Source organism: Vigna angularis, chromosome 5, assembly GCF_016808095.1.
Source record: "Vigna angularis cultivar LongXiaoDou No.4 chromosome 5, ASM1680809v1, whole genome shotgun sequence".
NCBI classification, from domain to species: domain Eukaryota; kingdom Viridiplantae; phylum Streptophyta; class Magnoliopsida; order Fabales; family Fabaceae; genus Vigna; species Vigna angularis.
This window is the reverse complement of record NC_068974.1, coordinates 6,341,448-6,458,624: the sequence shown is the minus strand read 5'-3', so window position 1 is coordinate 6,458,624 and position 117,177 is coordinate 6,341,448. Positions and strand designations below refer to the sequence as shown.

Sequence of the window (117,177 nt, the reverse complement as noted above, 5' to 3'; positions counted from 1 at the left end):
TCGTGTAGATCAATAACGCAAAAAGATATTATCAGAATCACTACACCCAAGAAAAAGACGTTGTGAGAGAAAAATAACATTTTACGAATGTTTCCATTGAAGCCTCTACTCAGTCACATCGTACAAGCTCAATTTCACTTAAGACTATGAGAAAAAGCTCTGAACCCTACAAAGTATACTAAAGTCTGACCTCACATCTAAAGGCTACCTACGCTGTTGAAGTCAACTTCTCTGTCTAATGGTCATCTTTCAAGAGAAGCTATATATAAAATAAAGCTTGAAAAGAAGAAGATTATGATAATGCAAGAAAGATAACATAAAAGATTATCATATAGAAAGAAAGTGAACTCAAGCTTGCTATGCTCATTATTGTCTGAAGTTGAATATCTTCTGAGAGAAAAATCTTAGCAAATACAAAACCCTTCATATTGTTTATATCTTCTCCTTGAGAGTTATAACATGGGTCTTTGATTTTTGTTGTTGTTAATTTTGAAGAAAATTAAAATACTTGCTTAGACGTACTGTCTTAGGTGAAACTCGGTGATGGAAAATCCCTTAGCCATGGTCAAACACTTTCAAGAGAGTGAAAGTCATCCTTGAAGATGGTGTCAACTCTACCTTGTGGACCACCATTGGAGCCATCATGAAGCATGGATTGAAGAGTAGTGTAGGAATTTAGGCCATTGTATTTGGCGATGTAGTGTAGGTTTGTTTAAGGCTTGTATTAAGGCCTAAGTAGCATAAGATTTTCCTTAAAATTAGACAACCAAACCAAGTGGAAAGTGTGTGCCATGTGTCATGCTTCCATTGGAGAGGATTTACTTTTTAAAAGGTAGCCACATCGCACCTTAGGAGTGGAGAGTTTTTGCTTTTAGTAGTGGCCACATGGGACTCTAGGAATGAAGATGATTGTGTTTTGTGAGTGGCTACATGTCCTCCCATCATTGGAGAGGATTTGTGGACACTTCTTTACTCCTTAGAATGCCTCATTTTTGGCCAATGAGAGCAAAGGTGAAAGATCATGCTTTTAGGGTTATAAGGAGATACCCTTGGCCTATAAATAGAGGTGTCTCCACCCTTGTATTTCATCTTGGAATTAAGTAATGTTATGCTGCCAAAATGTGGCTGATACGACTGTCGCGGTCATACAAATTTGATACAACAAAATAATGCAGTATAGCTAGGAAGTGACTCCTAGGTCGTCTCTTAAGGACCAATTTTTGGGGTTCAGTCTCAGATCACACACGAAAGGGGGGTTTACAATTTGTTTGAACAGAAAATTAAATTACGGTGAAAATTAAACTAAAACTGTAAAACAAAATTGAAACAGTAGAAATTAAACTGCTATAGTTAAAACGAATTTGCAGTAAAATAAAACATTAAAATTAATTCTGGAACAGAAAACTAAAATACAGAAAATGAAAATACAGTAAACAATAAATACAGAAAACAGTAAAAACAGTAAAAACAGTAAAAACAGTAAAACAGTAAATTTTAGAAAACAGTAAAAAAGAACGAAAATACAGTAACATAAAACAGTAAAAATAAATCTGGGACAGTAAAAACGAAAATACAGAAAAATAGAAAATACAGAAAACAGTAAAAACAGAAAACAGTAAAAACAGTAAAATATTTAATACAAAAAAAAATGGAATTACATGTAGTAAATAATAACAGTAAAAACAACAATTACAGAATTTCAAAATCAGTACAACAGTAACAGAAAAATACAGAAAACGTAAATACAGAAAACAGTAAAACAAAAAACAATAAAAATGAAAATACAGTAAAAAGTAAAAACATAAAACAGTAAAATTCAAATCTGAAAACAACATCAACATTACGGCCGGCAAAACATTTAGATCAAAACTACAGCTAATAATTTAACGTGCAATAGTCAACAACGCAGTGCAAGCAACAGTAAAAATTAAACGATAGACATACAACGATAAATATTAAATTGCTACTGAATTTGAGTGACATCATTGAATAAAACAGTAAAATAAAATTGACATTCAATAACAACAAGAAATCAAATCACATCATTCAAAATTTAATTTATTACAACTAAGAACGTAAAATTGGAACCTAGAGCGTGTACACCAAAATCAGTCACTGTGCACATCAACAGTAGCAGTCCTTCACATCGGTTCCAGCCTCTACTGTTGCAGCCAGCTTCTGCCGTGTCCTCCTCTGCTGGACAGGTCCAGCTTCTTCTTCCAATGGTCTCCCACACGGCTCTCTCTACCAAACTCCTTACATCACTCTACATTCCATACTATTATGTTTTTCTAGGAGGGGAAGACTCCCCCAGACCGTGCCACCCACTGCAGAACCGGGACTCCTCCTTTTATTCTTGGAGGTCTGTTCTCCCATGGCTGCCGTGAGTGTATCTCCATCTGTCAGTTCCACCTTGGTCTCCCATTAACTTCTTTTAAATTCATTTCTTGCATTATCCATTATGTGCCGAATAAAATAAGGTGGGGCCTTCCATTTTTTAACTTCTGCATGCTCTGCACCGAGAACACCATGCTACCTTTCCCTCTTCTGCGCATGCTGTAGTGGAGGTTGTGTGTGTTGCCACTGCTCCCAGTGCATCCAAGCTTGCTGGATTGAGATACCTCAACGTAGGTGGCTGCTCATTCTCCTTCTCGGTTGCTGCTTGAACTGCTGGATGCGTGTTTTTTTATGGACGTTGAGGACCAAAAGCTTCCCTGGTTAGTGCTGGATGCTCTTCTCCTCTTCGGTGGTGGCTGGAGCTGTTGGTTGGCATCTACTGGACGTTGGTTTTGCTTGTTGAACGCTTGGTGCTGCTGGTTGCTGTCCGTGGACCGTGGTGTTCTTCTCCCAGCAAGGCCGTAAGCTTTTTCCCATTGAAAATGCAGAACCAAAACTTGTATGGAGTGGAAGAGATGGAGAGTTAAAATAAATCTGCAAGTTTGACATGGCCGTGTGTACATGCTAAGCCATTTAAAAGAAAGAACCAATCCATAGTGACTGTAAAACCGTGAAGCTTCCTTCCATTCTCATCATCATTTCATTCTCTCATCTTCTCTGGACCAACGTGAGCTTCTACTGCCATGGGGAGTGAAAGGCTCTTTTTTTTTTCTGGACCAGCATGCTGCTATTCTCCCTCTGAAATGACCGCTTCAGCTTGTGCATACCACTGCTCCTTGCGGCTTCATTCTCTGTTGCTTCTTTTCCAGCAATCCGTGCAACATTTGCTCCATCAATTCTTCATGCATCAACTAAGGTGGCGGGTGAAGCTTGAAGCTTTGCTGGACGTGGCTGCTTCTTCTCATCATGGTGATTCTTCCCTCATGCGTAGCTGCTGTCCGAGAAGGAACTCAGAGTTGTGACCGAGAGCTCCCAAGCTTCTGTGCTGGTCTTTCATGGGCTGCACAAAGAAAATTAATTCCCAAGAAGAACCGTGAGCAAGGCCGACCGTGTTGTGGTCGTTCCCGTTTTCTATTTTGATGTCTCCCATTTCCAAAAAGAAAGAAGATTCCTCCTGCTGTTGCCGTGAAGTGTACATGCTTTCCAAACCACTTCCACGTGAAGTGAGTCACCAAGTGGGCCACCAATAAAAATAATTCAGCAAAACACATTAGAATAAAATGTTTTTCCCAACCCAATGTGAATGGCCGTGTGTATTGTTATAGTTTCCAAACCAATTTTTACTTTAAAAATTCCAAGAGGTGAGATGTTTCCATGTGTCCCAAAATGTATTTCCAAATTTTCCTTGTAAAATAATTGGCTCAGATAATTCAAATTAGTTAAAATAAGAATTTCCGATCAATTTTAGCACAATTAGGAAAAACAGGATAATACTATACATTCAAGCACAATTCCTTGATTAAATCCGGTACAATAAGCTAAGTGAAGTGTATAAAATATCGACTCATCAGTGGCCATACTCTTCCTTGATCAAGACTAGAACAACCCTAGAGGCCTTTCTAGTCACTTCCTCCTTGAGTTGGTTTAACCTCTCTTGGAGCCATCAAACACTACACCACCACCACCATATCTCCTAGAAGCTTTGAGCTTCTAGCCCATCCATACCTTAGCTCGTCATCCTTGGTCCATTTACCACCACATTTCTGCATGATTCATCCAAGGAAACACCCTCACATGCACATCTCCTAACTTTGGCCCAACCTAGACAAGAAGGTTGCCATCACCTAGAGTGGTAAGAATACTTATTTTGAAATCAAAAGTGGTAAGAATACTTGTTGTAAACCATGATTACTTAAACTCAGACTAGTTGTGCTGACTAGGGAACAAGGAGTGGTAAGAATACTTTGTGTAAACCTAGAGAGGTAAAACTTATGTAATCTTAGAAAGTATTAGCGAAACCCCTTTAAGAGTTCTTCAGGGAGTAGCTCATGTCAGAGCGATGCAACATAATGATTAGCATGAACAAATAAACCAAGAGGGGGTGAATTAGTTTCTTATCGTAAGAGAGTAAGGGAAGAGAGAAAATTGCACATATGATTTTATATTGGTTCATATCCCAAATAGATAAATGTTCCACTATCACAAAACCAAGAAATTATTACAATCACACGGAAAAACAAGTTTAAGGTTTAGAAACACCTCTCTTGTTACCCTAAGAGATGATACTCTCTTGTTTAGCAACAACGCCAAATTTGATACGATGTCATTGACGCAATCAAATTAATACTACTAAATTATAGTATTACTTGTTTGTAGTTTTTTTTTTATTTTGTTTTGAAAAAGAAATGTTGTCACATGTCAAATGAGGATCTTATTACATGGATAATCTGATGTGGCAATGACAATACTACATGTCAGGAAAAATGTTATGTGAAAAATTTCAATTTAATTCTTTTATTTATATTTTGTTTCATTCAGTCCTAAATTTTTCTATCTTTAAATTTAACTTTTATATAGGTGTATAATGATATTTTTATTAAAATTGATATTTTTATTAAGTATTTTTAACAATATTAAATTTACTTAAATTTATATTTTACATTAAAATTTATTTAAATTTTTTTCAAATATTTATATATTAATAATTTCTATATAAATATTAGAGTTAGTTTAAAAATAACAATATTATAAATTTAAATATAAAATTTTAAAATAGTTTTATAATAATTTAAAATAAATATATTTAAAATTTTAAAAATAAATAAATAAAATTCAATGTAAATATTAATTTAAATAAATTTAATTTTATTAAAAATATTAATTTTAATAAAAAATATCATTACAACAATTATAACATTTATTATAGGTGGCAAAAGAGGTCAACCCGGCCTTTTTAACCCTAACTCGATATTAGCCTACGAAAAAGGATCAGGTCGGGTTGCCTTGCCAATTGAAAATCTATCTAATATCACTAATATTAATTTTAATGAAAATATCATTATACATTATGTAAAAATTAAATATGGTCTTAATTTAGAGAGGAATAAAATTAGTTCAATTTAAATAAAAAAATATGACTGAATTGAGATAAAATATAAATAAAAGGTTTAATAGCCTCTTTGGTCCCCAGTTTCGTTGGCTATAATGTCAAATCAATCCCCATTTTTAAAAGTGTTTGAAATATGTCCACAGTTATTAAAATTTGTGTTAAATTTGTCCCTTTCGTTAAGTATAACCAAACGAAGTTAATGCGTTGATGATCTGACACTAGTTATTGGCAACGTGTCAATATATTGTTTTGTGCGTGATGACGTGTTAGTTACTAACAAAAGATATGGCATTTTATTAAGATAGGGTTTTTAAATTTGGGGAAAATCTGATTTAGGGCTCATTTATGCGAGATTAGGGCAATTGGAATTGTGCGAGAGTAGATAGAGTCGTTATCGCACTTGACCTACATTGCGAACACACAGATCGTGTATAGATCGTTCTACATTGGATTTGGACATGCATTTCCAGAAATCATGTTCATGGGTATTACGAAAAGCGCGATTCGAAGGTGCGTTTATGGTAACCTTTTTTTTATGTTTGGTTGCTTTCGCTGTGGTCCCCCCCATAAGTTTTGATTTGCGTATGTTTTGTCTGTTTATTGTCCCCCATTATCTGTGCATGTGCTTTGAACAATGTTGCGTCATTGTGGTTGTGGTCCCCCTTGATGGTGTGTGGACAAAATTTGATTATTTTCCTAATTATGCTTTTACTTTGTTTTACTTGTTTTTTGGGTAGATAACATTTGGGTTAAACATATATTAACTGTAAACAATTTTTATATTATTTTAGATGGCCAACTCAGACGTTGAAATCGTGTTTCATCATACGGGGAAATTTGAGAATAATGGGACATTCAGATACCACTATGGTCAAACCACAACTTTAAAAATTGATCCAGATCGATGGAGTTATTTTGAAATATTAAGCATTCTTAAGGAGATGGGTTATAGGAATCTAAAGGAGTTGTGGTATTCATTGGGATTTGGTCCTGTGTTAGAAGATTGCTTGGAACTGTTATTAGATGACAAAGGTTCATGTCATCTAGTCAATATTACTATGTTGAATGGTCAAGCTCACGTTTATGTTATACACATGGTGTGTGAGCCTTAGTATCTTCTGGAGTTGGAATACTCTTCTCAACCAGAAATTGAGAGACCTAGTGGTGAAGCAGAAGTTGAGAGAAAGTGTTGAAAATCAAGTTGAGATAGAGGTTGGTGAAGCTGAGGTTCAAGCAGTGGGTCATGTAGAGCCTGAGGTAGAGGATGAAGTAGAAGTAGAAGGTGAGGTAGAAGTTGAAGTTGAGGTAGTGTGTGATGTAGATGCTGTGGTAGAAGGTGAGGTAGAGTTGAGGCAGAGGTAATGGCTTATGTAGATGTTATGGTAGAAGGTGAGGTAGAAGTTGAGGCAGAGGCATAGGTAGTGGCTGATGTAGAGCCTCATGTACAAGTTCAGGTAGAGGGAGTGACTGAGGTAGAGGTTGAGGTAGAGGGTAATGGTGTGGAGGGACAGGGTAAGGCTGATGTACATGCTGATGAGTATGATGTTAGAAGTTAGAATGGGTCCGAAGAGGATGTCTTGACTGACAATGGAGATGAAGTGGAATGTGATATATTTGAAGCTACTAACCAAGTAGAAATTGGTGGACCTAGGGGTTTATCAGAAAGTGATTGGGAATCTAAGAGTTTGAACAATGTTGTTGAAAGTGACAAAACAAATGATCATAGAGATGGGTATGATGATTTTGGGATTTTTTCAATGCCCAAAAGTATGAAACAATATAAATGGGAAGTGGGCACGTATTTCCCTGAGAAAAAAGATTTTACATAAGCTATAAGAACGTATAGAGTGAAGAATGGAAGGAAATTAAAAGTTTATAAAAATGACAAAAGAAGAATGTGTGTCAGATGTTTTGGGACAAAAGGAAAATGTCCATGGTATGCATATTGTGCATATAAGGCAACTGAAGATACATGGCAGCTAAGGAAGATTATAGACAAGCACACATGCATTAGAGAATTTAACATCCGTTTAATGACTTCAAAATGGTTGATTGAAGGTTAGAGAAGACCATAAAAGAGAATCCGAATATTAATCTGCATAACCTCCAAAACAAAGTTTCTAAGAAGTGAAACATTGTGTTTCTCGGTCTACAACCTGTAGGGCAAAAGCAATGACTTTTAATCAAATAGAAGGTGATTTTAAAGAAAAGTATAAAAGACTCTATGATTATGCAAATGAGTTGCTTCGGTCTAATCCTGGTTCAACTATGAAAGTTAAGGTTGAACCTAATGAGGACAATCCAATATTCAAGAGAATGTATGTGTGTTTCAAGGCCTGTAAGGACAACTTCGTGTCTTGTAGGCTTATTATAGGTTTAGATGGTTGTTTCTTAAAAGGAAAATATGGAGGTGAGTTGTTAACTACAATTGCAAGAGATGGGAATGAGAAAATGTGTCCTTTGGCATATGCTGTTGTTGAGGTGGAGAATAAAGACAACTGGCTTTGGTTTTTACAATTGTTCATTGATGATCTTGGTGGTGTAGAGCTTTCTTCAACAATCACATATATTTCAGATCAACAAAAAGTGAGTAACGTAGCCCATTGTTGTTTTTTATCTTTTAAACCTTCATGTCTTGTATTATAACTTGTATAACTTCATGTTTTTACTTTGATAGGGACTTGTGCCAACATTACAAGAACTTCTACCCGGTGTGGAGCAAAGATTTTGTGTGTGCTACATTTATGCAAATTTTAGGAAGAAATTTCCTGGCCAAATTCTAAAACGTCTATTATGGAAGGTAGCATCATCAACACACCCTCCAGCATGGGAGGCAATGATGAGAGAAATTAAAGATGTCAATCCAGATGCGTTTAAATACTTACTAGCAATTCCACCGAGGTATGTCAACCCGTAACATATATTTAAATCCATTCTTCATATTTACTTTTGTTTGTTTTCCTAGTTGATATATTTCACTTCTTATTTGTTTAATTAGATTTTGGTCATGTTCAAGGTTTACGGGTAAGGCTATTTGTCACACCTTAGTCAATAATATGTCTGAAGCTTTTAATAGTGTCATATTACATGCAAGAGGTAAGTCCATCATCACAATGATGGAACACATTCGTATGTATCTCATGAAGAGATGGGCAACAAATAAACAGAAAATAACTACATTTGAAGGTTGTCTTTGCCCAAAGATTAAAAAAAGATTTGAAAAGGAATTGCACATGACTAAGTTTTGGATACCCAGGTATGTGCACATCACTACATTAGAATTTGGATTTCATTATATGATGTTTTAAATTTTTTACTTTAAATACTGATTTAAATTGCTTATCATTGTAGTTGGTTAGGAGAGAAAATTGTTGAGGTCAGACACACTTCAATGATTGGTGACAAGTATGTGGTTGACATAGATAAAGTGGAATGTAGTTGCAGAAAGTGAACTTTAACAAGAATGTCATGCTGTCATGCACTAGCTGCCATGGATGTTTTGAACATCAATGGAGAAGACTACGTCCCAAATTGGTTTAGAAGGTCAACATACTAAGAAACATACATTCCAATGATATACCCTGTCAATGGTCATCACCTATGGGAAATGACTTCTCAGCCTGATGTTTTTCCTCCGCCTATAAGGGTGTTACCTGGTAGACCAAAAAAGAAAAGAAAGCTAGAGGCTTGGGAGCTAAAGAAGGATGACACACAGCTAAAGCAAAATGGAACTCGTAAGAGATGTTGCATATGTAGACAGCTTGGTCATAAAAGAAATACTTGCCCACAACGTCCTCCAACAAACCAATCTCAATCAAGTCAGCAACCTAAAACCCAGCCAACTACAGGACCAAGTCAGCAAGCTGAAACCCAGCCAACTACAGGACCAAGTCATCTACTGAACGTGAATTTCAACAAACACAATCATCTACAACAGGACTTTAGAAGTTATTTAGAACATTCACATGTATTTTGAACATCGACATCACAGTATTGACAAGTTTAGCTTAAGTATTACAACCCATTATTGGCTTCTTTGTAAACATTGACATGTAGTTTGAACTTCATTTTGAATTGGGTATTTTGTAAGCTGTGATATGTATTTGGATTATTATAATCTGAATTTCAATGACAATTTATCTTTTGGATGTGCATTTGATTTCCAATTTGTGATTATAATGTCATTATCAATGATGTACATTCCATGTGGATGTGAAGTACAATAGAAATTAGTTGTAATGTATATTGTGATGACAAGGATATGCTTCTTTGTTGTGATGTATACTCATGTTATAGGTACTCATCTTTGACAGTCTAGGTCACACTGAGGACTAAATCTAACTTACCTTCATCTTTGTCAGTCCAAGGGACACTTACATCATGTGATTACAATAATTCAGTGTTACAATGATTGTGCTTAAACCACTTCCTCAATTTTTTTGTCAGTTACAATGAGGATGACACACCACTTCCTCATTTTATTGTCATTTCAATTTAAACTTCAGTGTGCTTATGTTCTATATATCAGACAAGATGTATATTGAAACCATAAATTCAGATGCTTCAATTGACATTTCTCATTCATTTCAAAACATCATATTACAATAAGGCCAAAGTGCTCTTCACAACAACTGTCTAATAGAACACATAATGGACTTTTAAACAAAATACATACAAGGATGATGTTAATCAACCCCATAAAACATAGCATCCATAACCACATCTTCTCCCTTTTCTGACAACCCATAAGAGATTTCTCCAGGCTATTAATATTTCTCCTTTGCCAAGCAATAGTACTACAAGCATCATTTACATTATCTTCATTATGCCATTTAAAGAAATTGCATCCTTGAAGTTATTCATTTCTTGTGCGTTGTACAAAATATCCAACCATAAACATTTCATTAATCACCAAAACAATTTATAACAAACATTAAACTACAAACCTTGTAATTAGGGCAGCCTCAAAATTGCTTCCCCTGGTTCTTAGCTATTTTTGCCACTCTCAACACAACAACCCCACAATGGCATATTTGGCTTCCAACAAATCCCCTGGATGAACCACCACGAGAGCTCCCCCATGAGCAAGACATTACCACTTCAAAGCGAAGCCCAAAGCGAGATAACCACAAACTACTTCGCTAAGAAATTATGAACGAGGGAACACGAACTCGCCAAAGACGAACCACCACCCTACTGCCAATAGACAACACTAACGTCCAAACCATAAAGAACAACAAAAGAAAGGAGAAGAAGACAAATTTGAATTAGAAGATCCACCACTGTACCGTGCTCGCAATAGAAAGGAGAAAAAGACCCTAATTGGTTCTATCTGTGCCCTAAATCAGATTTTCCCCAAATTTAAAAACCCTATCTTTAATAAAACACCATATCTTCTGTCAGTAACTAACACGTCAACACGCACAAAACAATATATTGACACATTGCCAATAATTGGTGCCAGATCATGAACACATTAACTCCATTTGGTTATACTTAACGGAAGGGACAAATTTGATGCAAATTTTAATAATTGTGGACATATTCCAAACACTTTTAAAAATGGGGACTGGTTTGACATTAGCCAACGAAACTGGGACCAAAAAGGCTACTAAACCTAAATAAAATGACCAAATTGAGATTTTTCACATGACACTTTCCCAACAATAACACATGTTAAAGACAAAATCGTCTATACGACCAAATGCTCTCATTTTTTGAAGTTTAATCAAATAACATTGAAACGGAATAATTAGAAAATGACTTAGGGTGAGAACACAAGACTTAGAGCCTAAACCCCAAACAAACACAACCTAGAACCAGAATCCCCAAACATAGAAAAATATAGAAAAACACTTAGGTCCAAGGAAATAGAAAAACATCTAGGCTAAAACACCTAGACGCACGTCTTAACGATGTTTTGCCTAAAGCATCCAAGAGAGATTAAGATAAAATCTTAGTGCTTATAATACCTGGAATAGGTGGCTTCTCCCAAAAACAAAATAGGTCGAGACAATGTCTCTAACAAAATACATTAAAAGACTCAATTATTAAAATATGTAAGGAAGCTTAAGCAAGTTAAACACTATCTGTCTAAAAAGAGACAAAAGCTAAAAAAACATTTACTTGACTAAACGATACCATGAGCTCAACAAGTACCTCATCTTTTGATGAAGTGTATATATACGCTTGGTATCTTTAAAGGAAAGAACTTAATTGTAAAATGCTACCTAACATTAAATGCTCAATGTTCAAAATCAACAAAAGTGATAAGAAAAGTCATATCTATTGCATGCACAATTTATGTTGAGATTGTTGATAGGGGAGCACAGATTTAGCTTAACCCACAATCTCAATAATATTTGAGTTTTTGATGATGACAACACATAATTAATGACAACTCATATGATTTTCTTTAATGTTAAATCTGTTAAAGCATATCTGAGAACATGTTTGAGTTATGTTTGTGTTGTTCATTGCATATCACTATGTGATATATGTGATTTTATATGTGTATGCATGACATATGTTTTCGGGAAAAGAAAAATCACAAGCATTATGGTTGAACTTTAAATGTGTGGCAAAACTGCAGTTTTAAGTCGATTACATTATGGGATAAATCGATTAAAACTCATGTGTTTGCACAAACTATTTTCAAGTGTGTTGTGAGAGTTTTCAAAGAGAAAAGTTTTTCAAAACTATGCTTAACACTGTTGCATAATCGATTGCATGCGTGCTGTATTCGATTAAGTTAGTTGTTGTTTTGAAAATCTGTTAATGCTTGACATAACTGTCTTAACGGTCATCTTTTTAATTGTGTTGACCAAGCATTAAATGTTAGTCGACTGCATTAATTGCGCATTCAATTCATTACTGTGTATGCTGCTAACTGTTATAACAGATTTGTTGTATTCGACTGCATTAGTAGCTAAGTCGATTAAAATGTGTCTGATATGTGTTATACTATAAATTAACGCATATTTGATTTCTGTGAGTACTTTTGTGATTCTAACATTTTCATATCTTTTGTAGAAAGTTGTGATCTTACAGAAAGAGAGGAAAAGCTCCAAGAAACAAGATTGACCGTGGTGATTAACAACTTGTGATTTCTTGAAGAGCAAGACTGTTGTGTTTTCAAAGGCTGATCAATTTTCACATTTGGGTGTTTACTGTGTGATCAGGATTTACAATCTTTTGAAGATTGGGTTGAGTTCCCTGTTGTGATTACAGGAAGAAGAACAGTGGTGTTCTTGACTTTGAGGGTGCCTCAAAGGGTTAGACGGCAGGAGAAGGGATTCTTGGTGCTGGTCTTGTTTTGTACTACCTATATTTTGATTAGAGGGTTAGAGAGGTGTTTTATATTTTTGACGTGTGGTCACTATAAAAGCCTTGTTGTAAAAACCTTGATCATTACAGTGCATTGGCTTCCTTTTGTTGGAAGGACACTAGATGTAGGCTTGGCCGAACCAGTATAAAAACGATTACGTTCTGCATTCATTTGATTAAGTTTCTACTGCATTGGAAATCTTTTACCTTGTGATTCAAGAAAAGTATAAAGGCATTATTTTTGTGAAATAGATTTTAAAAGATTTTCTTTTTACATTTCACCAATTCACCCCTCCCCTCCCCCTCTTGGTGTGAGAAATTGAGCCATTATATTTTAACAATTGACACTAGAGCTAATTTTCATAAAATATTTGAAAAACTAATTAATAACTATTTCCGTTTAATCGATTGATCTTGGAAAATGACTTTCAATTTTCAAACCTTTGGTGAAGGTGCATCCACAAATAGACCACAACTATTTGCTGGAGAAAAGTATGCCTTTTGGAAAATAAGGATGCAAATCTTTCTTGAATCCGTGGATAAAGGAATTTGGGATGCAACTTTAAACGATCCATATAAGCCCACTCAAATTGTGAATGGAAAAACTATTTTGAAAAATTTTCTGAGTGGACTCAGGATGAGAATTGTAGAGCATAATATGATGTTTAGGCTAGGAATGCAATTGCTTCTGCACTAACGATGGATGAAATTTTCAGGATTTCCTAATGCAAGAATGTCAAGGAAATGTGGGAGGTTCTTGAAGTGACGCATGAAGGCACAGATGAAGTGAAACGGGTCAGGAAAAACTCCCTTGTATAAGAGTATGAATTATTCAGGATGAAAGCTAGTGAGACGATTTATGATGTGCAGAAAATATTTACACATATAGTAAATCATCTCATGGCTCTCGGCAAAGTGTTTGATAAAGAGGAGATCAACATAAAGATTCTAAAAAGTCTCAACAGGAGCTGGCAGCCAAAGGTAACAGCCATATCTAAATCAAGAGATTTGACTAACATGAATATGACAACTTTGTTTGGCAAGCTCAGGGAGCATGAACTGGAACTTGGAAGGCTAAAGGAGGAAGAAGAAATTGAAGAAAAGAAATCGATTGCTCTAAAAGCCACAAGCAAGAAATCCTCCAAGAAGGCAAAATCTGAAGTTGAATTAGATGCAGAACTGCAAGAAAAAGAAATCATGAATATGATGGTGAGAAACTTTAACATATTCATGAAGAATAAATATTCTGCAACTAACAATGCAAGCTTTTCAAGAGGAGGAAAGAAGAGCTCAAGAAGCAACTGTACAATGTTATAAATGTGGAAAGGATGGTCATATCAAGCCTGACTGTCAAGACTTGAAGAACAAGCAGAAAGAAATCACCAAGTATCCTCAAGACAAGAGCAGAAAGCAAAGGAAAGCATACATTGCCTAGGAAAACAGTGATGGAGACTCTTCAAGTGATATGATTGTAGCGTTGAAGAGGAGTCAAATTTATGTTTCATGGCAGGCTCTGCACACTCTAATGATGATAGTGATAGTGAATTTGAGAATAAACCAATAGAGGTAAGGTACCACATGCTGTTGGATGCATTTCAGGAGATACATGCAGAAGCCATGCGACTCCAGTATAAGGTAAATTGATTATCCTCTGAGAGAAGAGACTATGAATATAGAATTGATAACCTAGTAAAGGATAATGAAAAGCTTGAAAAAGAACTTGAAAATGCCTTAAAATCTGCAAAGATAGTTAAGACCGAAATACAAATTGTTGAAAAAGAATGTGATAATTGTCGAGTACACCTTTAAGAAAATTGATTACTTAACCAGCACGTTACCTAAATTTACACAAGGTAAAGAAAATTCAGATGTTGTGTTAAGATCATTTGGAAGGGTAATCAATAGGCAAGGTATTGGCTATAAAGCAACGAGTAATAGGATTAATTCAAAGAAATTTATTGATCTCAGTAAGCCTATTACTAATGTCTGTTTTTACTACAACAACATTGGTCACAATGTTAGAAACTGCTATTACAGAAAGGTTGGAGTTCGAAAGGGAAAATTCAAATGGATTCCTAAGGAACTGCCTCATGCAATTGATAAGACAGGTCCCAAGTTCAAATGGGTACCAACATAAAAATCGTTTAATTATTTTGCAGGTAAATAAGTTGCTGCTGAAGTAAAAACAATGCTCAAGGATGAACTACAAATGGAACAAATCACAAGTTCTTGAGTCTCTGAATGTGGTAACTGGAACAAATCTTTTTCGTGCATCATGCATCATAAATATTTGGATGAATGACTGTTATATGCATGTTTGTTGTGTGCTGTTTGATTGACTGAATTCTGTGAAAATAAAGTTGCACGAATTTTAACCAATTGTGTTATGAACTGAGTCGATTATACGCTGTGAATGTAATTCTCTATTTTCAGTAACACTCTGTCATACACAAGTTTACTATATCTTTAATGAAATCGGTTAATAATCTCTGTTATGAGCTTTCTTATGATTTGAAAATTTGAAATTTGATAAATTCGATTAAGTTCGATTTTTGGTCCGAAATGAATTTTAGGGTTCCCTCCAAATTGGTTTTACTGGTCTATTAACTCTAAATGAAGAAATTTGTCACTCACGCTTTCTCCGCAAACATTGAGATTATTTCCTCTTTGGTATTCCGAGATTTATCTTCCACATCCTATATCAAATGGCATTCTCTTCATCGCAAAGAAAGAGAGTGAAGACACTAGGCCACAAGAATATGAGGAGAGGATCAAACTTCGACGGATGGATCAACGATGATAGTGCGCAGTCAAATTTCCTAGACTATTGGAAAATAAGGAGGCTGATCACTCACAAATATTTGAAACTGAGGTTTTTTTGGAAAGAGGGATTTATGTTTCAAAGTTGGTTGAGCCGTTAGGGCCTAAAGAAGTTCGTTGAGATGGCTGACTCGTGGTACCCTGAACTTGTAAGGGTCTTTTACTCTAATCTCAAAATAAGTGATGGAAAACTCTGTTCCAGAGTTAAGGGTGTAGATATCAAACTGACTGATGAAGTATGGGCGAATATTGTTGGTTTCAAGCTGGGAGGAGAGAAATGCCATCTAGGCATTGAAGGATTTCACAAGTTCTTAGTGTATCAGGATAGTCTAAGAAATCCAGATGAAATAAGAGATCATTCTCATTATAAAACTGGAGGAATGTAGAAGGATGACAGGTTGGCTATCTTTGTCATATCCTGGATATTGATGTCAATGGGTAATAACCATGCACAAATAATTACGGAAGACCTGTATCTTCTAAGGCTATCAAGGAGAACATCCATGCTGACTGGCCTGCTGCAATATTAGATAACATGCTAAAGGTGACAAGATTCGAGTCAACCATGCTACCTTACTGCGTATTCATTTCTAAAGTTTTGATTCATTCGTTAGTAGAGTGTGTCAATGAGTCAAGCGAGTCATATGGCAGGACAAACATGATAGACAAATCTTCTTTACACCACATGGGGCTAGCACATTGAAATTAAGATCTGTAAAGATTGTTTGCCAAGGAATAAGGCAAGATGTACTGGATATAAAAGAGCATTTGAACTTGGATGCTCATAATGAGGAGGTAGAACCTGAAGAAGGTTCTAGTGAGGAAGGTAGTACACCAGCAGGGAGTGCAACAGAGGATATGGAAGAAGATGAAGGTCAGGATGACAACGTTGGGGAAGATAATAATAGTGACATGCTTCTTAGGACATATCTTAAGAAGAAAAAATAAGAAAAAGAATTAAGAAATTAATAAATTTGATGCTCTGTTGTAGTGTTTTCTGTGTTTCTTTTGTATTGATTGGCTTTATATGCCACTTGTGTTTTGGCTTGATCTGATTGCACTTCTTGATTAGATATCAATGAAATCAGAGTTTACGGTTAACTCAATCTGTGAATGAAAAATTATATCTGTGATTGAGTGAAACAAATAGCACTTAAATCGATGACACTATGATTATATGCAAATGTGTTACATTTCACTATTACATTCATATTTTTTGCATACTCATAAATCATTTGTGATAATTCCTGTATTATACTGATTCTAAAATGCTTGATCTACAAAGACCATGAAAGGTTTTGCAGGAACATTACTTGCTGGCTAGATGAAACTGGAAAGTCAACAATATGCTACAACAAGAAGTCGATTATGACTGTGATCAAATCGATTGGGTTTCAAAATTGGTTTAAAGATTTCAAACTTTGGGATATTTGTTATCTTTAAACCTTCCTTTATATTCTGTGAATGTTTATTCTGCTTATATCTCTATGCTTATTCGTTGTATCTATGTTCTGAGATGATAAGAGAATTAATTGTTTGATGATTGAAATTGTATCAATTATGCTATGTTATTACTGCTATACATTTTCTCTGATACAATGTTGGAATATGCTTTTACATGGTCTAACATGTACTCTGATTACTGCATTGTGCATTTGTGTTTTGAGTTTGAAACATGCATAATGACAGGGGGAGCATTGCATATTATTGAGTTGTTTCACATGTATTCATTTAAGGGGGAGAATATCCTTATTCATGTGAATAATATTGTCAGGGGGAGCATCATAATCTGTTTTGATCGTTATATCTGATGCATCTCTATGTGCTTGATTATTTGTGTATCAATTACAGTGTGCTTACCTTTTTTGCTAATGCCCAAAGGGGGAGAATTATGATATTTCTATAATTGGTTGATAATCTGTATTGATTTGTGCAACATGGTTGATTATTAATCATGGTTGTGCATCATCAAAAAAGGGGAAGATTGTTGAGATTGTTGATAGAGGGAGCACATGTTTAGCTTAACCCATAATCTTAGTAATATCTGAGTTTTTGATGATGACAACACATAATTAATAACACATATATATTATGTTTTACATGTTCTGTGTTTACATGTCATGCTTTTCTTTAATGTGTTAAATCTATTAAAGCATATATGAGAACATGTTTAAGTTATGTTTGTGTTGTTCATTGCATATCACTGTGTGAAATATGTGATTTTATATGTGTATGCATGAAATATGTTTTCGGGAAAAGAAAAATCACAAGCACTATGGTTGAACTTTAAATGTGTGGCAAAACAACAGTTTTAAGTCGATTACATTATGGGGTGAATCGGTTAAAACTCGTGTGTTTGCACAAACTATTTTCAAGTGTGTTGTGAAAGTTTTCAAAGAGAAAAGTTTTTCAAAATTATGCTTAACATTGTTGCATAATCGATTGCATGCGTGCTGTATTCGATTAAGTTAGTTGTTGTTTTGAAAATCTGTTAATGCTTGACATAACTGTCTTAACGGTCATATTTTTAATTGTGTTGACAAGGCATTAAATGTTAGTCGACTGCCTTAATTGCGCATTCAATTCATTACTGTGTATGTTGCTAACTGTTATAACAGAATTCTTGTATTCGATTGCATTAGTAGCTAGGTCGATTAAAATGCGTCTGATATGTGTTATACTATAAATTGACGCAGATTTGATTTCTGTGAGTACTTTTGTGATTCTAACATTTTCATATCTTTTAAAGAAAGCTGTGATATTATAGAAAGAGAAGAAAAGCTCCAAGAAACAAGATTGACCGTGGTGATCAACAACTTGTGATTTCTTGAAGAGTAAGACTGTTGTGTTTTCAAAGGCTGATCAATCTACACATTTGGGTGTTTACTGTGTGATCAGGATTTACAATCTTTTGAAGATTGGGTTGATTTCCCTGTTGTGATTACAAGAAGAAAAACAATGGTGTTCTTGACTTTGAGGGTGCCTCAAAGGGTTAGAAGGCAGGAGAGGGGATTCTTGTTGTTGGTCTTCTTGTGTACTGCCTATATTTTGATTAGAGGGTTAGAGAGGTGTTTTATATTTTTGACGTGTGGTCGCTATAAAAGCCTTGTTTTAAAAACCTTAATCATTATAGATCATTGGCTTCCTGTGGTTAGAAGGACACTGGATGTAGGCTTGGCCAAACTAGTATAAAAACCCAGTGTTTGAATTTTCTCATCCCTACTCTCTTTATTAAATCGATTACGTTCTGCATTCATTCGATTAAGTTTCCGCTGCATTCACAATCTTTTACCTTGCGATTCAAGAAAAGTATAAAGGCATCATCTTTTTGAAAATGATTTTAAAAGATTTTGTTTTTACATTTCACCAATTCACCCTTCCCCCTCTTGGAGTGAGAAATTGAGTCATTCTATTTTAACAATTAACTTTAATTTTGCAGAAAAGTTATTCTACATGCATCCATAGTGCTACAAATTAAATATCAAAATGTAGACGTTAGAGACAAAAGAGATATTCACGAAATGTTTCTCACTTAAAGCAAAGTATAAAAAGATCGTATAACCTACTTCAAGTAAATGACTAAAAAATCACACATGCTCTGACAAAGTTAACTTATACAACGACTGTTGTGAAAAGAAGAAAGAGAAAACACAAGTATCAAGGCTATAAACTACAAACTCAGTCTAACGGACAAATATCCATGAAGCCCATAAATAGAAGATCTCTCAAGAAGAAAATCAAGAAGATAACTTAAGAGAATATGTTAAGAAAGAAGAGCTTACAATGACATATCCATCCTAAAGAGAATAAAAGAATACATATGAGCTGAAGAAAAGAGAGAGAAGAGAAAAAGACAAAGAGATACTCTCAAGCTTCATTATTCAATTGCTTACTACTGTAAGAGAGAAGAGAGAAACACCTACGAGTGTTTAGACTGCATTGTATTGTATTCAAATCCTCTCGTTGAGAGATATAGTCTGAATCACTTGTAAACAATCATTGATTGCAATTTTGAAGAGAATTAAAACACTTACAATTGAACTCAGTTTGAGTTGAGGAAACTAGGTGTGGTAGTCTAGTACTAGGAGTGGTTCAAATACTCAAAGGAAATCTCGGTAGGGAGCTGAGTACCAAGAGTGGTGTGAATACTCAAAGGAAATCTCGGTAGGGTGCTGAGTACCAGGAGTGGTGCTAATACTTAAAGGAAATCTCGGCGACATAGTTGAGTACAAAGAGTGATGCTAATACTCATTTGTAATCATATGAAGATTATAGTGAAACCCTTTGCGGAGGAAGTTAGACGTAGCTCAGTTGGAGCGAACTAGTATAAAATCTCTTGTGTTATTTTCTCTTCTCTTAACTAAACGATCTTCTTGAAAAACCTACAGTTGAACTTTATATTTCTAATACACGAACTTCCAAACTAAATGATTTTTTTTCAAAGTTCTTACAAAACACTCGAGTAGATATATTTTGAATAGAACGACAAACTTATCAACATTTATACATATATCTTAAGTCAAGCATCTAAGCTTTCAAAAGAATATTTCATGAGCTCGATAGTGTGCTATATCAGAAGGATTGTTAAAAAGTTTTCCATTAACACTATTCAACTCCCCTTCTAGTGTTTTTCTGGTACTTCAACATGTGACACTATCACTTAAATGTCACAATATCTCTGTCACGTGATAGCATCCTCGTTCGACACGTGACAAAGTATTTTTTAAAATTAAAAATTAAAAGAAATTAAAAAATTAGGGACTGACACATGATGTTGAGTTAACATGATCAATATTATACTAACGAAAAGAACTAAATTGTTTCACATTTTAAAAAACAAAAACTCAATTGAAACTATTTAAAATCTCATAACCGAATTAAGATTCCAATACAAATATAAAAAACCATCCAAAACTTTTAATCTATTTTTATTTATCATAATAATTTTGATTATTTTAATATCAGAAAACAAGTATCACTACCAAAAAAGAGGGCATTACCGACGACCCAAGGCCGTCGGGAACAGCAAAAAGCCGTCGGTAGTGTCTATTACCGACGGATTAGCGACAGACAATTGGCCGTCGGTAAATCGTTTGTCGCTAACCATTACCGACGGGCTTTGCCCTTCTGTAATTACCGAAGGGCATAGGCACCATTTTCATTCCACTAGTTTAGATTATGAAATTTTTCATGACATGAAGTCAAACTAACCACTGATATTTCTATTGGAGAAGGATAGTTGAAAAGGAGATATCAAATGATATTGCATAATATGTTTGTAGTCTTTTACATAAGATACTTCCTGCCACAACACTACAACACTACAAGTTCTTACACCTTACTACAACCCTACAAGTTCTTACATAAGAAAACAGCTTAGAAGGCAATGGAGGAGCAAATGTAAACGAGAACTAATAATAAAGACTATTTAAGTTCAAGCGGCATCATGAAGCAGACTTTGATCAAAGTGTCACACACCTGCAAGCCATAAAGTATAAATGTAAGTAGAAGTCATAAGTATTGGGAGAAAATTATCATATTGTTGGAGATGTACATTAAATGTATATTTTTTCAACCAATATGAGAAGTAATGGTAGCAAAACATACCGTGACCCTTTCCAACCCTCCTCAATTGAGGCACATACTCTGATATATTCTTGATTGCTTCAACCTGTACAGAAGAAAGAGACATGTTTTATTTAACATATAAAACACATTGGTAATATAAGCAAGATACAGTCTCAACTTGAAAAATCAAACTCAGTGTTCACTCCACAGGTACAAAAGTAATGATTTTCAGTTTTTATTATAACCTCAGGTAGATGTTTTCCTCCTTTTTCTGTTCAGGGTAAACATTCAACAAAAACCCCATTTAGTGGTCCAAGTTTGCTTTGGAAAAAACACACATTTCATCTACATTGTTTTTTGGCCAATTTCTTTCAATTTCCTAACTTTCTCTTTTCTCCTCTTTCATGAAATAAAACCCTTATTTCAATCCTTCACATTTAAGGTTTCTATTATTCCTAATCCATGTTCAATTAAATTTCAAGTGCCTATGTCTTTTCCAACTTAATCACTGAACCACCATTCTTATACTAAAAGAATTATACTAATATCACTCCTAAACTTTTTACTGTAATAGAAAAACAATTATAAAGGAGAAACACATCCCACAAAACACTACACCTAATCTGTGTTGAACAAAGGTTTTTACCGAACTAAATATATCAAGCACAAATCTTTGAACTATATTGTATAACCTGTGAAATTTTTCAACGACAAAAATTCCCTGTAGCTTAATCATTTAAAGTAAAGCATGGTATGCGACATACATATATATCCAACCATAAGCAAATATTCATAACATCACAATATACATCAATTATCTTGCAGCAAACAACCCTTAGAACAAAAATAAACATCCAGATATACAAATACAACCTCATATTTTCACAGAATATTTCTCAGGTTTCTCCCATTACTTCCTACTTTCGAAAAAGCCCTTCCTCTCTTGTTTTCTCCTACTGTAGCAATCTAGAATTCTCATGGTTTCTCTCTTCGAAACCCCTGGTAGGTAATTTATTCACATAAAACACAAAGAACATACATGCATAACAACAACCAACCCATGAAACTATGCCCAACACTCCAAACAACCACAAGGAATTTCGAGTTACTCCCCTTACACATATATCAATTCCCTAATTTACATAATGATAACCAACCACAACAACAAACCAATGTCAACTCCCCTTACCTCGTTTCCCAGCCAATTTCCACTCGTTCTCGGATTACTACCAGCTCCAACCAAGGCGTAAGACTCTCCACGATTTGCTCTGTTCTCCGTAAAGCTTTGAAGACCTCTTCCTTCCCTCGCTGTAGCGGTAGAACCAACCACCAAGCAAACCATCCAAGGTCCTCACGATGTCTCTTTTCCTCACGATGCACACTCACAGTGGGTGGATAAGGAGTAAGTCTTCACTCTCTGATTTGAAATAGAAATTTACCTTCTAGGGTATCTCCCAATTCACACAGCGGTGCCCTCTTTTCTCCTTGATTTAAACCTAATATACTCCCTACAACCTATTAACCCTTACTCCTCCAAATATTTCCGGTTGCTATTCTCCTCTATCTCTCCCTCAATGACTTCTCCGACGAGATTCCGCAGCAAATATCCTCCCTCTGCCTCCTTCTCCGCCTTGACATCTCCGACAACAACATCTGCGGCCCAATCCCAAACCAGGTCGCCAAACCAACACCACTTCATTGAACCGCCCTCAACACGCCAACCCCCACCCCTATCGCAACATCACAAGGACCAAAACACGAACCCTAGCCGCAAACCAGCCACCATCGAACCGCCATCAGCGTCCGCAATGGCAATCGTTTCAAACCGCCTTAGGGCGACAACCTCACGCTTCAAACCAACGAACCGCTTTGAACAAAGTAGGGAATGGAAGAGAGCCACCTAGCAATAAACCTCCGTCAGCGTCCACACCACCAAACTCGCGCCGTCAAACCGCAGCGTCGAACTGGCTGATCGCCACCAAAGTCGTGACCCTAAATCAAGGACTGACATCGACGAACAGGAGGGAGGGAGTTATACTTTTGGAAAATTTGAAGAACAAATACTCAAATTTTGAACTTAAAGCATCGCAAATATTATCGAAGGACAAAAACCCTTGATATTTAATTTCACCAATATATTACCGAAGGCCTGAAGACGGTCAGTAATAAGCCTTCGGTAAAAGGCGCTTTTATTGAGTGTATCATAACCAATTAAAAAAACTAGTTATTAAAACCTTGTTATAACATAAATAAAATTATGATAAAAATATGGTGTATACAATTTTATTATATATTAGTATAAATAATAATATTTAAAAGTAACAATATAAAAGAAATCATGTAAAGGTTAAATTTTGTACAAAAAAAAATGTAAAATATAAATAAAAAATATAAACAAAATTAAAAACAAGTGCTATGTTATTCTTAAACATTTTTAATCTTAAAAAAAAAAACTTCAGTTTACATTATTGTTTTATAGTTTCCAAAATAGTAATAATTATGGGTTTGGTGTTGGGGTAAGCGTGGCAATACCAGAATCAGACAAATAAAAAGATGAGCTGGTTCAGCTGCAATGAAACTTCTCAGGCAAACTCAATCAAATCTTTCACTAGTGAGTTAGAAACCGAACAATGGTTATAACGTTCGGTTCAGTGACTCCTAACTCCAACACTATGTCTCATTCTCACCACACAACCCCTAAACAACCTTATCACCAATCATCGTACCAATTTTGTGTTCTATGTGTTGGCTATGGATACACTCTGTCTTTTTCAGTCCAAAGGGTTTCTTCTTCCTTTGCCACTGTTGTCTCTGTGTGTGTGAAGTAATGCCAAGAATGGAATTTAGTGGTTACAAATAAGTTCACAGTTTCACCTATTCATGGTATGCTTGGAATATTTGGTACACCTCCTAATGGTACTGAAGCTTGAAAAAGAAACATTAGGATCTTTCATTGGAATTATCTTTACCTTATAAACATTTTTTATAGATGTATCTCTAGGTTTTTATATGAAGTGTTTATAAGGAATATTACTTAATGAAAGTGTTTATAATAGTATGCTTAGAAACTTGTTGAGAAACAAGAAATCATGTTGGAATGTTGAAGTTATACACTATTAGTGCTCTGACCTCAAGTCCGTTAAAATGTATATCAATCACTGTTTCTGTCAGCAATTTTGCATGATTATTTTGTTTTGGCAAACCTCTCAAATGAATGTAGAGTTCACTCCATTTTCTTCTTTTCTTATGGTTTTTCCTCTTTATGCGATGCTTCTTTCATCAGGTTGTATTACCCAGTGATGTTATCACACTAGTAAAAAATTGGGTTTTTACAGCGCACATTATGCCACGGTTCAACGAAAACCGCAGCATAATGGTGCGCGGTGGCAGTTTTGTAAATAAATCGAACATATATGCCGCGGTTCTGCTCCAAACCGCGGCATATACTCCAGTCAACCATTGCCTATGACGCCACGTATGAATAAAAAATTAAATAACAGCGTATATGCCGCGGTTCTCTGGACAACCGCGGCATATACCCCTGCCAATTTATTGCAGGTGCTGACTGGGTTAGAGAATTTGAAAAGTTACAGGGGTATATGCCGCGGTTGTCCAGACAACCGCGGCATATACCCCTGTAACGTCTTAACTTCTCTGCCAGTCAGAGAATTTCAGAAGTTACAGGGGGTATATGCCGCGGTTGTCCAGAGAACCGCGGCATATACCCCTGTAACTTTTCAAATTCCCCAAAAGGCAGTTGGGGAGACAGTTGTGTTGAGCACGTTACATGGGTATATGCCGCGGTCCTCTGGACAACCGCGGCATATACCCCTATCTGAAATTAATTTAATATGAATTTGAAATATTTCGAGGTATATACTGCGGTTGCCCGCTGAACCGCGGCATATAGTTTGAATATAATTTCAAAAATGCCATTTAGTATTATTTATTTAATTAGTATATGCCGCGGTTGGGCGTGAAACCGCGGCATATACCTTTATTATACCGCGGTTAAGTAGTGAACCGCGGTAGATTCCCCCGTTCAGAGTTAAAAAACAAAACTTTGAACAGTGTCTTCTTCCTCGCGCGTTCTCACTGTTTTCGCGTTTCTTCTTCCTCCGAACCACCCATCATCTCAGATTTTGCGTTTTTCACCGTTTAAACTCAAAATTGTTCGGTCATTATTCATTTTTGACGATAAAAACGAGTTTTAGCCGATCAAAATCTTGATTTCGTTGCGTTTTTCAACCTCTCCGCCGCTGTTGTGTTGCGTTTTTCACCCTCTCCGCCGCGGTTCCTCTTCCAGGTATTTATGTCCTTTTGCATTCTTAACGTGATTTCTTCATTAGTTTTTGCATAATGCTATAGTTTTGGTAATGTATGAAGTTTCTATAGTTTTGGTAATGTATGGTATAATTTTTGCTTTAATTTTGATAATGCATGAAATTGTTATAGTTTTGGTAATGTATGGTATGGTTTTTGCTATAGTTTTGGTAATGTGTGTTGTTGTTCTTGTATTATTTATAAACCTTAAAATATTATTTATGTAATATTTAGGAATATGGATCGAAATTGGATTAATTTACCACGTATTAGTGCTGAGTACGAGAGAGGTGTAGAGGAATTTATACAATTTGCGCAACGTAATGAGGGGAGAACTGATGATGAAGTGAAGTTTAGATGTCCTTGTGTGAACTGTTTGAATGGGAGAAAGTTGAACGCAACTCAAATTAGAGAACATCTTATATGTGATGGTTTTCTAAGATGCTATACAACATGGATCTGGCACGGCGAAGAAATGGATTTTCCCACTGACTCTCAAAGTGTAAATGTTACTGATTCCACCATGGAAGAAGATCGACCGGATGAAGACAAATTGGAGGACATGATCCGTGATGTTGGAGCAGAAAATTTTGCCAAAGCTCATGTGTATGAGACGATGTCGACTGATGCGGAAACACCTTTGTATGTCGGTTCAACTAAGTTCACACGTTTATCAGCGGTGTTAAGGCTCATGAATTTGAAGGCGAGCAATGGATGGACTGATAAGAGTTTTACAGAACTGTTGACGTTGTTGAATGAAATGTTGCCAGATGGAAATACACTGCCCACTCGTAATTATGATGCGAAGAAAATTCTTTGTCCAATGGGTATGGAGTATAAAAGGATACATGCTTGTCCCAATGACTGCATTTTGTATAGGAAAGAGTTTGAATTTTTGACAAAGTGTCCAAAATATGGCTTATCACGATACAAGTCAAAAAAAATAGTGAAGATAATGGTCAGATAGAAAAAAATGGATCTGCTTTGAAAGTAGTTTGGTACCTTCCAATAGTGCCCAAACTTAAGCGTTTGTTTGCGAATCCCAAAGATGCTAAAAATCTTAGATGGCATGCAGATGAGAGAAAAATTGACGGGCTGCTTCGTCATCCAGCTGATTCAAAGCAATGGAAAAATATCGATCGACAATTCCCCGAATTTGGTAAAGAGTGTAGAAATCTTAGGCTTGGTTTAGCCACTGATGGAATGAACCCATTTGGTAATCTGAGTACCAATCACAGTTGTTGGTCAGTTATATTGATAATTTATAACTTATCTCCTGCATTGTGCATGAAGAGGAAGTACATGATGTTGTCTATGATGATATCTGGTCCAAAGCAGCCTGGAAATGACATAGATGTTTATCTAAGCCCACTAGTTGAAGACTTGAAGGTTTTGTGGGTTGATGGGGTTGAAATATTTGATGCATTCGCTTCAGAGACTTTTATGATGCGTGCAATGTTATTTTGCACCATTAATGATTTTCCTGCTTATGGTAATTTGTCAGGATACAGTGTCAAGGGTCATAAAGCGTGTCCTATATGTGAAGAAAACACTGCAGCTCATCAATTGAAACATGGAAGAAAGACGGTGTATCTGCGTCATCGGAGATTTCTAAAACGTAATCATCCATATCGAAGGTTAAAAAAAGCATTCAATGGAGATCAAGAGAGGGACGAAGCACCAAATCCACTTACTGGCCTTGAAGTTCTTGAAAAAGTTAATAAAATACATCATGTATTTGGGAAAACATCGAAGAAGTCATCTGTCCCGACCCCTTGGAAGAAGAAATCAATATTCTTTGATCTTCCATATTGGTCAAAGTTAGATGTTTGACATTGCATAGATGTGATGCATGTAGAAAAGAATGTGTGTGATAGCTTGATTGGTACATTACTCAACATTCAGGGAAAGACAAAAGATGGAGTGAATGCTCGTTTGGATTTGGTTGACATGAATATCCGAGAAGAGTTGGCACCCAAGGAGATTGGTAAACGTACTTATTTGCCCCCTGCATGTTATACAATGTCTAGACAAGAGAAGATAAGTTTTTGTGTATGTTTAAAGAGTATCAAAGTACCACAAGGATACTCTTCAAATATGAAGAGTTTAGTGTCAATGTAGGACTTAAAGCTTGTTGGCATGAAGTCTCACGATTGTCACGTCTTAATGCAACAGTTGTTACCGGTGGCTATTCGTGGAATTTTGCCCAAAAATGTTAGGCACACCATAAACAGGTTGTGTTCATGGTTCTCGTCAATATGTAGTAAAGTCATCGATCCTACAAAGTTAGATGAACTTCAAGGCGAGATAGTTATCATCTTGTGTCAACTAGAGATGTTTTTCCCTCCATCTTTTTTTGACATCATGATACATTTACTTGTTCATTTGGTTAGAGAAATCAAGTTGTGCGGACCGGTATACTTAAGATGGATGTATCCTATTGAGCGTTATATGAAGATTTTGAAAGGGTACGTTAAAAATCCATATCGTCCTGAAGGTTCGATGATTGAAAGGTATATTGCTGAAGAAAGTATCGAGTTTTGTTCAGATTACATGACATCAACGAATCCAATAGGAGTTCCTCGCACAGCATGGTTGAATAAATTTTCTACAAGTAAAAGCATCCGAGGTGTCAATGTGGTGACAAAAGATCGCGAAGAATTGTTGCAAGCGCATCTTTATATATTGAACAACACAGATGAGGTGATCCCTTTTTTGGAAGCACACAAAGCCATTGTTAAGAATAAAAATCCAAGACAATCAGAGAAATGGCAATTGATGGAGCATAACAAAACATTTATGTCTTGGTTCAAATCTGAAATTGACAAAGAGCCACATTCTTCTGAAACTTTATTGTGGCTTGCAAATGGTTTGAAGTTTGATGTCGTGTGTTGTGCAGGTTATGAAGTCAATAATTGCACATTCTATACGAAGACTTTGGATGATAAAAGCACAGTATAAAATAGTGGAGTCAGTTTAGAAGCTGAGTCACTTCAATTTTCCACATCAAAAGATCAATCTCCTGTACTTGGATCAATGAGATATTATGGTATAATAGAAGAGATATGGGAGGTTGATTACACCGCGTTTTTTGTTCCATTGTTCAAGTGTAAGTGGTTTGACAATAAGAGTGGTGTGAAAATAGATGACACGGGTATGACACTGGTTGATAATAACCATTATAACAATATAACTTAATTTTCATTATATTTCAATATATAAAATTTCACTACCTTATTATTTTTATATATAAAATAAAACAATTATTAAAAAAATAGAAAATTCTGTGGGTAGACTAGTTTGTTTTATAAAGCTATTCATATCTAATTAACATTGAATAGCAATTAAAACGAGATAACAACCTTTACCTTCAATATTTTATAAATTATATTTTATAACGAAAAATCATTGGAACCTCACAAGGTTGAACGTAGGTCTTAACTTTCTTGTGCACTATATTTTTACTCACAAAGATATGAGCTAAAAAAAATAAATTAAACGCTTCAATATATTATAATTAATAAATTATAATAAAAAGTCATTAGAACCCGACAAGGTTGAACATGGTGATAATGTTGAAAGTAGGTCTTAACCTTCCTGTGCAAGATATTTTTACTCACAAAAATATTAGTTAAACAAAATAAACCAAACGCTTCAATATGTTAGATATTATAATTTATGCAAGATATTTTTACTCACAAAAATATTAGTTAAACAAAATAAACCAAACGCTTCAATATGTTAGATATTATAATTTATAATGAAAAATCATCGGAACCTGACAAGATTGAACGTAGAACAAAACCTTCCTGCGTAGAATATTTTTACTCACAAAAATATGAGTTAAACAAAATAAATCAAACGCTTCAATATCTTAGATACTCTAATTTATAATGAAAAGTCATTGGAACCTGGCAAGATTGAACGTAGGACGAAACCATTTTTACTCACAAGAGTTAAACAAAATAAAACAAACCCTTCAATATTTTATAAATTATAATTTATAATGAAAAGTCATTGGACCTTACAAGGTTGAACGTAGGTATGAACCTCCTTCATGTACAAGATATTTTTACTCAACAAAATATGAACTAAACAAAATAAATTAAACGCTTCAATATATTATAATTAATAAATTATAATAAAAAGCCATTAGAACCCGACAAGGTTGAACATAGGATTGAACCTTCCTGTGCGTGCAGGATATTTTTACTCACAAAAATAGGAGTTAAACAAAATAAAGCAAACACTTTAATATTTTATAAATTATAATTTATAATAAAAAGTCATTAGAACCTGACAAGGTTGAACATAGGACTGAATCTTCCTGTGCAGGATACTTTTACTCACAAAAATATGAGTTAAACAAAATTAAGCAAACACTTCAATATTTTATAAATTATAATTTATAATGAAAAGTCGTTGGAACCTGACAAAGTTGAAAGTAGGTCTGAACCTTCCTGTACAATATATTTTTATACACAAAAATATGCGTTATATAAAATATTCTTATTTTTTGTAATGAGAAGCCATTAGAACCTAATAAGGTTGAACGTTGGTGGTCCAACTGACCGAGTGGTAAATGATTGAACCTTCTTGAAAGTTCTCAAAATAAAAGACATGCCTTTTGATATTATTATAATTTTTTTTTCTCTTGTTGCAAAACTGGGTATTGATCCGAAGTAGCGATGTCGAGACCAAGCACGCGTCTGGTTCTTCGAGGTTTCATGGGAATGCCGCTCGGCCCCACGGTGGGCGCCATTTGTTTCGGTTGAATTGGTCTGAGGGTCGATCGTCCTTCCTTGCTCTGCTCTCTTTCGATAGTCCAATCCTCTTCGAGAATGCAATCTACTCCGATGGGTTGTTGACCTGCAGAAAACACTCTGACGCTCAAGTCATATATGTTTCATAAAGAGGTCTCTATTTTATTAGGATAGATCTAGGTTCTTTTACCTAGACATCAATCGTATTTTTATAAGGATTGTGGCAGTTAAACACCTTATTAACCATTAACGCATCTTGATTAACCATTAACGAAGTATATTTTAAGGCAATCAAACCCAATAATCAATTATTAATAGCGTATATTTGTAAAGCCTAAGACAATCTGACCTATTAATACCTGTTAGTATACCTGCTAACTGCCCATAAATGACCATTAACTCTGATTGGTATATTTCATATAATACACCTATAATTTGGATTATTCTTTTATTAATCATTACATTTCAATCAAATCCTAACAAATAATAAAAATATAAAGATAGAAAATATCCAGATATATAGAGAGAATAAGCTTAATTATTTTTACATAATACATGATAATCTAATTACAAAACACAAAACCAAATAATTAATAAACATTCATATCTCCTAGAAAATCTTTTAAATGATAGAATTATTTCAATCAAATTATTAATAAACTAATCTATCTCTTAAAAAATATTTTAAATGAAATAAGTCTTTTAATTTAAATAATTAAGAAACCATTTTATCTTTTAAAATATTTTAAATAATATAAATCTTTTACATTAAATAATTAATAAATAATTTTATCTATTAAAAAATATTTGAAAAGAACTAAATTTTTTAAATTAAATAATTAATAATAAAGTATAAAAATGATCTTCAGTACCTTTATCCTTAACATAACATCTAAGGCTAATACTTAATATCAGCAAAATGTGGCGATGTGTTTTAGAATGTGTAAGTGGACTGCACTTGTCTACCATACTATTGATCTAACAAATAGGATAGATTTAACATTTATAATAGTATAACTTAATTTCAAACTCCAACAAATTGAATTAAATTATGATATAAATTGTGATATCAATTTCAGTTATTCTATTTAAAACTGAAATTATTATCATGTCACTTAAATTCATTACCAAATTATTTTGATAATAACCATTATAACAATATAACTTAATTTTCATTATATTTCATTATATAAAATTTCACTACCTTATTATTTTTATATATAAAATAAAACAGTTATTAAAAAAATAGAAAATTCTGTGGGTAGACTAGTTTGTTTTATAAAACTTTCATATCCAATTAACATTGAATAGCAATTAAAACGAGATGATAGCCTTTACCGGTATACTTTCAATCAATATAATTTTAAAAAGATTTATTCTTAAATAATTGTTTGTTTAAGTTAATATTGTTAATGAAGTATTATGTCATGATTTATTATTACCCCTGTCGAAACCCAAATATTTGCAGTTTCATAAGTATCTTATAATTCTAATTCCAATTATTCAAATAAGATTTAAGTAGTTTCTTGATGAAAATGATTAATAATGACTTTTTGTTTCTTGTCAACTAATTTGATTAGAATTTTATTTATAAAACGCAATCGAATTAATACCATTTAATGTATGATATATTGACAACAAGAAAAGCAAAAAATTTCAAGAAATAAACCCGTTCTTTATATTATGCAACTTGGAAATAAGACATTAATGAAAAGTAAGAAAAAATATTAAGAATGTAATTTTTCATGATTAACATTTAAACAACAATATAACATGATAAATGTAATTGTTCATGAAAATAGCAAACAATGAGTTTTTCACTCTTACAACGATGTTAGGAATATGTATTACTTGATCGAGAACAAATGATGAATTCACTAAAATAATGAATTACGTAGTTTTAATTTTTCGTATCTATTCAATAGTCAATCCTTTTGATTTGCACATGGGACAAACATTTTTCTCATGTAACCATCTCTTTAAACACTCTGCATGGTATTCATGTCCGCATTGAAGAATTCCAATCTCCTCTTTATTTTTATATTCATCCTGTGAAATCATGCACAGACATTCCAATTAATATGAGAAAGAGTAAAACATATTTTTAATATATCAAATTTTAATGTATAACCTCAATCTAGTACATAAAAAAGACAAATAAACTAGTACCTTATAAAAATATAAAATATACATGTTGCTATGTTTCATACCTGGCATATTATGCAAATATCAGATTCCTGGTCCCCCAAATTCTCAAGTAGTAGATAACTTTTTGTCTGCATATGTCTTGCAATAATGTCTTCTGACAAACCCCTTTCTGAGTTGCCATTCATCCATTCACTTAACTCAAGAAGCTCCTGTTGTCCAATTTCAAACCGTTAGCAATTTAAAGTTTTTCATAATAACTAAGATTTTAATATGCATAGAAAAAAACATCAGACTATACATATATAGTATACTTGCCTCATATGACATGCCATCAATGTCCAAGCGCATATCACTATGAGGGTCACCTAATGAAGGAAATTCCTGCACATTATAAAGTGTCTCGTATGACATGTCATCAGTGTCCATGATCATATACGAAGGAAATTCCTGCACAAGAAAAGAGAATAATACGTGATAAAGAAAGTAGGATTTTAAGGACTAAGAATTTTTAAAAGTAAAAAGAATGACATATTACACGAAACGCAGGAGGATGAAGATTATGCATGTTGTCTCTATTAGGTGCATTTTGTATGGGCATTGAAGAACTTCTTGAATGATTTGTTGTTTCTGGAACTCTATATGGTGAAGCAGTTACGTAGGAATGAAAGTTGGAGTGACGTCTGATCTCTTGCGCACGGTATTGCCGATGGAGAAATCTGTGGTGGTGTCTTCTTCTTCGGAGACTCATTCTTGTATTCTCTTCTAATGAGCTTACATTAGCACTAGGAGGTGGAGCTGTAGAAAATCATCAACCGTTAAAAAATCAAATCAAGAATTTAAAGAAAATAACATAAAATTACAAGACTCTTCATTCAAAACTGGTAGAGTAATGTTGGAATACATGAATACTTTATAAAAAAAAAAATCAAAAACATAACAAGTAGAGAAAGAAAGGTAGAAATTTTACCTTGTACATAGGAGATTGGAGGATTTGGATACCAAACCAAAGTCGAATAATGACCCCAAATGAAATTGTTAGAGTAACTAGGTTGATGGTGAAGTCTATGGTGTTGTGTCATTCCATATATCATTCCATTTTCATCAACATCTACTAAGTAATTGGAATCAATAGTCATTCCTCTTATTACCATTGTGTGTATATTCTCAGACATGTTTCACAACCGAATGTGATTAAGAAATTAACAAAGAAAGATAATGTTGAAGGCAAAGAATCCTTTTGAGGAGGGAAAGAAAATTTTAAGAAATGAGTAATTTGTAATGTGATCCTAACACTATTTATAAAGATGATAATTTAATTAAGGTAAGTGTTAAAGAGAGAAATTTATTACTAAAGATAATTTAATTTTGAAAATTTAATTCTAAATATTCATTTTACCATTAATTATTATTTCTAAATCTACGTTAAAACTGATTACTTGTGAATATGTATTTAATGATGAGGGAAATATTTACGGTTAAACATATTTTAATCTTTAAAATCTAATTCCTAAATATTCAGTACACTTACCTTGATATCATTTACTATTATTTGTGAATCTGTTACACCATTAATTTAAGTGAAGAGGAAAATCTTTACATAATTTAATTTTGGAAATCTAATTTTAAATTTTCAGTTTGTAATCTTGATGACATTAATTGTTATTTGTAAATCTACGGTAAAAATAGATTAATTATAAAGATGATAATGAGAAGGCTAGAGTTAGAGAGGAAATCTTTACCATTAAAAATAATTCAATTTTTGAAATATAGTTCTAAACACGTTAATTATTACGATTTATCTTTATAGGATTGAATAAAGGAGCCATTAATTATTACTTTGATATCCATATCATTTGCATCATTATTTTATTTAATCATTACATTTTAATCAAATCCTAACTAACTATGAAAATACAAAGTAAAAAGTAAAGAAAGAAGGTATTTATATAATCATAGGATAAATTCAATTTTACCATTAAAGAGATAATGACAAAGGAAACTTAAAAAGTAATCTTTACCATTAAAGATAATTTAAATTTTAAAATCCCATGATAAATATCACTTTATTTAATCTTGACGACATTAATTATTACTTGTAAATGTACCGTAAATATACATTGTTTATAATGATCATCACGACAAGGAAGAGTCAAAGAGAACTATTAAAGATAATTCAATTTTTGTAATTCAATTTTAAATATTCTCTTTATCTGATTTTGGTGTCATTAATTATTACTATTTATTGCGTTTGATATTCATATAATTTGGATTATTATTTTATTAATCATTACATTTCAATTAAATCCTAACAAATAATAAAAATATAAAGATAGAAAATATCCGTATATATATATATATATATATATATATATATATATATATATATATATATATATATATATATATATATATATATATATATATGTGTGTGTATGTGTGTGTAGAGAGAGAGGATAAGCTTAATTATTTTTACATAATACATGATAATCTAATTACAAAACACAAAACCAAATAATTAATAAACCTTCATATCTCCTAGAAAATATTTTAAATGATAGAATTATTTTAATCAAATTATCAATATAACTTAATTTTCATTATATTTCATTATATAATAATTTCACTGCCTTGTTATTTTTTTTTACAAAATAAAACTATTATTAAAAAAATTGAAAATTCCGTGGGTGGTCTAGTTTGTTTTATAAAACTTTTCATTTTATTTGGATGTATATTTCAAATAAACATATTGAATAGCAATTAAAACGAGATAATAATACTCTTTTACTGGTATACCTTGATCTATATACTTCAATCAATATAATTTTAAAAAGATTTATTTTTAAATAATTGTCTGTTTAAGCTAATATTGTTATTGAAATATTATGTTATAATTTATTATTACCACTACCGAAAGCCAAATATTTGCAGTTTCATAAGTCCCATATAATTCTATTTCAATTATTAAATGAAAAAATTAATAGACTTTATAAGATTTAGAAAGTAGTTTCTTGATGAAAATGATTAATAACGATTTTTTCTTGTCAACTAATTTGATTAGAATTTTATTTATTAAACGCAATCGAATTAATACCATTTAATGTATGATACATTAAGACAACAAAAAATGCAAAAGCTTTTCAAGAAATAAACCAATTCTTTATATTATGGTCGGAAATAAGACATTAATGAAAAGTAAGAAAAAATATTAAGAAAATAAAACAAACGGCTTCAATATTTTTATAAATTATAATTTATAATGAAAATTAAGTAAAACCTAACCAGACTAAATGTAGGTCTGAACCTTTTTATGAAAGATATTTTTACTCTAAAAAATATGAGTTAAATAAACTAAAACAAACACTCTAATATTTTATGAATTATAATTTATAATGAAAAGTCATTCAAACTTGATAAGGTTGAATATAAGTCTGAACTCTCTGAGTTAAACAAAATAAACGAAACACTTCAATATTTTATAAATTATAATTTATAATGAAAAGTAATTGGAATAGGAAAAAATCTTATTTGCTAGCTTTTATTGCAAGTGGTTCTCTTGGGGCATTCATAGCAATCACACGACTAATTGGAGCACTGGCTAACTCATCAAGAGCAACTGAAGTCCCTGAAATTCTGAAGGGCCTTGCCATTGACATTGCAGCAGTGTCTTTATTTGCTTTCTTGTACTTCAGAGAGAAGAACAAAGCAAAAAATGCAGAGGTGTCTCGCTTCTCAAGAGAGTAAAGCTTATCAAACCTTAAGCTCCGTGTGGATGAGATGAAGATCATTCCTATGAGTTCCTTGAGAGGGATTGCTCGTCTTGTCATATGTGCTGGCCCTGCATCCTTTGTAACTGAGTCTTTTAAGCGCAGTGAACCTTACACTGAAAGCCTTTTGGACAGAGGGGTGCTTGTTGTGCCCTTAGTAACAGATGGAATTTCACCTGCTTTTGAGTTTGAGGAGACTGGAGAACTTGCCACAAGAAGGAAGAGACTATGGCAACTGCCTCCAGTTTACATCAGTGAGGGGTCTGTGTATGTTAGGAGGTGGTTAATTCTGAGATGACAGAATACAATGAGAAGCTGTTAGCTGTAGTATTTGGTATTGCAGTCTATATACGTATTGTGATCAATATTTTAATTCTTTGACAACAACATTGCATTCCTATCAGTCTCAAACTCTTTACAAGGTGTTTTCTGAGTTTATTTTTCATAACATATCTACGCCAAAAGGCATCAACTAGTAAGCATTTTGTTAGCATTTAAGTTGAAACCACTAGAAAAACACAGCACAGCAACGTTAATTGTACTTAAAAAGAACTGGCATAGCTCACGATAATTTTTTTTTATCGATGTTAGTATTTGTTAGTGGAGAATTGATCCTACAACTTCTTTCACTCTGGCTTTCAAACTCATCAAACTAAGCTTATATTTTCCATGTATTAGTGGAAGAGTTGAATCTATAACCTCTCTCATAACTTTACTACTAAACTAACCTTATACATTTTTGTTCACTTTTATGATTTCATCAAAAAGCCAGGGTATACGTTCACATGTGAACTTTTATGATTTCTTCTTTTCTTTCAACCCCCCATGAGCTGCAAAACCTGGTCTTTTCTACTTTATATTAAGACGTGACAAAAAAAATCAGAAAAATCAAATTAAGTTGGTTATAGTCAGATCAAACTCAAGAGCAAGTGCATGGTTAGTAAGTAATTCACTTTCATTTTTAAGCCAATTTTAGTAGTTGTAATGTGGCTATGAAGCGATGGCTCCAACAAAACTAGTTGTTGATTCAATAAAATAAGAATCTGGGTAGTGGAAGATTAAGAGCAGCTGCACATAGAATGTTGTTCACAGAGAATAGAGATCAAGGGGTAGATATCAGAGAGCATATGATACAGATTCTTTTGTTTTGTGACATGATAAAACCTTAGACTAGTAACAGCGATAACAAGACAGGCATCAAAATTACAATTAAATTGGACTCATTCAACTTCCACGATCTCATCCAAAGCATAGTTGTTTGTTGATACATTGGCATAGTTCACTTTGTTGAATCGAACTACAACAGGGTAGCGAGTCTTGGGGTCCTGCACAACAAGCACAAACCAATCAAATATGAATTGGGTTTGCATAATGCACGAAATGCTACAAATTTGAGAGGAAATCACTGTCTTAGAGGGAGTTTAGGAGCACTAACCTGATCAACAGCAACAACTGATCCAGTTCCTTTGTACCAATACGATTCCTTCCTAAGAATCTTCACCTGTTGATTGCAAACAAAAATTAGAAATCAACCCTCTTGCTTCACAACATGGTCAACACAAATTTCAACTTTAAAACTATTTAATTAATGACACAATCTCCAATGAATACAACGACCAAGATTCATCACTATCACTGTCCTTGTTCCTACGTAGCTTCAAGATAAATGCTACAACTTACTCCCAACAGAAAATTTACTGAAAATTATAGAATTGTGAAGATCTCATTTCTTATGCTAAAGAATATGGTGCTACCATGTTCCTCCAGAATTACCCTTCTCATCATATATATTTGCAACAAGAACATCGATACACTTAGGGCAAGGGATGCAATACATAAGCTTACAATTGAACCAGATAACACAGACCAATTTATAGTTTGAAAAAATCCAAATTCACTATATAAATCTTTGCTAGCAAGAAAGAAAATGGAAATAGAATGTCCACAAGTTTATAGATATTAGCAAAAATAAGAGAAACATTCTCTGGAACCAATCCAATAACTTTACCGGCCTTTTGGTGTAATCAATCCAGTTCTAGAGGGATGCTAGGGTATATTCACAAACAATCAAGTGTGACTGAGCACAACATGAGCAATTACATAGCTATAAAAAAGTTGAATTGTGGGGGTAACTGACCTTAGCACCTCTCTTAGGGCCAATAGGTGGTGGCTTTGGCTTTGCTTCAGCTTCAGGTGGAGGAGTGGCGGTGGCAGGTGCGGGTGCAGCCTCATCTGAAGCCCTTACAACAAGCCTAGAACCATTGTTCTTTGAGGGGAACATGACCCTTGAAGGGGATGAGTTTGTTGTGCCAGCTGCAACATTAAGAGCCAACACAAACCCAGATGCTGCTGATGCCATGTTCTTGTGTGTGTTGTGTGACGTAGGTTGTCTCTCTACCTTTGGTGATCCGAAGCTTTGCAAAAGGACGAGTAACAGAGCAGTGAGAGGCTTTGAATGAAGATGAATGTTTAGTTTAGAATTATCTGATCCCCAGAAATGTGCTTCAATAGTGTCCACCACTGGGGTGATGCCACTTGTCAACCATATCCCATTCCATTGGATAGTGTTATTACAACTCATCCAAAACAAAATCTCCCCAGTGAACTTAAAACAAACCAAATAACACAAACTTAAAATATAATAAATTTAAAATAAATTCTACAAACTTAAAACAAAGAAAATAACAAGTTATTTCTATAAATTAAAATCTTGAATAATTTGTAATAAACAGGAAAGTCTCTAGTTATTTGTTTAAAATTATTTTTAAACATTAATTATAAATAAATGAAAGCTGATTTGAATATTTTATAAATAATTAAAATATATAAAATCATTATTTATAAATAATTAAAATATATAAAATCATTTTGAATTTTCCATAGAATAATTATTTGATAAAATATTTATGATTTTATATTTGTGTAAAATTATAAAAAGTCATAAAAATTAATTTAAAATTATTGTAAAATAATAGATTTTGTACATTATAAAAATTATTTTTGATATATTCTACTCTATATGAAAATAAAATAAAACAATTATAAAGTGTAAAACTAAATTAATTAAAAAATGAAGTACGATAAAAAAAATAATTGAAATAAATTAAAATTAAATGATGTATAATAATGGTTGCTAAAATGTACTACAAAATATAATATATATATATATATATATATATATATATATATATATATATATATATATATATATTAATGTAGTTTTCTTAATTTTAAATTTAATTTCTATTTTAATATAGATCTATTTTTTTGTTTATGTATGTACTTGTAATACATATGCTAGGGAGAGTATTCACCATTGACAATACAAAATGTGTGTCATCTATTACATGTTTTGTAGACGTTAGATGGTCTTGAAAATATGATGAAAAACCATCAAGCCACGATATATTGTGAATATATGAAACACAAAAAAATATTAAAAAAGAGGGTTTGAATAGTATTTTAAAGCTTTTTTGCAAATAATGATTAAGATATTTAGTAATGGTTACATGGTCTACACACTAGTATAACACTTGATTAAAGAAATAGTTTGAATGGAAAACATGGTTTGAAAACAAATGTGATAAATCATACTTTAGTTTTATACTAGTTTACTCAATTCGAGCTGTATTCAATTCTTTCTCAATAAAATATTAAGAGGTTCCACTGATACGAGTTTAACCACTCTTGATTTACAACACTAACTAACTGATTAGACAAGTTTAACCATTCTTGGTATCAACACTAGACAATCTGTCTAGAATCTTTAACTTAACTAAGTTAAACAATAAACACAACAAGTGTTTTTGAGTTCTTACAAAATAAAATATTACTCTCGTAGAAAGGATATATAAATAATACAATGAACTTCTGAAAACTTATAAAAGATCTTTTCACGTATGAGTTTCAAAGAAAATAACTTAGAGAAAGATAATAAGCATATATTATTCTTAATAGCAAAAGTTCTTTTTATTTTTCTTCTTCAACGCTTCTCCTTATATAAACATCTTAGAGATAGATTCGTTACTTAGAGTTTTGACTTTCTTCGAGGTATGTAGCCTTTATGATAAAGTCAAAACCTATGTTGCTTCCTAGTACAACGAGTATGTTGTGTACGGATGAGACAAACGAAAGACATGTTTGAAACATTCTTTGAATATCTCATGTCTCTAAAGGTTCTTCTAATTCTGAGCAAGATTTTGAATAAAGTTGATCATTTACACAGAAAAAGAGAACACAATACAACAGACAAAAAGTAACGTATATGCATTCAAACCATTAGACGACCTAGGCATTTAATGCGTAAGACGAATATTTAAGCATGATGTTTGGTATAATGGTTTGATGCAAGTCTGTTTTGAGTAACTTGTAAAATTATTTAGTAATGTCACGCTGAGGGAAAGTTTTGTTCAAAGGCTCTATCTTTTTGTCAAACGCTTTATCTATAGCGCTTAACTCTTTTTATGTATATGTTCGACGCTCTTGTGATATCAAACGTTCTCATAGGGTTTAGTCATTTTTAAAGACAGTGTTTAACACAGATATCATAGACGATTAAACATTATTTCGTTTAAATGTTATGTTAAACTTTAAAACAAAATTTTCTTAAACAATTTGATCCAGAGACAAAAGACCTGTTTTGGTCTCTTAAAAAATAGAATTTCCTATCCTCTCTCTTAAGAGTTGATCAAACCTTTCTAAATTCTCTTTCACTTCCATCAAGCTTCTGCATCCTTCTTCATCATTTCTCTAATTGAAAGAGTCACTAGTAAAAAAAGCCTTTTTTAACGCGCTATATACACCTTGGTTTTACTGAAACCGAAGCATATAAAAACGCGGTGGTATTTTCGTAAATATTTAGTGGTTACATGCCGGTTGGGGTTTGGAGGTGGAGGGATGGTGGGCCTGCGGCGGTTGGGGTTTGGAGGAGCAAAAGCTCACACGGTAAATCTCAGGCTTTTGTATTTTACAAACCTTTGGACCTCTGACTATGCCGTTGGGGGAAGAACAGAGAAACTTGGCTGTGCGAAGAGGAAGAAATTTGGGTATGCCCTTTGCTGTGTGACACACATTTTGCTTCTCTGGCTTTTTGTTTCATCTCTGAGTTTCTTCTGTTGTTGTAATATTGCTTCTGAGTATGTAATTTTGCTGCTTCTCTGAGAGAATTTTGACATTGGATGTTGTAATGTTGTAATATTGTAATTTTGACTTCTGAGTATGTAATCTTGTTTGATTCTTGTTATAGATTTCTTGTTTGTTTTAGATTTTTGAGCTGAAATTGGGAGAAATCTTGGGTTTGTTCGTGACAGAGTGAATGAGAATGAATGAGAATGAATGAACCGAGAATAAAGTCTGAAAAAAAAATACACACTACTACCTCGGTTATCTAAGAACCGAGGCATATTCTTGTCTCGTTTTATCTCGGTCAATGACCGAGGCATAAAGCTTAACCTTTTTACCTCGCTCACATATGTCTCGGTTGTAAAACCGATTTCTATAAACATAAACAACCGGTGTCTTTTCTCTTTATTGTACTAGTGAGTCTCACCTTGGAGAAACTTCATCATTAGTAAACCAATCTTTATAGTTAAAGTATGGTTCAGAGCTAGGTATTAAGTAGGATTGTCATAGTTTTATAATATATATCGTGGTTATATTTCTAGCCAATATTTTAGGACATCTTAAAATATTCTTGTCCTGCTAAGACTATATATCTTCCATTACATTTAAGGCTAGATAGACTCTAAAATCATATTAGAAATGAATTCGGCTTAAGTCGGGAGCATTATCCAAGTCTTACAAGGAGTGTTTTTTTACTGTATTCTTAGTAGACATGAGATATCTTACATCCCAACTGCAATATATATCTGGCAATGAACATTTTTCTTACATCCCAACTGCAACAGCATCCAAGCATGGACTAATAGTTGAGCAATAAGGAGATGGAGAAGAGAGATGGGTGGATTCTCGCGAGGGCCTATGTGATGCTGTTTATGACATGGCATCAGTAGCCAATGCACACTTAAAAAAGCTCGGAAGTTAGCTGCAAGTTTGCCTGCTAAAGCTCTTCCAGTGCTCCTACCAACAGTGAAGAAAGGTCCAATTATTATACGAAACTAGGCAAATTTGTAGTATAAATTACTGATATAAGCAAAAAAAAGAAGTCGTGTTCTTCCTACACGACTTCACCCTAACATCCAGAAGTAAAGTTGTGTATCCCAAAAACGACTTTACGGCATGATAATCGATTACCAGGTGTTGTAATCGATCACAACGCCTTTATTCATAAAATAAATACAAAAAAAAATTGAAGTCGTAGGGGGTTGATGATTTCAATAAGAGAAGTCATACACCCCACACATCTTTGCTTTTTTAAATTTTTAATTTCTTTTATTAATAAAAATCATTTATAATTTATAAAAGATGTTTTTAGATGTATTTAAAATAATTAAAATTATATCTAATTAATAATTAAAGTTTTTTAATATTATTAAATAAATAAATTTCATGATTTTAATTATTTTTGTAATTAAATTCAAATTTTTATAAAATAATTTTAATTAAATAATTTATAACTATAATTATTGTAATTATTTAATTAAAAATACAGAAAAAATTATATTTCTATATTTTTGAATTTTTATTATTATAATATTTTTTTTACAAATTATAATTAATTAGTAACAATTTTTTTCATTATAAACTATTTAAATTAATTAAAAACCAAAATAATTAAAATTGTAGGGTTTGACGACTTCTTGAAGTCGTGCACCCAACCCACTTTCACTTTTTCAATTTTTTATTTAAAATGATTTATAATTTATAAATAATATATTTAAATGCATATAAAATATTTAAAATCATATAATTAATAATTAAAGTTTTTTAATATTATTATATAAACAAAATTATATGGTTTTAATTATATTTGTAACTAAATTAATTTTTTATAAAATGATTTTCATTAAATAATTTAAAACCAAAATTATTGTAATTATATAAATAAAAATTCTAAATTTATTTTATTTCAATATAATAATTTTTTTAAAAATAAATATTTGTTTAAGTAAATTTATTATATTAAAAAAAATATAATGAAATATAATTTTTTTTTAATTTTTAATTACATAATTATAATAATAATAGTTATAAATTATTTAGTTAAAATTATTTTATAAAAAAATTAATTTAATTACATAAATAATTAAAACAATAAAATTTATTTGTTTAATAATATTTAAAAACTTTAATTATTAATTAGATATAATTTTAATTATTTAAAATACATTTAAAAACATTTTTAACAAATTATAAATGATTTTAATTAAGAAATAATTAAAAATTTAAAAAAGTAAAGATGTATGGGGTGCACGACTTCTCTTATTGAAGTCGTCAACCCTTACGATTTCAATTTTTTTTTGTATTTTTTCTATAAAAAAAGGCGTGGTAATCGATTACAACACCGGATAATCGATTACCGTACCCTAAAGTCGTTTTTAAGGTGCACGACTTCACATCTAACTACAGTGTTAGGATAAAGTTGTGCAGGAGTACGACTTCTTCATTTGAAGTCGTATGACTCCACAACTTGTCTATTTTCTTAATTTAAATTCTTTTTGCCTAAATCGGTAATTTATATTGTAAATTTGCCTAACGCTGCGTTCGGATGAGGCGATTTACTGTAGAGGAGAATTTGCGAGGATGGATTTGCGTGGTAAACCATGTTCGATTGGCGTGATTTGGTACGACAGAAATGCATGTAAATGCAGCGATTTGCGATGATTTTCACTTTTTCACCATCTCGCAGATGAGCAAAGATTTGCGCTGATTTGTAGTGAAAACTCGTATCTACTCCTGTGCTTTTACAATAATTCAACGATAATTTAAAAAAGCGTGCATGAGATACGTACACATATCACGTGATTAGGTTTCATTTTTTTTACTCCTTTCAACCAAATGCACTGTGCCATCACAAGGGATAATACTGTGGCTTGGCATGTGAGGAGGTTTGACTGTGTGGAGGCACGCTTTTGCAGCATTGGATAGCAGCAAGATTCCCTGGTTGAGAGAACAATTCACTGCAAATGAGAGATTCCTGTTTGAAATTCAAAAAGTTAGTCTGACTAGTAACACCATTTATAAGAGGCCGTTGGTAGATAAGTTATTAATTGTGAGAGTGTGAGAGTGTCTATACTTAGCCCAGCTTTTGCGGCAGTGAGAGATCTTTGTGTGTTGTTTGTGTGCTGAGAGTGTTTATTCGAGAGTGAGGTCCAGCAGGTGTGAAGAAGTTCAGGTGAGGAAATTTTTGCTACACATTAACGTGGTTGTTGCAGGTTGAAGACCTTTGGAAGAGGTGAAGACGAAGACGAAGGTGTGCGAAGGAGGAAGAAGGCCGTTGATGACAACCGACGCAAGGGATGAAGAAGACGACGTCGGAGGATATTGCCGGTTGATGATGAAGATAGCAGCGGATGAAGAAGAAATGTGTGTGTATCCGGATCTCATGTTTATGTATCCGGATCGAGCCATACTCAGTTTCTGCTCTTTAGGTGTATCCGGTTACGTATTTATTGTATCTGGATCCATTAATAAGTGAGGGTGGTGTGCAGCTTGGTTGCTGGTTGTTTCGATGGCAGGTGTGTGTTCCGATTCCATAGACCGGTTCCCCATAGCTGGACAGTGGCTCCGTGGCCATAGCTGAAGGTGCATAACCCTTTAACCGAACCTCCATGGTGTGATGCTGTTGTGATGTTGGTGGCGCGTCTGTCATCAACGGTTTCGTCCTCCGTGGAAGCATTGGACGTGAAGGTTGAGGACAGGGGCGTAGACGATGCAGGTGTGTTATTACCAGTACCATTGGACGGAGACATGTGGAGAAAACCACGACGAGGGAGACCAGTCAGACGTGTGGCATGGACAACAGTATGAAGGGTCGAGTGGTTGAGGAAATATGTTGGTTGAGGGGGATGGATGGAGGTTGCATTAGGTGGAGAAGGAGGGTTGTGTTTTGGGTGAAGGGCAATGTCAACAGCAGTGTAGTCTGCCGTATAGATTGGGCGCATATTGCTTTCCATTAAAGTGTACATGCAGGAGGAATGACACAGGGAGAGAAGTTGTTTTTGGAAATGGAATTTACTGGCAGCAGGCTTAACCATTGTTATATTTTTGCAGGTTTTGGTTACAATATCAAATATTTGGGAAGCAACCGAGCTGAGTATTTGACGAAGGTGCAGTGAGGGATTAATAAGGTGTCCATGTTAGCCATCTATATTGTGTACAATTGTTTTGATTTTTATTGTTAAAGACAACCTAGTTCTTTAAAATATAGAGCTTATTAGTGAAGTTTGTTTTATACTATGATTAGAGGTTCATATAATCATTATAATCAATTTCTTTTGATTTAAATGTGTCTAGTCACAATTCTTCAATCAATTCACCCATCCATGTAAGAAAAAAAAGGAAGTACGATTTTTAAATTTTTTTTTGCAAATTATAAATGTTATTGTTGCTGTTAAAAGAATCAATGTGTCAATTACCCTTGTAGAAACATGTTTGAACCCATAGATATCGTTGTGACGGATTTTAATTACCATTTTATTAATTTTAATCTAATGTAAGAAAACCAAATCGAAGCAAAAATTAAGAGATAGACAAATATAAACATAAACATGAAAGAGTAAAAATATGTAATTTATTTTGTACCAAAATATTGTATATGTAGGTTTTAAACCTAACGTAAAGTTCATATATTCGTTGTCTGATTTTAAAATAAACTACACAAATAGTTCTTTTTACAGCAAAAAAAATTACAAAAGCATCCTTTTAATATTACATTAATTCAATAATTAAAAGGTATGTGCTTGAGGTGTTAAAAAATAGGAGACAAATTTCATCAACCAAATTATTTGTGTATTTTTTTTTTCTAAAATTAATTGAAGTACGTATTGTAGTAACATACGAAGTACTTATTTGTTCTTGAAGTGTTAAAACAAAAGGAGATATAATTTGCATGAAACGAAACAGAACATAAATGTATGTTACAAATTTTAACGCATTCAGTGGTTGAGGTTGCTAAGTTGTTGAGTCATTCTGTTGAGTTTGTTGAAGCCGCAAGTAGTGTGTATAAGACAAGGTTGATATTTGGCAAATAATTTAATTTGTTTACAAGTAATATATGAGATAGGATATTCATCTATTTTTTGGACAAGTTTGGTTTGCAGTTGTGAGTCATTTATTTCAATACTTACATTTGAAATAAGTATCTTATCTGGGATATAATCGTGAGTGCGTTGCCAATCTTCCGTATCTTCGATCAAATCTCTAATTATCGCTTCCAAAGTTTCTTCAAGAGGTATGTTTCATATTACTATATTCAATTATTATGCATGACTATGGTCTATTTTGCTGAATAAATGTAATGTATTTTCGTTAATTATATTATATGAATGCATGAATATTGTTATTTAGGATATGATCATATGAATATATGAATTTAATGATATTGTTCATTGTAGTTGTATGTATAAAGTTCATAAATTGTATGTATTTTGTTAAGTAAATATAGATGGATGAAGAATTAGATTTATCATATATGGACCGTGAAGATATAGAAGATGACGTGGTTGGTGTAGACTTCAAAATTATCGTAATGATACGTCAACAATTACAAATAACCACTTCATTGGGTGCTTTAACAATGGTATGCATTGTTGGACACGCGTTGAGTATCTTGAATAAGTACTCTAGTCATTACAGTAGTGTAATGAATTACCTACCAGACAGAGACCGTCGTAGGGATCAATAAATGTCGTATCTTGTGCATACTAATCGATGCCGCGACATTATTAGGATGGGTCCAAAGGCATTTATTAATCTTTGTGAGAGACTACGATCAACTGAGCTAGTTAAGGACACCATTCGGTCGACAGTGGAGCAACAAGTTGCTCAATTTCTTCATATAATTGGCCATAATGTTAAGAATCGAAGTGTCGCATTTTTCTTTCATCGATCTGGCTCGACGGTTAGCAAACACTTTCACAATGTGTTGGATGCTATCTTAACTTTGGAATCTGAGTTTCTAATTCAACCCCCAGGAAATGAGGTTCATCCATATGTATTGAACAACAATCGATTTTACCCGTACTTTAAGGTACTCATCCGAACACATTTGTACATGTTTTTTGATCAAATGATGATAAGAAATTATGAGTTTTATAAACACTTTGTAAATTATGTTTAGGATTGTTTAGGGGCCATAGACGGTACTCATGTTCATGTTAAGGTGTCAAGATCTGATGCTCCTAGATTTCGGCGTGTGATTTTGACATGAAATTCACTTACGTTCTTGCTGGGTGGGAAGGAACTGCATCTGATTCTCGAATTTTAAAAAATGCTCTTGATCGAGATGATCCTTTGGTTATCCCCCAAGGTGAGTGTGTTCATTGGGATGTTCAACATTTAATTTATTAGTTCCTAATTACCTGTAAATGTTCCAAATGTGTAGGCAAATACTATCTTGGTGATGCTGGATTTTTGTTGAAAAGCACAGTATTGACACCATATAGAGGCGTAAGATATCACCTTAAAGAATATACACGCAGAGGACCACAAAATGCACGGGAGTTGTTTAATCATCGGCATTCATCGTTGAGAAATGTTATTGAAAGAACTTTTGGTGTGTTGAAAAAACGATTTCCTATCATTGCAAGTGGCACTGAACCACAGTATGGATTGGATACAATGACAGACATCATATTAGCTTGTTGTATCTTACACAACTTCCTTCGTGGCGTGGATAACGATGACTCATTACTTCATGAAGTTGATAACGAGTTGAATGAAAGGGAAGACCATAATGTTTCATCATCTCAAGTCAGAGAAGACAACCATACAATTGGTAGTAGTATCAGGGATTCTATAGCAGATCATATGTGGCGAGATTATCAAAACTCGTAGTTATTTTATGTTATTGTGTTGTATGACTATTTGATGTTATGTGTATGACTATTACAAGCAATTAAGGATGTTTAATGTTAATTTGTTACCATTTTGTTTATGAAATAGGTAAAAAATGAACAGAGGTAAGGCAGCCGTCATTAAGTCCTCTGCTCCTACTAGAGAGTTCATGAAGTGGACAGAAGACATGGACGCACATCTTCTACACTCTATGATTGAGGAATCACAGATCGGTAATAGGGTTGACGGAAGCTGGACATCCCAAGCATATAGTAATATAGTTGATCATCTTCATAGCTCTGGGTATGTCGCAATTACCAAAAATAATGTTAAAAATCGTCAAAAAGTCTTGAAAGATAAATGGCGCGAGGTACATGACTTGTTTTCTGGATTGAGTGGATTTGCGTGGAACCCGGTTAGTATGACATTTCATGCTGAGGACGAGGTTTGGATGGACCTGATTCAGGTATTTATACAAATACTAACATTTTATGGATCATTATTATACATCATATGAAGCAATGTGTTTGATCTTTTTGTTGTTTCAGTCGAGGCCAACGACGACAAAGTGGAGAGTTAATAGTATAAAGCACTACCATTTAATGGTCGAGTTATGGGTAGCTGATCGAGCTACTGAGAGTGGTGTTGAACTGCTCGTCAAGCATGTCGATAGCGTGTTGGGCCTCGTGTCAGTGTTGATTTGAATCAAAATATTGAGTACATTCCAGAACAGCCTGATTGGACGAGGTATAGAGACCCAACTCGACCATCACCTCCTTCATCTGTGGATGAATATAGTCCAGGACAGACTTAATCTGTGCCTTCCGTCCCATCCGGTGGAACTTCATCCTCACGAGGCTAAAAAAGGAAGGCACCTATGGTCGATGTTATTGATTCTCAATTTGATAAGTTGACGACCAGCCTGGATGGTTTCGCAAATGTGCTTAGCTCATCAAATGTTCATTTTGGTGTGATATCTGATGCAGTCGTGCGTCAAGTCTCAGCAATGGAAGATAGAAATAAAATACTCCGTCGCACATCGACATACACATACACATACACAGAGGGCGACATTTATGAAATGTTGAGTGGTATGAACATTGTTGATGAAAACTTACTCGAACAGTGTTATGATTTCTTATGTGGAATAAATTATGTAAAATGATCTCTGGAGGTGATTGTTAAGAAGTGTTATCTGACCGGTTGTAGTAATATTATATTCATTAATGTTTCTGTGATGTAATTATGACTTATTGGTTTTCCATCCATCAACAATTTATAAGTTATGGTTATGGTTACGATGCATCGTGTATTACATGACTTTGTTTTGCTTAAATTGACTTATGTGTTTCAAATATTACATTACTTATTTTTCCAATTATTATCTTTCACATCAACTTCGGTAGTTTTTTTTATTGTGTACTTTCTCATCTGCAAATTAGATGGACTCTCGAATCATTGAAGTGCAAAAACAAATTAATCTATCAAGAAGACTATCTGCCGTTCTTGAACGACATACACAGGCTATGGAGCGTCGAATATCCCTGGTAAATGCTAGGATTCAATCATCTAATCCAACTACAGAACAAATTGAAAACTTGTTACGGACTATGAACATTGAAGATCATAATTTATTCAGACAGTGCTTCGATTTTTTATCTTCGCATCCATCTCATACAAGACGTCTAATAGGGATGCCAATACAATATCGTTTCAATGCATTGCAATGATACCTTGCTGAATCAACGTGATCATGAACTATTAAAAGAATAGTTGTATGTTGAATTGTTGCAACTTTTTTTTAGGTCATGTAATATTATAACTTGCTACTTAATTATTTGTTTGTTTAATGTTAATCATCCGCACTTCCGTAACAAATAAATTGATATCACTTTGTACTAAATTATATTACAAGCAAATAGTACATTTTAAAATAATTTTTTTTTACTACATTATAACTTTTATAATTTTTCACCATTAATTTTATAAAATATTCATAATTTTTTTCTCTTCATAAACATTTTTACAATTAAATATAACATTACAAAATAACATTTTATAATACTCTTATACTTAGGGGCATTTTGGTAATCTTTATTTTCTACCAATTAAACTAATTTCTAAAATCTATCACATCAATCAAATCCTACACTAATTCTCACAAACTTTACTTCCAAATCCACTCTCAATTAAGAGTGATTCTTCCTACACCTCACTGCCTTCATCCTGCACCTCCAATTTTACTTCTTTACCCTTCATTAACAATCAAAAATTATTACCGTACTTCGAAATGCGTTTTAATTAATTTTTTCCTAACCGCACTTTGAAGTGCGTTTCCTATAATTAATTGTTTCTTTCCTAACCGCACTTCGAAGTGCGTTTCATATCTATTTAATTGTTTCCTAACCGCACTTCGAAGTGCGTTTCATATTTTAATTAATTGTTTCTTTCCTAACCGCACTTCGAAGTGCGTTTCTTATCTATTTAATTGTTTCTTAACCGCACTTCGAAGTGTGTTTCCTATTTTAATTAATTGTTTCCTAACCGCACTTCGAAGTGCGTTTTAATTAATTGTTGCACTTTAAATCCAAAATAATATTTAACATTACATATAATTATTATTATTTAATTCAATAAACAATTTAATAATTATTTCAATTTCATAAAAAATTAAAAAACTTAAATAAAATTAAATACATAATAAATAATATATTAAGAAAATAATAATATGTTGAAAAATAACAAATTCAACAAAATTTAACAAACAAATAAAATAATTCAAAATATATTAAAACAAAACATTTTATTTAACAACTAACATAAAAAATTAAATTTATTATACTAACCTAATAAAAATAAAACCTAATAAAATAAATATATACTAACCTAATAAAAAAATTAAAAAACTAAACCCTAAAAATCTAACGCACTTCGAAGTGCGGTTTGTTTTAGCCGCAGATCGAAAAGCGGTGGGTTTGTGCTTTCCGCTTTTGGGGGTGCAGCAGGAAGTTGCCGCAGTTCGAAATGCGGTGTGCGGAAGGAAATTGCCGCAGTTCGAAATGCGGTTTCTCTGTGAAGGGTATCATTGAAATTAAAATATGTTTTGGAGGTGCAGGAGGAAGACCGTGAGGTGCAGGGAGAATCACTCTTAATATTTCCTATCTTATATGTTATTCAGAGTGTGAATTCGTATAAATTTGTGTTTCAATTTTTTAGTTTTATTCATTGACTTATAAAGAAAATTTATAATTGCTATTTTATGAGTGATTCTCCCTGCACCTCACGGTCTTCCTCCTGCACCTCCAAAACATATTTTAATTTCAATGATACCCTTCACAGAGAAACCGCATTTCGAACTGCGGCAATTTCCTTCCGCACACCGCATTTCGAACTGCGGCAACTTCCTGCTGCACCCCCAAAAGCGGAAAGCACAAACCCACCGCTTTTCGATCTGCGGCTAAAACAAACCGCACTTCGAAGTGCGTTAGATTTTTAGGGTTTAGTTTTTTAATTTTTTTATTAGGTTAGTATATATTTATTTTATTAGGTTTTATTTTTATTAGGTTAGTATAATAAATTTAATTTTTTATGTTAGTTGTTAAATAAAATGTTTTGTTTTAATATATTTTGAATTATTTTATTTGTTTGTTAAATTTTGTTGAATTTGTTATTTTTCAACATATTATTATTTTCTTAATATATTATTTATTATGTATTTAATTTTATTTAAGTTTTTTAATTTTTTATGAAATTGAAATAATTATTAAATTGTTTATTGAATTAAATAATAATAATTATATGTAATGTTAAATATTATTTTGGATTTAAAGTGCACTTCGAAGTGCGGTTAGGAAAGAAACAATTAATTAAAATATGAAACGCACTTCGAAGTGCGGTTAGGAAACAATTAAATAGATATGAAACGCACTTCGAAGTGCGGTTAGGAAAGAAACAATTAATTATAGGAAACGCACTTCAAAGTGCGGTTAGGAAAAAATTAATTAAAACGCATTTCGAAGTACGGTAATAATTTTTGATTGTTAATGAAGGGTAAAGAAGTAAAATTGGAGGTGCAGGATGAAGGCAGTGAGGTGTAGGAAGAATCACTCCTCAATTAACCACAAATCCACTCAAAAAAACAACAAAAAAATTACTCTAAAATCCACTCAAATCCATTCAAATCATTTCCCCTAAATCATCTCTCCCAGATACACCCAAAAGAACACACCCTAAGTGTCAAAACCAAGACTTAACAGGAGGGGTGCTAGGAATACCACCGTTGTAGTATCATCTGAAACGCAAGTGGACTTCATGGAGAAGGAAATACTAACATGAACAAGCTTTAGTGAATACTACAGGCAGACTTTTCCTCTCTTTCTTGAAGAGTTTATGTTTATGCCTTTTCATTCTGCACATAATAAAAATTGTGTACGGAAAGGTTAATACGTTTTGTTTACAATTAGTTTTAGAATGTAATTTGAGTTGCACAAGTTAAGGTGATTTTTCTTGTTAGTATATTTTCTTTAAAGTGGTTTGGAATACAAATACTTCAAAATCAGTCTTGTTTTGTATAACAATTTATTCTTTGATCAGGAATTAAGGAAATCTATTTAAACATGCATCAAGATCGAACTCCTGGTAATATGTTTTGATAACAAGGTTATTTATTTATCAATCATACTGCATTTATCGGTCTTTAATACGTGTTCTGGGCTTAGTGATAATAATTTACAATTCTAATCAAAGGTAACTCGTCGGTTCTGCAAAATTTGAATTGTATTGAGGAGGATTAGTCATTAACTAAATCAATAAATACTTCATCACACTATGTAATATGTAATAAAATATAAAAGGATGTACATTTTTGGTATTTCATTTGTTTTACAAGAATTTTCTACTATTTTTTACTTGATATAATAGAAGTGTGGTATACTTTCTAAAGTTATAAACTTTCAGTGAACAACTTGGACCATGTATTTCTAAATGTTATATTTACCTAATAATGAGTCTATAACTATTTTTCCTATGTAGTGTAATTTCGTTATGAAATTACAAAAGTGGTGTTTTTTTTTTTAAATTTTCAAGAATGGATAAGTCCATCATCATTATTATTTTAATTTTCTTTGCCTCGATCCACATTTTAAGAGATATTTATAGAGACATAATGGGTCGATAATATGCCATAAAAGATAGAAGATTATATGTTGATGAAGGTATTGATATCGAAGTTTCGAATAATTTTGTTGGGGACTAGATAAAATATATGATCGTGAAAGAAAAATATTATACGTGTAAGAAACTTGCGAGTGTGAACAGTTACAGGTCTTCAACACGTATGTTGGGATGTCATAATCTTTAAATAGATGTATAAAAGTTTTCGGGGATATACCAGATACTATTAATGTTTCTGTTTCGTAGTTATTGCTCCTAAGAGCAACATTAAATGTTTTAGGGTTTTTAGCTTTAGGCTTTTATGTTTCTGTTATGGGTTGTAACTAATCCTCTTTTCTGTTTCACTGGAATCCTATATAAATAGGGATTCCAACACTTTGTTTACTAAGAAGATAACAACACATATATGCAGAATACAATAAACGATTTTACTTACCTCCAATTACAAGCTTTTCTTCTCTACTTCTTTAATCTTCTCCTTCTCTCCCACCGGACAGCCATTGGAACAAGCTTCATTGTCACCCCGCTTGTGTATTGCTTCAGAGAAGTCTTCGCTCTTTCTTTCCTCTCGTGCACATCCATTCTCAGACTCATTATGCCTTCTGACCAAAGGAAGCTTCTAGGAGAAGCTGATGTTTTTAGTTTGAAGGCCAGAGAACATTGGGCCTCAGCCTTTCTTGGTTTGGGCCTATTTTAATAGATACATAAAATATATTAAAAATACATTAAAGTTAGAAAATAAAATTATTTATTTATTTATATAAATATAATTTTTTTTGGAGGAAGCCAAGGTTCCCTCTGTCGCCGTTAAGGTTCATCATTTAGGTGAAGACTGAAAAGACATTTTGATGATGATCCATGTATAAGAGTATAGGAGTTGTTGAAAACTAGATTGACCTGTTGATGAAATTGTTTAGTATATAAAGATGGCAACATGATGATATTCTAAAAATGCAAGAGGAAACCTTCTATGCGAGCTTAAAGATTATTGGGGTGTTGTTATAATTATTGATGGTTAGAATTTTTAAATTAAACATTTATTATTAAATATATTTTTTAAAATATAAAAATTAATATTTTCTGGACCTTTCATGGGATTAGTTCCAGGGCACCTTTTGACTACGTACCATAGGAACGACCTTGATGTATGAAAATGAATAACTGTAGAAATTATGTCCTTGGCCTAAAAAGGATATTACTTGTTTATTATTTGCATTTGATTGCTTTAGTTACGGAATTTGTGACTACTCCTTTGATTTTGTAAGTGTTTGATATTTTTCATAGGTTAATATTTTATCCAGCAAGAATATTACATTCATATGGTAATAAGATATTTACCATTTAAGAGATTTAAATTTCAAATTCAAACATATATATATGTATATATATATATTGTTTAAATTTCTCTAATTTTGAACTCATTCAACTTACATTTGAATATTTGATTTATTTTTATAGGTTAATATTTTATCCAACAAGAATTACATACATAATATATGATATTTACTATTTAAAAGATTATATTTTCAAATTCATACAGATATTTCTTTCTTGTTTAAATTTCTACAGTTTTCAACTTAAATTTGTATAGTTTATTTATAATTTAAAAATAATAAATTATTAAATTAAAGTCGAAATTTTCTTAAAGAATACGATAAAGGTATCGATAATAACATAATAAAGGATTACGACTAAAGTTTGAGGCTAGGAAAACTATTAGAAAATGTGTAATTTTGTATTTGTCAATATCCTTTTGTAATCACAGCCTTCCTGTAAATTATTTCCTATTTGTTGAATAAGTTTAATTAATTTTATACTCTTAATAATCATTTGTTGCTTTTTTGTGATTAATTTAAACTCGTTTGTTAATAGTTTGAATAAACCTAATTGTTTTTAACTAGGTTAAATATTTTAAAGATATAATCTTAATGCTTTGCTAATAACTTCTCTTAATGATAATATGGTTATTAAGAAATGAAGTTTTATATTTATAAAAAAAAAGTAAAATAAAAATAAAATTTAAAATTTAGATTATCGGTTGAATTTTTTCTATTGTTCCTTTACATATTTAAAATACATACATAGACATTAATTTTGGTATTTTAAAATATATTACAATATTTATAATATTATTAATATTAAAGACATGGAACACAACACTAAAATATTAGAGAATTAAAAAAACTATTACCAAAATAGTAGAGAATTCAAAAAATTATTACCAAATAGTAGAGAAATAAAAAATTGTTGGTTCTAAAAATATCATGGTCCAATGTTTTATCCTTAAAATTCAAAAGAAATCATCACAACTACTTTTACAAAAGACAGAACAATTGATGTGATGCCAATATGTCTTACCTATAAAAAGGGTAAAATCCAAAATCCCTCTTTTTAGGGCATTTCTAATATCTAGATTTTCTTTATCCCAATTTTGGTAAAATTTAATTTGGAAAACAAGCATGATTGTAACATGCACATGTGAAATCTGATTTTTTTTTATACTAACTCTGATTCTCCTTAATCACCCTTTTCGTTTTCATTTTGAAAACTCTATTGGAAGGATTCATAAACGCCACCACCACACACAAATACACAGTAATACATTCAAACCAAGCAACTCAACATTTCACATTCATTTTCTTACGTTGTATCGTATCAAATTTTCCCGCGCCTAATTTTTTTTTCTTTTGACGCTCAGGTTCACAATTTTTAATGGCCACCACCACCCGAATCCAAACACAAACAATCTTTCTTTTTTTCTCCTTCAACCGTCGAATCCTAAACGCCAACACGACACCGTTTCTCTAACCGCCAATATCGTCTCAGAGTTCTCCTCGAAGGCTTGTCTTCCGAACATGGATCCCCCCAAAAGGAAGCCCAAGGTTCGGATGTTTCGATTCCTCCGATGTTTCAACCCCAGCGGCGTCGTTTCGCGGGAACGCAAAACACCGGACCCGCTTCTCACTTATATTGCCATGCCGGAGAAGCACGTGTTTCCGACCGTGTTCACGTCGGCTTTCACAGCGGCGAAGGGTGGCGAAGGAAACGGGAGTCACTGGAAAAATACGGACAGAAATAAGAACGATGATAGTAACAATAATAGTAACCTCTCTTTTCGTCGTGCTCTTATGTCGGCTTTGAATCATACGTCATTGGTTAGTCTTTTCTTCATTCCTTCCATGTGTTAGAATCATTTTTGCAGAATTTCGTATGCGGTTATTGAAGTATGTTTACGGTTACTGGGTTTCTGAAATGGAAAAGGGTCATCTTAGTTTGAAATTTCCATTTTTCTTTTTCACTCCACTTATATTTTTATAATTATATTATTATTATTATATTATAATCTCTCATTTATATTTATACATAACTTTCGGCATCAAGATTTTGTGAAAACCACAAATTCTGACCATGTGATAATCTAAAACTTTCATCTTCATCAAAAGTATAATCACCTTAGCTTGCATATAAATGTTACATGTTGTAAAAAGGAAAAGTAATAGATATATAAGAATGTTTTGGTACACTACAAAAATTCAACATGTATTATAATTCACTAAGTAATTTTTGCACATATTCTCATATTTGGATTTGTGATGTGAGCATGTTTATGCTAATGTTATAAATAATCTTATTTTCAGGGCAAGAAGATGAGCCGTAAGAGGAAAACAAAAAAAGATGGTTTCTCAAGAGAAAGTTCAAAGAACTTATCAAACTATTCATCCTATTCTTCTAGTTCACTTGGATTTACTACAACTTCATCACCATCGTCAACTTCAACCACTTTAAGCAGTATTTCAACGGGTACTGTGACTTCAAGCACATCCTGCGAACCCTGCCTAACCCGATCCTTGGCAATGGCTAATGGAACAAGGATGGTGAAACAGAAGCGAAAAGATGGTGATGAAAGAAGATGGTGCAATGGTTCAAACATTGCTGTGAGTGTGTTTTTCATCACTGCTCTTCTGGTTTTAATTCTGTGGGGTAGGTGTTATGCCATAGCTTACACTGCAATAGGCTTCTTTGTTGTGCCTAATCGTCGAAGGACTTCTCAAGAAACCGAGTTAATTAGTTCGGTTCGTTTCAAGAAGTAGAAGAACGTGGCAGTTTTTGTTAGGAGTGTAATTCTTCATTTTTTTAGTTTACTTCTTATTTGAATTTGAGGCACGAATAATCAGTTTCGAATAGGTGTGTAAAAAAAAAATTATACACAGATAGATGGACTTTTAAATTCTTTTATATGTTTTGCGTTGGGTGTTTTTGTTTAGAATCTATAATACCTATGTGTAATTTTTCCATAACTACGTATGAACTAAATATTTTATTTTTTTAATATATTCTTCAATACTTGTAAAGGAACTTATTTATTGTCTTCTGATTTAATTATATAAACATAATCATTAAAACTGACTTTCTCTCTCAATATTTGGTTATAATTTTCAAGTTTTCTATTTCTCACATTTTTTTTTCAAACACTATAGAGCACAATTTTTTTGTCGGTAAATATCACTTTATCAACGTATTTGACACTAAATATATTACCATATGACTTCTTTTTTTTTTGACAAAAATGTTTAAAAACTGTACATAACAATTTATAGCAAGATAGTAAGAAGGTTCGTCACAAAATGAGTTGATTAAGCGAAATAATGATTACTCAAATCAACCAGAAAAACACATGACTTGAAGTAAGACAAGAATTGTTTAGGAAAAGGAAAAATGATACTTTAATAACTTTTATTTGACAATTTTTTACAATGTCACGTGTAAGGTGTCATTGATTCATTTGAATTTGTTTTTTTAAACAAAAAAAAACTAACACGAAAGTCAAAAATAGAGGTCAAAAGAGGTTTCGTAGTGTCTTCTATTTCATTGTTCAAAATTCCCTGCTTCTTTTTCTCAAAATCTCTCACCTTTCTTCCACTGTTGAAACTTCCTTTCATTCCTCCATCATCGTCGTCGTACCCAGGTGCTTTGAACTTTCCACTCATCCACTGTGTTTCATTCTTTCTTTCTATAGCCGTCATGGTCGTTTCATTTTTTTTGTTTGATATCCTATCTTCCGCTTTGCGAAAACCTAGTTGACTTATAAGAATATTTTTATGGAGTTGTTTGTATGCCATTTATGCAAAACTAAGTTACTAGGTGGTTTGAATCAAATGTTGACCATGTAACAAAGGTGTTTTATTCATAGCACATCCTTTGGTTGATTATTAGAGTTACATGATAACTTTAAAATTGGTAAGAATTTGTTGAATGAGTTATGTGGTAAATGAGTTGATTGGAGGGTGTTAAGACAAGATGGTATGAGAGATAGACTAGGATCGACTACGACATATCTAGTTTTAAAGTTTAACAAACAACACTAAACGAAAAAATCTTGAGTAATCAAATACAAAGAACAAATTACAACCGAAACACTAATAATCGAATATCACAAAAATACACAATGTCATAAAAGGAAGATAAAACAATATAGGAGCATAACAGAAGTTCATAGTTAAAACATTTAACAAACACAAGAAACATTCAAGTAAAACTGATAAAACACTAAGCACAACAACGTATAATATCTAAGGACTTATATGCAAAACGTAAGAATTCACTCTCGAGCGAAATACAAAAAGAATCATGTAACTAAACATCACTGTAGCAAGTATGGAAGGATGCTAAGGGTAACCAAGATCGTTTATTAGTAACTTCACACATCTTATGGACTAACAAACAACATTAAACGAAATGAGAATATGATAATATTATTTTTAGAATAACAATATAGCTAAGATATAAGTAATTTGTGAAAATGCTCTCAAAAACCTAAACATCTTAAGGAAATCCTTAGTAGAAACACCTAGGTATCAACAAACGGACCACCAAGCGGTTTCCATAATTAATGCATCAATGAGAGTTTTGCTGAATGCAACAAATGATATACATCGCTAGGCAATGATCAAATAAACTCTTGATATGTCTTAATAGATAAAAATGTCAAACGATGTTCTTGAAAAGCATGTTAAAAGTCTCAAATGATATTCCAAAAACTTGTGTTAAAAGACACCTTGCTAAATGAATTTCTTGAATAAAATAAAGAAAAAATTAAGGAAGCGTTTACATAGGTTAGACGATACCATGTGCAAAACAATCTACTTCGTTCAACGGTGAAGTCTTCATTAACTGCTTTGTATCTTAGTAAAAAACCTAAACGATCAAATTCTACTTCGAACGGTACAAAATGTAAAAAACATTTTGTTGTTCTGAACAAGTATTAAAAGAAAAAGGTACTTAGAGCCAAACCTTCTTGTGTAAGAAGAAAGAGAGAGAAAAGCTTGAAAGAAAGAGAGAGAAAAGCTTAAAAGAAAGAAGAGATAATCTCAAGCTTCATTGATATATAAGCTTATTGTAAGAAGAGAGTAGAGAGAAAAATTTTGTGAGTCTGTTAAATTGAATTGTATTGCACAAATATCCTCTCTACGAGAGTTATCGTTTAAGGACTTATAATTAATCCTTTGATTGTAAATTCTGAAGATAATAAAAACACTTTACGTTTAACTTTGTGGAGTTAAATGGTAGCTAGACGAGTGTGTCTAGCAAAAACTAGGAGTGGGGGAAACTCTCAAGTTTATCTTGGTGAAGTTAAACGGTAGCTAGACGGGTTTGTCGAGTGGAAACCAGAAGTGTGTGAAACTCAACTAGACAACATATCGAGAAGATATCTAGATTGTTTAGGGATATCAAAAGTGGTGAAGAATATTGCACAACCAGGGAATGGGTGAAATTCAGTTAGGGTCACAATAACGGGGGTTACTGGGTTGACTATGACAACCAGGATTGGGTTAAACTCAACTAGACAATATATCTGGAGGATACCTGGAGTGTATAGGGATACCAAGAGTGGTGAAGAATACTGCATAACTAGGAGTGAGTGAAATCAATCAGGGTCACAGGGGTTACTAGGTTGACTACGACAATCATGAGTGGATTAAACTCAACTAGACAGTGTATCTGGAAGATACTAGAAGTGTCTAGAGATACTAAGAATAGTGAAAAATACTATACAACCAAGAGTAGGTAAAATTTAGTCAAGGTTACAATAATGAGAGTTATTGGGTTGACTACGACAATCAACAATGTCAAAATTCAATTAAGGTTTCGACATTTTTCAAATTCAACTAATTAGAGATCTTTTGATTGCCCTTGAAACGAGTTTCCATGTAGTTCACACACCTTCCACAGCAAAGTAGGACCACCATCACCAACACCACAAAACTACTACCGTGACTACACGCAATCAATAGAAGGACTACAAACAAGGGAAGAAAAACGAGTGAATGAAGAAGAGTGAAGGTGTGATAGATATAGATGCTTTATAAACTTGATTAAATTTGAGTTGGCAAAAATTTGAGTTTGGATAACATTTAATTATACATATAAATTTAATTGAAAGGGCAAAATTATAATTTAGGAGATGCAAGAAGAGGAGTTGCTGGGTGAAGGGTGAAGCACTCACTCAAAAGCTGCATAAAGAGGTCACCTCCTTACCTTTTCTAGTTTGAATTTAAATTAAATTGATAATGTCTATTTCTGCACTTATTCGGATCTTTCCTTGAAAGTGAAAGTCTCCAAATTTTGCACAGTCAAACTTGTGAGTTTATTTTTATTCTTTTCTTTGAATGCATTCCAAATTTGAAGAGCCTAATCTGAGACTTCCATCAACAAATCTTTATGAATTTAATATTTATATTCTTAGCTATTTATTACTTATGATAAATTAGTATGTTTGTCTCGTCCACCATGTTTATTCTTGACATGACAAACTTTTATACGTAAAAAAAATAAAAAGTAACTAGATCCATTAAATGATTAATTAAATAAACATAATTTTTTGCAAATGAATATTTCTTATTAAAAAAGAGACACTTAAATTTATAAATATAAAAAATAGATATTTTAAATTTTACCTTTTTATAAATTACTCTCGTTATTTTGATATAAATAGATAGTTTAAAACTTTAATTTTTTTAAACATTATTAATAATAAACAATACAAATTTTACTTTTTTTTTACAATTATATAATCTGGATATGAAATTAGATTTAAGTGATTTATTTTAACTAGAATAATTCATTAATACTCTTCATATATATTCTTTCGTAACAATTCCTTTTTCATGTATTAAAATATAATAAGTGAATTTAATAAAGAAAATAATGATAAGAATAAAATCGTAGACTCGTAGCTATCTTATTCTTTTAATTAAATTTTATTATGCTTTAGTATTTGGAAAAGTATACAGTTTAACAATCATTTACAACAAATTTAAAATTTAAGATATCCATAATTACAGAAGGAGAGGAGACTTGGATGCATTTCTTTTTCATAAATTGTGAAAAACATATTTCTCCCAAATTTAATGGAGGAACAATATAACAATAAAGCAATAAGAATTCAAAATCAGCTAGATTGCTTCCAGGTTCCAACATTTTACTTATATGTTGCAACCTATCATCAGTTATAATCTTAAAAAAAGTACAAGATCCATCATCCAAATAAGTATTTTAAACATCATTTAACTGTTGGAATCAGACTCAGGCTTTATTATAACCTGATTCGGTGGTAAATATGAAAGGGAATAGAAATTGATGGTCAAAACTTTAAACAGAAAATCTAATCTAAGAACTAGAAGAGGAGTTTCATAGTCACTCATCTTGCTTCCAGAATTGTATCTGTCATAACATTCACTGAAAATCTTTCTGTGGAGGAGGAGGGCAATGATGAACTATGATCACCTCTGACCTTAAGGAATGCAGGTGGTTTAGGAGAAGGAAGGGGCACAGTGTCATTCCCAATCATTGATACAACATCAGACATGGTTGGCCTATCTTCTGGACTTTCTTGAACGCAAAGAAGTCCTATGTTCACATATCTTGGCACAGTATGCAGACTGTTATTACTTAAATTATCACTGTCATCTAATGCACTATCCATTAGATCCAGTCCTGAATTTCTCGTCCAAAGATCCCAAGCCTTCAAGATTTAACACACAACAACCTCAAAATTAGAATGTTTGGAGCATACTCTGGTATGGCACTATGATTTTGTATACTTCATCGTATGATCAAAATTCAAGTGAGTCTAAATTGCACATTGATAAAAATGAGAAAATTGAACACCATATAAGAAATCATACCATAAACTTATCATTGTCTTAGTTAGGCTTAAAAACTCACTTTCTAAAATGATATCAGAGCCAGGTTAGAGTCTATCCTAGCGACTTCTAAGTGGGCATTTCTGTTTCCACTCGTTGTCGGACCGCTATCAGATTACCCATTAATTTCTACTATCACGCACGAGATGTCTATACCTCAGCGTGAAGGAGGTGTGTTGGAAGTCTCACATCGACTACAGATAAGGCCAATTTATAATATATAAGTGAGGTGTAAACCTCACCTTACAAGCCGGTTTTGTGAGGTTGAGTTAGGCTTAAAAACCCACTTTTTAATAGTATTGAGGTTTTAAGTTAAAAATAGTATCTATAATGAATCTTTTCTCGAAATAGAAAACTCATTAGGCCATAAATACCATTTGTGAAAAGGCTTAGAGCATGCACAAATCATGAAATCAATTTGAATGTGAACATGCAAATGAAGAACAAATGGATGGGACCTAGAAACTCACATATCCAAGAAGATTGAAGGAACTCGTTTGATAAAAGCCAGTATTCTTCTTGCCACTTACAATCTCCAACAAAAGGACCCCAAAACTAAACACGTCAGATTTTACTGAGAAAAGTCCTTCTAGAGCATATTCAGGAGCCATGTAACCACTGAACATAAGGTAGATTAATTAGTAGATGGTTGATCATGTAAAGAAAACCACTGGTTGTAGTTAATTGCCTTACTATGTTCCAACTATTCGGTTTGTATTTGCTTGAAGCTCATTATCACCAAATATTTTTGCCAATCCAAAATCTGATATTTTGGGATTAATATGGCTGTCCAACAATATGTTGCTAGCTTTTAAATCTCGGTGAATGATCCTGAACCTGGAATACTGATGAAGATAAAGAATTCCTTGGGCAATCCCATCGATTATTCTGATTCTTGTTCCCCAATCTAGCATCTGTTTCTTTGTAGCATCTGCTATGCACCATTAAAGATGTCAGAACCAAAGTTTAAGTTTGAGAGATGGGATGATATTTAAGAGAGTTAAGAGACAGTAGGATGATACAAACCAAAAAGGAAAAGATCCAAACTTTTATTAGGCATAAACTCATAAATGAGCATCTTTTCATTTCGATCAATGCAGCAACCAAGAAGTCTAACAAGATTGTTGTGTTGGAGTTTTGCAATTAACAAAGCTTCATTTCTCAACTCTTCCCATCCTTGACCAGATCTCCGTGACAGTCTTTTCACGGCAACCTCATCCCCATTAAATAATGTACCCTGTATTTTCTTATCTTTTGTAAAACTCACATATATGGCGTAGTAAAAGCTGTTTATACGAAGAGGATATATTATTTGCACTAAAAAAAATTGCCGAGAGTTTAGGAGCATGCCTTGTAAACGGGTCCAAAGCCGCCCTCACCAAGTTTATTTTCATCTGAGAAATTATTAGTAGCAGCTGCAACACTCTCGAAACTGAACAAAGGCAATTTCACTTCCTTCTTGACTTTGGCACTCCTATCTGATTCAGTAAGCTCAGAATCTTCAACTTTCATGCTGATGCTTATATCAAAATGGAGCAAATCTTCGCCTGCAAATTGAGGAAAATTAGTTCATAAGTTAACATACTCTGAATTTACTTGGAAAACTTGTTTCTTTCTTACCTTTTCTCCTCTTCTTTCTAATCCAGTAAACTAAAAGGCCCAATATAAGAAAAGCTAGAAAGGAGATCAATATAACAATCAGAATTACATTTTTGCTAATAGTATATCCCGGTTCTTTTGCTCTTGTTGTGTTCGAACCTGCAGAGAAAATTTATCAACTATGAAAATCCATGTGTTGACTGATAAGTTTATCTAAGCTGTGAAGTGAAGAGACTCAAGCGAAAAGAGAGAACTAGCAGTTGAGTGAAAAACAACTTAGGATTCTGTCTTCCTAACTCTCAGAACCACACAAAGCGTAGCCATTCTATTTTTCTTACAAAACCAAATCAAAGGTGTTTATTAATGGATCTTTCAAGTGAGTATAACGAGAGAGACACAACATCAATAAAAGCATAAATTCAATCCACATATAAAAATTGACACTACTCTAACCCAAAATCATATGACAATGGGTTTATAGATTTTTCATAATTCAATTTTCTTATTTTTACTCTACACTTAAATTTCCAACATTTATATCAAAGAAAACGAGGCTTCTTGAACTTACCAGAAATATCGAATTCTGAGGCAGCAAGTCTTAGGTAAAAAATTGGACTGCTATCATCAGAAATGTCCACATCTGTTGAGACGTTCTTTAAATTCAATACCGAACCAAGCCACAACTGGCAATCACGGTTCAAATAGTAAGCGAAAGCAACGCAAGAACAGTTTCTAGAACAAGTACTTTCACACTCTTCTGTTGTACTAATATTCCTGAGACTGTCCAAAGTTGGTGATTTGACATTATAAAGTTGCTTGAATTTATCGTTGGATTCAGCACCGTTACTGCAGGGCGATAAGTCTTTGTTCCTCACACAGCCAGCAGATTTGTTCCCATTGTTCCAAGAATCAGCATCAGAGGGCCTGAAACCATGAAGACAGTCACAAGGGTCACGAGCTTTCGGGTTACAGATGGAAAAGGCTCCACACGAGTTATTAGCACACTTGGATGACTGAATAGAAACCCAATGTTGTTGTTCATCAGACCAATATTCCTGGTTGAGCTCACCAGACACTTCTAGTACCAGCCTAGAGTCATTACCAACTGGCAAACTGAAATAGCTGTTCATAGACATACCACTTCGGCGAATAAAATTACCAATAGTATCATTGTAGTGGTCGTCAATCCAGAACGCATTAGAACCATTGTTGATGATTAGGCTGACCCTGCCCAAATCATATTCGAGGGAAAAAGCTCCTGGGGCAGGGTCATCTGCACTTCTCCATGATTGCAATGACCAAGTGTTTCCTTTATCATGTCCTAGTTTCATTCCGGGTAAAAGGGTGTCCGTCGGATGATCAAAACTCTGCCACAAAATCTGTTTATTTGAGGTTTTCAGCAGTATCAAGTTTCCTGAATCCAAGAGCATGGCATACATACTGAAATTATTTGAAACCTTGTTGACACGGTATGTGACTTGTCCATCCATTATGACAAAATTTCCACCAGGTTGAAAGGTAAGAACTGCTGAGGATGTTTCAAGTGCGTAGTCTCGGTTTGCAACCCACACAACCTTGTTCTTGTCGTTTGGAACCCTTTTATACCGTATACCAACGTAGTACTTGGTTGAGTTATCTCTGACTCTGGTGAAAAAACACAATTCGAACTTCCCGCTGTCAGAAACAACCGAGTCTGAGGTTCCCAGTGATTGTCCTGTTTGCAAAATTTCTCTGTAGGTGACTGCATTAACACAAAACACACAGAGGCAAAGGAATAATGTCAAGCTTGTCGAAGTAGAAGAAGTTAATGCCATACTTAATTCACATTGGTTTGCATTATTTAACACAGTTCGACATATTGGCTGAGAAACCCTCTACGAGGAGTTGAAATGGTTGGTATTCAGGACAGCGTCGGTGGCTTGACTTCAAAAATACAAATAACCCAAATGAACAATATTACACATACATCTGAATTTTCTCCCTAACTATTACACATTTCTTTTTCCGTTTTATCCTTCTCTTCTTATCACATAAGTATGGTAGACTTTTCTTTGTGTCCACAAATATTTTTCAATTATATAATATTCCAAACAATATAAGTGTGTCACCACTTCCCAAGTGAGACTTGGCTTGTTTACTTTAGAAACAGCATTTGGTGGTTTGACTTAAAAACCAGCAACTAACTCGTCAATTGTAATGTCCTACATCTTAATTGTTTCTACGCCTATTACATAATTCTTTTTCTTTTTTATTTCTTTTCTTATCATATATCCTATAAACCCATTATTTTATTCTTTTTCTAGGTGTATATATTAAGTGCTCATTTTTTTTGTTTATAAATCATTTTTTAATAATATTCTAAACAAAACAATATAATGCAACCAACCAAAGTGTGTCACTTTCTTATGGAGTACTTGTTCACTTTAGAAATGGCCACCAGCCCGTGATGGTCATGAGTTTTATTATTCCAAACAAGAAAAGGCAGACAAAAGTGTCACTTTCTAAGTTGGACGGACTTGTTGATGGTCATGAGTTTTATTATTATTTTAAAATAATGACGCAATTAATTCAAATTTGATATTGTACTTTTTTCATGTGCCAGTTATATTTTATGTTTATGGTTAACTATTTAATATCTATACTTATCCATATTTTAGGTATTTGCCCTTGTATATTTAATTATATGATTTACACAAAATTGCACTGTTTGCAGAAACCAATCAAATGAATGCTTGAAACGTTATCTCGAATAGAATTTGTGTCAAATTATGTTAATCACTTGGTTGACGCATGTTAATCTAAAGGTAAAGTTCATTTGTTCTCTAGATTAAAATTGTATGTGAGAAAATCATTATCAAATTATAACTATAAACATAAAGAGTGAAGGAAAAAATTGATTTCATTTTCCAATATTCTCTTCTAGCAGTGTATATTTTTTAATTACAATTTTGAATTAACTCATGTTGTCTTTGAACGAGGCTATTTAATGGAATAATTGATTTATTTGAAGAATTTTGAATTTAAAATTCTTGAAGTAAATTAATTTGTTTGGACAAGGAAATTAAAATTGAGAAATTTTTAAGAAGGTATTTCAAATAAATATAATAATAGAATTGAAAATTCACTAAAAAAAGAATGAAATTAAAATTGTGTAAGTTGTGGAATTCTTTATTAGATAGGATAAAAAAAAGTCTACAAGTTTAAAAAGTCGACGTGTATCGACCTTTAGCTCGAGCTGAGTCGTCTTAACATGTAGCCAAGATTGACTCAGCTCGATTATGAATCACGATTGACTTGACTCAACCTTTAACTAAAGCCAATCCGTATCTATCTATGATTAGGAGCAATTCATCTCGACCTTTTGTCTAACTGACTCAAGCGGTCTCGACCTTTTCTCTAACTAACTCAGTTTGACATTTCGCCTGAGTCAGTTCAACTTAACATTTCAATTTAGGTTGATTGAGTTGGACCTTTGTCGTGGGTGACTTGACTCTACTTTCGACCTGAACCTACTCAGCTTGACCTTCGTCTTGAGCTTACTCGAGTCAACCTTCGACTAATGCCAAAACATCTTTGTTAAGATAAGATCGTTTAGAGACTAGACCGCCTAGTAACTCAAGTTTTGAAGTTTAACAAAACACATTAAACGAAATATTTGTATGAAAAGTTATTTTAAATAGTGTCTAAGAGAAAAATACATTGGAACATCTTTTATAGACGAAAACAAGCTTATAATAAAATTTTCTAGATTATATTGTTTGATGAACAAAGTTTTATAAACAACGTCCAAAATATTTAATGTAATATGCAATACGACCTAGCACTTATCAACATTCAAAATATTTAATGCATGTACAATAAAATGTTTCGATGCTTTTATACCTTGTTCTTGATATTTATGTAGATCACACAAGCAGAAAGACTTGATCATAATTATTGGGACTAAAATAATCGATTAGATTACTGTCTAAGCATAGTAATCAGGTTTAATTAGTTAGTTAGGGTTTTCTAGTTTTATGGTTTTCCCCTTTTCCCCAAGAACTCTATAAATAGAGTTTTCCTCTTTCATTTCCAGTTGTAATAGAGAATATTAAAGACACACCATTACAGAGAATAAAAGAAAGTTTGTGTTTTTCATACCTTTGATGAAGGCCCTCCGCAGATCTTCTTCTTTTCTTCTCCCGACGTCCATGCTTGTGCGCTCCAAGTGAGCTTCGCCCTTCTTCTCTCTCTAAGCCTCCAGAAGAGCCTTGAGCTCTTTCTCTCTCTATCATCTGGCTTCTCTGACATAGACTTGGTCAAGAGATATTTTTATCTCTCGCGGGCTCAAGGAAGTGGGCCTCTCATTTAAAGGCTATTGGGCCTTGTTACCGAATATGGTATTAGAGCAGGTTTAATACCTGCTTTGCTTCGCTGCCCCAGAATTCTTTCCTACTGTTTCTTGGTTTCTTTCTTGGTGTCTTCTTGCTTTTTGCTGTAATGGATCACATGGATCAATCCACCAATCCTGCCAGTCCTTTCTATTTGCATCCTGGGGAGAATCCAAGACTTACCCTCATCTCTCAAGTCCTAAGTGAGACTAATTACTCTTCTTGGAGCAGAAGCATGAGAAAAGCTCTTCTTTCCAAAAAACAAGATAAAGTTCATTGATGGGTCAATCAAGAAACCTCAAAGAAGTGAGGTTTTATTTGATGCATGGGAAAGATGCAACATGATGGTTCTTTCCTGGATTATAAAGACATTTTCTCCACAGATTGCAGAAAGTGTGATATATGTTGAAGAAGCCAAAGAGTTATGGGCTGAATTGAAGGAAAGATTCTCTAAAGGGGACTACTTTAAGATTTCTGACTTACTTCAAGACATTCATTCAATCAAACAGGGAGAAAGAAGTGTTAGCCAATTTTTCACAAATTTAAAGATTCTTTGGGAAGAATTGGAATCCCTTAGACCCATACCCAGTTGTACGTGTGACATTCCTTGCAATTGTGAACTCTCAAAGATTTCTCTGAAATACAGAGAAATAAAACATGTTATATTTTTCTTAAAGGGGCTGAATGATACCTACAACACTGTGAGAATTCAAATCCTCTTAATGGATCCCCTCCCCAACATCAATCGTGTTTTCTCACTCATAATGCAGTAAGAAAGACAAGATTCTGGCACTATCAACCATAACCAGACTGCTAAAACTAAAGTTCTAGCCAATGTTGCTGACAAAAACAACAATTCGAGACCTGACCAGACCTGGAAAAACCAAGGGCGTGGTGCTGGATCACGTGGCCAAGGAAGAGGAAGAGGAAGGAATCCTAACTATGGAAAACAATGTTCCTACTACAACAAAATGAATCATACTGTGGATGAGTGTTATTCCAAGCACGGTTACCCATCTTGGTATAGGAAAAATGACAACAATCAAGACAAAAAGGTTGACTGGAATTCAGCCAATGTCTGCCAGAGCATTTCTGGCCTAGAGAGTGTTCAAGCCACTCATCATCAGGGCAGCACCAGTGCTGCCTTCAACTCTTTTACCCCAGAGCAGATGCACAAGCTTCTCAGAATGATAGAAAAGGTTGATGAATTTACTCATAAGATCAACCAGATGCAGAGAAATAACACAGAAGACAAACAAGGTAACCTTTCTTGGATTATTGACATTGGGACCACTGATCATGTGACCCATGAGAAAAACAACTTTGCCACTTTTTATAAAATTAAGCCCATTTCTGTTAAACTCCCAAATAACTCTGTTATCACTATTGAACATGCATGGACTGTTCAATTCTTTAAAGATTTTATTATTTTTAATGTCCTATATATTCTTGATTTTTCTTTTAATCTAATTTCTGTCCAAAGTCTTATCAAAGACTTAAACTGCAGTCTAACTTTTTCTTCTAAGGTTTGTCAGATAAGGGAGAATTCTACATTGAAGATGATTGGGTGTGTTAATCCTTACAAAGGTCTCTATTACCTACAAGCTTTTCCCAATCCGAACCAAGATTTTGTTCCAAAGTCTGTTTTCTCTTATAAACAAGTTGTTGTAAATTTGTGGCACTATAGGTTAGGCCATCCTGGACACAAGACTGTAAAACAGATATGTGAAAGTTTTCCTTATGTGCAAATGAGTCTTGATATTGTTTGTGATACTTGCCACTATGCTAAACAACATAAATTACCTTTTCCTAGAAGTGTTTCTTTGACCACTGAATGTTTTGAAATAATTCACTGTGATATATGGGGTCCTCTTTCCATTTCTTCTATTCATGGCCATAAGTACTTTCTTACTATAGTTGATGACTATAACAGACATACCTGGGCTTTTTTAATGAACAATAAGGGCCAAACTAGAGATTTATTGCAGAATTTTATTATTAGAGTTAAAAATCAGTTTGATAAAATGGTTAAAACCATTAGGTCAGATAATGGACCTGAATTTAATTGTGTTAACTTGTATGATTTGTATGGCATCAACCATCAAAAGAGTTGTGTTGAAACTCCTGAACAAAATTTTGTTGTGGAGTGTAAACACCAACACATCCTTAATGTGACCCGTAGCCTTCTTTTTCAATCTAGTATGCCTAATGCCTATTGGTCCTATGCTGTCAGTCACGCAGTTTACTTAATAAATAGGTTACCTACCCCCATTCTCAATAACAGAACTCCCCATGACCTTATTTATAATACTCCTCCCACTTATTTGAATTTGAAAACCTTTGTGTGCCTATGCTTTGCTTCCACTCTTGAAAATAACATAAATAAGCTTGACCCAAGAGATAGGAAGGGAATTTTCCTTGGTTACAAGAGTGGTGTCAAAGGTTACATTGTGCTTGACATCAACACTAGAGAACTTTTCATAAGTAGAAATGTTATCTTTTATGAAGACATTTTTTCCTACAAAGACCAGCAAACCAGCAGAGAAATTAATGACCAAGAAGCAAACAGAACTACCTTTCTTAATGATCTTCTAGGCAACTACAATTCTATTGATGATAGGAGACTTGTTGAAATCGACACCAATGATCAAAGGCAAACACAACAAACTGCCACTGACAGCAGTAGCAATGATAACACTGTTGATAGTGAAGAAAATCCTAGTTGCAGGAGATATAACAGAGTTAGAAGGGCTTCAGGGTATCTAAACGACTGTGTTCATCAAGTTAATCAATCCTTATCTATGAAAAACAATTTTAAAACTCCTTATCCCATTTCTGATCTATTGTCTTGTGATTCTTTGTCAGAGAAACACTTGAAGTATACTATGGCCATAATTGCAAATAATGAACCTCACTCTTATAATGAAGCCAAAAACCTGTGTGAGTGGGCAGAAGCTATGCAGAGAGAAATCAAGGCCTTACAGGACAATAATACCTGGTATTTAACACAACTACCTCAGGGAAAAACACCAATTGGTTGTAGATGGGTGTATAAGACTAAATACAAGGCTGATGGCACTATAGAGAGATATGAGGCTCGCCTAGTAGCAAAAGGCTATACCCAACAAGAAGGGATAGACTATTTGGACACCTTCTCCCCTGTTGCCAAACTCACTACTGTTAGATTACTTATTGCTCTTGCAGCCTTAAATAACTAGTTCCTACATCAACTTGATGTGGACAATGCCTTCCTACATGGGGACCTAAATGAAGAGGTTTACATGGAGCCACCACCTAGTCTTAATGTCCATGAAAAGGGTCAGGTTTGCAGGCTTACTAAGTCTCTATATGGACTAAAACAAGCTAGTAGGCAATGGTTTGAAAAATTATCCTCTTTTCTGATTTCTGTCAATTATATTTAATCTAAGTCAGACCACTCACTTTTTATCAAAAAGACATCTACAAAGTTTACAGCCTTACTTGTCTATGTAGATGATATTATACTGGCAGGGAATTCCATGACAGAAATCAATCACATAAAGAGTCTCTTGCATAACAGATTCCAAATAAAGAATCTGGGAGAACTTAAAATACTTCCTAGGCTTGGAGGTGGCCAGATCTAAGAAAGGGATTCATTTGTGCCAAAGAAAATATGCTCTAGACATCCTTGAGGAAACATGAATCCTGGGATGCAAACCATGCTCTACCCCCTTTCTAAGTGATACAAGCTCATTGTATAAAATGGACAGCCACTTGGATGATCCTAGCTCCTATCGAAGACTGATAGGGAAGTTACTCTATCTCACCAATACTAGACCTGATTTGTGTTTCTCTGTTAATTTGTTAAGTCAGTTTATGCAATCTTCCACTAACTATCATTATCGAGTTGTACAACATATTCTTAGGTACATAAAATCTAAGCCTTCGGAGGGATTAATTTTTGCAGCTGACTCTCCAATACACCTAAAGGCCTTTAGTGATTCAGATTAGGCAACATGTCCCAATACTAGAAGGTCTACTACAAGCTTTTGTATCTTCCTTGGATCATCCCTCATCTCATGGAAATTCAAGAAGTAGAGCACCGTTTCCATATCCTCCATCGAAGCAGAGTATCGTGCTCTAGCAGCCACTGTATGCGAAATATAGTGGATCCATTATCTCTTACAAGACCATCAAGTTCAGGAAGTTGGGACTCCTGCTCTCTACTGTGACAATAAATCAGCAAGACACATAGCTCATAATCATTGCTTTCACGAAAGGACCACGCACATAGAGCTCGATTGCCACGTTGTTCGTGAGAAGATACAAGCTAATCTTCTACATCTCCTTCCAGTTCGCTCGAATGAACAGTTGGCTGACATCTTTACCAAGTTCCCTCATCGTGTACGGTTCAGATCCATCGTCCCCAAGCTTGGATTAGTAAGTATACACCATCCAACTTGAGGGGAGGCTATTGGGACTAAAATAATCGGTTAGATTACTGTCTAGGCACAATAATCAGGTTTAATTAGTTAGTTAGGGTTTTCTAGTTTTATGGTTTTCCCCTTTTCCCCAAGAACTCTATAAATAGAGTTTCCCTCTTTCATTTCCAATTGTAAAATAGAATATTAAAGACAGACTATCAAAGAGAATAAAAGAAAGTTTGTGTTTTTCTTACCTTTGATGAAGGCCTTCCGCAGATCTTCTTCTTTTCTTCTCTCAACGTCCATGCTTGTGAGCTCCAAGTGAGCTTCACCCTTCTTCTCTCTCTTAGCCTCCAAAAGAGCCTCGAGCTCTTTCTCTCTCTATCATCTGAAGAAGGTGGCTTCTCTGACAGAGACTTGGTCAAGAGATATTTCTCTCTCTCGCGGGCTTAAGGAAGTGGGCCTCTCATTTAAAGGCTATTAGGCCTTGTTACCGAATAATAATCAATGCACCCAAGAAATGAAATTATAGAAAAACACTAGAAGGCGGGGTTGAATAGTGTTATGAAAAACATTTTCGCAAATGGACGTTTAACAACCTTGATGACGGACGATCTACACAGGTTGTTAGACGCTTGATTTATAAGACACTATTTAAACCAAATATTCAGAGATAGAGAGTTTTTCAAGCATTTAGCAAAACTACTGTAGGTGTTTAAGAAAGATAACTCTTAAAGAAAATAGTGTCTGATGTCAAGAACATTTATAAAAAATTATAACTTCGTAAGCAACTGTAGTGTTTATAAATAAGATGTTTTGTAAAGCTAAAATAATGAATGCACAAATATTTTTATACTAGTTCACTCAACTGAGTTACGTCCAGTTCTTCATTAAGATCTTTAAGAGGGTTCCACTATAATCTCAACAAGATTACAACTGAGTATTAAACCACACTACTCAATCCTAATAATACCTATTACGTTGACTAGAATCAAGTATTAACATCACTCTTGGTTATCTCCTAACCTTTTCTACTTTGAATTTGAACTTAAATTGATAATGTCTATTTGTGGAATTTTTCGGATCTTTTCTTGAAAGTGAAAGTCTCCAAATTTTTCAAAGTAAAAACTTTTGTGAAGTTGAGTTTTTTTTTTCTTTAAATCATTCCAAATTTGAAGAGCCTCGTTTGAGACTTTCATCAACAAATCTTTATGAATTTAATATTTATATTCTTTCCCATTTATTACCTATGATAATTTTCTCTCGTCCACCATGTTTTTTCTTGACTTCACAAACTTTTATACGAAAAAAAAAATAAAAAAATAAGGTAACTATACAGATAGTTTAAACTTTGTATAAACTTTGATATAAATAGATAGTTTAAACTTTGTATAAACTTTGATATAAATAGATAGTTTAAACTTTAACTTTTTTAAACATTATTAATGATAAACAATGCAAAGTTTGAAATTAAATTTCATTTTAATCCATCCTACTCTTTCTTTTTCAAATATATAATCTAGATATGAAATTAGATTTAAGTGATTTATGTTAACTAGAATAATTCATTAATACTTTTCATATATATTCTTTCGTTACAATTCATTTTTCATGTATTAAAATATAATAAGTGAATTTAATAAAGAAAACAATACAATCGTAGCTATCTTATTCTTTTAATTAAATTTTAGGTTTAATAGCCTATTTTGTTCCCAATTTTGCTCGATTGTGTCAATTAGGTCCTTGGTTGGTTCTTACTTATTAAATTTTGCGGCAACCTTGTCCCTTCAGTTAAAAAGAAAAATAAACGGAGTTAATGGATTGATGAAATGGCAGGTGCTTTTCAAATAGTTTTTTAATCTTTTGACCACCTAATCCCTCCTGCCATGTCAGCTTTGCCTTCTCCAAACAGCAGAAACCTAATTCCTCCACCGTCAGCCAAACCCTATCCGTCGCCACCACTTTCAGTGAAGTCCAAACTCTATCCAACTGTGGTGCCACCACCCACACCGTCAATGTCGCAAAGAACCTGCAACCACCACATAGTCTTTCACCATCAATGTCGTAACCACCCACACCGTAAAAACCCATCCACCACCATGAACCATGCCGCGTTGTCACCACCATGCCGGAAATCGCACAACCAGATTCGAACCTACGCTCCATCATCAATCTCGCGTAACCCAAATCACCACCAACAACATTATCTTCTTCCTCATGATTAAGACCTAGAAAAACCCCAAAAAATTCCCAAATTTTCAACTCCCAACTCACACAGATCAGACAACCCTCGCACCATTCCAATTAGCACTGCCACCATTGCGAGACCCAGAAGCTTTTCCTAGCGCCACCATGACCTCGCAACACGCCTCCATCAACATCACGAGCTTCGTCCATACTCGTCTGAACCACCATTGCGCACGATACAAGTGAACCCTAATCGCGATCTCCATTCAAACCACCATCCACCACGAGCATGACGCCGCGACAACCGCCTTCGTTGCGCCTTCAACCTGCAAAGGGAAATACAGAGAATGCAAACCCAAACCTAATCTCCATCCAAAACAGAATCATGAAACCATGTTCATCCCCTTCATATCCAGAAGCTTTCCTTGCGTAGCCATGGCAGTTCTCTTGAACCAACACCATGAATCCCTCATCGCGCCAGATTGCAACCTACAGAAGAAATCAGAAACCCTAAAGCAATTCAAGACCCTAATCGCGATCCAGTAGCAACGAGCAACTCACGCCTCCATCCATGGCCGAGAGTAAGTAGTTTCCCCTCTCCATAAAAACCCTAATTTTGGATGGGAGAAGGGGCTGCCATGTGTAGTATCCACCTCAACTTCTAATTGCTTACCACGTCACCACAGATAAGGATTAAAATGACACGTTACCACTATGTACTACCATATCTATTAACTATATCATCAGACTATTAACTATGTTTGTTTCTTTTTAACGAAAGGGACACAAAATTTACTAAGTAAGAACCAACTAGACACTTTTTTAAACGAGAGACCTAATTAACACAATCGAACAAAACTGAGAACAAAATAGGCTATTAAACTTAAATTTTACTATGCTTTAGTATTTGGAAAAATATACAGTTTAACAGTCATTTACAACAAATTTAAAATTTAAGGTATCCATAATTACAAAAGGAGACAAAATTAAGGAGACTTGGATGCATTTCTTTTTCATAAATATTGAAAAACATATTTCTCCCAAATTTAAGGGAGGAACAATATAACAATAAATAACAATAAGAATTCAAAATCAGTTATAATCATCCTAATAACTATTTTAAACCTCATTTAACTGTTGGAATCAGACTCGGGTTTTATTATAACCTGATTCAGTGCCAAATATAGAAGGGGAATAGAAATTGATGGTCAAAACTTTAAACAGAAAATCTAATCTAAGAACTAAAAGAAGAGTTTCATAGTCACTCATCTTGCTTCCAGAATTGTATATGTCATAACATTCACTGAAAATCTTTCTGTGGAGGTGGAGGGCAATGATGAACTATAATCACCTCTGACCTTAAGGAATGCAGGTGGTTTAGGAGAAGGAAGGGACACAGTGTCATTCCCAATCGTTGATACAACATCAGACATGGTTGGCCTATCTTCTGGACTTTCTTGAACGCAAAGAAGTCCTATGTTCACATATCTTGGCACAGTATGCAGACTGTTATTACTTAAATTATCACTGTCATCTAATGCACTATCCATTAGATCCAGTCCTGAATTTCTCGTCCAAAGATCCCAAGCCTTCAAGATTTAACACACAACAACCTCAAAATTAGAATGTTTGGAGCATATTCTGGTATGGCACTATGATTTTGTATAGTCCATCTCATGATGGGAATTCAAGTGAGTCTAAGCTCAATAATAGAAATGAAGAAATTGAACACTATATAAGAAATGATACCATAAACCCATCATTGTCCACTACAAAAAAGAAGGGCATTACCGAAGGCCAGAAGCCCTCGGAAACAGCCCAAAACCGTCGGTAAAAGGTAATTACCGAAGGCTTATCGACGGCCATAGAGCCCTCGGTAAATCCCTTGTCGCTAACATTTACCGAGGGCTTTTGCCCTTCGGTAATTACCGAGGGCCAAAAGCCTTCGGTAATTACCGAAGGGCAAAAGCCTTCGGTAATTTCCAAAGGGCGAAAAAAAAAATAGGGCGTTGGGCTGCTGCAGAATGTGATGCATATATATTTATATATTCTGGGTGATTGATATGTGTTGCATCCAATACAAAAGCTACTTGGTTGGTGTACCTTTTTCACTTTTAATTCAGCTATACATGTCAACAAAAGAATTAAAGGAGGGGACCACCTACACCTCACGGTTTTGTTGACAGAATTTATTGAAGAATAACAATTGTGATTTTTATTATGGAGGAAGGCCACTTGAATGAAGCAAACTCACGGCACACACAAAGGAATATTCTTTCTTTAAGAATAAAACACATGGAGAAGGGGCCACCACTTGGTTGAAAATTTGAATTTGTTGAAGAGTTACGGCTCCTTCATTCCTTTTAGCATTTCCAAAAAGAGGAGACAACATAAAAGGAGGGGGACCACTCATGGTTGGCAACACTTCACGGCCACATGGAGGAATTCCAAATGAAGTGCTGAATTATTAAACTTCACGTCCCACTTGGCTTAAAAAGGGTGTGCAGATTTCTCTTGATTGCTCTTCCATTCCACATAGTTTTGCACTTTAAAATTGAAAAGAAATAAACGGACAGCAGCTTGGAGAAGCCACCACACCTTCAGCTTGGAACGTGATTCTTGAATGGAGGAGGAAACAACTATTAAATTGGAGAGTTGCACAACACTTAAAGATACATCCAGCCACCTCACGGTTTTTAGCTTGGTGCAGAATTTTTTATGTGCTTTTCTACTTAGGAGCTCACGGGATTGATTTTTTTTGCTGGAAGTTCCAATCTCCTTTGAAGAAGCATTCACGGTCTTCATGCATACAGCAACACCGGTTTTGTTGGCATTTAAGGAAGAAAAACACGTCCAGCTTCATCACAAAATCCAGCAGCTGAGAAGGAGATTCCCGTCCAGCAGTAGCAACCAAGACGGGGAGTGATGGACCATGGAGAGAACGGTGTTGATGGGAAGCAGGAAAAGAGGGTGTTTTATCCTTCTACATCAATACATTTATAAGATCCAATAAGTGTTTAACTATGATAGATATCCTCATAAAGTATTTGCTTCCAGTAATATACAGAAACTCCAAGAATTCATCAACTATGTGTATGTGGAAAGAAGATACACTGGAGAAAGTAGCAGCAATCTTTCTAGGATTAGATTGGTAACTTTTGTGCACTCTTCCACGTGATATTATCATGACTTTAGCAACACAAAAGATGACTGAAAATGAGTTCTTTTTGGTGTGGTTTTTAGAGTGAGAAGGAGCCTAATGCAAGTAAGAGAAGTAGTTCATTTCGTTTAGAGTTCAGAACTCCAAATTCAAGTCCCGGTCCTTATCCAAAAAGTGATGACAAGAATTTGAGATATTTATATGATGAAAGCAGAAGTCCTAGATATGCTCAAAAGTATTCAAGGAATGGTGGCCATATCGGAAGTCCTATACAGATTGAAGTTGTTGATGACAGGTACAAAGATGATGAACGTAGAAATAGAAGACTTGCAAATATAGAAGCAAAGCTAAAGAAAACTTCAAGTGATGATCTGAAGAAAGTGGAAACTGTTGCAGCTCCTTTGGCTGAAGTATCAAAGGAGAAAGCTCAACCCCTAAAAGTAGGTCAACCTCCTCAAACACAGTTTTATGAACTTATATTACTCTCTCCTAACAAGGAACATAACTCATCAACAAACATAACAACCAAATGGATAGCAAATTAATTTTTCATTCCAACCAATTAATTAAGAAATCCCAAAATCAGGTCAATGTAGATTGTGATGCTTAAATCGTGAAGCTTGCTCTCAAGGATCCATGCCAGTACATCAACTCACAACTCTACACTCATTCTTTCGTTTTTAGGAGAGAATAATTCAGCACTACAATTTTGGATCAACCTTACATTGACATCACCTACCAAACCAGAACACAACTTCCTTATCCCCTAAGAAACTAGATTACATGTATATTACAAGAAAATATACTTAGTTTTGAATCACAGAGAAAATGAAGTTACCCTTTTCTATTTATCAATGAAAACAAAAAAGATTAAGGGAAAAAAACACATTTTGTTGAACTAAAACTAAGTTTCATTTTCCCTGCTTGGTTCAGATGTTCTGATTTGATGCAGAGCACACGTCTTTCATTTGGAATGGAAGTGAATTAGGGGTTTTCATTATACATTTGCACACAGTTCATTCACAAGTTCAGAGCACACCTCTTACCTCGTCACAGACCCCCTACATTGGCCTCGCCTTGCGACAGTGGAAGCCCTGGTCACGCCGCCACAGCATCGTCGTCACGCCACCACAGCACTGTCGCCACACCGTCACAGCACTATCGCCACACCGCCGCAGCACTGCTACAGAACCCCCAAATCGCCACAAACGACCAACCACCACAACCCACAAGGCAGCGTCACCGAACCTAGCACCCAACCCCCAAACCGCCGTCAATGAACCAACCAAGCAACGGAGACGAGAGCACCACAAGATTGTGGAGACGACAACAACACCGTTAATTCACGGCACGAGCACAATGGGGAAGGAAAGGGAAGGGGAGCTGGAGACGAGGAAAGGGGAGGGAAATTGGGGAAATTCTGAGTATATGGGAACGAATACCGAATTCGAGAACTTAAACTATTGTGGACATTACCGAAGGCCAAAGACCCTCGGTATGTTATGTACGGTAAATAACTTAATGAAAGTCGTCGGGAAAGCCTTCGGTAAATGACCCTTACCGAAGGACTGAAAGGCCGTCGATAATATGCCTTCGGTAATCAACACATTTCCTGTAGTGATCTGGAGGTGTTAAGTTAAAAATAGTATCCTTAATGAATCTTTTCTCGAAATAGAAAACTCATTAGGCCATAACATAGCATTTTTAAAAAGGCTTAGAACATGCACAAATCATGAAATCAATTTGAATGTTAACATGAAAATGAAGAACGAATGGATGGAATCTAGAAACTCACATATCCAAGAAGATTGAAGGAACTCGTTTGATAAAAGCCAGTATTCTTCTTGCCACTTACAATCTCCAACAAAAGGACCCCAAAACTAAACACGTCCGATTTTACTGAGAAAAGTCCTTCTAGAGCATATTCAGGAGCCATGTAACCACTGAACATAAGGTAGATTAATTAGTAGATGGTTGATCATGTAAAGAAAACCACTGGTTGTAGTTAATTGCCTTACTATGTTCCAACTATTCGGTTTGTATTTGCTTGAAGCTCATTATCACCAAATATTTTTGCCAATCCAAAATCTGATATTTTGGGATTCATATGGCTGTCCAACAATATGTTGCTAGCTTTTAAATCTCGGTGAATGATCCTGAACCTGGAATACTGATGAAGATAAAGAATTCCTTGGGCAATCCCATCTATTATTCTGACTCTTGTTCCCCAATCTAGCATCTGTTTCTTCGTTGCATCTGCTATGCACCATTAAAGATGTCACAAACAAAGTTTAAGTTTGGCAGATGGGATGATATTTAAGAGAGTTCAGAGACAGTAGGATGATACAAACCAAAAAGGAAAAGATCCAAACTTTTATTAGGCATAAACTCATAAATGAGCATCTTTTCATTTCGATCAATGCAGCAACCAAGAAGTCTAACAAGATTGTTGTGTTGGAGTTTTGCAATTAACAAAGCTTCATTTCTCAACTCTTCCCATCCTTGACCAGATCTCCGTGACAGTCTTTTCACGGCAACCTCATCCCCATTAAATAATGTACCCTGTATTTTCTTATCTTTTGTAAAACTCACATATATGGCGTAGTAAAAGCTGTTTATATGGAGAGGATAGATTATTTGTACTGAAAAAAATTGCCAAGAGTTTAGGAGCATGCCTTGTAAACGGGTCCAAAGCCGCCCTCACCAAGTTTATTTTCATCTGAGAAATTATTAGTAGCAGCTGCAACACTCTCGAAACTGAATAAAGGCAATTTCACTTCCTTCTTCACTTTGGCACTCCTATCTGATTCAGTAAGCTCAGAATCTTCAACTTTCATGCTCATGCTTATTTCAAAATGGAGCAAATCTTCTCCTGCAAATTGCGGAAAATTAGTTAATAAGTTAAAATACTCTAAAGTTACTTGGAAAACTTGTTTCTTTCTCACCTTTTCTCCTGTTCTTTGTAATCCAGTAAACTAAAAGGCCCAATATAAGAAAAGCTAGAAAGGAGATCAATATAACAATAAGAAGTAGGATGTTGCTAACAGAAGTATATCGTGATTCTTTTTCTCTTGTTGTGTTGGAATCTGCAGAGAAAATTTATCAACTATGAAAATTCATGTAGTGACTGATAAATTTATCTATGCTTTTTCAGTGAAGAGACTCTAGAGTAAAAAGAGAAAGAAGTAGCAGTTGAGTGAAAAACAACTTCGGAATCTATCTTCCTAACTCTGAGAAACACACAAAGTGTAGCCACTCTATTATTCGTACAAAGCGAAATCAAAGGTATATTGATGAATCTTTTGATGAATCTTTTGACGAAGATAGACAATACATATAGAATATGAGTTCAATTCAGAATAAGAGATTGACACCATATTTCATTTAAAACCTTAACATAATAAATATATAAGTGTTCATCTTATATGATGTTTAATTTTCTTATTTTTACACAAAGCAAGGCTTACTTTCATACTTGTATTCCTAACATTTATGTCTCCAGGAAAATACGCTTCTTGAACTTACCAGAAGTATCGAATTCTGAGACAGCAAGTCTTAGGTAAAAAATTGGATTGCTATCATCAGAATTGTCCACATCTGTTGAGACGTTCTTTAGATTTAATACGGAACCAAGCCACAACTGGCAATCACGGTTCAAATAGTAAGCGAAAGCAACGCAAGAACAGTTTCTAGAACAAGTACTTTCACACTCTTCTGTTGTATTAATCTTCCTGAGACTGTCCAAAGTTGGTGATTTAACATTATAAAGTTGCTTGAATTTATCGTTGGATTCAGCACCGTTACTGCAGGGCGATAAGTCTTTGTTTCTCACACAGCCAGCAGATTTGTTCCCATTGTTCCAAGAATCAGCATCAGAGGGCCTGAAACCATGAAGACAGTCACAAGGGTCACGAGCTTTCGGGTTACAGATGGAAAAGGCTCCACACGAGTTATTAGCACACTTGGATGACTGAATAGAAACCCAATGTTGTTGTTCATCAGACCAATATTCCTGGTTGAGCTCACCAGACACTTCTAGTACCAGCCTAGAGTCATTACCAACTGGCAAACTGAAATAGTGGCCGACATAAAAATAAGTATTGTTGTAGTCGTGCTTATCCCCACCACTTCGGCTAATAAAATTGCCAATAGTATCGTTGTAGTGGTCGTCAATCCAGAACGCATTAGAACCATTGTTGATGATTAGGTTGACCCTGCCCAAATTATATTCGAGGGAAAAAGCTCCTGGGGCAGGTCATCTGCACTTCTCCATGATCGCAATGACCAAGTGTTTCCTTCGTCATGTCCTAGTTTCATTCCGGGTAAAAGGGTGTCCGTAGGATAATCAAAACTCTGCCACAAAATCTGTTTATTTGAGGTTTTCAGCAGTATCAAGTTTCCTGAATCCAAGAGCATGGCATACATACTGATATTGTTTGAAACCTTGTTGACACTGTATCTAAGTTGTCCATCTATGATCACCAAATTTCCATCTTGAATGGTAAGAACAGCTGATGGTGTTTCAAATGCGTAGTCTCGGTTAGCAACCCACACAATCTTTTTCTTGTCGTTTGGAACCCTTTTATACCGTATTCCAACGTAGTACTTGGTTGAGTTATTTCTGACTTTGGTAAAAAAGCACATTTCGAACTTCCTGTTATCAGAAACAACGGAGTCTGAGGTTCCCATTGGTTGTCCTATTTTCAAAATTTCCTTGTGAATGACTGCATTAACACAAAACGAACACAGGCAAAGGAATGATGTCAAGGATGCCAGAGTAGAGGAAGTTAATGCCATTTTAATTCACAAGATTGATTGGCATTATTTAAAACAATTCTACATATTATATGAGAAACCCAATCTAATAAGTTGTCCTAGATGACGGATTGAATGGTTTGTATTCATGACAGCATTGGTGGCTTCATATATCTCAATTTTATCTACACTTGTTACGTATTTCTTTTTCCTTTGAATCTTTAAACCTATTTTTATTTTTATTCTCTTTCTATATGTATGTTAAGTGCTGATACACTCTTTTTTGTGTCCATGAATATTTTTCAATTGTAATATTCCAAACAATATAAAGCAACCAAATCTGTCACTTTCTAAGTGGAGGGTGGACTTGTTGACTTCATAAATAGACACTAGCCCGCCATGTGTAATATTACAAAGAATAAAAGGCAGCCAAAAGTGTCACTTTCTAAGTCGAGGATGGACTTGTAGAGGACCATGAGGTGAGTTTCATTATTGTAAAATAATGACAGAATTAATTCAAATTTTATTGTGCCTGTTATATTTAAGGTTTACTTATCCATATTTTAGGTTTTTGCCTTTGTATATTTAATCTTTATAATTTACAAAATCTTACGTACAAAGTATCGCTTACTGTTTGCAGAAACCAATCAAATGAATGCTTGAAACGTTATCTCGAATACCATTTGTGTCAAATTATGTTAATCACTTGGTTGATGAGGCATGTTGAGCTTTTGAACTTTCTTTCTTGTCTAGAATAGGTCTAAAGGTAAAGTTCATTTGTTCTCTATATTAAAATTGTATGTGAGAAAATCATTATCAAAATTATAACTATAAACATAAAGAAGGAATGAAAAAAATTGATTTGATGATTTTCCTATACTCTCTTCACAGTGTATATTTCTTAATTACAATTTTGAATTCACTAATGTTATGTTGTGTTTGAATTCACTAAAAGTAAAACAAGTAATGCTTATTCATGGTACAATTGTTGTAAAATATTTGATTGCAAAATAATGTTTGTAACGTTGGATTGCAACGTTAAAATTTTATTAATTAGCAACGTTTAATTTTTTATTAAGTGTTGCAATGTTCATTTGGCAGCTGTGTTTTTGCTACCTATAAAATGCACCTTTCCTCATTTCCAGAATCATGAGAAAAAAACACATTACAAAACTTCTTTATTATCTTCTCTCATTTTAGTCTTATTATCTTGATTCTAAACTCTTTGCAGGGATTCTTGCTAATTTTGAAATCCCAAAAAATGTTAGAAAAGTTCACGTTGTATCTTGAGAATTTGCGCAATACACTGCAGATAAATATTTAAAGATAGTGAAACTACATGCCTTAAGAAATATTGCTCGTGATTTTGTCAACTTTTCTACAACAATCTTAAGACTTATGGCTGACATCAACAACATGATTTCGGAGAGCTAAACCATTATTTCCGGAATTCAAACAGTTTTTGCGAAATCACTTCCGAACGTGTCAAAAGCCGAGATTTTCTCTGAACAGAACTTCTGACGCTGACAAGAACGTGTGTCCATCCTTATAAACATGTATGGAGTTGCTATTGTTCTTCAATCTCCAAGGCCTGACTCTAGCATTCCTACAAACTCAAAACTAGTTGAAGAGTGGACTTACGCAAACAAGGTATGTCAACACACTTTGCTTAGTGCATTTTCTAATGATTTGTTCGATGTGTATTGTTTCTACACGAAAGCAAAAGACATTTGTGACTCATTGATTCTCAAATATATTGTCGAAGATGTCGTCAGACAAAGATTCGTCATAGGAATCTATGACCGTTGGGAGATGATTGAAGACAAGGATATAAAAACTCAAAATCAATGAATACCACAAGTTTCTCCAAGATATCAAAACAAAGAATATTCTTTTACCAGATGAATTTGTTTCAGAACTTCTGATCGAAAAATTGTCACCCTCCTGAACATATTAAAACAACAGTTGAAACACAGACACAAACAAATGTCTCTACCAGAACTCATTACACACATAACTATTGCAAGGACCAAATATTTATTTTTTATATCATATACTATGCATTATTTAGTTTAAAATTATTATTAGTTACTATATTATCATAAGAGTATTGTTTAATGGTGTAAGATTTTTCTGGAGGTGATGAATCTCACAAAGAAAAAACAGATGTAGAGACATAACCAGAACAGAAGTATAATGATGTATCCATGAAATTCCTAGTTATGTAAGCCTCCACTCTAAGATGTCTCAAGTTCCCACCTGAAGATAATTCACAAGTATCATAGTTATCAGCAGAAAAATACACATGAAGAATGTTGAATACATATATTGCAAGATGGAATCATGGAAATAAAAGATCTAGTTCCAAAAAATTAACCTCCTTTTGTATTGGCATTAACATGAATTCCAGTGCCAGATTCACCATTTCCATTCATAGAATTATAAATGAAGCTTGCAGCTTTAGCTGCCTGATTGGCTGCATCAATAACTAATGTAGGAGGGCATAGGAGGCCAAAAAAGTGCCCAAGAACCTGAATAGATTACTCGATTTCTCACTAAAAGTCTCTTGAATTCCCCAATCGATCAGCATACAATCGAGCAGCGAAATCACAATCTCGTAAAAGAATGGCACGAACACGTGCCCTATCTCCAGATCGCACACCTTATAGGTTTCTGAAATCCGAAGTGCGGAGTCCACAGAACTCACAATCCTGCAAAAACAGAAACGCGATTAAGCAATTAAGTGAAACAAATAGATTAAGTAAAGAGAGCGAGAGTGAGATTAGGGTTTGTTACTTGCTGTTGTGTTGCAGGAGAGACAGAGCGTAGGGTGAAAGGAGAACACATATTACGATAAGAGAGGAAGAAAGAGAGCGAAAGAGGGAGTGTGAGAGTAGTGGTGAGGTATGGCGTTCGAAGCGAGAAGAGAGAGCATTTGAAGGAGGAAGAGGAGGCACGAGGAGAGAGCGTGGTGCGTGAACTTCCACATCCAAGGATGGTTGTTGTCGAAGCATATGTGTGAGACTAATAGTTTCCCTAGCTCGGGACTGGGAAGCGCAATGCCCAGAGTGTTCAAGTGTTCCACCCGTTACGGGTGTCGCTGCGAGTTTCTTGCTGCATTGCTGCCAAAGCTTTAGCCTCTTCAAATTTTTAGGGTTTTCGAAAGAGAACAGGGACATGGAAAACAAATTTCATACGAGAGGGAAAACCATTAGGGATTGCAACAGAAGAGAGCTTACTGGTGAAGGGCCAATGACGACGGAAGGAGTGAAGAAGAAAATCGTGAAAGGTGAATGCGAAGTGGAGAGCAAGATAGCAACTGAGCAACTAGTGTACAAGGAGATAATTAATTGTAAAGGCAGAGTGAGTAGAAAAATGAAAAATGAAGAAGAAACAGAGGAAGCTCAAATATGATAAACTGTAAATTATTTTTAAAAATTACCAGCGGCTTTAGCACAAAACCGCCAGAACTATAATTTAAAAGAAAAAGAAAAAATTTACTGCTATCTTATTAAACCGCTAAAAATATATGCAGTTTTGAAAGAATCTTCAAAAATTACTTGAGGTTATTAAAACCGTCTAAAATAAACTTCTACTATAATTAATTATGTTTGTAGTGATAAATATAATCAGAAATAAAATAAAGAGCATAAGTGTTCCTTTATTCATAGTAAGAGATCTTTATTAATAACAAAAGATGAAAATGAATTTGTAGAGAATATATATTTATAAATTTATATTTTAAATATTTGTATAAATTTATAAGTTTATTTTTTAAATATTTATATAGATTTATATATTTATATACAATTATTTCAAATGTAAATTCAAATAAAAAACAATATTAAAGTATGATGCGGTAAAGTATTCATACAAATACATTGAAAATTATAAAATACAGTCTAAATAAAGATCAATATAAAATATAAATTTAAATAAATTTGATCTAATTAAAAATATTCAATAAAAATATAAATTTTAATAAAAATATGTGTATAATATTTATATAAAAATTCAATTTGATTTTGAAAAAGAGACAATTCTTTATTTTGAAATAAAATTGAAATTAAATTGAAAAAAATAACAAACATAGAAACTAAAATGAAATTTTCAAAATGACATCTTATGCCACAGTGACATGTTTTAACGCTGTCATGTGGTAAGATGTTCAATTAACATGTGACAATTTTTGTTAAAAAATTAAAAAAATCACATAAAAAACATAAGCTGACATGGCATATGAGCTAACATATTTGGTTCAACCGTATGAGTTAACGTTTTTGATATAGTATTAACTGAAACATTTTCAAAAATATAGATTCAATTAAGATGAATCAAAATTTGAAGACCTACTTGCAAATTTCAAATATGTATTTTATATATGCAAGAAAAATATGTTTCAAATATGTGCAAGAAAAATATGTTTCAAATATGTGCAAGAAAAATATGTATTTTATATAATCTAAAAAGCTAACCAGATACCAATAAAAGCTTCAACAACCTTCCATAACAATTTTAAATGAAAAAAAAAAACAATGGAAGCCTCCTTCCATATTTATCCACTAAGAATAACCTCCAAAATTATTACTAAAGTCTAATGCATTTACAATTTCAGAACCTAACTTGATTAAAATGATAAACAAAGGACTTCTTGTTTCATGCTAATTTTGATTATATTTCTGTTTGTTAAAGTAAGACTATCTGATATATGATATATAGACACCATATAAACAATTCTTTTTATCACGCTCTTATAAACAGAATATTCGACTGAAAAATAAAAAAAGATATCTAGAACGTAATTTTTCAAAGTTAACATTTAAATAACTATATAACATGATAAATGTTCTATTTTCTAATTCGACAATGTAACTACATTTACTACCACATGAAAACTGTAACCAATATATTTTCATCATGCAGTTGCAAACAGGACATTCAACTGAAAAATAAGAAGATATATTAATAATGTAATTTTCCAAAGTTAACATGTAAACAACTATATAATTGTTCTACTGCTAAATTCAGCAATGTAACGACATCTACTACTTCATGAAAATTGTAAACAACCACTTTGTTCAGTATTACATAAATGCTAGCGATATGTACTACTTCATAGACAACAAAATATGAATTGGCTGGAACAATGAATTATGTGTTTCTAATTTTCGCTTCTATATATGGTCAATGCTTTTGATTTGCACATGGGACAGACATTTTTCTTATGTAACCATCTCTTTATACAATCTGCATGGTATTCATGTCCGCATTGAAGAATTCCAATCTCTTCTTTATTTTTGTATTCATCCTGTGAAATCATACATAGTGAAATCACACAGACATTCCAAAAAGAGTAAAACATATTTCTAATACATCAAACTTTAATGAATAACCCCAAACTATTACATAAAAAATAGAAATAAACTAGTATCTATAAAATATACATGTTACTATATTTAATACCTGACATATGATGCAAATATCAATTTCCTGATCCTTGAAGTTCTCAGGTAGTAGACAACTTTTTGTCTGCATTTGTCTTACAATAATGTCTTCAGACAAACCCCTTTCCGAGTTGTCATTGATCCTTTCACCTAACTCAAGAAGCTCCTATTGTCCCATTTCGAACAGTTAGCAATTTAAAGTTTTTCATAATCACTAAGGTTTTAGCATTCATAAAAATATACATGAGACTATACATATATAGTATACTTACCTCATATGACATGTCATCAATGTCCAAGCGTATATCATTGTGAGGGTCACCTAATGAAGAAGGTTCCTGAACATTAGAAAATGTCTCATATGACATGTCATCAGTGTCCATGATCATATACGAAGGAAATTCCTGTACATCAGTGTCCATGAGCATATATGAAGGAAATTCCTGCACAAGGAAAGAGAATAATAAGTGAGAAATAAAGTAGGATTTCAAAGACTTGGAATTAGCAAAAAAACAAGACAATGACATATTACACGATGTGCAGGAGGATGATGGTTATGCATGTTGTCTCTACGAGGTGCATTTTGTATGGGCATTGAAGAACTTGAATGATTTGTTGATGTTGGAACTCTATTTAGTTGGGAATGAAAGTTAAACTGACATCGGATCTCTTGCACAGGTTGTGCATGACGGTATGGCCTATGTTGAAATCGGTGGCACCTTCTCCTTCCAGCTCTATCATTATATCTTCTCCTTACATTAGCACTGGCAGTTGGAGCTGGATAACAAGGCCAACAGTCAAAAGACCAAATACATTCAAATGTCAAGAATTTAAAGAAAATAGCACATAATTACATGACTCTTCAATCAAAACGGCAAATGGCAAAGTCGAGAAAGAAAGACAGACATTTTTACCTTCTACATGACGGTATGGCCTATGTTGAAATCTGTGGCACCTTCTCCTTCCAGCTCTATCATTATATCTTCTCCTTACATTAGCACTGGCAGTTGAAGCTGGATAACAAGGCCAACAGTCAAAAGACCAAATACATTCAAATGTTAAGAATTTAAAGAAAATAGTACATAATTACATGACTCTTCAATCAAAACTGGCAAATGGCAAAGTCGAGAAAGAAAGACAGTCATTTACCTTCTACATGACGGTATGGCCTATGGAGAAATCTGTGGCACCTTCTCCTTCCAGCTCTATCATTATATCTTCTCCTTACATTAGCACCGGCAGTTGGAGCTGGATAAGAAGGCCAACAGTCAAAACACCAAATACATTCAAATGTCAAGAATTTAAAGAAAATAGCACATAATTACATGACTCTTCAATCAAAACTGGCAAATGGCAAAGTAGAGAAAGAAAGACAGACATTTACCTTCTGCATATGACATTGGAAGAGAGTGATACCAATCCAAAGCATGAACACCATCACCATTGTTAATGTTAGAGTGAAAGTGTTGATCACCCAAATAGTTTCCTCGAATGAAATGGTTAGAGTGAGCCACCATCATAGATTCCCTGGAACCAAAGCGTGGTAAGCTAATTTCAGTGTACATATTAGGCCGAGACATGTTTCAAACCAACTAGAAGATGTGATCAAGAAAATAACAAAAAAAGACCGTCAGTGTTTACTGTTTCTGCAGGGGAAATGTCATAAGAAATGTGATATTTGTAAATCTATTGTAACATGGAATATATATATATATAGAGAAAGGTACTTAATTAAGGTAAGCTAAATAGGGAAATCTTTATTACATGTAAATCTTTATTTTCAAAACAATATAATTTTGAAAATCTAATTCTAAATATTCAATTTATCTCATTAATGTCATTAAATTTGATAAGGTCAAGATAAATGAGAATATAAGGTCAAGAGAAATGAGAAATCAGGAAATCTTTATAACTAAAGATATTTCAATTTTTAAAATCTAATTCTAAATATTCCGTTCATTTGATCTTGATAACGTTAATTATTATTTGTAAATTTATTGTAAAAATAAGTTAGTTATAAAGATGATAATGACAAGGGAAACTTACATTATAGATAATTTAAATTTTAAAATCTAATTCTAAATATTTACTTTATTTAATCTTGACTACATTAATTATTATTTATAAATGTACTGTAAAAATAAATTACTTTATAATGATCATAACGACAAGGGAAGAGTTAAAGAGAGAAATCTTACCATTAAAGATAATTCAATTTTAAATATTCCGTTAATCTGATTTTGGTGTCACTAATTATTACGATTTTTATTTTAGGATTGAATAAAGAACCATCATTTATTACCTTTGATATTCATATAATTTGGATTATTATTTTATTAATCATTACATTTCAATCAAATCCTAACAAACTATAAAAATACAAAGATAGAAGATATCCATATATACATACATATATATATATATATATATATATATATATATATAATAAATTCAATTTTTAAACATAAATGTATTAAGCACTAATAACAATAAATAAGATAAAATTATCTGTTTTCGTGTTTCCATTTCATTCATACGAAAATTATTTCTTCCATTAGAAAAATATTATCATATATATTAATTTTATTATCAAACACCTAGTTTAAAAGTAGTACCTATTTAACCGATACTAATTACAGGTAGACATGGGTCCGAATCAAGTAATGTCCAAACAAATTTCATAATATATATATATATATATATATATATATATATATATATAATTATTCTTTCTAAAAAATAAATTCAAATAAATTGTACCACAGAACAATAGCTTAAAAAAATTAATCTCATTACAAACAACTTATTCATAAGTCTAAATTAAAAAGCATAAATCTATTATAAATGTTTTTCAATTATTACTATTTCTTTCACAGAAAATTATTTGTTATTTGATTTATAAAAAATATATCAATAAAAATCACTAATAATAAATAGCAAAAGTATGAATAGGTTGAATATCAGTATCTAACCTGTTAGAGTTATCCCTAAAATAAGTGTTATTCTTCATCCTCAGCCTCTATGAGGTGGGAAGGAATGGAGGGTGAGACGTGGAGAGCTCCATTTACTGAACTGAGAGACAAAGAGAGGAGAGAAGGGAGATATCAAAGTAATAAATAATTAATTCAACAATACGATAGTAAACAATACATTTTATAGAAAGTCATTTAAGGTACAACAATTGCATTACGTATTACACTAAACATAATGTAATTTCAACTTTTTCGTCCGTTGAATTATAACTATATATTATACGAAATATAATATGAAATAAGTTAGCATAAATATAAATGTTGTAAATATTTAAGTTAAAAAAATAATCCAAAATGTAGATTCTGAGAATATATTTTCCAACTAAAATGTATTGGTCATAGTTCCACAATGAAAATCTATTTATTGACTCAATCAGAGGCTGATTTTAGAAAATAGAACTTGTAGGCTATAACTTTAGTGCATTATTCTAATCCCTCCAGAATGAATTGTTGATTCAAAGGTTATTACCAACATCAGTAATTTTGTTCTGTCTACACTGTACAAACAGAATATGAAAAATAGTATATAGAATTCTCTCACCTGATCAGGCAATGGTACCTCCCTTGATATACCAGAGATTCATCACTAGAAGAAATGCATTAGTTCCCATTCATTTTGAACTCAACATCCAGCATCACATCTAAATCTCGATTATAATAATCCATTTGTTTTCCAAGCATCCATTAGTTTAATATGACCCTCTGCCCATCCCTAAAGGAAGAGTTTTGAATTGTCTAGCTCAACCAATTGCCTGAAAACCTGAGTCTGCAATCCCTTTCCAACATAATAGATAATCCTAGATGTGTGGTCATGTCTATAAGAAAGAAGAAAGTGCCCTTGTGGAAGTTTACCAAGCATGCTTTCTTCTGATTTCTGCTCCACTGAACGGGGCTGAAGTGCCACAAGAAAAGTTTCACTAATAAGAAAATGCGCACAAAAAGGTTAAAATAAGTGATGAGTACCAATAGTCTCTGATTACCAGTAGAAGAGAACGACAATATCTGTTGTTTGGGTTGTTCTTCTTCGTCGTCGTCTGAGGCATTCCAACAAGCGTTCCATAGAATATCCATTCAAATTCCTTCCTTGTTTTCACAACACATATAATGATGATAACAAATAGGCAATGTTTTTATTTATTAATTAAGTTAAACAAATGTTTTATACATTAAAGTTAAACAAAAACAAAAATAAAATATAAATGCAGTACTTTTATCGGTAGCAAATAATCTAAGAGAATGATTATTCCTTATTAAGACGATAGTAACAAATAACCAGTAAAACACATATACCAGGTTAGAAGACCGTGCTATCCTCACTAAGGGCTATTTGGCAAAATCAGTCACTGTCACTCACCACAAATATATCAGCTTTTTTTTCATCCAATTTCCAGCAGTTTTTGAAACAAACAACAATGACCTCTACAATTCTAGCTATTTTTTGTTCTGTTTTACCATTGAGCAGCATAAACAATATTAAGGGTTTAAGGTTCAAAATATGGTTATCCCACTATCCCTCAATTGAACAAAACCCCAAGAATTTGAATGTGAACAAAGTGCCAGTGGAACAGTTTCACTAATTAGAAAAAAACCAACACAAAAACAGCTCAATTTGGAGTACAGAAAAAGGTTAAAAAAAAAAGTGAAGAATACCTGGAAGCGTGAACAGAGACAGAACAGGATTGCATTTTGTCGAATAAAGCAGGAGACGGCGAAGGAAGGTATGGTTATGGTGGATTATTGGAATCTCTCCGTTTAGGTTATTCTTCTTCTCAAAGCCATTCCAACACTCTCACCACACACACCATTTGAATAAGTGGTATTTAATTAACAATATATAGAAAACTTTATTTCTTTTATTTCAATTTATTTCTTTTATTTCAATTTATTTCTTTTTAAAAAATTTAATTTATTCGGATATTTATGCTGTGCTTGCAAATTTATACAGCTTACTCTATTTTCTTAACATAGGTGTTTGGAAAAAATGGCGAAATACTTAAAAATTAAAAGTAGTAGTGGACCAAAAGGAAATGAAAAGTTACAAAAAGAATAAACATATATGACATAAAATGAAAATTAGACGAAAAGGGAAATAAATAAATAAAAGTTAAATGAATATATTCCACTACTTTCTTTATTTTATTTTATTTTTATAAAAAACTAATTAATTTTATGATTACACATGTTTTAGTTTTTAAATTATGATATAAAGTTGAATTTCATCTCTTTTTGATAATATTTGATCCTTAAAGATGGATGATGTAGTTTTCATCACTTACGATAAGAATTTGTTAATTTAGTAAACTATGTTGTTATAGATTTGTATGTATTCACTTCAATGTATACGAGACAATGCAATTTGTCCCTTATATATCTTTTAACGTAGTTACTTCACGATCACTATATTCATTTATTTATTAATAAAGTTTGGAATAAAAATATTAAAAATTTGAGATAAGACCGAAATTCAATTTTACATAAAATTAAAAAATTAAACACAAATTTATTTTATTAAAAAATTATAAATATTTTAATTTTTAATATATATATATATATATATATATATATAATATAACAATCTTTCTTATTTTTAAAATAATTACGATAAACTTAATTTGAGTTTAAATATCTCAAATAATAATTAAATTTAAATAAAACAATAAGTAATGTACATATTGATATGAAAAACATTAAAAAATAAAATTTTAGTTTAATAAAATAAATAATATATATATATATATATAATTTAAATATTTTAAATAATCAAATTTTGGAAAATTTTAAAAACATTTAAAATAAACTTCATGTTTAGGTTGTCCAAAATTTAGAAAGTGGTTGGTGCGAGGGTTGGTATATCTTCTTTTTCAAGATTTAATATTATTTGGACATGCTTACAAAATCACTTATCTAAATATTTTTTAAGTGTGTGGACACAAAAGGGTATATTTACTCAAATTTTTATAATGTTTATGATCTTTTTGCATCATAATTATCTTCTTCTTAAATAAAGGAGATATGGTTTCGGTAGAATGATGAAGATGTTTATCTTGTTAGTCTAGAAAAGTATTGGCGTGTTTGGTTAACAAAAGGGATAAACATATCACACATTTAGATCTTTGTAAGAAATTTGATATGGCTTGGAAACCTTTGTAAGAAATTTGATACGGCTTGAAAACATTTGGTTCAATGGACAACATTTCTTATTGACAAATAATTCTAGAAATTTTCTTTTTCTTTGCTCAAGAATATGAGAAGGGTTTTTCGTGTTTTTACTTGAACTAAAGATTTTGTTCCAGCTTCTATGAAGCTCGTGAAAATCCAATGTTGGGTGTGCATACATGGCCTTCCTTTGAAATATTCCTTTATCAAAATTACCTTCTCCTTGCATAAAAGGAGATAAGGTTTCAGGGCATAATAATGAAGAGGTTTATCTTATTAGTCTAGAGAAGTGCAAAAATCATTTGCATTGAAATATTTTGTTAACAAAAGGGATAAACATATCGCACATTTAGATCTTTGGAAGAAGCTTGATGTGGTCAAAAAACATTTGGATTAATGGACAACAATTCCTCTTGACAAAGGATTCTATGAATTTGTTCTTTCTTCGCTCGAGGATATGAGAAGGATTTTGGCAGTTGAAGTTTGAAATTTGTCTCTTGGAATTCTTCTTATTTTTTCTTGGACGAAAGATTTTGTTTCGGCTTCTATGAAGCTCACGAAAATCCAATGTTAGATGCAAATACATGGCCTTCCTTTGGAATATTCCTTTCATAATTACCTTCTCCTTGCATAAAAGAAGATATGGTTTCGGTGTAGAAAAATAAAGAGATTGTTGAAAGGGGGAGCAAATTGATTAATAATGTGTTTTTGATGATGTTCCAAAAGTGTTTAATTAGTTTTTAACGATGTCTCAGCTATCTTGAAGATGTTAGAAATACTAGACTTTAACTGATTATTGAATATGTTAAAATGCATGTCAATAGATACTTGCTCTATATTTTAATTTATTACATTTACATAATTGATTAAAAATATCATTATTATGTTTGTGTGTATAAATTGGTCTTGTCTTGATTCTAAAAGGAGAAGTATCATTCACAACATTAATCTGCGAAGAAAGAAAAAGCACCAAGTATTCTTGGAGAACAAAAAACCTAAATTCGTGGAGATCAAGACAACAAGTTTTCAAGTATGGTTGGATGCAACTAAAGGGTGATTATGAGTTCTTGTATAAAATCTACACTTTAGGTGGTTTCGTTTCTTTACTTTTATTGTAAACTTGTTTACTACTGTTATACTTGTTGTGTAGGCAAGGTTTTAGAGTGATTGTGTGTAGCATCACCATAAAGAGTTGTTCTTGATTGTTAGAGGTTAAGATTGCATAGGTGATCTTATAATTATATAATCTTTACATTCTCATAGTCAAATCCCTTCTAACTTAGGTTGTTTGGAAGAAGATTGAATGTAAATTCATTAGAGTTGAACTAGTATAAAATCTTATGTGAATCTTGTCTTTCTTTCTTTACTTGTTTTTACATCTTTGATTATTAAGAAAGTTCATTTAAAATAGTCACATACACTGCATTTTTTCAAGATCAGATTCTAAACCAATTCACCTCCCCTCTTGGTTGAGATTTATTGGTTCTAACAACTTAATAAAGGTTTATTTTGCTGGTCTAAAAAATTGCAAAAATCATTTTCATTGGCGTATTTTGTTAACAAAACGGATAAACATATCACACATTTAGATTTTTGTAGGAAGCTTGATGTGGTCTTGAAACATTTAGGTCAATGGGAAACAATTCCTCTTATCAAAGGATTCTAAGAATTTGCTTTTTCTTCGCTTGAGGATATAAGAAGTGTTTTGGTGGTTGGAGTTGAAATTTGTCTCTTGGGAACTCTTCATGATTTTGCTTGATCTAAAAACTTTGTTCCAACTTATATGAAGCTCATGAAAATCCAACGTTGGATGCGCATACATGGCCTTCATTTGGAATATTGATAATCAAAGGCAATTGACACACCCCTATCCTTAGATGATTACACTATGAATAAGTCTTGAAGTTTTTGTGCACATGTTTTGGTTGATGTTGATTTGTTATCTGATTTTCCTAATTAAGTTTTGGTGGAAAGACTTTGGTGGAAAGACCATGATTTGAGTTTTTTGTGATGTATAGTAAGAGAAATTGTCTTATTTTTGTTTAAAATGTAAAATGATTGGTCATTATTTATATAATTTTAGACGATTACAAAAGATGCAAATGTAATTTTTCATGGGGAGAAAACAGTTAGTGGAAAAATACAATAACTTTATTATCTTATGGTGGTTAGTGCCTAAGCTAGGAATAAGGGCTCTGGAGGTTCAACTTTAAAGCCTGCAAAGGTTGTTGTGTAGCCTATTGTGGAGTTCGTGGTAGAGCCTATGGTGGAGCTAATGGTGGACCTAATGGTGAACCCTGTAATGAATCTATGTTGGAGCCTATGGTTCATTCTATTATGGTGCACTCATCGTTTGTTGTTCAGTCACAACCTGAACCAAATCATGATATTGTTTGCGTTGTGAATGAATTTTCTACTGTTAAGAATTTAGATGTTTTTGTTGGTGGTGGTGTGTCATGTCTTTTTTAGATGATGTCACTTCCATGATTAATAGATAAAAAAGTTTACAATATTTATATTTAGTTTATTATATTTATAAGGTATATCATACTTTTTTGAAGTTTAAGGAAGCTTATTTTCTGGAGGTTTGAAAATAACCTCTAAATGAATGAATATGCTTGATGAAGAAAAATTTTAATTTTGAGGAGGATGTTGAGTTAGTTTAAACTAAAGAAAATCTTATCGGAGTAGAACAAATAAAGTTAATACTAAGTATTTCAAAACAAGGATTTTTTGAAAAATAATGAGATTTAAAAGCCTTTTTAAGCCTTTTCTAGATTCTGAGTGAGTTTCTTAATGATAAATTTCTTAATATGTCATGGACACAAATTTGTATGCTTTAGTTTTCTAGTTGTATTATTATAGTTTACTTTTTCAATCCATGTATTTACTTAATTTTTTCAAGTATTTTTTTTCTATTTGCTTCATGAATTTTTATTATAGAATTAATGTAACCTATGTTTTTCTGTTTTTCTTTTTCTTTCTTTTTTTTTTAAATTTTTTTAATACAATCTTCTTGTCGTAATTACCAATTATATAACTAATATGAACTTATATAAATAAATAATTAAAATTATAATAATAGATTTAACTATTTTCTATGGTGTTTTTTTCTTCTACCAAGCATTAAAATAATTATATCTTTTTTCATTTAACAAAATTCAGCCATTTTATCATCGTTCAATTTTCTTTCAACCAATGCTTGATTTTTAAGTTTTTCACATCAAAATAATTTTTAAGATTTGTTTTCATTATTTTACTTAAAGTATATTTTAAGAAATTATTCTACAAAAAATGTTGTTGAATTTAGAAATAATAAAATATCTATTATTATTAATAACAAATTAATATATGAAGAATATTGTAAACTATTTTCTTTTCAGTGTTAAGGTGAAGTTTGTTCTATAAAGCTTTTCCTTTTTTTTATGTACATATCAAATTAATAGATTGAATAGCAATTAAAACAAGATAATACTTTTACTGGTCTTATCTATAAATTTCAATCAATATAATTTTTTAAAAAAATATTCTTAAATAATTGTTTGTTTAACCTAATAATTTTATTGAAATATTATGTCAATTTATTATTACCACTGTCCTAAGTGATAATAATATAAAAGTAAGTAGAATGGAGAACTCGAGAGAATGCAGATCTCGATATTATTGCCGAATAGTAAGGAGAACACGATATCAGAGTATTACGGAACATTTTTCATTTTATTTATTAAGAAAATTTTCGTTTTCCATTTATACATTAATGTCATGAGTCTATAAAAACATCATTATAAATTTTAAATTTTCAGTAGATAAAAATTTAAATGGAACTCCCATCATTAATTCCCTCTCTCATCAATCATCGACTCCATAATCATCAACATTTATATCCAAGTTCTCGTAAAACAATAGGAGTTATACGATCATCGCACAAATACAAACACAAACAAGTAGGGTGAATTAACATGTAACAGATAATTCATCCAACATGCATAAATATAGTACTACACATGATTATCATGCAAGAATTATACTAGAGTTAATCACCACATCATACAATAATCACACTAAACACAATTATATCATCATACAATATTCATGTCAGAGACACTCATCTCGTCGTACAATAATCGTACTAGAGACACTCATCTCATCGTACAATAATCATATCATACACACTCATCCATCATACAATAATTATACCAAACACACTTATCCCATCATACAACAATCACACTAGAGACATAACTCATCCTTCTCTACTTGAGACTGGATGATTATTAGAGTATCAGGATAACCTCCAAAACCAAGACCCTCAACGTCAACGTGTACACCAATTAATTACAACCACAAAGTCTCTCCATGAAACCTTTAACCAATCTCACATCATATTCATATTCATCATACAATACATATTTGATTCATAATTTATGTTCATAGCTTAACATATAATAATGTTCAAGTCAACGATATAACAGACATGCATATCAGTAAATAAAATTGCTCAAAATTTTACTCAATATAATCAAATATTATTAGCAATTTAACCAGTTATAGTATTTCGTAAGATGACTATTCTCATTACAGCCTATAATTAAAGATCTGACCAATCAAAATAAATAATAACATGTTTAGAACCTACTGTAAAAAATTTAGTTTGATCCAACGATTAATGAAGTGGGAATCTTAATTTTACTCAGCTGACTCAAAAATAGAATTTAAGGTGAGACTAAATTATCTAATAAATCCGAAATTATTTTCTCTAAATATATACATCCAATTACAATCTAAGCAGTCAAGGTGAATAACTATGTTTTAGAAAATACATATTAAAATTTTAGGTTAATCTAACGGTTAACTAGGTTGAAATTGTAGTTTTATCGAAGTAACTTAAAAACAGAATTTGAGTGATTTTCATATCTATCCCAAAATGCAAAATTAATTACTCTAAGCACAATCATCCAATTACAAATCCGAGTGGTCAAGATGATTCAATACGTCTTATGGACCATATATCAAATTAGCAGGTCAATCTAATGGTAAACAAAGTGGGGATTAAAGTTTTTACTGAGATAACTTAAGGACAAAATTACAGTGTTAATCAGGTTACTCAAAGATGCGAAATTTATTCCTTCAAGTACATATCTCTAATTAAAAATCTGAACGGTAAAAAGGGAGTAAGATCCTTCAAGAATCATATATAAAACTTTCAGTTTAATCTAATGGTAAATTAAGTGTGAATTAAAATTTTACTGAAGTAACTTTGTGACAGAAATAAAGTGGTGGTTAATTTACTCAAGATTGCGAAATTCATAACGGTCAAAGTGAAATTATATATCTCAGGGATCATATATCAAAATTTGAGCTTAATCTAATGGTAAACGAATTATGGATTAAGGTTTTACTATGGTAACTCCAAAAATGGAAAATACGAAAAACATAGTCAATGACAATTAAAACCTATGCAGGTAAACAGGTAGGCTAACAGTAAAAAAAAATCCAACATGCTCATAGCAAAATCATAAACAAAAAATATACAATTATGATGCATCAAGAAGAAAGTTAGCTCCCCCTACCTCTTTTCTAGAAATTTCCTCTCGGTCAAAAATTGCTCACTGAAAGATGTTTTGGTGTTTTGCTACTTCAATCACCGAAAGTCTCTTTGTCAATTGTTTTTTTAACAAAAATGTAGAGAAGAGTTTGAACCCATGCTGATGGCATACCCCTTGCCATGACCTAGCACATTCATGAAGAGTTGGAGGCATATATGGAAGATGGGCCTAGACTCTTTCTCTTGGGTCATCTTAAGTCATCATGAAGATTTACTAGAGTAAGAATAATTTTGGGCCTTGTATTTTAGGCCAAGTAGTCTAGATTTTATTTGGACTTTGTATTTTGGGCCAAGTACCCTATATTTTATTTGGACTTCAATTGGGCCTTGTATTTTGGGCCAAGTATAATTGGATTTTGACCAAACAAGTCAACAAAGGGGCAAGGCCCAAAGTTGACTATGCTTGGACCTCCAAAATGGGTGTGTTGACCAAGGGGTCAACATTTTGGCTAAGCTTGGAGAACAAGGGAGAAGAATTTCTTCCAAGACATGTGGAAGCTTCCCATTTGAGAGTTTTCCTCCAAGTTAGTGGCCATGTGTCACTCTAGGAATGAGGAGTTTTTCCATAGGTAGTGACCACATGTCACTCTCTCATTTGAGAGGATTTTTGTCACTTGTCTCCCTCTTATTGGAGAAGATTTCTCCTTGCTCTCCAAGCCAACCAAGGTGGCTCTTTTAGGTTAAAGTTTCAGCCCATTTTGAGACACCTTAGCCTATAAATAGAGGTGCTCTCCATCATGTAATCACCTTTGATTTAGAGTAAAGTTATGCTACCATTTTTGTGCCATACTACTCTTTTAAGGTCACCCTAGGCTAGAGCAACCCAAGTGGCCTCCTATAGCCACCTTCTTCCAAGAGTTGGTCCAACCTCTCTTAGAGAACCCTTAAACACATCTTCCTTCACCATACAACTCACTAAAACCATGAGCTATCAACACCTTTCACCATCATCAAATTCTGCAATCTTCATCCATGAACTTATGGCTTGATTTGCTTCTAGATTTGGCTTGTCCTAGCTAGAGCATTGCCATCATTTGGTATCAAGAGCTTTGGTTCTTCACGAGCTAAGTCTTTTGGTCCTTATCTATCCTTTATTCTTCCATGTTGTTGATGTTATTTCCTTACTTGTCTTGTTATGTTTTTTCTTTCATCTATCATTTGTTTTGGCAACAAACTGTGACGATTTTTAAACTTAAACTGCATCTACCTTAGTTGTCCAAAAAATCCGTAAAAATATTCAAATGAAAGCCCTTTGAGTCTAGTTTCCAACGAAAAAAAAGAATCATTTCATTTGGTGTTTTGTGGAGAAAGTTATGAGTAAAACACTCAGCAAAGGTCAAAGATGCTAGGATGTTGTCATTAACATTTTTCAAGTTCGTTTTTGGTAGTTTTGGCTACTTTTTTGTGTCTTTTCTTTGTTTTGACTCATTCCTTACTGTTTTGTTTGGTCAATATATGTTTGCTTGAGTCATTTTAAGTTTCAAATCAATCCATGTTGTCTAGATTCATGTTTAGTTCTTTTGATGTCTCTATTTCCTAGTTGAAACTTTGAAAATCCTCAAAATTATATGTTGAGGTCATGTCCAAAAACTTATTTGTATTTGTGCCTTTGAGTGCTTTTATTTTATATATTTGAGTTCATACTTGTTGTTTGATCATGATCAAGTTCATAGAGTTAGGTTTCCATTATGTCACTTTTTGTGTTTCATGCTATATTTGATTTTAGTAGGTTTTCTTCATTTTGGTGTTATAAGCTTGTATGAACTTGAAACTCCTTGTAACATTCAAGATTTGAGATCTGATTTGGTGTGTGTTTGTGCTAAACATTTCAAAAAAAAAAAAACAGAAACAAAAGGTACAAAAGAAAAGTAGACAAAAAGTACAAAAGCAAAAGCAAAAAGTAAAAGCACATGCATGTACCATATGTAACCAACTTTTGTGTGAGCACTTTGATGTTGATTTGGGAGCTGAAACTTATATCCCTAGCCGCTGTTCCAGCAACCATGATGACCTAAAAAGGTTACCTTAGTGCACCATTTGGTCTAGCTTGCAAAAGAACAAAAGCACCTTCTGTTTTTCTAGTAGTTTTGGTTTTTTGTGATCCATTCTAGTGTCTTTCTTTAGGTAACTCCTTTTGTTGTGCTAACCTTTCTTTCTTACCATTTAATTGCTTGATTATCTTCTAAAAATTCATGGTTTTGTCAAAGTAAAACTCCTTTTGAAGAGCCTTTGTTCATTTTAGACCTTTTCTTGCTTTTTCCTTGGACTCCTTTTGGCTTTTGGTGTTAACTTGTGGTGTAGGTCTTTGGATGGTAAAAACACGTGAGGATCATGGGGATAATAGCCCAAAACAGTGATCAACATCCAAAGGTGAAGGAGGCCTTAAAGGGAAGCTTAAAGTCTTAGTCTAAAACACAAAACAAGAGAGTATACACTTGGTGAGAAAGAGAGATTTGTGTGTATTTTCTTTGAATTGTAAAATTATAATTGTTTTCCTTTTTGGACTTGTATTTTTGAATTGTTAGGGATTTCTCCTAACAAGAACATTGGACATTTATTATTTAAGCGAAATTTGTAGTTGGTGGGTAAGAGGGAATCAAAGTTCCTTCTAATTCATCATTAGGCTGCATAGTTTAGATTTATTGTTTTCCTTAATTGTGGTAGTTTAGTGTGTCTTTACTTTAATTTCAATTTTTGTTCCTTTTGAGAAGTTTGGTGTAAGAGTACCTAAGATAAGCTTTGGCTAGGAAAGGCTTGGTTCTTAAGCAATCCTTTGTGATTCACCTCTCTTTCCTGGAAGTGAACTTGGACATCTTTTACTTCCTTAAGTCTCCTAGGGAACTTCTCTTAAAATTCTAATTAATTTATTTGTTGCATTGCATATTTTTGAAAACTTTGAGAATGTCTAAGACCACATCCTTTGAGATTGGTAGTGACTCTAGTGAAGAGGTCAAGCCTACTTTGAAAAACTTGGCCAAAGAACTAAAGTCACTAAAAGTTTGGCAAAAGCAAGAAGTTATTTTGAAAGAAAAAGAAAAGATGGAAAGAGAAGAATATTGTTAATACCTCGGCAAGCGTACCGAATCGTATCAAGTAATAAACTGGTAAGATCGGATATCGTATCCCAAGAGACTTGTGTGACACTAAACAATCGTATAATTACTTAACTAATTTACACTAAAGAATGATTCCATTTAATGTGAATTCGGTGCAATAAAAATAAACATAGTGCATAAGTTGTAAATTGAACTTTTGGGGTTAAAACACATGGAAATGGAATGATTAAAGATGATAAGGAATGGAAATGTTGGAGAATGATTCCACCTACTACACTTTCATGCAAATACACATTACTTCTTCTTCATTTAATTGCTCATGTCAACCTACTAAGTTACTTAAACCCAATCTCTTGGTAGAGAGAGCCTAGACTTACTCATTAAACTCCAATCCCTTGGAAAATATAACAAGTTCATCTGCTTTAAGAAATGAGGTTTAAGACAACTAAAGGTCCAAGGTGTATCCCTAGATACATTTTCCTTTAGGTGTTTAGTCCAGTTCAAGGTTAACAAAATATCTCCCAACATTAAGCAAACCAAAGAATCATGTTATGGTTGATCAAGTCACAACAAGCTTTAAAAGAAGGACAAAGCACTAACAATAAATGAAAGAAGCTTATATTCATTCAAAACAAGTGCATTTACAATAGAGTTTCATAGTTACATCATTCCCCAACAAAATGAACTTAGCTCTCAATTGTCATGGAGAGCTTGAGCTTACAATGGAAGAAAATGGAGGAGATGGAGACCCAAGGAAGATGAATGGAGAGCTCCCACTGTCCAAAACTTGCTCCAGAGGTCCAAAATGGTGTTTTTGTGCTTTAGCCACCAAGAAGTTAGCACCCTCGTTGCATGGAAGCCTTAAATAGGTCTAGGGTGCCACATCAGCAGGTGTCGCGCTCAGCACCCAGACAGGAGGGCGCCCAAACGTGACTACGAGAGGCTGGCGCTCAACGCCTCAGGAGGGGGCACCCAAGCGTGACTACGAGAGGTTGGCGCTCAGCGCCCCAAGAGTAAATTATAATTTATGAGTTAAACAAAATAAAACAAACGCTTCAATATTTTGTAAATTATAATTTATAATGAAAAGTCATTGGACCCTTACAAGGTTGAATGTAAGTCTGAACCTTTCTGTGCAGAATATTTTTACTCACAAAAATATGAGTTAAACAAAATAAAGTAAATGCTTCAATATTTTATAAATTATATTTTATAATGAAAAATCATTGGAACCTGACAAAGTTGGATGTAGGTCTTAACCTTCTTGTGGAAGATACTTTTACTCACAAAAATGAGTTAAACAAAATAAAGTAAACGCTTCATTATTTTATAAATTATAATTTATAATGAAAAGTCATAGGAACCTGACAAGGTTGAACGTAGGTTTAAACCTTCTGTGTAGGATATTTTTACTCACAAAAATAGGAGTTAAACAAAATAAAGCAAAAGCTTCAATATTTTATAAATTATAATTTATAATGAAAAGCCATTAGAACTTGACAAGGTTGAACGTAGATTTGAACCCTCCTGTGCAGGATATTTTTACTCACAAAAATATGAGTTAAACAAAATAAAGTAAACACTTCAATATTTTATATATTATAATTTATAATGAAAAGTCGTTGGAAATTGACATAGTTGAACGTAGATCTGAACCTTCTGTGCAAGATATTTTTACACACAAAAAAATGCGTTAAAATGGAATATTCAATATTTTATTTTTTGTAATGAGAAGCGCTTAAAACCTGATAAGGTTGAACGTTGGTGGTCCAACTGACTAAGCGGTAAAGGATTGAACCTTCCTGAAAGTTCTCAAAATAAAAGACATGCCTTTTGAAATTATTATGAAATTTTTTTCTCTTGTTGCAAAACCTGGTATTGATCCGGAGTAGCGAAGTCGGATCCTAGCGGCGTCTGGTTCTCCATGGTTTCATGAAATGCCGCTCGGCCCCATGGTGGACGCCATTTGTTTCGGTTGAATTGGTCTGAGGGTCGATCGTTCTTTCTTGCTCTGCTCTCTTTCGATAGTCCAATCCTCTCTGAGAATGCAATCTACTCCGATGGGTTGTTGACCTAACGCTCAAGTAAGATATGTTTCATAAAAAGGTCTCTATTTTCTTAGGATAGATCGATGTTCTTTTACCTAGACATCAATCGTATATTTATAAGGCTTGTGGCAGCTAAAGACCTGATTAACCATTAAAGCAGTATATTTTTAGGCAATCAAACCCAATAATCAATTATTAATAGCGTATATTTGTAAAGCGTAAGACAGTTTGACCTATAATTATACGTTAACTGCCCATAAATGACCATTAAATCCGATGAGTATATTTCATATAATACACATATAATTTGGATTATTCTTTTATTAATGATTACATTTCAATCAAATCCTAACAAATAATAAAAATATAAAGATAGAAAATATCCAGATATATAGAGAGAATAAGCTTAATTATTTTTACATAATACATGATAATCTAATTACAAAACACAAAACCAAATAATTAATAAACATTCATATATCTCCTAAAAAATCTTTTAAATGATAGAATTATTTCAATCAAATTATTAATAAACTAATCTATCTCTTAAAAAATATTTTAAGTGAAATAAGTCTTTTAATTTAAATAATTAAGAAACCATTTTATCTTTTAAAATATTTTAAATAATATAAATCTTTTACATTAAATAATTAATAAATAATTTTATCTCTTAAAAAATATTTGAAAAGAACTAAAATTTTAAAATTAAATAATTAATAATTAAGTATAAAAATGATCTTCAGTACCTTTATCCTTAACATAACATCTAAGGCTAATACTTAATGTCAGCAAAATGTGGCGATATGTTTTAGAATGTGTAAGTGGACTGCACTTGTCTACCATACTATTGATCTAAATAGGATAGATTTAACATTTATAACAGTATAACTTAATTTCAAACTCGAACAAATTGAATTAAATTATGATATAAATTGTGATATCAATTTCAGTTATTCTATTTAAAACTGAAATTATTATCATGTCACTTAAATTTATTACCAAATTATTTTGATAATAACCATTATAACAATATAACTTAATTTTCATTATATAAAATTTCACTACCTTATTATTTTTATATATAAAATAAAACAGTTATTAAAAAAATAGAAAATTCTGTGGTAGACTAGTTTGTTTTATAAAACTTTCATATCCAATTAACATTGAATAGCAATTAAAACGAGATGATAGCCTTTACCGGTATACTTTCAATCAATATAATTTTAAAAAGATTTATTCTTAAATAATTGTTTGTTTAAGTTAATATTGTTAATGAAGTATTATGTCATGATTTATTATTACCACTGTCGAAACCCAAATATTTGCAGTTTCATAAGTATCTTATAATTCTTATTCCAATTATTAAAATAAGATTTAAGAAAGTAGTTTCTTGATGAAAATGATTAATAATGATTTTTGGTTCTTGTCAACTAATTTGATTAGAATTTTATTTATAAAACGAAATCGAATTAATACTTGACACAACAAGAAAAGCAAAATTTTTTCAAGAAATAAACCCGTTCTTTATATTATGATCTTGGAAATAAGACATTAATGAAAAAGTAAGAAAAATATAAACAGTGAAAATGGTTAACATTTAAACAACAATATAACATGATAAATGTAATTGTTCATGAAAATAGCAAATAATGAGTTTTTCACTCTTACAACAATGTTAAGAATATGTATTACTTGATCTAGAACAAAGGATGAATTCACTCAAATAATGAATTATGTAATTTTAATTTTTCGTATTTATTCAATAGTTAATCCTTTTGATTTGCACATGGGACAAACATTTTATACACTCTGCATGGTATTCATGTCCGCATTGAAGAATTCCAATCTCCTCTTTATTTTTATATTCATCCTGTGAAATCATGCACATGCATTCCAATTAATATGATAAAGAGTAAAACATATTTTTAATATATCAAATTTTAATGTATAACCTCAATCTAGTACATAAAAAAGACAAATAAACTAGTACCTTATGAAATATAAAATATACATGTTGCTATATTTCATACTTGGCATATTATGCAAATATCAGATTCCTGATCCCCCAAGTTCTCAGGTAGTACATAACTTTTTGTCTGCATATGTCTTGTAATAATGTCTTCTGACAAACCCCTTTCTGAGTTGTCATTCATCCATTCACTTAACTCAAGAAGCTCCTGTTGTCCAATTTCAAACCATTAGTAATTTAAAGTTTTTCATAATAACTAAGATTTTAGTATGCATAGAAAAAAAACATCAGACTATACATATATAGTATACTTGCCTCATATGACATGCCATCAATGTCCAAGCGCATATCACTATGAGGGTCACCTAATGAAGGAAATTCATGCATATTATAAAGTGTCTCGTATGACATGTCATCAGTGTCCATGAGCAGATACGAAGGAAATTCCTACACAAGAAAAGAGAATAATACGTGATAAAGAAAGTAGGCTTTTAAGGACTAAGAATTTTTTAAAGTAAAAATAATGACATATTACACGAAACATAGGAGGATGAAGATTATGCATGTTGTCTCTATTAGGTGCATTTTGTATGGGCATTGAAGAGCTTCTTGAATGATTTGTTGTTTCTGGAACTCTATATGGTGAAGCAGTTACGTAGGAATGAAAGTTGGAGTGACGTCTGATCTCTTGCGCACGGTATTGCCGATGGAGAAATCTGTGGTGGTGTCTTCTTCTTCGGAGACTCATTCTTGTATTCTCTTCTAATGAGCTTACATTAGCACTAGGAGGTGGAGCTGTAGAAAATCATCAACCGTTAAAAAATCAAATCAAGAATTTAAAGAAAATAACATAAAATTACAAGACTCTTCATTCAAAACTGGTAGAGTAATGTTGGAATACATGAATACTTTATAAAAAAAAAAATCAAAAACATAACAAGTAGAGAAAGAAAGGTAGAAATTTTACCTTGTACATAGGAGATTGGAGGATTTGGATACCAAACCAAAGTCGAATAATGACCCCAAATGAAATTGTTAGAGTAACTAGGTTGATGGTGAAGTCTATGGTGTTGTGTCATTCCATATATCATTCCATTTTCATCAACATCTACTAAGTAATTGGAATCAATAGTCATTCCTCTTATTACCATTGTGTGTATATTCTCAGACATGTTTCACAACCGAATGTGATTAAGAAATTAACAAAGAAAGATAATGTTGAAGGCAAAGAATCCTTTTGAGGAGGGAAAGAAAATTTTAAGAAATGAGTAATTTGTAATGTGATCCTAACACTATTTATAAAGATGATAATTTAATTAAGGTAAGTGTTAAAGAGAGAAATTTATTACTAAAGATAATTTAATTTTGAAAATTTAATTCTAAATATTCATTTTACCATTAATTATTATTTCTAAATCTACGTTAAAACTGATTACTTGTGAATATGTATTTAATGATGAGGGAAATATTTACGGTTAAACATATTTTAATCTTTAAAATCTAATTCCTAAATATTCAGTACACTTACCTTGATATCATTTACTATTATTTGTGAATCTGTTACACCATTAATTTAAGTGAAGAGGAAAATCTTTACATAATTTAATTTTGGAAATCTAATTTTAAATTTTCAGTTTGTAATCTTGATGACATTAATTGTTATTTGTAAATCTACGGTAAAAATAGATTAATTATAAAGATGATAATGAGAAGGCTAGAGTTAGAGAGGAAATCTTTACCATTAAAAATAATTCAATTTTTGAAATATAGTTCTAAACACGTTAATTATTACGATTTATCTTTATAGGATTGAATAAAGGAGCCATTAATTATTACTTTGATATCCATATCATTTGCATCATTATTTTATTTAATCATTACATTTTAATCAAATCCTAACTAACTATGAAAATACAAAGTAAAAAGTAAAGAAAGAAGGTATTTATATAATCATAGGATAAATTCAATTTTACCATTAAAGAGATAATGACAAAGGAAACTTAAAAAGTAATCTTTATCATTAAAGATAATTTAAATTTTAAAATCCCATGATAAATATCACTTTATTTAATCTTGACGACATTAATTATTACTTGTAAATGTACCGTAAATATACATTGTTTATAATGATCATCACGACAAGGAAGAGTCAAAGAGAACTATTAAAGATAATTCAATTTTTGTAATTCAATTTTAAATATTCTCTTTATCTGATTTTGGTGTCATTAATTATTACTATTTATTGCGTTTGATATTCATATAATTTGGATTATTATTTTATTAATCATTACATTTCAATTAAATCCTAACAAATAATAAAAATATAAGCTTAATTATTTTTACATAATACATGATAATCTAGTTACAAAACACAAAACCAAATAATTAATAAACCTTCATATCTCCTAGAAAATATTTTAAATGATAGAATTATTTTAATCAAATTATCAATATAACTTAATTTTCATTATATTTCATTATATAATAATTTCACTGTCTTGTTATTTTTTTTACAAAATAAAACAATTATTAAAAAAATTGAAAATTCCGTGGGTGGTCTAGTTTGTTTTATAAAACTTTTCATTTTATTTGGATGTATATTTCAAATTAACATATTGAATAGCAATTAAAACGAGATAATAATACTCTTTTACTGGTATACCTTGATCTATATACTTCAATCAATATAATTTTGAAAAGATTTATTTTTAAATAATTGTCTGTTTAAGCTAATATTGTTATTGAAATATTATGTTATAATTTATTATTACCACTACCGAAAGCTAAATATTTGCAGTTTCATAAGTCCCATATAATTCTATTTCAATTATTAAAAGAAAAAATTAATAGACTTTATAAGATTTAAGAAAGTAGTTTCTTGATGAAAATGATTAATAACGACTTTTTCTTGTCAACTAATTTGATTAAAATTTTATTTATTAAACGCAATCGAATTAATACCATTTAATGTATGATACATTAAGACAACAAGAAAAGCCAAAAGTTTTCAAGAAATAAATCACTTCTTTATATTATGCTTGGAAATAAACATTAATGAAAAGTAAGAAAAATTATTAAGAAAATAAAACAAACGGCTTCAATATTTTATAAATTATAATTTATAATGAAAAATCATTGAAATCTAGCAAGGTTAAACCTCAAAACTTCTGTGTGCAAGATATTTTTACTGACAAAAATATGAGTTAAACAAAATAAAGTAAACGTTTCAATATTTTATATATTATAATTTATAATATAAAGTTATTAGAACTTGAACATAAGACAGAACCTTGCTATGTAGAATATTTTTACTCACAAAAATTTGAGTTAAAGAAAATAAAACAAACGCTTCAATATTTTGTAAATTATAATTTATAATGAAAAGTTATTGGAACCTGACAAGGTTGAGGGTAAGTCTGAACCTTCCTCTAGAGGATATTTTTACTCACAAAAATACAAAAATATGAGTTAAACAAAATAAAAATTATACTTTGTAAAGAAAAGTCATTCGAAACTGACAAATTTGGATGTAGGTCTTACTATTCTTGTGCAAGATATTTTTACTCACAAAATATGAGTTAAACAAAATAAAGGAGCCATTAATTATTACGTTTGATATCCATATCATTTGCATCATTCTTTTATTTAATCATTACATTTTAATCAAATCCTAACCAACTATGAAAATACAAAGTAAAAAGTAAAGAAAGAAGGTATTTATATAATCATAGGATAAATTCAATTTTTATACATAATAATTCTCATAAATATCCGAATTTTATTATCTCATTAATATCATAGAAACTTGCTTTTTTTTCTTAAAAATTAAATAAAATTACTTTTAAAAAAGTCTTTAAAATAAAAAAAATGGTTTTAAACTATACTTCCAATAAAATTTCATAATAAAATATTAATATAAATAAGTTTATGCTTTTGATAAAGAGTTAAATATATTTTTGGTGTCTAAACTTTAAAGTGAAATTGATATTTGTCTTTGTGAGAAACTTTATACATTGGTTCTGACTTTTAAAAAGGAATGAATATAGTAATTTTAATCTAATTAAATTAAATTTTGTTGACATATTAAACATATTTTCTCAATTGATGCTGAAGTTAAAATGTGTTAAACGAGGTAAACAATCACTACAGGAAACACGTTTATTACTGGCAGACTTTTATCGATGACCTTAGAGTTCTCGGTAATGTTGTGGTGATTTTAAATACCGACAGGTCTTTTGGTAATTGGCTCGATGATTAAAACCCAAAAATTTGAACTTCCCTTCCCTCAAATCGATTTGGTCTACCAGAATACCTAGCTTTGTCCTCTTTGTTGCGATTCCTCCCGCCCTTAGTCTTGTGGGTGTTTGAAGCTGTTGGTGCAGCATTGGTTCTTCGTGACAAATGTTCAAGTTCTTCTTTCGATGGTGGTCGTGAGGTGGTTGAGCGCGCCCGATTTGATCGACCAAAGAATCCTTTTTTCGCCACCCTCTTTGTCAGGTGGTTGAGTGACGAATGTTCAAGTTCTTTTTTCGCCACCCTCTCAATTGTGAATCCTCCCTCCTTCGTCTCGTGGGTATTTGAAGTCGTTGCTGCAACATTGGTTCTTCTCGGCGAACATTTAGGTTGTTCTTTCGATGGTGGTTGTGAGGTGGTTGAGCTCGCCTGATTGACTATGTAAAGAAGGGTCTGTGAGCTGAAGCAGTGCATTGAGGGATTTCCACAACTATTGGAGCTTAGAAGGTTCATTTGTATATCCCTACGTTTGAGTGTCTTCTAGAGTAGCAGGTTGTCAAAGTTGGTTATCTTTTAAATTTGTGAGTGCTAGTTTGGGGATTTTTGTTCCTGGTTTTGTTTGTTGATGTGTTTTCTCTAGGTTTCATAAATTGATTGAATTTGTTTATATATTTTTCATTTGTTGAAGTTTGTAGAATGTATAAAATAGCGTAAAGGAATTGATTGGTTGTAGAGAAATATGTGAGTGAAAGAAAATGCATTCATTTTTATCCATTTTAGAGTAAACATTGTGCAAAGAGAAAATGAGAAAAGAGAAATCTTAAGAAATATGCACATTCGGTTAAGTGGATATCCTAATTTGTCGAGTTTTGGAAACAAGAGAAGTAGACTTGTAGAGTGTATCAAATACAGTATTACAGTCTTTGGAAACCTTTTCCTCACCTTCCAAATTGCAAAACTGACTTGTTGGAGTGCTTGTTACTCATTAATCTAATAAAAAACAGAATTGAGTTATATGAGTTGTTTAAATCAGAAAAGGCAAATCAGAAAAATGAATTGAACATGAGAAATTGCATAAAAGGCAATAAACTCGTGAAAATTGACCTTGAATAGTTGTAATAAGCATAATTAAACTTGTTTGAATGAATTTTCATGAGCCAATTGTGCATTGAATTGAAAATATGCAAATTAGTCAATGTACTAGGCCAATTTTTATATGAAAATTCAGTTAGACCAGTTTTGGCATTTTTCCTTGATTCTATTTTTTCTTTGCTTTTGAAATCTATTCTAGCACATTTGCTAGGTTCCTTTTGAGTCCCTACGTGTTTCATAACTGTTATTTCTTGCTTGTATCAGTTTTTGACATTCTAAGTGCCAATTTCTTTGTTTGAAAATTGGTGTTGCCCTGACTGTTTACTGGTGTATGTTAAGATTTGGATTGGTGTTTATATTTTTGGTTTGTGTTGATGTTAAGATCTGTGGTGCAGTTTCTAGCTTAGAGACCTTATTCATTTGAGGTAGCATCTTTAGGAAGAGGAGCTGAAACAGAATCTGGGTTGAATAGGGAACTTTCAGCCAGCTGCAAGTGCTAACTTTAGTACAAAAATCTGCAACCCATGAGTTTTTGTTAAAGCATTTCATTCATAGTGAATTTCCTACCATTCCAGCTCTGCATTGTGTTTTAGATCCAAAATATTTTTGAAATTGATCATGCTTGACTATTCAGGTTGACTTTTTTATCCTAAATGTGATCAAACCAAATAAAATTTTGGGCAATCGATTCAATTGGACTCATATGGTTTCATATAAATGTTGTAATGATTTGTTATAAATGTTGTAATGATTTGTTATGATTTGTTGTTCCCTTTCTTCTTTCTTTCCTACTATATTCATGTATCACACACCCTTTCTGACTTTATTTCTTTGCTTTTGATTTACACTCAATCCATCTTCTCTTCCACTTCGAAGAAGAGAAAACCCACAACCCTCACACCTATCACACTTTTTGTAAGAAGTGTAGGAATTTTCCCACATAGTGACCATTTTATAGATGAAAGGAAATAGTTTGAAACATAACAATGGGTTACTCTTAAACACAAATATAAATACACATGTGTAGCACCATCAAACCGAAACAACCTTATTCATGCATGCCCCCATCATGAAACCCAATTCTACAAAAACAACATATCTAGCCAATTTATACATATTCACCATATAATAAGCTCTCCAAGTATACAATTTAGTATAGAATGTTGGTCTCTCACAACAGTTAACTAACTATCTACACAACTTTTAAAATATAAAAGAAAGATAAAATTGAGGTGACAATTCAAAAATACCAAGAAAATCAAAATTTGACCATTAGGCACCTCAAATTGCTCATCTGGGTATTCCTTAATTATGGATTCTACCCTCTATTGCTCTCTGATTATTGCTTTTTTGCTTTTCTCTTTATTGTTGATTAATTTTTGTTCATATATATGGTGCAGATAGGCCACTGTTTTGGGCTAGGTGGTGAAGATGAAGTGTATAATGTAGGTCTTTTTGATACATCTAGGTACACCTAACACTACATAGAAAGTTATCCCGCAACTGTCTTAGTAGCTTTCATATTTGAGCCCCTAAGAATATGTAGTGTTGATATCCTAACAATTTTAAACTTTTAAATGAAGCTAAGGAACAAGTCTAAATGGTTCAAGTGTCTAAAACTCAAAATGACGCTAGTTAAAACCTTAAAATGTGTACTAAAAGGTACCTACATTCGAATTTGGCCTAATGTAAGCTAAGAATACATGGTTTTGATATCCTACTCAAAAGCAAACAACTACCTAATACTCAAAATAGGTGAGGAATTAGGAATTCACTACAATAATAATGTGTAAGTACTCTATAAAAGAGGAGTTCACTACACTAATAATGTGGAAGTACTCTATAAAAGAGGACTTTACTACAGTAATAATACTTAGCATGACCCTTATTGCTTGCCTATGATAGTAGTATTCAAATTGCCTTCCATGTTCAACTTAAGTAGTAATAGATTTATTACTTATGTCGTTAGTAAAGAGGCGTATGATTCACTTCTAGCCAGATTTGACAATCAGCAAGGACAGTCCGCCCCATCATCATCCCAACAGTCATGCCCACCTTAGTAGCCTTCCCATACCACACATATGCAAGAAGAAGATCATGATGATTCTAATGATTACGATGATTATTAGATATTTAGGAACTTTTGAAAACATTGAAGTTAGGTTTTTTATTTTCAAACTTTGTTTTGTCATTAGGAACTTTTCAAGACCATAGAACTTAGAATTATATTTCAAAATATTGAAGTTAGGTTTTTTATTTTCAAACTTTGTTCTACATTTAGGAACTTTAGAAGACCATTGAACTTAGATATATATTTCAAAAAATTGAAGTATTCTTCATGAATGTTGAATGATTGCATATGATGAATTGCCTGAATGAATTGACTGGTTGAATTGATGTTTGGATTTATTGATTGCTTATTTGCATGTTTCCTTTTATTAGGTATAATGCACAAAACAATTGCACTGGAATATAGAATGTAAATTACCGATGGTCATACCGACAGCCAAAGTCGTCGCTAATGTAAGCACAGGGTTCGCATTGCTGAAGTCTTTTGTCCCTTGGTAATACCGACGGCCTAAAAGTCGTCGCTAATTCCATCCATTTACACCCTGAATTACCGAGGGCTTTTGGCATCAAAGTTCAGAAATTAAATATAATATGAAATAAGTTAGAATTAATATAAATATTGTAAACATTTAACTTAAAAAGAACTGAAATTTGGTTAAGTCAATCCCAAAAGTTTTTCGAATTTGACCTAGTTGACCCTGACGAAAATTCGGCTAAATTCGATCAAGTTTTCCGAATTTGACCATTGGGTGTTAAAAAATAATTTTACTATTTTCAATACAAATTAGAGTACTGGTATTTGTTAGAATAAAAAATTGTTCAGTTCCTTTAAACTAATTTTCACTTCACTTTTGTTCAAGTAAACTACTCTTTAGTTAAATTTTTTTTAACAATTTAGTTTAGTACAATTTATTTTTGTCCATCCCTACTTACAACCATTTTAATAAGGGATGGTTGAGATTCACAACAAAAAATCTTAGTTGTTATCTATTTTTTTAGATGAATACTCGTTTAAACAATACTCACATTCTAAAATATTTATAAATATCTATGGATACTTGCATATATTTAAAAAAAATAATTAAGAAATTTTTAAAATGAAATCCAGTTAAAATTACAAAAAATATAAAACAATTAAAATTACAAAAAAGTATAAAATAAAAGGTTTACTTCTAAATGTAAACATTTACAATTTTAGAAAAATTATAATTCTAGTTTCAATTTTTTTTTTTGACAAAATAGACCTTTTAAAACTTTTAAGATTTAAGAAAGTAACTTGATGAAAATGTTGAACAAATCACTTCTTGTTTCACATAAACTAATTTAGATTATAATTCTATTTATTAAACTAAGAGTATCTCATGTATGATATATAGACACCATATAACCAATATATATTACTTCATACACAACAACATATGAATTGACTTGAATAATAATTAATGTGATTCTAATTTTTGCTTCTATACAATAGTTAATGCTTTTGATTTGCACATGGGATAAACATTTTTCTCATGTAGCCATCTCCTTGTTGTAATAATATTAGATTATTGCAAAAGAAAAACGTTTGATTGCAACGTTCAAAACTTTAATTGTCTATAACGTTTAAATTCATTTTATTAAGTGCCCCAACGGTAAAATATTTAATGGCTTTTATTGTCTTTTATTGATTTTATTCTTTCCTAACTCTATAAATAGAGAGCTTTTCCCCATTCCAAATCCATCCCAAGTCAGTCTTCTCTCCTTTTCTTTTCTTCTTTTCCTCTTCTAAAATTACTTTAGAGATCCTTGCTAGTTCTGAGATCATCAGAAATTCTGAGAAGTTCCTGTTCTATCATGGGAGACTTGCACAATACACCGTGGATAAGTCTTTAAGGACAGTGACTCTACACGCCTCAGGAAATACTGCTCGTGATTTTGTCAGCATTTTTTACAACAATTTTAAGGACTTACACATCAGTTACTGTCCAAAATTAAAAAGGTATGGGAAGCTACCCATGTCTTTCATTGTTTGATGTTTGTGATTTGAAAATTGATGCGTTTTTCTATTGTTTTTCCTATGCTGTATGATTCAGGAATTGAAATTGTACTCTTTGAATGCTTGTGGGGATGTTCAAATGACGAGTATGAATTAATGAAACATATCTGTTTTGATATAAGTTGGTATGCAACCCATGTGAATTTGAGTTAGATGCCATGTGAATTTTAGTTAGGTGATTGAGAATTGATATGATTATTGTGTTGGTTTGCTACATTGGGCTAATGTAAATTTCAAAAAAAAAAAAACCTTGATGTTTTAGTATAAAAATGCTTCATAAAACACTGTTGTTTTGCAACTTTATTGGGTTGTTTTATCAATATTAAAGCAACTTTATTGGACTGTTTTGAGACGGTAGAATAGATAGCTGGTGGTAAATTTAAAGTAACATGAAATAGAATAAAATGGGTATAGAGGTAGTGTGCTGAATGCTAATGATATTTCTGATTTATGTTATTTTGGTGGTTGTTTT

At 32.6% G+C, this 117,177-nt stretch overlaps 5 protein-coding genes, 2 long non-coding RNA genes and 2 pseudogenes across 11 annotated transcripts; 2 read left to right on the top strand and 7 right to left on the bottom strand.

The window, feature by feature from the left end:
* Nucleotides 1–32,160: 32,160 nt before the first annotated feature.
* On the bottom strand, nucleotides 32,161–33,545 carry LOC108339113 (E3 ubiquitin-protein ligase At3g02290). The gene is made up of 5 exons (XM_052878090.1): nucleotides 33,362–33,545; nucleotides 32,930–33,189; nucleotides 32,710–32,841; nucleotides 32,457–32,603; nucleotides 32,161–32,295 (listed from the first exon to the last, which is right to left on the bottom strand). Exons 1-5 carry the CDS (start codon nucleotides 33,543–33,545, stop codon nucleotides 32,161–32,163), a joined length of 858 nt encoding a protein of 285 aa, XP_052734050.1.
* Nucleotides 33,546–35,853: 2,308 nt separating this feature from the next.
* On the top strand, nucleotides 35,854–36,456 carry LOC108339114 (uncharacterized; annotated as a pseudogene).
* A 707-nt stretch (nucleotides 36,457–37,163) lies between these two features.
* On the bottom strand, nucleotides 37,164–38,612 carry LOC108339577 (photosystem I reaction center subunit IV A, chloroplastic). The gene is made up of 3 exons (XM_017576725.2): nucleotides 38,296–38,612; nucleotides 37,594–37,659; nucleotides 37,164–37,483 (listed from the first exon to the last, which is right to left on the bottom strand). The coding sequence occupies exons 1-3, from the start codon at nucleotides 38,515–38,517 to the stop codon at nucleotides 37,379–37,381; spliced, it is 393 nt and encodes a 130-aa protein (XP_017432214.1). The 5' UTR covers nucleotides 38,518–38,612; the 3' UTR covers nucleotides 37,164–37,378.
* Nucleotides 38,613–43,966: 5,354 nt separating this feature from the next.
* LOC128196548 (uncharacterized) lies at nucleotides 43,967–53,955 on the bottom strand. The gene is made up of 2 exons (XR_008248973.1): nucleotides 53,722–53,955; nucleotides 43,967–44,253 (listed from the first exon to the last, which is right to left on the bottom strand). It is a non-coding gene; the product is annotated as an uncharacterized LOC128196548 (long non-coding RNA).
* A 7,757-nt stretch (nucleotides 53,956–61,712) lies between these two features.
* Nucleotides 61,713–66,081, bottom strand: LOC108340345 (G-type lectin S-receptor-like serine/threonine-protein kinase At4g03230). 2 transcript variants are annotated; one of them, XM_017577647.2, is made up of 7 exons: nucleotides 64,656–66,081; nucleotides 64,109–64,246; nucleotides 63,839–64,035; nucleotides 63,515–63,725; nucleotides 63,182–63,419; nucleotides 62,959–63,106; nucleotides 61,713–62,307 (listed from the first exon to the last, which is right to left on the bottom strand). In XM_017577647.2, exons 1-7 carry the CDS (start codon nucleotides 65,899–65,901, stop codon nucleotides 61,984–61,986), a joined length of 2,502 nt encoding a protein of 833 aa, XP_017433136.2. In that variant the 5' UTR covers nucleotides 65,902–66,081; the 3' UTR covers nucleotides 61,713–61,983. The 2 variants fall into 2 exon arrangements, with proteins under 2 accessions (XP_017433136.2, XP_017433139.2); XM_017577650.2 differs by having other exon boundaries at nucleotides 64,197–64,246; nucleotides 64,656–64,745.
* Nucleotides 66,082–74,356: 8,275 nt separating this feature from the next.
* Nucleotides 74,357–83,079, bottom strand: LOC108340347 (G-type lectin S-receptor-like serine/threonine-protein kinase At1g11300; annotated as a pseudogene).
* A 1,757-nt stretch (nucleotides 83,080–84,836) lies between these two features.
* Nucleotides 84,837–86,336, bottom strand: LOC108339693 (uncharacterized). The gene is made up of 3 exons (XM_017576880.2): nucleotides 85,759–86,336; nucleotides 85,340–85,673; nucleotides 84,837–85,221 (listed from the first exon to the last, which is right to left on the bottom strand). The coding sequence occupies exons 1-2, from the start codon at nucleotides 86,139–86,141 to the stop codon at nucleotides 85,451–85,453; spliced, it is 606 nt and encodes a 201-aa protein (XP_017432369.1). The 5' UTR covers nucleotides 86,142–86,336; the 3' UTR covers nucleotides 84,837–85,221; nucleotides 85,340–85,450.
* Nucleotides 86,337–87,905: 1,569 nt separating this feature from the next.
* Nucleotides 87,906–93,242, bottom strand: LOC108339007 (probable E3 ubiquitin-protein ligase ZFP1). 4 transcript variants are annotated; one of them, XM_017576133.2, is made up of 11 exons: nucleotides 93,089–93,242; nucleotides 92,419–92,521; nucleotides 91,980–92,330; nucleotides 91,379–91,478; nucleotides 89,791–89,933; nucleotides 89,556–89,654; nucleotides 89,321–89,419; nucleotides 88,939–89,183; nucleotides 88,679–88,849; nucleotides 88,426–88,572; nucleotides 87,906–88,270 (listed from the first exon to the last, which is right to left on the bottom strand). In XM_017576133.2, exons 4-11 carry the CDS (start codon nucleotides 91,414–91,416, stop codon nucleotides 88,124–88,126), a joined length of 1,089 nt encoding a protein of 362 aa, XP_017431622.1. In that variant the 5' UTR covers nucleotides 91,417–91,478; nucleotides 91,980–92,330; nucleotides 92,419–92,521; nucleotides 93,089–93,242; the 3' UTR covers nucleotides 87,906–88,123. The 4 variants fall into 4 exon arrangements, with proteins under 4 accessions (XP_017431622.1, XP_017431623.1, XP_052734250.1 ...); XM_017576134.2 differs by having other exon boundaries at nucleotides 92,419–92,517; XM_052878290.1 differs by having other exon boundaries at nucleotides 92,419–92,472.
* An 18,559-nt stretch (nucleotides 93,243–111,801) lies between these two features.
* Nucleotides 111,802–113,171, top strand: LOC128196553 (uncharacterized). The gene is made up of 2 exons (XR_008248986.1): nucleotides 111,802–112,012; nucleotides 112,993–113,171. It is a non-coding gene; the product is annotated as an uncharacterized LOC128196553 (long non-coding RNA).
* Nucleotides 113,172–117,177: the final 4,006 nt, after the last annotated feature.

Bases quoted from the DNA above. Each gene is read 5' to 3' on its own strand.
- LOC108339113 (XM_052878090.1), bottom strand. From the start codon at position 33,545: ATGGTAATAAGAGGAATGACTATTGATTCCAATTACTTAGTAGATGTT. The intron at 32,604-32,709 runs GCAAGTATACTA...ATTGGACAACAG, and splicing joins TTGATGGCATGTCATATGAG to GAGCTTCTTGAGTTAAGTGA. The intron at 32,296-32,456 runs GTATGAAACATA...ATGATTTCACAG, and splicing joins ATATTTGCATAATATGCCAG to GATGAATATAAAAATAAAGA.
- LOC108339577 (XM_017576725.2), bottom strand. From the start codon at position 38,517: ATGGCATCAGCAGCATCTGGGTTTGTGTTGGCTCTTAATGTTGCAGCT. The intron at 37,660-38,295 runs GTCAGTTACCCC...TGCAATCAACAG, and splicing joins GCCCTAAGAGAGGTGCTAAG to GTGAAGATTCTTAGGAAGGA. The intron at 37,484-37,593 runs GTTAGTGCTCCT...CTTGTTGTGCAG, and splicing joins CAGTTGTTGCTGTTGATCAG to GACCCCAAGACTCGCTACCC.
- LOC108340345 (XM_017577647.2), bottom strand. From the start codon at position 65,901: ATGGCATTAACTTCTTCTACTTCGACAAGCTTGACATTATTCCTTTGC. The intron at 64,036-64,108 runs GTAAGAAAGAAA...CTCAATTTGCAG, and splicing joins TAGAAAGAAGAGGAGAAAAG to GCGAAGATTTGCTCCATTTT. The intron at 63,107-63,181 runs GTAAGGCAATTA...CCTTATGTTCAG, and splicing joins AACCGAATAGTTGGAACATA to TGGTTACATGGCTCCTGAAT.
- LOC108339693 (XM_017576880.2), bottom strand. From the start codon at position 86,141: ATGTCCCTGTTCTCTTTCGAAAACCCTAAAAATTTGAAGAGGCTAAAG. The intron at 85,674-85,758 runs GTAACAAACCCT...CTGTTTTTGCAG, and splicing joins CTCCTGCAACACAACAGCAA to GATTGTGAGTTCTGTGGACT.
- LOC108339007 (XM_017576135.2), bottom strand. From the start codon at position 91,416: ATGAAGAATAACACTTATTTTAGGGATAACTCTAACAG. The intron at 89,184-89,320 runs GTAAAAATGTCT...CTTGTTATCCAG, and splicing joins GCCATACCGTCATGTAGAAG to CTCCAACTGCCAGTGCTAAT. The intron at 88,271-88,425 runs GTATTAAATATA...ATGATTTCACAG, and splicing joins ATATTTGCATCATATGTCAG to GATGAATACAAAAATAAAGA.